The following is a 124950-nucleotide window of genomic DNA, read 5'->3' as shown; positions in this document are numbered from 1 at the left end:
GGTGTGGAACCCGGAGACTCCTCCTCTTCCCAGAGTAGCCGCACACACTCTGGACTATTCACCAACCCATTCCCCATGCATGCTACACACAGCGGCCAGAAAAGGGGGGGGGGGCTAAATATGGATCAGGCTTCAAGGTGCCACTGAAGCTCTGCTGTGTTTGGCAGCTGAACAAATCAGAAGCTCAGTGGCACCAGAAAGACCAACCACAGACATCCCAGCACGGGCATCTCTGAGTCACAGCCCACCCTGCTGAACGTATGAAGGGGCAACCCTAAGGGGAAGTCACAGGTGGGCGGGAGGTGAGGCAGGAAGGGGCATGAAGCTGGTCTCATCCTGTCACAAATAATGAGACAGGAACTGAGTTGTAGAACATCCCAGACTTTATTGAACTGCCAATCAGGACGAGGTCCGATGAATGGGGTTGTCAGCTCCCTCTGTCCAATATGGCACATGTACCTTTGTGAGCTGCTCCCCAAAGCCATGAGCAGACAGGCGGAGCCACCCCTGGCACATCATGCATCTGAATGAAGAGAACTCCCAGGTCAAAAAGCGGCCCAAGGCAGGATGCTCCAGGAGGCAGGCTGGAGCCAGTAGCTGGGCAGAGTGGCACGAGGAGCAAGACTCATATTCCTGCACAGATACTAAGCAGAGACACGTGCAGTGATAGCAAACAGCACGGACACCATGCCAGCCACAGCCATGCCCCTGATGCCCTGGCAAGGTCTGCAGGGCCACCCCTGGACGGGTGCTACTTGCAAGGAGCCTCCCCAGAGGGGCATACTGTTGCCTTCCAAATGACACTTATCAAACCTGCCCTCTGCTACTACAACTGATCCATCCAGTGCCACTGCTGATGAGGACCTTGATCCTTCAAGGCAACGGGTCCCATGGTTGCTTGGCCGCCTGATCCACAGAGCATAGGGGGCAGCTGCCAGGCACCCCAAACCTCAGTTGTGCAGTGCCCCCTGCCTGGGGGGGGGGCGCTCTCTGGCAAGGGAGTGTGCTAACTGTCCACTGTAGGGCTACAAGCATCCCTGCCTCCTCCACACCCAAGACCAGCATCTTCACCACAGTCGCCCCTTTGGCTTGAGGTTCCAGAGATGGGGTAATTGTTAGGAGTCAGAAATGAGACGTGTCATCCAAAAAGTATGGGGTTTGCTCTGTCCCTTGGGCGTTAGTGCCAAGCATTCCCCCAGTAGTCTAAGTACCCACTCTGAGCTGCCACTGTGATGCAACTGCATGCTCTAAATCCACACAGCAGAGACCTCTGAGAGTCCCATGCCACGCACCCCACCTACTGACTGTGGGGCATCCTGGCTGGGGTTTATGTAATGCTAGGGGGCAGTGACTGATTGCTGGGGAGGTGTTTCACTGCTGCTGGGGAGGAAGGTGATTGGTTGCAGCTGTAGCTGGCATTTTGTGCTCTGCTGGGGCTTTTGCATGGGACTATGGCTGTGGGGTGGCAGTTGGCCTTTTTATTGCATGGGCACCCATTGCATGGGCTATGCCACCTTTTTTGCAGGCATATGTATCTGCTTGAGTCTGCAGATGTTCCTGGGCTGGAACAGTTTAGGGAGCCATCTAACTCCAGCCACACCGCTGGATCCACCTTATGCCTGTACCCCACTGGTGGGCAGCTATGGCTGGGCCGTGCCAGTGGCTGGCACTAGAGTGGGGGCACTAGGATGCTGTGCCAGTGAAATTCCAGTTTCAGCAGATGTATCTCCAAGATACAACTGCATACTGCCTAGTCAGCTCTCTGAGCATTTCCCCCTCACCCAAAGGATTGTGTAGAAAGTCCACTTTTTCCATAAAGTCTTTGGCATAACCCCTTAATTCACATCCTGTCCTGAAACTAACCCTAAGAAAGTGGAAAAACTGAAAATGAATGCATATTCTTCTGCTGGAAGAAGTCTACTTCATCCTTCCTCTGCTGCCTCTCATTTTTATCCTCTTTCTCTTGCTGTCCTCTCTGTGTCAAAGTTTAGATTGTAAGCTCTTTAGGGCAGGGAACCTGACTTTTTTCTAAAGCACCATTGTTTCAACGTAGCTACATAAACAAGTAAAAGTACTTGGCAGGCATCACGCAGGCAGGCCCATCTGCTGAGATCACTGTTCATTGCTCTTCTTAAAATCAAAATAGAAAACCACTAGTATAAATTTATGGAGGAGGGGTCTATGGATGGCCAAGAGCCACAATCTTTACAAATGAAAGCAGAGGAAATATTCCTCCTCGGATGAGAACAAGTAAGCAAAGCAGTGTTCAGGAGACAAGAGTGCAGTGCAAAAGGTACCTGTGGTCTGATCCATTCGCAGCTCAGCCTCCAGTTCTTGTTCAAAGGGAGACCCTGCCAGCTGTGGCTTAACTATTCTGGAACCTGCTGACATCACTTGCGATGCAGGAGCCCATTTCACAAAGAGGGGTTCCGCCCACCTGGAGCCACCAAACTGTTAAACTGCCAAGCCCAGGGTGGGTGTGACATCCAGAGGGAAGGGCCAGGAGGGCTCAAGGACGCTGCAATGGACGAGGGAAGCTCAGGTGAGGCCACCACACACATGACACAGAGATGCCCTCTGGTAGTCAAAAAGAGTTACGAATAGAAAGTAGGAAGCGTTTGTTCCAATTCCTCACCAGCATGTTCAGGGCTAAGTGCTGCTTGGAAATGAAGGGAAGGCACTCTGCACGTGTACAGAGGCATGTTGTTCTTTATTATTTCTATATGTGCTCCTAAGCTAAATTGCAGAATATGGTCTAAATTGATCACGGTCTTGTGCCGATGTTCCCATCCAACTTATTACCGAGTTCCAGGACTCCCAACTGAAAGAGCCCGAGACAGCCCACGATTCTCTAATCCTGCTGTCCCGGGCTTGTCCTTCATGGGACATATTCAGTTTACAAGCTAGAGGGTTAGTCTAGTCATGTTGGAAAGGGTGGCAGTAATAGTGTTGTGCTGATGGATAGTATTGCAAGGTTTTAGGGTGTGAGAGTAAAAATGGAGCCACGGGGCTGGGGGCTGGAATAATAACAATAACTATTATTGTTGTTATTGTTGTTACTTCTCCCTGATTGCGATCCAAAGCTGCTTTTTGAATCATTCTCCCTCCTCTACCATGTCTTTACAACAACTCTGAGAGACAGGATGGGCCGAGTGATTGTGATGAGCCCAAGGTCACCTGGTGAGCTTGCACGGTAGAGCAGGGATTTGAAGCCAGTTATCTCTAGTATGACACACACTCTAACTGCTATTCGGCACCAGATGTTTTAGGGCAAGCCCTTTTAGGGAAAGGTGCTGTAACAGGTGGGAAGCTCGGATGTTATGAAGCATTTTCAGGGCAGAGGGTGGCGAAAGGACTGAGTACTCTCCTCTGCAGTGCTGCTTCTAAGATTTTAGTGCAGGGTTTGAGACCAGTAGCACCTTCAAGACCAACAAGATGTCCAGGATATAAGCTTTCGAGAGTCAAAGCTTCCTTCATTTTGTATCTGATGAAGGGAGATTTGACTCTCCAGAGCATATACCCTGGACAGCTTGTTGGACTTGAAGGAGCTACTGGACTCAAATCCTGCTCTTCTACTGTAGAACAACACAGCTACCCAGCTGAGACTCAGATGTTGGCAAATGCTTTAACTTGGAAAAGGTGAATTGTACAGTGGCCTCTTGGGTGTTTTGTGCAAAGAAAGGACGGTAACATCTTTGGGAAGTGGCTCCTTTTGCTGATCTTGATGATCCAGCAAATACCTGACACCTCTTTCCCCTGCAAACAGCCTTGGGACTTGGGCAATGCCTAGGACAAATGTATTTGTTTTGATATTTCCCACAATGGGGACTCGAAGCAGCTTGCAACATCATTCTTCACTCCCTCCATTTTATCCTCACAACAACCCTGTGCAGTAGATTAGTCTGAGATAAAGTGACTGCCCCAAGCTCATCCAGTGAGTTTCTATGGTGGAATAGGGGTTCAAACAGATCTAATATGCATATAGCTGGAAACATCGAACTTGGACAAGGCATAACAACAACTGCAATTATATACCTTTCTTCTAGACAGATTAGTGCCCCACTCAGAGCGGTGAAGAAAGTTAGTATTATCATTATCCCCACAATACAGTTGAGGAGCTGGGGCTGAGTGGCCCAAGGCCACCTGCTGAGCTCATGGCAGTAGTGGGATTCAAACCAGAAGAGTATTGATTCCTAACACAACCACTTAACTACTAAGCTACAAATGGTCAGTGGATCACCTCTTTTGCCAAAAGCTGCCAGGGTTCTGCAGCCACTTGGAAATAGTCTGCACCTCGTAGGGTTGCCAGCCTCCAGGTGGTAGCTGGAGATCTCCTGGAATTACAGCTGATCTCCAGCCAACAGACATCAGTTCCCCTGGAGAAAATGGCTGCTTTGGAGGGTGGACTGTATGGCAGTATACTCTGCTGAGTCCCTCAGCTCCCTAAACCCCACCCTCTCCAGGTTCCACCCCCCAAAATCTCCAAGAATTTACCAACCTAGAGCTGGCAACCCTATTCCCCTATAGTCTGGTGGGGTGGGGGGTGGGGGACGACAGCCAGTCCATGCTCAGAGTGTGATTGAGCTACATAGTGTGACTGAGCTAGAGTTGCCAAGTCCCATTTGGGAAATACCTGGAGATTTGGGGATGGAGCCTTAAGGAGGGCAGGATTTGGGAGAGGGATCTCAGTGGAGTATAATGCCAGACAGTCTAGCTTCAGTTTAGGTTTGCAAACTCTTGGTTGGGAAATACTTGGAGATTTTGAGGGTGGAATCTGGGGGTGGCAGGGTTTGGGGAGGATTGGTTCCTTAGTAGGGTATAATTAGGTTGCAAGTGGGGAAATTCCAGGAGATTTGGGGATGCAGCCTGGAGACGGTGGAGTTTGGGGAAGGGAGAAGCTGTATAATGCCATACAGTCTGCCCTCTGAAGCAGCCATTTTTTTTCCAGGGGAACTGATCGCTGTCGTCTGGAGATCAGTTGTAATTCCGGGGGATCTCCAGTCAACACCTGGAGGTTGGCAACTCCAGGTATAATACCATAAAGTCCGCCCTCCAAAGCCGCCATTTTTTCCCTAGGAGAACTGATCACTGCCGTCTGCAGCTAGTTGTAATTCCGGGAGATCTCCAGGTCCCACCTGGAGTTGGCAACTAATAGTCCCCCTGGAGAAAATGGCGACTCTGAGTCTGGAGGGTGGAATGTATGTTACTATACTGTGAGGAGCTATGTCCCCCACCAGCATCCACCCCCAAACCTCCAGGAATTTTCCTACGCAGAGTTGGCAACTAGAAACTGTCATGGCCGCCGGAAGAAGAGAAGACAGAGCAGGGAAGGGGAGGGGCGGACGAGCAGGGGGCAGGGCTGGCAGAGCAAAGGCCAATCTGCAGTGAGAAGGCGTGGTCGGCCGGCGGAGGCTTTATAAGGCGCCTGCACGGAGCGCGTGGCGTCCGTGGCGCGTTGGGCTGTGGGGTCTGTGCTGGCTCCTGCGGCTCTCGTGAACCTGGGGCCGCCTCCCCGCCTCTGACGCCCCCTTCTTCCCCTCTCGTGGCAGTGGGCCTGGGTTCGGCCATGTTCAGCTGGGTGAGGAGCGATGCGCGCCGGCGCAAGGAGCCCGAGCTGTTCCGCACCGTCTCGGAGGGTTTGAAGCAGCTCTACGCGGGGAAGCTGCTGCCGCTGGAGGAGTACTACCGCTTCCACGACTTCCACTCGCCGGCGCTGGAGCCCGCCGACTGGGAGAGCAAGCCCATGGTACTGCTAGTGGGCCAGTACAGCACCGGCAAGACCACCTTTATCCGGCACCTTCTGGAGCAGGACTTCCCCGGCATGCGCATCGGGCCGGAGCCCACCACCGACTCCTTCATCGCCGTCATGGGCGGAGAGACCGAGGGGGTAATCCCGGGCAACGCACTCGTCGTCGATCCGCGGCGCCCCTTCCGCAAACTCAACGCCTTCGGCAATGCCTTTCTGAACAGGTAGGACAGGGAGAGGGGGCGGCAAGGTTTCTTCATGCAACGCCTGCCCGCCGTTTAGAGGCTAGCTTTCTTCGTGCAGGGAATGCCTTGCAGTCTAGAGGAGCAGCGTTTGAGTCCAGTAGCGCCTTAGAGACCAACAGGATTTTCAAGGTGCAAGCTTTGGAGAGTCAAAGGCCAGATATCTGGTATCTGAAGAAGAAAGCATTGACTCTAGAAAGCTTATACCCTGAAAAAATCTTGTTGGTCTCTAAGGTGCCACTGGACCCAAATGCTGAAAAGTTTATTGGTCTCTGAGGTGCCACTGGATCCCCAGTCGTGCTATTCTGTTGCAGACTGGCACGGCTACCTATCTGAAACAATCTAGAGGAGTTTTCGAAGTGGTATGGCTCGGTCTCTGAGTGACCACCTCCCTAAGAACTAGGACAGTGCTGGAATTCTCGTGTACTACTATTAATGGGAGGGGTCTGCATGCGCTTCATTTTTCCAGCAGAGGGAAGTGGCTTCTTGGTGCCGCAGGGGGGAGACTGGGCGTTTGGGTTACTCTTCTGCAATGTCTTCCGAAATGTCCCCTGCATCTTTTGCGCTATTTTTTCCTCCACCCCTGGCCCAGGTAATCTCCGCTTATTGTATCAGAATCCTTAGAGGGCCAGGGCAATTGAGGAATCTCTGCATTTCGGGTGAATGCTTTTGCAACCGCCTCCCAGAGAGGCAGTTGCAAAAAAGTTGCCTGGAGTCAGTGTGCCCCACCCAGTCTTTGCCCTGCTTGTGACCCACAAGTGACAACTGTCTAGAGCCTTGTCTTGACAGGAAACTGAATCTCTCCCCCCCCCCCAATATGGCTTTCTTGCCCAACTGGGACTTGAGGCTGGGCTCTTCAGTGGCAGAGCTGTGCCTTTAGAGGCACCCTCCCCATTCATCTTGCATGTGGTAGCTTTTCCTGAGCCCGTTCCTGGAAAATTTGTTTTGTGTGATGCTCAGAAATGTACAAGGAAACAAGAAAACTCCATATCCCCCAGCTAAGCCACATAACTATGAGATGGGAACTCAGTGCCCTCTGGCCAGAAGGGTGCTTGAAGGGTCCAGGTGGGGGAAATGTGCCCTCCCCCATTTGAAAGGCGCTTGTAGCTTTCAAAGCCCCAGGAGCTGTGTCGCCTGTAACCCTGACGGCTTTGTGTGCTGTTGATCCCCAGCAGAAGAGCGCATGCAGAACCCAGCCATGGAGGGAAGCTTTGTCTTCCAAACGGGACTTGCTGCTTGGGCGGGAAGGGGCGTGGAGGTTTGTCTAGCAGCTGTTGGAGTCTCCTCTTTTCTCTCCCAGTGAGGCAAGAGGGAGCTCCAAGAAGAATGGGCAGACTGGAGCAATGGCAGAGCTGCTTGGCTTGTCAGGCAGCCTGCCTTGGGGCAGGCCGTTCTTGTTTTACGGTCTCGTGATGTGGCAGTCATTGAGATTTCCTGCCTCAGGTATCAGAATGTCTTGGATTGTTTCTGTGGCCTGTAGAGCCCCAGATGCGCCCCACTTCTTTGTGTGGCAGATGAACTGTTCTTTGCGAAGGTGCCCCAGGCAGTTTCTCATCCCACCTGCTCTGCCCTAGCTGGCAGTTAACTGTCACCCCTGATGGCTTTCCCTCTCAGTTTAAATTCCTATACTTGAACTCTTGAACCCAGGAGATGGTGTGTGCAGATTTTTTACATTGCATGAAATGAACGGTTTGGCGCAGCAGAGTCTTTCTCTCAGCCCTAATTATGACCTCTTCAAGGTACAATCTGCCTCCAGTGTATCCGGTCTTCTGTTTCTGACGGTTCTTGGCTCATCCAGTTAAAATCCCTTCAGAATGAGAAGAAACTTTGCCATGGGGAGAACCGTTTTGCCTGAGGGTGTTTGAATTTTGTCTCTGGCAGATTTCCCTGGCCAGCAACTATTTCAGGAGTTCAAAGGTGTATGTTGTGTCTTCTGCTTAATCATTTAATGCCTTTAAGATGTATCCCCCCTACTTAAAAACGGGGGGGGGGGTGTTCTGTGTTCTGTGCATTATTGCGAGAGCGAACAGAACTTCGTTGTCCTCTGGGGCAGGGTCAAAATTTGAGCATCCCTGTTTTGCAAATGTGCATGAATACAGTGCTTGAAAAACACGCTGCAGCTGTACAGGATTCATGCTGGCATTTCTGATGTATTATCTGCAGGTGGCTTTGTCATGCTAGCGTCACTGGAATGTGCGCCTCAGATCTTGTGAGAGGGTGGGCAGTTACTTCTTAACTGTCTCCCCTTAACCTTCAGTTGCTCAGTGATCTAAATAAGCTGTCCAGTTGGCCTACCCATAATCCTCTTTGTTGGATCACAGTATTCCGTTAAATGTAGGAAGGACACTGGAGGCCCCTTGTCTTAAAATTTCCAGGGAGGTTCCCACAAGAGTACTGCTGGATTACCGCAGCCGGTGCCATCCTTGTTAAGACAGGTTGCCCACAGCTTTGGTGGGTGCCCTGAAGTTGAAGGGCAACAGTTGCACCCAAAGGAATGTTTTGTCTGCAGGCGCCTGGGCCAAGAATTAGTAGTGGGAGTAAACATTGGCAGAGAGGTTGTGGCAGGGAGGGACAGGGGTCTTCGTTTTTCCTACTACGTTCAGGGTGGTGTCTGGAGTCAGTTCCAGAAAAGCAACGGTGTCAGTCTGCAATGGCAGGCAGTGTTGCTGGTGCATTCAGAAAGGTTTAGTGTGCTGTTCCATGTGGGCTTCTTATGTGCAGGATTGCATTCTGCAAGGGAATCTTCTCTGGTGCAGCCAAGGGAAGACGACCCTTATTCTTTCCTATAGAATGTAAAGATGGTCGCCCCAACCTGAAGAAATGAGTACAGCAGAGCCCTGTGTTGGTTATGTTGAAGGGGAGGTGTGCCCATTCTTCCTTCAGTTGTTACTCTTGTGTCCTTGTTTTTAACAACATGGGAGGTGCTCAGTTTTTTATTTTTATTCTGCTTTTCTCCCTCATGTGGACCAAGAACGGCTTATCACTTCATTCTCCCCCACACAACACCCTTGTGAGGTAGGTTAGACTGAGAGATTGTAACAGGCCCAAAGTCAGTCTTCAGCCTTCCAGGCAGGAGTGAACCCAGCAGGCCCTAGTCTGACACTCTAGCCACTGTGTCAGGTTGGCTTTTGAGCTGCGTTGAAGGAACTCTGTGAATATTACTTGGGAAGGGTGTAAAGCGTTCAGCACTAGGAGCTTGTTTATTCAAAGTCTCCTGAACCTTGCTGCTGTCAGGAAAAACCATTTAATCCTAATGCTCTAAGGGGACGAGCGTTTGACCCGAGGAGCAGGGGCAACCACTTTTAGTTGGTTGGTGCCTGAGAAATAATTCTGCCCTTGGAGGGGGGGGTGCAGGATGTACCTGGCTTTTAAGTGACCTTTGACCTATCACTAGGGAGGCACAGAGTGGTGCATTGTAGGGTGGATTCTACCCCTCCACTGAGCAAAGTTTATTAATAAATTTATACCTTTTCCTCTTGGCCTAGCCTTATAGCCTTTCCTCTTGGCTCAGCATTGAAGCCTTCCTCATTTTTGATTAACCTTCCTCTGGATTAAGTGGCTGTTCCTGGGAGGAAGAGCCACTTAAACTGGAAGAAGGCTAATTGGAGGCTGGCTGGCTCCACTGCACAAGAAAGGAAGATGAGCCTGCTTTTAAAAAGTTACATACAATTTTTTTTATTACCGTGCATACTTGTATGTGAATGTCAGATGTCCCCCTCTTTTTTTGGGATGGCACACAAGGGGAGGAAAACCTGATCTTCCTTTTGAATAAATGTACTAGCCTGAGAGGTGAGTGTGCTGTGTGGAGCCATGTTCCCCTTTGGAGAGGTGTTCAAACTTCCAATATGAATTGAACCCAAAAAGTCGCCTGCTCTTCTAGGAAAAGCCACCTGCATTGGGCTGCCAGTTGTCCCAAGCCATCACATCTCATCCATCTGTGCTGACTGGCTGGTCCTAGCTTTTATTGGGAAGATGGTGTTGTGAATGGTTGCAAGAAGTTATTAAAGACTGCCTTAAAAAGTACCCAGTACATGTTTAAACAGAACCATGTCAGACACTTGGAACTGAAAGTCTAAAAAGTCAAAAGAATGGGTCTCTGGGATCTGCTCTGGATCCCAGTATCAGCGGAGAAGCACAGGGTGGGAAGAAGCACCCAGCAGCAGGAAAGCCCCTCACCCACTCTTCCTGCGGGGATTCTGCCACACACACCACACCACACACCACAGGAGAGTAATGTCTTTTGGCCCGAGAGCTTGTAGCAATGGGATTCCGTCTCCCAGAAAGCAGAGGGTAGAGATGGATTGAGATGGGGTAGGCAGTCAGACCTGTGAGTCTTTGGTAACTCTATTCCCTCATCTCTGCAGCTGCTGCCTGAGCTCCAGCAAGCAGCGATTCCTTTCCAACTCTTTCCTCTCCTGCTTGCAGGTTCATGTGTGCCCAGCTACCCAATCCTGTTCTGGACAGTATCAGCATCATTGACACCCCTGGGATCCTCTCTGGCGAGAAGCAGCGGATAAGCAGAGGTAAGCGCTCGCAAGGAGTGGTCCTTGGCAGTTGCAGAGGGAAGGGCTGGCCAGTGGGTTTTCATGACTCACATGGGTTCTTACCCCGTTGGTATTGTGCGCCTGAGGACACTATCTCATCGAAGCATCTAGCTCTGCACATTGTGAAAGATCCCAGCATTTCTGTTCCTGGGAGGGGCAGGGAATAGCTGCTTTTCAGGGCCTTTGGCATACAGCCAGTTCTCTGTGGCCAAGATCTGGCTTCCATGGAGGAAACCCCCCCCCCCCCCAGCATTCCCACATGTGCTGATGTTCCAAAGCATAAACTGGGGAGAATCTGTGGCTGGCACGTGGAACGGCAGCACTCAGCCCTTGGAGCTTTTTGCATTGGCCACAGACTCCAGTGCCAGGAGGGGAGAGCATTCTGGATGTTTGGAGTTGTTGCCTTTTATTTCTTGGATCTGGGACAAAAGGCGCTGGTGTCTCCTTCGGATTGATAGTGAAACTTTGCTCCTGCCATGGATGGTGGCTAAAAATAGCAGCTTTCTTCCGAGGCTCTTGACAGGACTCTGACTTGGCTGGCCATCTTCCCTTTCTCTTCTTCCTCTCCCCGTCAGCACCTTGGGAGAGATCCAGTTCTGCCTAGTACTTCTGCCCTCTTTCTCCCCTCCTCCCAAGTGGTATCTTCTTTTTCTTCCTACAAAGGGGTCTTTGACCAGACTGTAGTTCTGGGGGAGGGGGATTGGCCTGAAGATGGGATGTGGAAGTAGGCATCAGCCCAGGCCTCTGGGTTTTCTCCGCCTGAGTCACTATATCGGTGGTCCTGTACTGGGTATGATGGAATGGAAGGAAATTCTTTCTCACCATGGCTATGTTGCCGTTTTCAAAGTCCCACCCTCCTCTACTTCTCTCCCTAGGCTACTAGCAGGAAACTGCTGTTTGCCTGATAAGGCTTCACTTGATCGCAGCAAATGAGAAACCAGGATGTGGGGCTCCATAAATCTTGATGTAGCGTTTCTCCCCATTCAGGCATCATCAGAGTGCTGCTGGGCTATTTGTTCCATTTATTTTATGGGCTGTCTCTAAAGGGGTTGCTGGATTGGCCAGCTCCATTCCCAGGCCACTTTAAGAACTAGGTGTTAACATTGACAGAACGCAACTCCAAGTCGACTGCTCTAGTTTTCTAAGGGGGCAACTGCTCCAGATGTTGAAGAGGCAGTATAGAGGCCCCCACGAGGCTGATGCCATACTAGAGGGCCCTTAGCATGCTTATTTTCATTTCAAAGATGCCTCCTAGTTTCTCCCGCATTGAAGGGCTCAGTGAAGCTGGTATAGGCTCTTAGCTCTGATCTTCCCATCAGAACTGTTGGAGATTGGCTCTGGAGTTCTGTATTCTGCACTCACATGTTTGGGCCACAGAAGCATGGAATTCCATGTCCTCTCCCTTGACTTACCCTTTCCATTTAAAAGCAAGCAGACAGCCAGCATGTACAGTCTTGCTCTTGTCTGACAAAAGTGTTGAGCTGTCAGAAACTAATTCATATTTTGTGTTCCAATTTCTAAACCCTACCAAGGTTTCTAAGCCTTTGGATTCAAGCCTGACCATTTTCATACAACGTATGTGTTTAAAATAACAAAGCTTCCCACCCGTGGGCAGCTTGTGGCAAAGTAACATAGAATTGCTTGCAACTCAGTACAGCCCTGCTTAGAATGCCTTGTTTTGCCCCCCTCCCGAATGACAGTCTTGCGCAGGGCGCTGTCACAGGCAGTCTCCAGGCATCAAGGTAGGTTTTCAGTTTGGTTCAGCTCCTGCCGTCTTGATTAAACTAAAGCTATTTTGACGGGGAGGTACTGCTCCCCTCTAAACCCACACCGGATCTGTGTCGAGCTGGGCTGTGGTTCATGCAGTCTTGGGTCAGCTGCTTCACAAGGGCTCGTTCTGATGCATTTACTTTCACACCAAAGGCAAGACTGGGCACTGCAAAGAACAATTGGCACTCTGTGTGTGGGATTCCCTGCAAGGTCAGGAGATGTGCAAAAAATGTGGGAGTAGGCTTCTGAGAGCCTTGGTTTCCATTTTTAAAAAGCACTTTTCGTGATAAAATTGAGAACCAGTGTGATGGTGCTGGTTAGAGTGCTGCACTAAAACCAGGGTGACCTTGTTGTGAATTCCTATGTGGCCACGAAGCTCACTGGATGACCTTGCAGAGAGAGTCATCCAGTGAGCCTAGCCTACTTCACAAGCTTGTTGTATAGATAAAATAAGTGAAGAGAAAGCACATCTTACCACACTAAGTTCCTTGGACAGAGGGCAATATAAAAATACTTGATAGAATGGCGATTCAGACAGTGCAGTTCTAGAGGCCAGCATAAATTCCATCAGTCAGTTGTGGGGGCTTCAGTGGCCTGGATCACTCGTTGCTTCACCCGAGACTTTGCAGAGCCAAAAATATGCCAGGGTTTGAAGTTTTTACCATTTATGTAGGTTACAGAAGGTGGGCAAGGGGAGATGTTGGGGATTGGCCAGCAGCAGTCGTGCAGTTGGGTAATTTAGACGCTGGACTTAATCCCCTCCCCCAGTGGCACTTAAAATACAAAACAACAACCTGCTTTTGGGTTCTTTCTGTGAGCCTGGGGCCCTGCATATCCACCCCCAAACCCAGTCCCAATAGTGCTGCTATGGAGTCAGGATAGAAAACGGCAGCAACAGGGCAAGCGCATTGTCCTCGTCTTGCTCTGGCGCATGAATGCTTACGCAGCAATGAATGCATTAGACTTTAAGGTGTCCAGCTGGGCTGGAATTCAACCCTGGAATTCCTTTTGGCTCTATAGAGAGAGACCAGAAAGCCCGAAGACTGTAAGCAGCAAGGCTCCCTGTCCCAAGAGGCTGCATGGCTAGCTGCTGGAGTAGTGCCAGCCGGACATTAGGAGAAGCTTCTTCACATTATGAGTAATTCGACAATGGAATCGGCTGTCTGGGGATGTGGTGGGTTCCCCCTTATTGTCAGTCTTCAAGGAGCAGCTGGACAAATACTTTTGTCAGGGATGCTTTAGGCTGTTTCTGCATTGGGCAAGGGGGTTGGACTAGATGGCCTGTAAGACCCCTTCCAATTCTATGATTTTATTTTCTTCATTTGTACCGCTGCCTTTCTTCCCAGTGGGGACTCAGAGTGGCTAAGATCATTCACCTCTCCTCCATTTATCCACACTACAACCCTGTGAAGTAGATTAGGCCAAGAGTTTGTAACCAGCAAGCTTCCATGGAAAAGGAGATACAAACCTGGGTCTCCCAGATCCTAGTCTGACACTCTCAGCACTACACCAAACTGGCTGTCATGGTTGCTGGCTGAGGTGAAGGAATTGGTCATGCAGAGATTGCTGGCTGGAACATCTAGTCAGGTTTGTCCTTTCTAAGAGTCCTATTCCTGCCGGGAATGGTCATTGCTATCTCAGCTCTGTTGGGGGGAGCCTCTGGCATCCAGCCCCACCTTCCCAGCCACACCTTTGTGTTCTTATCACAGCATCTTGGAAAGAATGTGCAGTGTGCCTGGGTTCCTCTTTGGCGTGGAGCCTTTTTGCTCAACTGCTAAGCTGCCTACGGAGTAAACATTCATGTGTAGCGTTCGCATAGTGGAGCAAACTGAGTCACAGGAAGCCCAAGTCTGCTGGGGCATCCCACTACTATTGTTCAGAACTAAGGGCCTTGTTTTTTCCACACCTCGGCCAGAGACCAGGAAGCTTTTAGCTGGCCCGCACGGGAACTTCTTTCTCCTACCTGGGGCAGTTTCAGGGAATCCACAAGAGGCAGGAAATCCTAACCCTGTGTCTGAGTCTTGATTTAAACATGGTGCTGCTGGTGAAGCAGAAGTCCTCTCCCGTGGGCCTGTCCCAGATTAAACCCGACGGCTGTGCGGATGGAAAGCCCCAAAGGGGAAGAGCTTTTGGTTAGCCAGCGTCACATTGAAATCAAATCTAATTTCATGTTGGGGGGCACATTTAAAAGCAATCACGCGACATGCCAGTTTTCCCCTGCACTCAGGCAAGGGGAAAAAACATCGTGTTTCCTCTTGGGTGGGTGGGGGGAACTGTGCCACAAGTCACCAGGTCAGTAACAGGAAGCAAGATGTATCCATCCGCTCTGAATGTTTCCCCCATTCAAAACTAGCTTGAAACCAGCAGACAATGCCTGTTGCAAACGCCGTTCAGCCGAGGTGGGGCTGTAGTGCCTTTGGGGCATCTCTGCAGTGTTGCCTCTCCTCCCACGCAACACAAACCCCCACCCAACCCAGGGCCACCTGATCCCGTTACACACCAACTGCCCGACAAAGCCTGCGCCTGCCGTGCTGCAATCACCACTGAGCAGGCAGAATGTGCTCTCGGCACAGGACCAGGGAGTTTGAGCAGTTCTCAGAATTGCCGTCTCTCTTCTCTCTGTCTTTCAAGTGTGGTTCAGTCTTACAGCTTGAGAAACTTGTGCTTCTTGGCACGTTTTCCTGATTGCCAAGTTAAGTTGCGGCCTTGGGTGGGAGCTAGGGCTTGTGCAGTGGAGGGCTCAGACCCCAGTTTAGTAGCGTCTGGAAGCAGAGGGCTTGCCAGCTTAGCCTGCCCTGGGAGTAGGTGCAGGTGGAGATGGGAGGGAGCAAGGTTTTTTCTCTGTCTTCTCCTCTCCTTTCAGCTTGTGGGAAAGCTGTGCCCCTTGTTGACCTTGTGCCCGGCAGCAGCTTAACTCTGAACTCCCTTAAAGTTGCCTGAGGGAGAGTTCCTCTTTGAGCAATTGGCTGCAACTTCCCCTTGCGTTTAAAAACAAGCATGCTTGTTCTACAGAGTATTTAAAAAGCCCCCAATTCCATCAGTGCAAGGCCCACACCCTCATGTTCTACATTTTAATCCACACTGGTGCCAATTCCAGCTGTTCACTTGGAATCCCCATTTCACTGACATGAGTGCAGAAAACTTCGGCATGGAAAGGGCGAGGCAGCTCTTTCCTCTCCTGCCACCCTGATGAGTATGGCTGGGTGGCTGAAGGGCACTGTGTGTGTTCGTGCTCCAGATCAGCAAAACTGGAATGGAACGTAGCCAGCTTTTCCAGTTGCTTGCTGTGCAGGATGCCAGGAGGCCCGTCAGTTCAGTCTCCTGTGACCTCTTTCTCCAGAGCAGACCTGAGACTGTTGGGGGGAAAGGCCTAGAATTCGGTGCATAGCGCACGTATTTTTTGTCCCTGTAAGCCCCCCGCCCCCCAGTCCAGGTTCGATCCTCTGCAATTCCACTTTTCAAAGCTCTTGTGTAAGAGACCTGAGAGAGCAACTGCTTGTTGCCCTAGACAGTCCTGGACTAGGTGGCACGTCATTCTGAGACCACACAAGGGCAACTTCCTGCATATCTTCTCTTCCCTTGTGAATGCAAATAGTAAAGCGGATGCTTAGATGGTGCTGTTTTGTGGGAGTTGCTGCTCCTTTGGCAAGGATAATCTGTCACAGCTCATGAAACAAGTAAAACGAAAGATTTATCTGTTGAGGGGCTGGGGGTTGCTAGTATGTAGGTCAGTGTGTTCTGGAGGCAACTTCGAGATCTTAATGGAACAGAAGCGGTATAAAAATGGCATAAATAAAGTAACTGATCAGGCTCCTGTTTGCCATGTTGCCTTCAGCCTTTGAGTGCAGTCCTCTCCTTCCTCTTCCTCCTGCCCTCAGGGCCAGTCCTGCCTTCCCTAAGGAAGAGTTTGCAGCGGAAGGCAGAATGGGCAAGAGGCTTGTTTCTCTCGCAACCCCATCCCAATTGCCAGTGGGTTTTGCCACTCTCAGAACTCAAAAGAGGTAAAAATAGGTAATAGGGCGTGTGATGTGTTGAAGTTTACAGGTTCTGTGAAAGGCAAACATATTTTGCATATTGTTGCCTTCGGAAGGAATTGATGGAAAAGGGCGCAATGCAGCTTTATCAACTCTTCTTTCCGACTGCTACACTTGGCAACTACACTGTGCTGCTATTCTCTTCACAACCTGTAATCTACCTTTGTCTTCTTCTAGAGTAAAAAGCTGTTCCAAAGCCTCTGCCCCTTCTCTGGTATGCTGTGGCCATGGTGCATCTCTTAGAAAAACCACAAGCCCCCAGCTCATGTCCCATCTGTGGGCCTCCCTATTGCTTGTGGCTTCCCCCAAAGTTGTACCTTCTGATACTCAAGTTCTAAATAACTTTGAATTGGGATTCTGTGGGATTAATTGAAGACACAAACAAGGAAGGCCCCTTGAGCAGCAATGCAGCGGTCCCTTGCTTGCTCTCGGAGATCTAACGTTGGTAGCTTGCTCTCTGCGGATGGCCAATACAGACACTTCCTGTCTTCAGTTCCTTGTCTGTAAGCTACATGAATGAATGAACTGAGCTGATGTATATTGCTGGATAGAGTTGGCTGTTCCTAGAGCAGGAGAGCAATTTGGAAATGCTACCGGAGCCTGGAATGATCCAGGCCAGGCATCCAGCGGAAGAAATAAGAATAGTCTGTTTAAAAAAAAAAAAATGCTGGACCAAACCAGGCTGTGGGAATCACTGGGAAGTCCAGCTAGAGACATAAAATTCCCCTATAAATGTGTAAGCTAAGGAAAGATTGGGTTTTCCAGGAAGGGAATTTGGGGAGACACTTCAGTATAGGAATGCTTTTCTCCTTACTACACCTTATTTCACTGTTTCCAGAAGTGTAGAATTCATAATTTATAGATTGGTTTGCAAGACTAAGTGCTATCCTAAGAACCCTTTCCTGAGAATACGTCCCATTGAATAAATCTGAGCAGGATTCTAAGTAGACCTAAGATTTTTTTCCAGTTAGGCCATCAGAAAAAGGAGTGGGTTGTCTTAAATTTACATACAAGTTGGTTATTTCCAGTAATTAACTTTTTGTAACATTTTTGGGGTGGGGGGTGACCTTACATTCATGGTTATAATAGAGTAACTTGTACTAGAAGGACGAATATTCCCTAGGGCTTTTCAGTGATCCCCAGAATTTCTAAATTGTTTCACTGGAAAATTTGAAAAGTTTTTTGGGAGGATTTCTCCATAATTTTTCTTTTTTTTCACATCTCTATGGGTGGATTGTTCAGTAGACAGCTCCGGCTGAGTCAGGTTTTCCCCTAAAGTGTTTGCTAAGGCTTCAGAAGTTGGAGCCATCTAGTAGTTGAACATCGTTTCTAAAAAGAAAGCAGAAAGCAAATGTGTTCAGCTGCTCATAGCCTTTTTCTTGGTAATGGAGGTTGTTTTTAGGAAGGGGAACTCCCTGTGCATGCTGAATGGGGCTTTCCTCTTACAAGGCTAGGTCCTAGAACTGAAGGAAAAGAGGATTCTGGGGCTGGCCCTGGTTTGGCTAAAACCTTGTCCAGGAGGAAAGCTGGGCAGGAGGGGGCCTCCAAGAAGTCTCCTGTCTAAATACCACCGCTTAGCTTCTGAGATCTGATGAGATCAGGCTAGCCTGGGCTATCGTGGTCAGGGCTTGCAATCTCACTGCAGCAGCACATGCTTTAGGAGACCTTGGAAAGCACTACCTTTATGTCTGCAAGTGCCCATTCAAGAATGGCTAACTCACAATGGGAAAGTACATTTGGTTTGGAACATCCCAGTACTTCGTAACTGTGTCCCTGTGCTAGCTGTTTTGTGGTGGTGCCCACAGGCTCAACAAGATTAGAGCTCCCTCTCTTGAAAGTATGGTTTAAACGCCGGAATCTGCTGAGTCCTGCAAACTCTCCGCTCATTTCCCCACTAGAAGCTTATCACTATAAGAATATGAGAAATAAAAGTAGCTTCCTAACATACGGCAGGCAACATAGGAAATGCTCAGGGGAAACTCCAGCCCTGGCAAGATGTTAGAGATGAAGGAATTAATATTCCATGGCTACCATATTACCAATCAGTTTCAAGATTAAAGGTTATCAATAAAGTAGAGCTTTAAGAGAGATGACGGAGCTTGAACAGCTGATTACAAAACAAAGAAATCACTTATTACGATGGATATATAAGCTGTTATTTCAGTTAGAAGAACAAGTGAAAAAAGTATGATTAAATGAGTGCAGAACTTTAGAGAGCAAATACCTGTGCACAAATGGGAACGGTTCTGGGGAAAGGGAATTAAGTTCACAGTCAGCTAGGCATTAAGAGAAAATTGGCACAACATGTTTTTCAGATGGTATATTATTCCAAAGGATATCAAGAAAGTAGATAAAAACTACAAAGGAAAATGTTGGAAATGCCCTGCTGATAATGCAAGCAGGAGACAAATTTAGGCCATGTAAAAGCAGAATGAAAATCAGTCCTAAATGAAACATCTTGAATATAAATGTAAAAAGTCATTTTTGAGCAGAAACATTTTTTTCTAATTATGAGATATATAATTAATGGACTTCTCTTATGTATTTTGATACATTATCCATTTGTTAAGTTATATTGGCCATGTATGTATGGCAAAAGTATGTAATATTGAATATGTAGCAATGATGAAACCAATAATGTAGTTGCAAAACAGATTAGTTATGAAATTTGTAACCTAAAATGTTGCCTAATATAAGTATCATTGTATCTCATAGATAGGTTCTTAAAAAATTAATGAATGGGATGTTGGGGAGAAACATTTTGTTCTATATATTCTGCTATATACAAATTTCTGAATTATACAGTTATGCTATGCAATCCCATTATGCTATGCAATCCCTTTTCTCCTTTCTGTATCCCGTTCTATTATTATTCTGTTTTTTAAAATAAAAAAATATTATAAAAAAAAGATCAGAGCTCCCTGTTCTGTGTCCACATAAATGCAGTGACTACTTGCCTCACAGTTTGCCCTGCTATCTAAATTCATTTGGTATCTTGAAGGGCCAAAAAGTTAATGACTAATTTTTTGCCAATGTTGCCTGTGGAAAATATTTCCGAGGCTGACTCCCAAGTTGAAAGCTTCATATCCCTGAACACCAGTCCTACTTCAGTGAGTGTCTGGATTACATACACCCTTGATATTCCCAGCCCAGTTTGTACAACTCTTTGCATTGACAGAATTACATCTGGGTGTGCTAATGGAGCCTGGAAAGTAGGGGGCAGGGGAGCTGGGCAGGAGTGCATACGCTAAAAACCTTCTAAGAAAATCTGTTTTCTCCAAATGCAATACGCTTGCATGGTGGCCTCTAGTGTGTAATGGGGTCTTCGGAACAGCCATGCAGCCCACAAAACCAGTTGTTTAGCAAGAGGGTAGGGGACTGTTAAGCATCTCTGCATCAGTGGTGCAGAGAAAGGGGTTCCACAGAAACATACTTTGGAAGTTTGAGGCTGGGGAGGTCTGATTGTCATGTGCTCCACTTAGTTTATGTATAGCATTCATTCTTTCAGTAACTGATTCCCCCGCCTACTACAGTTCCGGGCAATTAGCCCGAGTAATGAAATTCCCCTGAAAATCCTTCCTGCTACTTTTGGCTCTTGAAACCCGGGGTGGGCAAGAAGGGGGGTAGAAAGGGAAGTTGGGTTTTGCTTGGAAATGCAACGCTTGAGGTAGCCTCGTCTAGCATAAATGCCTGTGTGTGCTTCTTGCTGTGGTGCTTCAGTGCTGGGCAACTTGACTGTGTTGAAATGAGCTTGGAGGGAAGGGGTGCAAGTCCCTTGCTTTGTGGTGGCAACTGTAGGGAGTTCCCAGAAGAGATCAGGAATTGAGGCCATAGTTGAAGGGAAGGAAGTCTACCTGCAGTCTGTGGAGCTGCATTCTCAGGCAGTTCTGGGTTGGCAGCAAGCCTACTCTGTGTCCCCCTGAGGTTGATGGAGACCATGCTCACACAGACCCCTCCCAGATCAGCTCTAAAGCATGCTTTGCTAACATCTCTGTGCTCCAGTATATTGGTAAAGTACTGTTTCCTTCCCCCAGGGAATGACTCGGGGCTTTGAGTAGTGTGGAGGCAAAGCTCTGTGGACAGCACTATCCTCTTTGCCTGTTCTGGACATTAAAAAAATCTGCAATAGCTGCACAGGGTCTATTGCAGAAAGAAGCAACATCTTTGATCAGGTGGGGATGACCTTAGATTTTGAGTATGAACATCTGAACCTTTGAAAGTCTAATGATTGTCTCCTCCAGTATATCTCTGTATGCCATCTCTGGTCCCCAAGTTGCTATCTACTGGCTGTTCCCCTGCTTAATGAAGCCTGCCTGGCTTTGACAAGGGCACGTACTTTTTCTGTTATGTCTCCCATCCTATGGAGCACACTCCCTCAGGAGGTGAGGCAGACACTGTTTCTGGTTTTCAAGAAGTGCTGCAATGCCTTTTTATTTGCTAGGGATTTTCATGTCAACATTTGGGAGGGCAGTATTTGGCATTGTTTCGTAAGTTTTGGATTTGGGTCAGTAAACTGCATTGAGCCAAGGAGGAAAGGTGGAGTATAAATATTTGAGAGTACACGCAACTCAGTCTCTTGCTTTATGCAGGACCCTCAGTGTTCATGGATTTAGAGCTTTACAAGGTCAGCTCAAACAAGGAGGAAGAGGGACGTATGCCCCATGGTTTGCCCAGTCTAATAACACTCACTTCTTTCCCACAGGTTACGACTTTGCAGCAGTCCTGGAGTGGTTTGCTGAACGGGTGGACCGCATCATCTTGCTCTTTGACGCCCACAAGCTGGACATCTCAGATGAGTTCTCAGAGGTGATCAAGGCTCTGAAGAACCACGAGGACAAGATCCGAGTAGTTCTGAACAAGGCGGACCAGATTGAGACGCAGCAGCTGATGCGGGTCTACGGCGCCCTCATGTGGTCCCTGGGCAAGATCATCAACACACCAGAGGTGGTGCGGGTCTATATTGGCTCCTTCTGGTCCCATCCGCTCCTCATCCCAGACAACCGGAAGCTCTTTGAGGCCGAGGAGCAGGACCTCTTCAAGGACATCCAGTCTCTGCCCCGCAATGCTGCCTTGCGGAAGCTCAACGACCTCATCAAGAGAGCCAGACTTGCCAAGGTCACTAATCCCTCATGAGGCTAGATTTTGGAGAGGGGGTGAGGATGTGGAAGAAATTCTATTCCTCCATATGGCTTTTTACATGTTAGAACAAAGGTGCACCTCAGGCTGTTTATCTGCATTACATACTGTGGGGTACAGTCCTGCCACTGGCCAAAACCTTGTTGCAGCTAAAGAGTGGGTCCTATCCTGTTCTAGTTCCTTGCTCCTGTGCACACCTTTACTTCTTTCATATAGTAGCCAGACCCAGGGGGCATTGCCATGTTCTGGGCAAACTCTTGACAGTACCTGGAGGTGTTTTAGGGTAATTCATCAGATAACAGGAGCACATAGTCCCTGTTGGGTTGCCAGGTGTGGTGCGTCTGACGCAGGACAGACGGATAACTCAATTCTCTACCTCCTGGCAGGTCCATGCTTACATCATCAGCTCCTTGAAGAAAGAGATGCCCAATGTCTTTGGAAAGGAGAGCAAGAAGAGAGAGCTGGTGAATAACCTGGGTGAGATCTACCTGAAAATAGAACGGGAGCACCAGATCTCACCAGGGGATTTCCCCAACCTCCGCAGGATGCAGGTACGGCCAAAGCTAGAGGGTGTCTGGGCCCTGTCAGCTCCTGTGATCTGTGGTGGTGTGTGGGGTTGGGGCTTCGTGGTTTGTGGTGGAGACTTGTAGTCTCTTTGGGGAGGGGTGTTCCATCATGTTGATGTTTCTACGATGTGCCTGTGCATAGAAATAGTTTTGGGTGCTGAAGGCATGTGTGTATGTTTCATAGCCTCGTTCAAGAAGGGTGTCGGATAGATAGATAGTTTAGGAGACAGAAGCCAAACACATTTAGGTCTCCGAAAAACAGGATCTAGGAAGATTTTGGAAAGAGTTGTTCATCCAACTAGCATTAGGGGAAGGGATGAAAGAGCACTTTAGAAGAGGGGGTGAGATGTTGATGAATCTGTGAACTGCTCCAGTGCTGATCAGGTCTGCAGGAGCTGCATATGAAGTCCCTGAAGTGTGTGAGTGGAGAGGGGAAGTGCACCTGATAAAGCTGGTCGTGCATTTGTTGGGGACGCTTCCATATAAAGGAGGGGAAGGGGTGAGATGAGGGCATCCATTGAGTCCTAATTGAGTTTAATGCTCCTCAGGGTAGTGTGCATGAGCAAGTTTGTGCCTAGTTCTTACTCTTGCACAGCTCTGTTGGTGCTGACAGCCCCCTTTTCTTTCCCCAGGAGCAACTGATGTCTCAGGACTTCAGCAAGTTCCAGCCGCTGAAGCTGAAGCTGCTGGATGCCGTGGACGACATGCTGGCCAACGACATCGCCCGGCTGATGGTGATGGTGCGGCAGGAGGAGTCGCAGATGCCGTCCCAGGTCGTGAAGGGCGGGGCCTTCGAGGGTACCATGAACGGGCCGTTTGGCCACGGCTATGGCGAGGGTGCCGGCGAGGGCATCGATGACGTGGAGTGGGTGGTGGGCAAGGACAAGCCCACCTATGACGAGATCTTCTACACCCTCTCCCCCGTCAACGGCAAAATCACGGGGGCCAGCGCCAAGAAGGAAATGGTGAAATCCAAGCTGCCCAACACTGTCCTGGGCAAGATCTGGAAGCTGGCAGACGTGGACAGGGATGGTCTGCTGGACGACGAGGAGTTCGCCCTTGCCAACCATCTTATCAGGGTCAAGTTGGAGGGTCATGAGCTGCCTGCTGAACTGCCCACTCACCTCATCCCCCCCTCTAAACGCAGGCATGAATGACACTTTCCTTCCTGGGAGGCCACCTCAGACTTTGACCACCTTTCTGTGGGTGCCGAACTGTCGGCACCAAGAGCTGGCTTTGAACTTCCCCACCCTGTGAGAACAAAAAACCCTCCTTGAATGAAAGGAAGCCCATGCACAGTAACTCTTTGAGAAATTTTTAATACATCTGCTACCTTTTAAGGCAATAATCTTCTGTTCCTACCTGTGGTGTTGGGGAGGGCCTTCCTTCTACCCCAGATGGTAGACAACTTAGGTCTCTTCCCCAGAAGGTGAATGTCTGGGTGCTGGTGGGAGGAGAAGGGGCCCTTTTCCTTCAGCTTTAAGACCTTCAGAGCCGAAGATGGCCTCAGTCCCAGACTCTCACCTTCTAGAATGTTCACCAGAAGCCTTCACGTTTCTGGTGTCTTCCTCTGGCAGTTGACTAGTTTGTATTGGGGTTGGGGTTTTACGAGGAACAACATGTGCAAATGTCATCCATGACACACACTGGTGCTGGTTTTTTTTACCTTCTGCTTTTTTGAATCCTTACCCTCCCATCCACCGGAAAGGTTATGCTCAAGTTTTGGTCACGTCCAGAGCACTTTTCCTCATGACCCATGCCATCTTACTGCATTTTATGCATGAATGCACCATATCTATTTCACATGCGGGTCTCCCACTTCTGCCTTTTCCTGGCAGGTACACTGCTTTACTTTTTTTCTAGAGCCAGGCAGAGTTGGAGCACCGCCCCCCCCCCTTCACTTACTGCCTCTTCATTCTTACTGGGCCACCCGGTCTTGATTTGGTACTGTATGCCCCTTGACACAGTACCCATGCTGCGTTTAGGGATAGCTCAACAAATCCCTTCACCAGTCTGGGCCTGCAATAATGCCTTGATGACCTGAACAGGCCTTCTACCGGAGGGGTGGGTCTCCCAAAAGCCGGAAGTTTCTAATAACCCACATTGGCAGCTCTGAAGTAAGTCTTCCTCTTCTCATTCTGGAGGGAAGTTTCTGTGCCTTCACTTGAAAGATGGAAGCATTTCAGAAACAATGGTTTCTTGTGTCCGTGGCGGCACAGAACTTGCCAAGCGTCTGCATCCTGATCACACTGCACACGCTGGACCTCCTCTGTTCCCCAGATCATCAGGAGAGAGGAGCTGACTCTCTCTTGGCCAAGGAGTGAATGGGAAATACGGTATTGAATCAGATGGTAATTCCCTCCGTTACAGTGAGATTCTTGGGTATCAACAGGCCTTTGGGCCTAGAGATCTGTCAAACACCAGCTTGGATTCCTAACTGCTCACAGTCTCTGCAGCTGATGATGGGAGACGTCTGGGTGTTGTGGAAGTCGCATGGCATTGGGCTATGAATTTCAGATGTATCTGAAGACAGTCACAACTGTGGTTGGTGCTTTGGGGCTGCTGTGGAGAAAGGAATGGGACGGCAGAATGACTTTGCAGCCCCTCAGATACGGCTGGTGTCCTCTGAAGGGCTGTTGACTCTTGCATTCTGTTTGCCAGCTAATAGCTATGAGGTATGAAGGAAGGGGGTGGGGGGAAAGTGTCTGCCTCTGTTGCTGGGACAGAATCATCTTGCTCTGTTTAAAAATTGCTGAGGATGGGTCACCTTAGATGTAGGAGGGACTAGAAAATACAGCCAGCCCCCGATCTGGTGGGATAGATAATAGGCAGGAAAAGGGTCTGTTTAAATATCCCACCTATTTCCCTGACATTAAAGTTCATTTGAAGCTCTGCAGCTGCCTCTTTTTTTTTTTTTTTTTGCTGTTTTGTATTTAAAATATTGGGTTAAAATCGTCTTGAACCAAATGTAACGTGTACTTAAGAGGAAAAGTCAAAAATACTCGGGCTGAATAAGCTGCTGTGGCTTCTACGACCTTTCTGATGTTCGAAGAAAATCGTGTCTAGATTGTATAGAAGTAAATAACAGCTGGAGGCTGGTGTGCCATAAAGAAAAACAAAAGTCTCAATTGCCCCTGTCCTAGAACACTCTGGTTTTCCTCCCAGGTGACTTCCCACCTCCATACTGCTCCAAACCCCCCTCCCCCTTCATTCCCGTGATCAGGTTTGTTGCCTGATGTTTAGTTCTGATTTTTCAAATGGAATGAAGTTTATACTCTGGTATTGGCGGCCGTTGTATATGTGGAAAGTTAGCAGAGGTGCTGCAAATAATTGATTAATGCCATCGTCTGTGCACATGCGCTCAGTGTCCTGACAGCTCTGTTGAATTTTTTAAAAGCTCTCTGCCAGCGGTAGCTGTTTACAATGGATTTTAAGCATTAGGCAAAGTTTATATGGGGCAGAGAGTAAGGGGAGCTGCCCAGGGGAAAGCAGTCAGTGTGCCTGGGAAGGAGGGAACTGGATGTCTGTATGACCAGGAGTTATATCTGCGTCTCTCCTCCACAGAGGAGCGGTTTCCCCTACTCTGTCCCTCTTTTTAGCATGCCTCAGTGAGGATAGTAGGTTGATTAAACTTCATTTTAGCTGTCTGTGATCTTGGCTGCCAAAAGATGGTGAAGTCCTTTTACATGCTGTGGAATCATTTTCAAAGTAAATAACATTCAGCTTCCTTGCCAGGAACGCCAGTTTTGAAGGGAGGGGCATCCTTGTGAGGCATATTTTCCCAACTCCTCTTAGGAAGGGCTTCCTACAATCCAGGGACTCGTCTCGGCTCTATTCCTGGCTTTCTTTTTCTTTGGTTAATCATTATTCATGCTAACGGGCAGTCTGGGGGTGGGGGGAGGAGAGGCAAAGGGCCCAGAGCAAACGAGGGCAACGGAGAAAGAAGTAGGCTGCGCTGTGCCACTAAAGCAGCCTCGGATGTGGAGATTTGGGGGTTGGCTAAATTGATGGGTAAGAAAGAGGGGAGTATAAACAGAAACCTCCGTTAACTCCCGTGTCTCAAAGAGGCCCAGACAGGAGATGCTGCCCAAGGAAGTGCTAATAAGCTCAATGCAGATGGAGCTCAAGAATTCACTTTCCCTTCATCTGAAGCTGAGAGGGTATAAGCAGGCGTGTCTTCTAGATGTGCTGTGCGCAGCAAAATGTGTTCCAGTTTTCCAAAGGGTGGCTTTGTGCTATAGGGCTCACAAGGGGGTGAGGGTTGTCTTGGGGTGTGTGTGTGTGTGAAATAAATCACATGGTGCAGTGTAAGAGGCAAGCCTTGGGCTGGGAGCAGCTCAGGGTTGCCAACCTCCAGGCAGGGCCTGGAGAGCTCCCATAATTACAACAGATCTCCATACTAGAAGTCAGTTCCCCTGGAGAAAATGGCAGCTTCAGAGGCCAGACTGTGTGGCATACCACAGATTCTAACTGAAATCCCTCTCAAATCCCCTCCTCCGTGGGCACTGCCCCCAAATCTCCAGAAACTTCCAAGGCCGGAGCCAGGAGTCTTAACTGCCCCCTCATGTTTCTGAAGAGGTGTGCCAGGTCACGTAAAGTTGAACAACTGCCTCTCCTGGCTAGATAAGCGCAGGCTGCTCTGCTCAGGGGGCAGGATTTGTCCTTTTCATGCCTTCACATTCCAAGGCTAAGTCTTGGCACACAACAGATGCTGGCTTCACACTGAGGGGATAGCACTGACTGGGCTTCTTCCATCCCCTGCTCCCCCTCCCCCAGACATCAGGAGCAGATCCTCAAGTCCCCCAGTGTAGGTGCTGAGTCCTCTTCTTCAGCCCCAGCTTTGTCTGGCCCCTCCTCCACAGAGGGATTAAAGGAAGGAAGCTTACGAGCAGATACAGGTTTGCTTCCCATCCACAGGCAGCTTTAGGGTTGCCAAGTAGGATGGAAAATTCCTGGAGATTTTGGGAGTGGAGCCTGGGGAGGGTGGGAGGGAGCTCTCTGAGGTGTATAATCTCATAGTGCCTGCCTGCCAAAGTGGCCATTTTCTCTGTGGGGGAACTGATCTATATTGCCTGGAGATCAGCTGTAGGCCCCACCTGGAGGTTGGCAACTGTGGTCAGCTTGGGAACTGTGTGATAAGAGTTGTGCTGTGTCCTGGGGTGCGTACTGCTCAGCATGGTATAAACAGTGTGAAGTTGAGACACTACCGCCCTCTGCTGGGTGAAGGGGCAGCTTGTGAGTGACGGGGAGAGCAATTTTACTCCTGATGGCTACAAATACTTTGTGTATTAAACATTTTCCAGGCTATTTTTGTAGGACATTGCAATGTATCCAGTATCACTCCTCCTATCCCCCCTTCCCAGCTGTGGGTATACAGACTGGTCCATTGCCCTGGGTATAGATTTCTGCAGGGAAAGGGGAAAAAAACTTACTACAGTTTCTACATTGCGCAAGTTTCCCGATCAGATGTGTCACTGTCCTTACTTAGGAAAGGGAAGCCACTTTGCAGGACTGCAACCAAGCTATAAAAGATTTTTGGCCTCTATAGTCACGGATGGGTGCTGGTTTCTCCCCAGGGATCTACTGTGGGGTGGCAGATCTTCAGACCTACAAGTGTGCCTCAGCTTCTATGTTCTCTGCTAGCATATTTTTTAAAACAAGTATTTTAAAGATGCTGGGAAACCCTCTTAGACCAAGGGTCCCTGGACAGCACCCTGGCTGCCACCCCTTAAGGAACCTCCTGAGAACATCTAACAAACCTACTGCAAAGGTATCCTCATAGTACTGTACTAGACCAATACTTACGTGGTGGAAACCTTGGATAACGTAGTGTCTGTACAGTCTCACCTGCAGAGAAGAAAGATTAAGAGAACTATACTAAATGAAACTATAGGGAAAAGGTGGTTGGATTCAAAAGGGGTAGGGATGGGGCAAAATGATGACAGGGAAAGGCACACAAATTCATGACACACAACACTTTCAAATAAAACAGTAAAGTTGATAATAACTCAGCTAAGGACACAGTACCTAGGGTGTAGATTCTTTAGAGCATCTAAAGTTCCTTGATGGAGTTCTTAACCTCCATTCATGGGGGCTCTAAGGGAGTGTCCCCTTCTGTAACACCTTGGTGTAATGCTTGCAAAGAGGGAGAGGGTTGCCCCTGCAACTGTCTTAAGTTTTCCTGGAGGACCACTTTAGAAGGAAGATTTGAGACTCAAAAGCTCATATCTTGGAAATCTTGACCTTTAAGGTGCTTATTGACCTGAATCTTGGAGTGATTCCGCACACGTTGGATAATGCACTTCCAATCCTCTTTATAGATCATTTGGAATGGATTTGTGTGTGTGCGGAACAAAAAATCTGCCTCAAACCATTGATAAAGTGCATTGAAAGTGCATTATCCAAGGTGTGCGGAATCAGCCTTGCTCTTCTAATACACAGCAACACAGCTACCCACCTGAAACTATTGTCAAATAGGTTATTTCGCTTAAGAAAGCCCAGGACACCAGAATGCTGCTCATTAATAACTCAGATTTTTTAAAAAACCTTGAAATTGACATGGGTAAGTGCTAAGGTGTTTTTTAGGGGGGGCTAATTTGGTTTGGTTAAAAGAAGGCCTCAGGCAGTGATTTGCTCAGCTGTTGTAACATGTGACATTGGAACGTTCACGAACATTTCTAGCTGTGGAGGAAATGAAGCAGCCAGCAATGGTATGCTTTCAAAACAGTCTTGCTTCTATGAAGTGAAAGATTAGGGTGACTGGGGTAAGGATAAGGTGGCCTTCATGTGCACAGACTTAGGGCAGAAGGAGCCATTAAGGAAGCAAGCAAACACTCTGGGGCAGTTGGGTGGAAAGAAGGTATCAGGAGGTAGAAAAGTAGTGGGGAAAGAAGTCCAGGGGTATGTGGATGATGAGAGGAAGCAACTGGGTGCAAAGCTGCAGTCTAAGAGGAATATTGAGGAATGGAGTGATCCATGGAGTGATGGAGACATCTAAGGTCAAGGAGGCCATGTGCTATGGAAGGAATGTTGAGGGGTGAAAGATGGTGCAGAAGTGGAATAGCAAAACAGCAAGGAATAATAGCAAGGAAGAGGCTTGTCTAGGCCACAATTGTAAAATTGGGGGCATGAACCAATGGCTATTGGTGGAAGGAGGGCCAAAAGTATGTGGGGGGGGGGGCGCTAGAATGTGAGAATCTCACATAATAACACATTAACAGTGCAATCCTATGGAGAGTTACTCCAGTCTAAGCCCATTGAAGTCAATGGGCTTAGACTGGAGTAACTCTCCATAGGATTGCACTGTTAGTCCTGGTAACCTCTTCTGCATATACAAATTTGCTCAGATTCCCTTTAAAACGGGGTGGGGGAGGCAACCATTGTGTTTGCTTTCACAATCTTGGAAAAACAGGCCACAGGCCTCTACTGGGTGCACCAAGTCTGAAAGGAAAAAGAAAGCTCAGTAATGCAGAGAGGCTACAGAACATGTTTTCCAAGATGTTCTGAAGGATCATCCTTATCCCAACCCCATTGTTGCTGCATGTCAATCAGAAACCTAAGCTAATACTCTTTATTTTGCATTGCATTCTGAAATACTATGCATACACGGCAAATAGAGATAGTAATATAAGAGCTCTGAAAAAATCAGTACAGAACTGGAAAGCACTTTGAAATGTTACATTCAGTCTAACCCCCATGTTTTCTGGGCACCAAAAAATTGCTTAAATATTACACAGTGCTGATCCAAAGTATATGCAGAGATGCAGGGGCCCCATCTCTTCTATGGGGTTTATTTTACTCCCCAGAATCTTTTAATGACTGTATTCTCTGTTCCTAGCAAGAGCAACTTGAGTAAACCTACAGGATTCTTGGGTGCACCATGGTTTGGAGCAGTTTGCTCCACAAACAGGTTTCGGATCATCCCCAGTGTATGTCACCTTGTAAGGCAAGAGTAAGCAGACTGGGGGGGGGGGCATATCATTTTTTTGGGTGGGGGATCCAAAGCTTAGTTTGGAGAGCAGCAGAGAGGCAACTGCCCCAAGTTACTTTTTCAGCAGTCATTTGCAAGGAAAACGGGATCCCTGTGTTTGTATCGCCATGAGGCAACAACTCAAACTGGCAAGAGAGCGGATGCACAGGACTGGCTTTTGCAACAAGTTGGATTTGTTCAAAATAATGAATTCTTTTAACTAGCGTGGTCTAACAGGTCGTTTATTTTTCCTTATTTATTGTCTGCCTTTCGCACTGAGACTCAAGGCAGATTACACAGTGTATGTCTGTGCAATCAATAGAATAAAGTATCTGATAAGCAAAGTTATAGCAGTAGGATTACAGAAATCTAAACAAACCAGAAGTATTAGACTTGATATGCTAACAATGCCCAAAAGTGCAATCTAGGACTAGAGATGTCTAGGTTTAAATCGCCACTAGGCTCTCTGGGAGACCTGGGGCAAGTCCCATCTGCACAGTCTGACCTACTTCACAGACTCGATGTGAGACTAAAATGGCAGAAACCCCTTGAGGAAGGGTAGGATAAAGATGAGCAAGATGGGTTTACAGGCATAGGAAGACTGGTGCGGAGCAAATCTGATGTTTTGATAATATCCGAAAGCTTACTTTGCTGGTTTTGCTTTCATTTAAGTGTGCAGGGGATTGCACAACTTAAACTTTGCAAGAGGTTGTCAGAATTAAAGATTTGGCGTTTATGCAACCACAGCAGACCAAGTCTCTGTTACCCATGTACAGGGTCATATTCCTAGGATTAGATTTCTTAGTCAAGAGGAAGGTGTACAAGTGAAAGCTGCACTGCTGCTCTTTCGCACTAAGTCATTTCCCTCTTTATACTTCAGCAACATGCACAGCCTCAGGCTTTGGTGGTTCTCCTAGGGAAAGAAATGCTTTTGTTCACAAAATTAGAGGAGTTTTTGTTTCCAGCAGAGGGCAATGTAGCTTCACAGAACTAGGAGAGGGTGACAATGGCTGGTTCCACAATAGAAGCTTGGTCTAGAATTGCCATCCTTCATTCACTCAGTTTTAATGGAGCGTCCCAATAATGTTACCTATCCAGTATTACTATTCCAGTGTTTCCTATGTTGTTCTCTTGCTTGTCTTCATATGTGATTTGTGGAGATTTTATAAAATGTGATGGTAGCTCCAGAGTGGATAGTCAAAAGTGCTGTATCGGTTTCTCATGGCTTTTGTCCCTTTAAATTGTCCAGCATCTACCTTAATTTTTTTTCCTCCCATTTTCTCTTAGGGCAAAGTCATTTTTCATTTTCTTTTGTGAGTGCTATAAATGCTACTGTGAAATGACAAAAAAAATCTTTTAAGGAGCAGCGGCTTTACCTGCAAAGTGAGAATCAGTACGTCCCACACCCATCAAGACCTGATTGTTAACAATTGGTTCATGAATGCCGTGGCTGGCCAACCAAGATAACAGGAAGCAATTTAAGGCAGATAAAGTCAGTAGTAAAGCATTTGCTTGGCATGCAAAGAGGCTGTAAATGTGGTTTGCTCTCTCCTCACGCTTGCCCCCACTTTCCACCACTTAACAGTTCCCATTTCCCCACACTATGCTGCCTCCTCCCTTTCCCCCTCCCTTTCCTCTTCTCTCCTGTTGCCAACATGCCAGCTGCTGTCCCCCCCCCCTTTCACTGGTTCCTCTCCCCCAGTCCCTGCAGCCTTTCCTGCCCTGTCCTCCGCCTGACCCCTACATTTCCCCTGAAATGCCACCTGAATTTGCGGCCCTTTCTATGATGTCTGTATGCAAGTAGATGGCATTATGTTGGGGCTTCTTTAACTCTTTAAATATATATTTGCAAGGGAAGATCCTCAGCTTTGCAGAAACCGTCCTAGCCTTGGCTGGTCCCATTGTGCAGCTCTTTTGACCAACACCTTGAACTATTAGATATAACGATATCAAAAGACATGAAGATAGATCATGATGGGTAGCCACGTTAGTCTGTCTGTAGCGGCAGAAAAGAGCAAGAGTCCAGTAGCACCTATAACACTAACAACATTTGTGGTAGGATATGAGCTTTTGTGAGTCACAGATCACTTCTTCAGAAGCTCATACCCTACCACAATTTTTTTTAGTCTTATAGGTGGCTACTGGACTCTTGCTCTTTTGTACTGCAAAAGACATGAAGACCCCAGTGTCACTTCTGTAGAAGCAACCCCCCCCCCCCACTTGTCCTGGGAGAACACTTGGGCAAGCAGAGGGCCGAAGCATCCTTGGGCTAGGTCCCATACAAACTTGTATTCCGCCTCCCCCCCCCCCCCCCGCAACACAATCCCATTCCAAACATGAGCAGGAAACACATGAGTCAGGAGAGAGAGAATTCCCTCCACCTTTGTTTGAGGCTCGGGCCAGCGGCATGCAAATCCCTCTTGCCCGCAAGGCCGGCAGCTGCCTCTCGGGCTTGCCTTTCTCCCCAAGGCTCTTGGCATTGGGGCTCTTGACTTGGAAGCGGACCCCCTCCCCCCCGTCTCTGCTCCAGGTTTGCAGCCAAGAAAACGAGGCGTGCGTCGCCTGGGAACAAAACGTGCCTGCCGCAGACCCGCGGAACTCCCTTCTCCGGGACAGGGAGAGGAGGAAGGCTGGGCCGCCTGTCCTGAGGCGGGCGGCGTGGGCCGGGCCTCCTCCTCCGCTCGCCATTTGGCACCTTTTATGGTTAACCAGGAAAAGTAGTACGATGTCCTCACCCCGCTTGACGGTGGCCGGGCCCCGTCTGGACTCCCGTCCGGGATTCTGTGCCGCCTCCCCAGAACAGACGGACTCTCCGCTCTGAAAAGGCCGCCAGTGGCTTCCCTTTGAACTAAAGGGGCGTCGCCAGTCGTGCCTTTGGCACAACAACCCTGCCAGCAGGGGCTGCCCTTGTCCTCCGGGAAGGAGGTGGGAGCGGGCCAGGGGCCTGCCCAAGGCCGGGCGGTGCGTCGGTGGCACAGCCGCCGGGGGAGCGAACCCCGCGCCCTCGCAAGTCCCAGGGTGCCTCCGCTTCTGGCCCCGCAGGCGGCAGGCCCTGAGCGTCCGCCCACCTGGGCCAGGTGTCGGGTTGCGCCCATCCCACAAGCATCGAGGCGGGGCCGGGCAGGCTGCGCTGCTGCTCAGGTGCTGGCGGCGGCAGATCTGGCTGGGGCTGGCCGGGCGCGTCCTCCCTCGTCTCCTCCTCCTGCCTCGACGGCAGCCTCGCTTCCCCGCCGCCACTGCTGCTGCAGCCGCCGCGGCGGATCATGTGCAGCCCGGTGGAGCGGCGCCTGGCTGGGCTGCGGGAGGTGCTAGCGGGGCAGCCGGGCGAGGGCAGCGCGGGCGATCCGGGGCTGGAGGCGCTGCTCGACCTGCTGCTCTGCGTCCACCAGGAATGCAGCGGCGCCCCCCTGCGGCGGGAGAGGAACGTGCAGCAGTTCCTGGCCTGGGGTGAGTGAAGCGGCGAGGCGGGCGGGAGTTGAGCAAGGGGCTTCTGCACATGGGCAGAGTGCGTCGCCTTCAGCTCCGAGCAGTTTCTCTGCCATAGGCACTGTGGGATCAGTGGGCAAGGCGCGGTGCGCATGTACGCACTTTTCAGAACACATTCCCTTTCCCGCAGAAGTTAAGCACAAATTCAGAGGTTGAAGCTGAAGAGGAGGGTTTTGTTCTGAAGTATTGAGTCCTCCTTCCCCGCCCCCTTAGCATATGGGTTTGTGGAACTCACTGCCATGGTGGTTGAGGTTGGTGCCAAACTCGGGACTGCTAAATGACCATCCCAGATATCATCTTTGGCATGCTGTAGACCAGGGCTGCTGTAATGTCCTTTCTTCCAAGAATAAGTGCTACAAAAGTAGGTTGTGTGTGGGTGCGTATGCCACTGAGTCACAACCAACTTATGGCAACTCTAGCAAGGGGCTTTCAAGGCAAGCAAGAAGAAGAAATATTTTGCCAGTGCCTTCCTTTACAGAGTCTTCCTTGGTGGTTGCCCGTCCAAGTATTAACTCTGCTAAGCTTCCAAGATCTGATGAGATCAGGCTACACCATGCTGCCTCCCCTCCCCACAAAAGTAGGTTACTGGGGTGGGGGCAGGGGATCTCAAAACAATAACCTGGGAGCTGGATTTGTTGATCTGGCCCAGCAAGGATGAGCCTGTTTCAAGAGACTGTTTCAAGAATGTGTATACATTCCGAGTTACACAGAACTCTTCAGTGGGCACTTCCATCCATTGTGTTCATGTAAGTGTGTGTAGCTGTGGAATGAATGTCAGCCAAGCTGCTTTGAAGGAGCTCTTAGGCGTTTTCCCTGCATCCCCATCCCCTTCCGAAACCACCCACAATGCTTGGGACGTTTGCAGGCCCTCTACAAAGATGCATTGGGGTTCCCTCTGAAGGAAACAAAACAATCTCCCAGCTCTGCCTCATTCTGCCCCTTTGCATCACAGAGAGGGAGGGAAACTGAGTCATGGAACAATGTGGATGTGACATATGAGGAGAATGTGGAATAGCCAGGAAGGGACCTTCCCATTTCTCAATCAGCTGGCCTGGTGCGGCTTTCCAATCGCGTTTTCACTGTCTGATAAAGAAGTCCTTGGTAAAGGGGGGGGGGGAAGCCACCACAGCGTGTGTGACATGTGAGTTTTGCACCCAGCCTCCCTGCCCTAATACAGTGGGTCCTCGCTGCAACACATGGAGAACCACATTTGCTGTTGCCATCAGCCAAAAGAGCCACATTTAATTCCATCCTAGGCATGGGGCCTGTACCTCAAGAAGGCTTAGTTTCTCAAGGTGAGAGCCACCTGCTAGCCACAGGCTCCAATAGGCAAGGGACTTAACCTCTTTCCTGAAACATGGGACAGGAGCCACGTTGGTGGACAGTGCTCAGAAGCACCACAATTGCCATGTCAAACAACCACATGTGGCTTCCAAGCCCCCGAGTGAGTGTCACATACAAAAACTGATGCTTCCTAGCCCTGAAGTGATGCACACCGAGAGTTCTGGGAATCTCACACATGGACACAGGAATTCTACAAACCTGAACATTATTACTTTTCATCTTTGTGGGGGAAGTGCCTGCCATTGGCAGCTTCAGCGCCTGCCACAAAGGTGCCTTTGCCTGCTTCCCAGCTCAATCAAAACAGAGAAGTCAGAGCAGCCTTTGAGGGCAGAGGATGTAGAGCCTGTACAGCTGGGACTTGAGATCCAGAAGCCCTCTAGTGTAACACTTCACCCCTGGTCTACGTGGTGTAGTGGTTGGAGCTCAAACTAGGACCTGGAAGAACCAAGATCAGATCCCCGCTCTGCCACGAAAGCCCTCTGGGTGATCTTGAGCCTGATGGTCTCTTGGCTTCACGTACCTCACAAGGGTGTTGTTGTGAGGAAAAAATGGAGTAGAAAATGATGTAAACTGCTTTGGGTCCTCCTTGGGGAGGAAAGCAAGGTGTAAATTCAAAAACAAATATCGCTAGTCTTGCCCACCTGGTTACACAACCCGGTTGGAAAGCCGAGGTTTTGCCAAGATAGGTGCTTGCAGAGCTAGTGGCTCCTAAGGAAAGTGAGCCAAGCCACTCATTGCAGGGGAAGGTAACAGAAACTGCCAGGTTGCTCTAGGCGGTGATGACTTGCAGCTTAGTGTTGTTTTTGTATGGTGTAGCCTGGCTTTTTGGGTGCATAACGTCCTGTTTCTCCCGAGCTTTGTTGATCTAGGCAGCAGGGATGTTGACTGGGCCTCTTTACCCGTCCTAGCCTAACTGCCCCTGTTTGTGAGGCAACCCTGTTGCCGATTCTCTTTGAACATCATTCTGATGCTAACAACTCCTTTGATTTCAGGATAGGGTGATAAGGAAGTGATTGAGGGCTGCTATTTTCTCAGCATCTGAAGAAGTGGGCTCTAGTCCGTGAAAGCTTATGCTGGAATAAAATGTTGATGGTCTTTAAGGTGCCAAAAAACCTCCTCTTTTATTTTCTTCTGAAATTTCCTAAGTTGAGCAAATTGCCAGTCTAGGACTTGTATTACCCAGACAATTGTGGCAGTCTCACCATCATTCGCAACAGAAGTGGAACACTAGATTGGACTGATTTCTACTTCATGGGTAGCCTTTCTGTTTTCCTCCTGGTTTGGACCAGGTCTGGGAATGCCATTTTTCCTGGCCTACATTTGCCCAAACCTGGATTGGTGTCCTTGCCCAGTGTTAAGAAAGTGGAAGATTTTCTGCAGCATCAATGGGCCAAGCTACAAGGGACAAATGACACTTGCCTGGCAAGTGAACAGACTCACGTGTATTCCTCCCTGTTCACTTGCCATTCACTTGTGCTCCACTTGATCAAGTGGAGCGCAAGTGAATGGCAAGTGAACAGGGAGGAATACACGTGAGTCTGTTCACTTGCCAGGCAAGTGTCATTCGTCACTTGTAGCTTGGCCCAATGTCTCTCTGGTGGGGTTCACATGAGCAGCTATAATGGAAGCATCCATTACTTCTTGGCAGAGAAGTCTACAGGACAAAAAAAAATTCACAGGAGCCTTGGGGGGCTGTTTCCCCTATTCTGGTACAGCAGCCCTGTGAAGCAACCCTTGTGGTGGCTTCAGAGCTCCTTTTTCCTCAGGGAAGAGGTAAAATGAGGAAGAGACTGAAAGCTGTTTCTTTCTCCACTCACTGCTTCCCCCCCCCCCCCCCGCCCCAGTTCGTTCAGGTGAACTTTACCAGAATGGGGGGCAATGCATTCCTTCTCTGGTCTGTATGTACGCTGGACTACTTCCTTCCTGGATGGCAGAGTTAGGAGAATTCTGGGACGTCCTCCCAAGGGCTCAAGCATTGGCCCTCTTTGCTGTGGAATGCACTCCTGTGCATAAGGAGCTTGTGTGGATGGCACAGAAAACAGGCACACCCTCCCAAATAAATCCTTCAAGAATACCGAGAGTCCTTTGTCTTTGTTCATGGGAGCAAACATACCCAAATGATTCAAGGGAACAGCCATTCAGGGATTTCTGAATTACCCTTTGAGAAGGGATTCTACCTGGCGGGGCCTTTTTTTAGAGCTGTTTCCTATACTGACAGGGTGATGTGCCCAGATTCCTCACACTCACACAGAAGGATGCACGCAGTTTGTAACATGGCAACAGCTCACCAAGGAATTTGTAAAGATCTGTTTCATATTTATCTCGCCCTTTCTACCAGGAGTTCTGTTTTATCCTCACAACAACCCTATGTGTCAACTTTGACTGATTCCAAAGCTATGTGATTCTGTTGTAGCACAATGAAGCAAAAGTCCAGTGGCACCTTAAAGACTTAAAACGTTTATTTTTATTGGTTGACTGAGACAAGAGTGACTGGCCAAAGATTACCCAGCTAGTTTCACGGCTGAGTGGAAATTTGAATACGAGTCTTCTCCCATCCTAGTCTGACACTCTTACCACTCTTGGCCCTTTTCGAACAGTAAAGAGTCCAGTAGCACATTTAAGACCAGGGCTGTTTTTCAGCTGGAACTTGGTGGAACAGAGTTCCGGAACCTCTTGAAAATGGTCACATGGCTGGTGGCCCCGCCCCCACGCGGAGGGCAATCTAAACTCCCCTCTGTCTGGAGATCAGGGGGCGGGGCCACCAGCCATGTGACCATTTTCTCCGAGGGCAAACCAATGAGTTCCACCACCTCTTTTCTCAGAAAAAAAGCCCTGTTTAAGACTAACCAGCTTTATTGTAGCATAAGCTTTCGAGAACCACAGCTTTCTTCGTCAGATGCAGTTCTCTTCATCAAGTGCTACTGGACTCTACTATTTTGCAAGTACAGACTAACGCAGCTAACTCCTCTGGATCTATGACTTTTCAAACAGTGACTGAAAGTTGCATTGTGGATCCCACAGTGTAAAGGGGGGAGCGCCCATGAACTGGAAACTTTCCCCCCAGTCTTACCAGTATACCTTTTCAAACCCCCCACCCCAACCCAGCACATAGCAGGAAACCCAATTCCTATATTCGCTTCCCAGAATTTGTGTCGGTACAAAAGCAATCCCTTTGGGTTCCTATTCCCATGATCCAGAAAGTACACATCTTTCCTTGTACACTGAAATGTGATCTGCATGTATTGAAATGGCACATGAGGATATATGCTTCATGGGTGGGAGGCGAAGGACTTGTTTCAGAGGAAGGCTAGGGAATGATGGGGGAGGTGACATTACCTTGGGTGTATCACAGTAGCATCAATGGGTCCACGTGCCTGCATGACGGTCAAACGTCCGGTTATGTGTTGGGACCAGACCAGCATCCTTGCACCCCCACCATGAAGACCCTGTCCTGAGGATCTTGTGTGGAATGTTTGTCGTCATTTGCAGAGCTAAGAAGGCGCTTGATTTGCTGACATGGATTTTCTGCATTTGTTTAGTCTTCTAGCCAGAGACATGGGGTCTCACAGGGCAAATGAGACAGTTTTCATTTGAATTGACCAAGTACAAAATATAGAGCTGGATCCAACCGTCCTCTTAGTGGCCCTTCTTCCAAATTAAGTGGCTTTTAGAGGAGGAAGACTAGAGGAAGACTGCACACTTGAGCCAAGAGGAAATAAATATTTCCAGTTATGGAAATAATATTCCAGTTATGGAAATATTTCCAGTTATGGAAATAATATGGGGTATAAATATTTTGATAAATAAATTAATAAACTTCGCTTGGTGGAGTAGTAGGGTAGGGGTAGGATCCACCCCGCAGCTTGTGAGCATTTGCATTATACAGAACTCTTCTTCCCAGGCAGGTATTCAAAACAATAATGGAATCTGCTGGTGGTAGCAGAGAGTTCCACAGGTAGTCTAAACTTGGCTTTGTCCTTGCCGTCGGGTTGAGCAGGTGGCCCTCTTGTTTGCCCTGACCAGTCCACAGCCCACAGAAGGCTTTAAAAGGGGATTAGATAGGTCATGGAGAAGTCTAAAGGGAACCTCTGTGTAAGACTCCGGATACTGAGAAGTCACATCAGGGCAGGCCTTGCCCTCTGGAGCAACTAGTTCGCTACTCTATGAAACGGGATTCTGGACTAGTTGGACCACTGGTCTAATCCAGCAGGGTTCTTCTTATCACTCACCAACTTAGCAGAAGACAGTCCAAGGCAAAAAGGGACATTCAGCCCATTGGACTGTGCAAGGAGCTGTGTATCTGCCTCTCTCCATAGGTGGCCTGACAGGAGTTTGATGTGTGCTTCCCCGATCAACCTTTCTAGGCTAGCCTTTTACAAATCGTTTCCTGTTGGGCACCTGAACAGCCAGGTAGCACCATCAGCCGATGAGTGCAACTTTGAGAGTCTGATTGGTCTCTGGACGTGGTCTTTGATAACTTGAAATTGGGGTGGATTCTGCAACCACCAGAGTGGAGACAGGTACCCTAAAACAAACTCGTCTCCTTCTCCATGCCTTGTTTCCAGTGTGATTATGATTGATCTGAGAGCTTTTGATTCCAAGTCGCCCTGGGGATCCACAAAAACCTTGCAGTATATTGCAGCCTCTAATTGTAGCACATCTTTAGCATCTAAAAACTGGTTATCACCTGTTTGCTTTAGAGACAGTGTGACATATTGGTTAGAGTGCCAGGTTAGGATCTGGGAGACCCAGGTTTAATTCCCCACTCTGCCACTGAAGGTGATGCTGGGTGACCTTGCAAATCACACCCTCTCAGCCTAACCTACCTCACAGGGTTATTGCTGAGAAGATAAAAGAGGAGAGGATAAAGATATCATAAGTTGCTTTGGGTTGTCATTGGGAAGAAAAATGGTATAACTGTCTAAATAAATAAATAAAATCCTTCTCTCTCATCAACTGACTGACCTGCTGCCCTGGTCATGAAATATTCTAAGCATTCTTAATGCACAGAAGAAAACTGTCAGTTATGGAATGCTGCCCAGCCAGAGAGCTACTCAGGAAGTGAAAGGCCTAAATCTTGAATGGGGAGATTCACACAGGGCCTTGGGAAGGGAGAGGCTGCGGCACAGTGGTAGAGAAGGTCCTCCGTTCAGACCCCGCTATCTGTAGGTAAACAGATCATGTAGCAGGTGATGTGATAGTCCTCCAACTGAGGGCCAAACTATGGGCCAAGCTACAAGTGACGAATGACACAGGTTGGACACTTGTCAGCTTCCCTCAAGTTTTGATGGGAAATGTAGGCAGCTTGGCGGAATGTTGGACAAGTGACAGTTGAAAAGTCCATTGGACAGCAGTCGGAGAGCCAAGCTGCAAGACCAGGACGCCTACATATCCCATCAAAACTTGAGGGAAGCTGACAAGTGTCCAACCTGTGTCATTTGTCACTTGTAGTTTGGCCCAGTGACCCTGAAGAGCCCCTGCCAGTCAGAGTAGGCAATACTGACCCTGATAGACCAAGGGACTGACTCCGTGTAAGGCAACTTATGTGTTCATAGAAGACTGTCCGGGTGACTCAAAGGGCTATGAAGCAGGAGATCAAAAATATGGTGAGGAGGGTGCTGAATTCCATGTGTAGGTTTGAGCTATGCATACAAATGTTTGCTCCAGGTCCTTGATTATGAGGTGGTTTCTTCTTATTGCGCTACCTTAGTCAGAGGGAGCAAGGCAGCCCTGCTTCTCCCTGTGGCTTTTCATGGGGCTGGCAGCCTGTCCTCTGGATACAAGGGGCCTCAAGTTGGCCGTCTGAATCTTTCTGCTGCAGCAAACAATTTCATTTTAGTTCTGAAAAAAAAATTATGATGTAACTCTTACCACCCAACCCCTTCCCCTGTGGCTCCTTCTTGCCATGTGAGTTACGCTCCCCAACCAGACAGGACCTGTTCTTCAGGTCTGGGTGCTGGGTGGGTGTGTCCTTGATCTTGCAGTGTAGATCTTTCTCTGGGATCTGCAGTGTGCTTGGTTGGTGGCTGGCTGGAAATTGACAATGGATGTGCCTCAGTTCTTAGGCACAGGAAGGGAGAACGCCAAGGGGTCGTATGAGGACTCCTTGCAGGAGGACAGGATGGGATGTACTTGGAGCTGGAGCTTGGTAGAATGTTGTTTTTTTTTTAAATGAGCAAATAGGTTTGAAATAAAAGCAGAAAAACAAATTTCAGGGTTGCATTTTGGAAACTGAGTTCCACAACAGAGACATTAAAACTTTACTGTGAAAAGCCAACTTGTGTCATGAACACATGAAGCTAACTTATACTGAGGGCCAAGCTACAAGTGACGAATCACACTTGAAAGGCAAGTGAACAGACTCACGTGTATTCCTCCCTGTTCACTTGCGCTCCACTTGCACTCCACTGAGTCACTACATAGTGGAGTGCTAGTGGAGCATAAGTGAACAGGGAGGAATACACGTGAGTCTGTTCACTTGCCTTTCAAGTGTAATTCATCACTTGTAGCTTGGCCCTGAGTCAGACCTAGCAAGGTCAACATTGCCCTATAAGGCAGACAGCGGCTCTCCAGGGTCTCAGAGATTACCCCTTTCATTGAAGATTCCACGGACTGAACCTGGGACCTTCCTTTTCCAAATGGCCAGTGGATTTTGTGGAAGAACTCCAGCTTCTTGACTTTGAAACACTGATGTTGCTCTTGGCAAGAGCTGTGGCTCTTCATCCACTTTTAAATGGGATGCTTGTGACTGTAGGAAGCAGGTGGTACCTGGCCTTTGTCTGTGCTCCAAAGAGCAGATGGAGTGACTGGCTGCGCTTTCCCAGCTAGGCCCCATGACACAGTCGGCCATTTTTCCACCTCCAGAAGGTGTGTGTGTGTGAGAGAGGGGAGACTTTCTTCAGAGGATAACTGACTATTTAACTTTCTGGCAAAGTTCCTGTTGGGCCACCAATCTGCAAGGCCACTAGTGACCAGGAACAAGCAGAGCTGAGCAGCAACTCATGGTGCTGCTTGGGCCAAGGCCCTTCAGCAGCCCCAATTCTTATCCTGTTCCTGTTGTATTGTTTTTAATTTTGCACTTAGGCTTGAGTCCCAGTGAGAAAGGTCTACTATAAATAAAATAAATAAAGCTCACCAGTTGTCTTTTCCCACACCACCCCAGAGGGAATGGATGAGCTGATGCCTGAGAGAGATTACAGCGGAATGGGTCTGAGTTGAGTGGCTTTTGTGGAACTGATTTGCTGCACTGTAGGGAGAGCTCAGCTTGACTTGTTCCTCAGCTACTGTAACGTTCGCCACGGGGTCTCACGTTGCCATAGGTGTCAGTGAAATACCAAGCCAAAAATGCCACTTCAGCTTTGTTCCCATTCTAGTATCCACACCCCCCCCCCCCATACAAGATGCTCCCTTCACAGGTGGAAATATCAGTGACACTTCCCCACTCCCATGCCGAACTTGGCTGATGGGGAGTCACTGCCTACATTGGCTCATGATTGAGGGGAAAGGAATGGATAAAAGTGTTTGTTGTTCCTGTCGTCAAGGTAACTTGGCAAGGCAAGGGAACCTGGCAGGTAGGCTTTGGATTCCGACCTGTCAGTTAATTTCTGGAGGGCTCTTCTGTCAGAGGGAAATCTTTAAAGAAACAGCACGCCCAGCACAGCCCCTGCAGGAGTCAGCTGCACTCAGGTCTCCATGTGCATCGTCGGCCCTGTGGGTCATGTGCACCTTTTTATTGAGAAGCTGTCCTGAAACAATCCACATCTTGTGCCAAGAAAAGCTGGTTTTAAAGCAGCAGGAACAACTAAATGGGGTTGAGTTTGCATAAGCGGGCCTATTTCTGCTAGTCCCTTTTTGGCACGCTTGCCTCCTATGCCATGCAAATGTTTGTTTTGAAGAAAAACTAAGATTCTAATAGCTCATTTTATCTGATCCACAGTTTATCTACTCCATCCAATGGTTTTCTCTCCCAAGTTTCTGTCCCCAAAGTCCTAACTCTAGTGTGATTTTTTTTCACATGTCAGCAATTGGCTGTTCTGAACACACATTTAAGACTTGTAAGCCAACGTATTTATTTATTTATTTATTTATTTATTTATTTATTTATTTATTTATTTATTTATTTATTTATATTCCGCCTTCCCTGCACAAGCAGGCTCAGGGCGGATTACAATTTAATAAAAGCATTACAATACAAATTATATTAAAACAGTTTAAATAACAATATAAAACCATATAGTATACAAATAGATAGCAGCACTCAGTAAAAGGGTTCACCACCTAACTACCATTTAAAAGTTTTAAAGGAGCTAGATGGTGGATTCATCTAATGGGGAGGGAACCAGTCTCCTCTATTTGGCCAGTGGAGGCCAAGCCCTGCCTCAACCATACGCCTGGCGGAACATATCTGTCTAACAGGCCTGGCAAAAGGATAACGAATCCTGCCGGGCCCTGGTCTCATCTGACAGAGTGTTGCACCAGGTTGGAGCCAGGACTGAAAAGGCCCTGGGTCTGGTCGAGGCTAGGCGGGCCTCCCTGGGGCCAGGGATCACCAACAGTTGTTTATTATTACCTGAATGTAACATCCTCTGGGGCACATAAGGGGAGAGATGGTCCTGCAGATAACACTGGTCCCAGCTTGCACCAATGTGTTCTGCCTCTGTTTTCTCCCACAAGTCACACTCGCAGTCTTGATAACATGGAACCTGTTTCTCATAAGGGGCAATTCTCTTACCATGGATTGTCTGGGAATGCTTTCTATGGAAATGTTCTCCTGTGGCAGCCTGGGGAGATGTGACCGGTGCTAAAACAGCCCTGTGGGTGAGGTGAGGAGATGTCAGAGACTGGGGAAGTGGGAGCAGTGACCCATGGGAAGAGGTTACCTTTCCATTGTGGGGTGGGAGGTTCAAACCCTGCTGTGATTTTGCTTGCCATGGGAAGAATGCAGCCTTGCTGGTTCCCCCGGACATGTCTGGGCCAGACTCTGGTTTTTCGCCATGGAGCTGTGATTGGAAATAGTTTGGGAACAGAGGAAGACCGCTGCAGTTCATGAAGGGGGCACTCCTCTCAGCCAAAGGATCTCAGCTGCCACCTCCCTGTTCTGATTTTTGGAATCCAGCTCCCCAACTCTTTGTCCTCTTAGGCCAGGTTCTGACAATCCAGATTGGGAGACCAGACAACCTAGGTTTCTCTCCTCCCGTGTGAGCCGACGGCTAAAGCATGCTGGGAGAAGTCAGGACTTCAGGGTTTTCTCCTCAACAGGAACAACAACAATAAAACAAAAAGCTAAGCTCAGCGGATCGAAGAGTTCTACATGCCAGCAGGAAGTTGTGTTACCGATCTTGCCCCATGGGCCTCTTGCTGGCAAGGGTGAGGGTGAGGTGCCTGCGTTCCTTTGTCTGCCAAGCTTGTGGCACAAGCTTTCCACTGTCAGCCGTCCTCCTCTTCTGCCCCTGCAGCGGATAGGGAGGCTTTGGGAAGAGTCGGCTGCCAGCCTTGCCCATAAAGGAAGATTTCTGTGGGACTGGCATCTCTCTGTTGAGGTTTATCCCTTAGGTGCAGTAGGCTTTCCCATCACACAAGCTCTGGTGTTTTGTAGGAGCACCAAATATATAAATCGACTGTTATTATTATTTAATAAGACCTCATTTGAGCGTGGACTTGGGCACAGCAGGGGGCAGAGAGGCTACACAGTTAAATACATTATTATCAGAGAAGTAACATATTGTATAAGATAAGAAAAGCGGATACCCTTTGACCAGAAAACCGGCCCCAGGACCATTCAGTTTTAGGCTTCAATTCGCCTATCCTTGGATGCTGACTGAAGAGAAGAGATTCCCTGAGTTTGTGTAGAGTACGCTTGTCATTAAGCAATCCCAGCCAATTCCCATTCCTCTAGAATTAGGATTCAGGTAGCATAGAGCCTGTGGAAGTATGAGACCTTAAACATCTTAGAAATTTAACGGGGGGGGGGGGTGCGTATTAAAGCTTTGGAGTTGATTCCTTCACAGCAGGTGTTGGTCCAACCATTTTATTTATTTCTAAGCATGTGCATGTTTATGTGGAGCCTGCTTTTTCCCCCTAACAGGACTCCAATGCAGCTTACAACATCATTTTCCCCTCCTCCATTTTGTCCTCACAACAAAATCACCATGAGGTAGGTTAGGCCGAAAGAGCAACTGGCCCAAGGTCAAGCCAGCAGGCTTCCATTCTGTGGGGTGGGCACTCAGACCTGGGTACTCTCAGAACTTAATCTGAAATACGCTAACTGCCGTACCACACTGGCTTTAATTCTTTTTCTTCCCTTAAGATAGAGTTGCCAACCTCCAGGTGGTGGCTGGAGATCTTCTGGAATTACAACTGATCTCCAGATTACAGAAATCAGTTTCCCTGGAGAAAATGGCAGCTATCTTCCTTTATGGCATTATACCTCACTGAGGTTCCTCTCCTCCCAGACCTGTCCCTTCCCAGGCTCCACCCTCAAAATCTCCAGGAATTTCCCAACCTGGAGTTGGCAAACCTACCTTAAGATGTTCAGGCTGCTTCTGCCGAGAGTGCTTTGAATGCATTCACTCTTGCCCCATAGTTCTTGGTATGGCCCTCTCTGCTCTGATGGAAACAGGATACACAGAAAGATGGCCTCTTCGCCAGGGCCATTGTAGCTCCTCTTTCGCTGGGCTGTGCTTGTGCCAAGATAGTGATGAGATCTGTGATCTGAACCAGGTATATAAAACAGACACATCCATAAACTGGTTTGTGCTAGCATCACCCACCTGGCCTCCTTCTGTCACCATAACTGACGAGGTGAATCAAGGCCATGGGAGAGGAGGCCTCACTCCCTGGGGAAGATCAGTATCTGGTGATGCTGGGCTGTGTCATCTACACTGGTTTCTAAGGGGAGGACTGTTTCTGTGGCTATTGTGAAGCAAGAAAGCAGTCACAGCTGGAGCAGGGGTCTGCAACCTGTGCCTCTAGAGCCAAAAGAGGCCTAGCACAGAACCAACTATGGCTCTTTTAAAAAAGGAAGTTAAATCTTTGTGTTGGAGGGGGTGGGGGTAGGTGGGATGCTAGAATAACCAGCATGTGAAGTGAATGGCAGCCAATTTTTTTTAATGGGACTGAATGATTTCTTAGAGAAGCTTTACAGAAAGGGAACTGATAGAGATGAACAGTTGCCGGTAATCCAAATGCAAACAGTGTGCAGATTTATGCCAGTACACAAAACATTCACATGCAGCATGCTCCTGGATTATATATTGTGAGATCTTGTGCGTGCCGCTTTCCTAATAAAGAACTCATAACAACCAGTGTTCAGGCTGTGGAAACTTTATGTATTATTAATCCACATGTCAAGTATTAGTATTGAGTTGGGTATATTTAGTTATGCAAATAGGCTTGCTTATACTGGCCCTTTGTTGATCTCATGCTCTGAAGTTTGAGGTGGTTTGGCTGACCCTTCGTTAGAGAACTGGGTGGAGCACTGTCCATCACACACACATCTCTCCCCCCCCCTGCCAGTACTGCCTTCTGCAGATCTTCTTTGTTCCACTTGTGAATTGCCTTAATTAGTTTTTTATTGCATACCTCCTGGCCTGTTGTCATTAGGGCCAAAGGAGGGCTATTAAATAAACAAACCATGAGAAGGAGCTCAGAACTATGACTCTAGAAACACTGTTTTGCTTTGCTCACATGTCAGGCCATGAGGGCTAGCTAGATACATGTTCTTTTGCAAGCAATTCAAAAGTAGCTCCCAGCTGCATTTCTCCCCCAAGACTAGTGAGAGGGTGACAGTGCAGCATACGCCCAGCCCTGCTTGGCCAGTCGCGTGGCCGTTGGCTTTGCTTTTTCCTTTCCTGGGACTACTGCAGGAGACAGGTGCCACAGTAGGAGCATGGCTGCCAAGCGGGGCATGATGGGACATGCAGGGATAAACGCCCCACCTGGGTGCAGAAAGCAGCAGGCAAACAAGTCCGATCACAGCGACTCTAAGCTTGTGAATGGAAGCCAGGAGAGGGCCAGAGAGGCCGCTTTTCCACCTGCTTGTTTTGCTCTTCTCAGGCTAGAGAGAAATGTGGGAGGTGTGATGCTTAGTGGTTAAAGCAAGGTGGTTTGGGAACCAGCATCCTGGGGCTGTATTATGTTCAAGGTGTGGGGATGGAACACGGCAGAGGCAGAGGACGTGCCACTGTCTGGATGAGGAACGCTTGAATTTTGCTATGTGCTGTGGGCCCCTCTCTACTTGCCCACACAATAAAACAAGAACCTGATCCTGGCAACATTCCCACAGCCAGATCTTTGGCATATACCCCTTCAGCCCAACTAGGAAGTAGAGCCCAGGCTTCCTTTCTTCAGTGGTGTGCTTTGTGTGTGTGTGAGGGGGGGGGGGCAATCCCTGCAAAGTTCCCCAAGCTGACTCTCTTCCCCCATGCTGCCTGTCAAGGTGGCCAACCGTGCGCAGAAGCCTGCCTTTTGCTCAGAAAGGGGTGATTTGGTTTGGGGACCCTCCTTTGGAGAAGCTCTCCCTTTGTTTTCCCATCCCATAGAGCAGGGGTGGCCAGTTTTTTCAGCCTGAAGGCCACATCTGGGTCTCTGCACACTTCGGATGGTTCTAAGTTGGGTGCTGGCTCTTTCTGCTTCCAGCACCTTGTGCATAAAACTCTGCTTTCTAAAACTGCTGCACAACATACCTATTAATCATAGGCAGCCAGTTTGGTGTGTAGTGGTTAGATTGTTGGACTAGGATCTGGGAGACCTGGGTTTGAATCCCCAATGTGCCATGGACGCTTTCTGGATGATGCTTGGGCCATTCACACATTCTCAGCCTAATTTACTTCGCAGGGTTGTTGTGAGGATAAAATGGAGGAGAGGAGAACACTTTGGGTCCCCCATTATAGAGGAAGTCATGTTGTAAATAAATCATACTTTGTGGTCTGATTCTACATCCCATCTTGGTTGAAATTAAAAGAAATGTAGGCATCCTGCCCCCTACCCCCTTCCAAGCATTGCCATTGATCTTCAAACACCCCCTCCTTTATTCTTATTAATTTTCCTGTTCTTTACCTAGGAGTCCTGTGTCCCTCCAAAATCTATGGAAACCTTGCTTGTCAGTGGAAAGAGTTACAGAGGCAATTTCACCTGATTTGCCCTTCCTTTTCCTGTGCCTTGTGACTTTTTGTATGTGAGGCTCCACAACATTGATATTTTGGAGATTTTAGGGGGCTGCTAGTTAAGCTTACAGTTTGTAGGATCCTACCCAGAATACCTGAATAGGTCATACATACATACACCGAATAGTGTGTAGGGCTTGTTTCCTACAGTTAATTTCCAGATAAAATCTAGGAATTGAATGCATGGTCTGAGGTGTTAGGAATTGGATTGTCAGCATGTATGCTCTGTTGAATGTTATGTCCCCCTAGTATTATTGGAAAGGGGAATGGGGAATCCTAAGCAATGGGGACTCTATCATTATAAAAGCCAGCTACCATCGTTCTCCACACTGCAGCGTGACATAACCTAGAATGGGCGATGCAGATAAAGGGGTGGAGCTGTGCAAATAGAAATAAGATTGATTCTCAATAACTGGGTATCACCACAGGCAGGGAGCATGGATAGTGCCCATCCCATATGAAGGAATGGTATACCTTTATTTCTCTGTGGGTAACAGGTGACCATTCAGCTGTCATGACATTGGGTATCTCACTCACTTCCATTTTAAAATGCTCCCTCCCCAAATATCCTGCCTATCATAAATATGGGCAGTTTTCTAGTCTTATATTTTGTTTATTTGCTTCATTTACAACCTATCTTTCTCCCCAACGGGGGCACAAAGCTGCATACGTCATTCTGCTCTCCTCCATTTTATTCTCAAAAGAACCCTGTGAGGTAGGTTAGCCTGAATGTGCCCAATGCCACCCAGCAAGTGCCCACAGCCTAGTGGGATATTCAAACCTGGGTCTCCCAGATTCTAGCAGGACACTTTAACTAATACACCACGGCGGCTATAACTGATAATTATATTGATGAGATAATTTTTAAAAATCACAATATTCAGAAACCAGTGCATGTTGTTGCTGATCTGCAAATTCTCCTACAAAGGGAGAATCAAATGTGAAATTTTTGGATTGAAGTTCACTAACAAGTTTAAAACTGTTTATTTCCCAGGTTTTGACAGGGATTAGGGATTCTTTACTTACTGTAGCTGCTAATACCTTGCATATCCTACGTCTTACAGATGTCAGTTCAGCTATATCTTTGTAACTTTGTATTGTAGTTTCTTATTTAGCATTAGATTTTATATCTTTTTTTTAATATCTTTATACTTTGCCTATCTAACTGCAGTCGGGAGTGAAATGATTGCTGTTTTTATTGGATCTTATTTGAAACTGCCCTATCTTTCCAACATCTTTCCATCCTACCCCTCCACCTTTCTTGTTGTGAATATAAAAACCTTTATCTAATGGATGCACTCTCCAATGCATCTGATGAAGTGAACTTTGACTCATGGCCACTTAAACTGAATTCAGGTTTGTTTGTCTTTAAGGTGCTGTTGGATTCAACTTATTTGGTCAGTTGTCTAATTCAATTGATGCGGCTGATCGTAAATGCAACCAAATAAATAAATCAGCTTCTTCTTGCTTTCTCTCCTTCCAGCCTCCTCTTTAGTCACCAAGACAAAACACCTGAATCTGCGACGAGATGACTTTGAGATCTTGAAAGTGATTGGACGAGGGGCATTTGGAGAGGTGCGTGCCAACAGCCATCTCTGTGTCTGGGAAATATGGAGACTGATGCCCTCCAAAAGAGAGGCCTTTAGGGTATTCTCATCTATTTGGGGATGTTAAGTGGGCTTGTAAAGGATGCAGCCACTACTGGAAGGAGCCAATAGTAAAGAGACAGAGCCCTGAATGCAACCCAGTCCTTGGAGATGACTCCAATTTACCTGGCTCTTGACTTCCATGTGACCAGAGGAGAAAGAGTAGGAAAAAATGGGTGATTTTGGCAGCTACCCTCACATTGATTGGGAAAAGGCATGTTCAGCTCATGACAAAAAGTGAAAGTTTTTAGATACCATAAATAACTGTGCCTTTGAACTGTTAGTCAAGAAGTCCACTGAACTGGACACAGCCTCGATTAGGTCCCAGGATCTAGTGTGAGATGTAATAAAAATTAGGTCCACGGATCTAGTGCGAGATTAATAAAAAATGAAGTTGAAAGGGAGATTTAAAGATGCCCAATGTTTTTAAGGATGCTTGGAAGTTATTTAAAACCACAATAATTGATGCTCGGAGGGAAATGTAAGCATCAGCTCCAAGAGCATGCCAGCATGGTTAATGAACAATGTCAAGAAAGGCTTCCTTAAATTTCTTCAAATGAGGAAAATAAAAAACGGTACAAACTCTAGCAAGCTGGGAAACTTGCAATGAAAAGGGAATTTGAAGATACATTCACAAACTGTAAACATTACTTTTAATATATCAGAATCAGGAAACCAGGGCCGTCATCACACGGGCATCTCTTCCGTTAAATTTACAGCATATAGCGTCCTACCTGTTATCAGCACAGTAACGTTTCTTTGGGTCACCTAACGGCTCTTCGCGCCACCAGCACCGAAGCACTCTGTTCTGTTCTCTCTAACCGCGCAGAAGCAGCTCCTCCCCCCTTTTTTTTAAAATTATTCTGGCGTTTAATTCCGCTATAACGGAATAACAGCATATAAACATTCCGTTAGAGCAAAACATTACGACCCTTTTGTTTTTCCAACTTTGAAATTATATAAATAGCCCTTTGCCCGCAGAAAACTCCCTGTCTGACGTGATCCCCATCGCTGAAGACTCTGCCATGGCGATTGAGTCATTTTTACTTCAGCAGAAAGTTTGCATTGTGTTATGTCGTTATGGCGTTATAAGGACATAATAAAATAAAAAAAGGGGGAGTTGCAGGAAGAAATGGATTCTGGGATTGAAGGGAGGGCATAGGACATTGCGAGGCGAAATACATCGACGTGAGGCATTCACACTGAGACACAAAATAGCGCGACTATCAAGCACAAAGCAGAAGAGGGAAAATCACTACAGTGTTGGAATAAGGTGGGTGTTTGCCGGGAAATAGCGCCATTTTGGCGCTAAATAAAAGCCCGTGTGACGACGGCCCAGCTCAAGAGGCAGGTGGACTGTTAGATAGTGTCATCTAAAGGGGTAATAGAATTGCTAAAGGACGGCAGAGAGAATGCAGAGAAGTTGAATGATTTCTTTGCATCTGTCTTCACTGTGGAAGATATTAGGCAGATATTATGCCGGAATCGTTGATCCAGTAGAAACTACATACTGTGACTTCCAAAAAGCTTTTGATAAAAATCACTCACCAAAGTTCCTGAGTAAATTGAAGAGTTATGGGTCCCTTCTTGTGGGTGAACAACTGGTTAAATGTCAGAAAGTAGAGGGTAGGAGTAAGTGGACAATCTTTACAATAGAATGAAGTAAGCAGTGTGGTCCTGCAGAGATTTGTATTGGGACCAGTGCTAGGGTTACCAGTTCTGGCGTAGGAAATTCCTGGAGCTTTGGGACTGGAACCTGGGGAGAGTGGAGTTAGGGGAAGGAAGAGAGCTCAGCAGAGATGGGATACCACAAAGCCCACCCTCCAGAGTAGCTATTTTCTGCAGGGAAACTGATCTCAGTGGCCGGGAGATCAGTTGTAATTCCAGGAGATCACTAGGTTCTACCTGGAGGCTGGCAGTCCTATAGGGCTTGAACCTGGCAGTGATTGACAAGGAAAGAGATCTTGGTCTGATGGTAGACACCTCAATGAAAATCTTAAAATTCCCTCCCATGAACGCACCTGAAGATTTGGGGGTGGAGCTTATGGGCAAAGTTTGAGGAGGGGAGGGACTTCAGTGGGATATAATTCCATAGAGACAACCCCCGCCTCCAAAAGCTGCTGTTTTCTTCAGGGGAACAGATCTCTGTCATCTGGAGCTGTTGTAATTACTGGGTATCTCCAAGCCCCATCCGGAGATCGGCAACTCTTGTGGTGGGCCACCTCATTCTGATAACCTTTTGTACTGGCTGAACTGATAGTCAGTGAGAAATGGGCTGCTGCCCATGTCCCCTTTTTCTCTCCTCAGGTGGCAGTAGTGCGAATGAAGGAGTCAGAGAAGGTTTTTGCCATGAAGATTCTGCACAAGTGGGAAATGCTGAAGAGGGCTGAGGTATTATATCCCACTCCCTTGTTCAGCCCTGTGACAGCAGCAGAGGCTGTAAGATAAACTCCTTTGGAGGTGGGAATGTGGGGAGCCAAGAGAAGGATGAATCAGGTAACTGCTCTGGACGGACCCCATGCTTTAGGGGAGGCTCCGGAAGCTGTGGGTCACCCTAGGTGGCAGGGTCTGTTTGAGGCTTAACAGTGGGGCAGTTGTGGCTTCATCATCTGGGTGGTAAAGTCCGTGTGGGGCCAGTGATTGGTTGCGGCTTGGAAACAGAAGTCTTAAGACACTGGAGGGAGGTGGAAGGAGCTTGCCCTTGGTGCTTCATCCCATCTACTGACAGCCCTGGAGACACCGTGAGAGGCAGAAATCTCATGTCAAGGACTTGAGGGGAATGGGAGGCCAATGCCAAAATGCCACATCCGTTGATTATAAAAGTATTATAATCTCTGCCCTTCACTCTGCTTTAGATACTTGTTGCTTTCCAAACAAATGAGCTCCATGGTGGGGTTCTGACTTGGGCTTTTCGTTAGTACCCCCTGGATTTCTTCCGTGATAATAGAAAAGGCTACATAAAAGTGTCCGTTTTTTAATGAATGCGCTTCTGTAATACCAATATGGTCGGCATAGGAAAAGCTCGAAATGTAGAGCCCTGAAAAGTATTTGTTTTCTTCTTTTGATCAAAGCTTTGTCTTCTCTGGAAATCAAAGTAAGAGGATGACCCATGGCATTGCAAGCAGAGCAGCCTGCGATTTTTCATGGCCCTTGGGCACTGGGGCTTGGATCCCGTGGGAAATCTCTGCAAATGGACGGAGCATGTTCACAGATTCCCCTTTCCTGACTCCCCCCCCTCATGCTGTTCCTGGGAGAATTCCTGTCCCCCCTGAAGCAGCATTTCAGGGAGTATTTTAGGCTGCAGCAGGAGAGGGAAGGTGACAAAATCATGCTCTGCAGATGCAAATCCCTTCTGTCTGTGGACATTCTCCGTGGCATCCAGGCCATAATTTAGATCTATACGGGTTGATGCTTCACAACAGCATATCATTCTTCGTGTATGCATTTAAATTGCCTGCTGTCTTTGTTCTCTTCATTCCAGTTCGTATCAAGCAGCGCAATCCTAAGAATACTTCCCTGGGAGTAAACCTCACTGCATAGGTTTCAGTAGTATTCTTTGCAGACCTACCTAGGATTGTATTGTAAATGACTGATCTTTGGACGAGGTAGCTGCTTTGGAAGTATTTTTATGGAGGGGGAAGGATATATATATTTTTAAATAGTTTTGAAAAGGAAAAAAAAATAAATTGAGATCAGTTCCATCAACACACCCTTTAAAAAGAGTGCACAAGCTTCACCATGATGCTTTCCCCGCTTAAACCCCCCCATCTAAGCAGCTCAAAGTATTTCAAGTGAGGATTTGACATCAGGAGCTCTGTGGAGGCAAAATGCTGGGCTCAGGGTACTCATGCCTCTGATTCTGCTTCTCTGCCTCCTTCTCACTCCCCCCTCCCCCACAGACTGCTTGCTTCCAGGAAGAACGTGATGTGCTGGTGCATGGGGACAAGCAGTGGATCACCACCCTGCATTATGCCTTCCAGGATGATCACTACTTGGTGAGCCTCCCCACCTGCCCCACTGCCAGGAGCCCGGAAAGGGATGGGAGGAGACCCCCCTACCAAGAGATCTTGGTTTGCACTTTGTCTGTGATGCAGCCATAAGCCTCTGGGAATCCAGTGCAGGTGCCTTATTATGGGCTAGCTGGTGCAGGCAGGCTGACATCTGGGAAACTGGGAAGCTGGGTCGGCCACGATCAGGCTGAGGTCTTGCGAGTTCTGGCAAGGTTGAGGGAGGCTGGAAAAGGAGTTTTCCAGGAGAAGCATTGCAAAGATAAGAAGAACCACCTTGTGCCATAGAATCATAGAGTTGGAAGGGGCCATACAGACCATCTAGTCCAACCCCCTGCCCAGTGCAGGATCAGCCTAAAGCATCCCTGACATCAGCCTAAAGTATCAACCCAGAGTTGGTCTGTTATGCACAGCGTAGTCTTTGCCTGCTGGGTAGCCTGTCTGGCCAAGCTATCATATCAGGCAATGGGAGGTCTTTCCTAGCTGTCCTTCTTGATCTCCTTTAATGGGGAGATTCCAGGGATGGAACTCCTAGGCTCCCATGCTCTTTGTCTCTGCCACAATTGAATGTGTGATTTGGACAATGACTTGCCGATTCCTGTGAGGTCATCATCACCTTGCTGGGTCCTCCCTCCTGTGCACCTCCCGCTCTTCTACCCCTTCCTTTTGCAGTACCTTGTGATGGATTACTATGCAGGAGGAGACCTGCTAACCCTCCTAAGCAAGTTTGAGGACCGCTTGCCTGAGGACATGGCCTGCTTCTACCTGGCCGAGATGGTCTTGGCCATCCACTCGATTCACCAGCTTGGATATGTCCACAGGTATCCACCGCTTGGCATCTCCACCAACTTACAGACCTTACCCCTCTGCCTCAGTCTCTTCATTTGCAAAAGGAGAAGAGTGGGCTGGCAGTGATGAGAAAGGAAGGGGAGAAATGGGGCAGCAGTTACCCTGGCTCAGGGTGCTTGTTTTTGTGCCAAAATGTGTGTGACTGTGCATCTCCTCTGGACCTGAGTGGTCTCAAGGGAGGAAGGATGGGAAGAAAACAAAAAATCTGGAAAGAGAACTTAGCAGCCTGTGATCCCCTAACCCTAGCCCTGTTAGATGTCACTGCTTTCCAAATCTTAGAAAAATAGAGCCCCGCCCTGCCTCCCCCACAATTCACAGGTGCTGTTTCCTTTCCAGAACTGGGAAAAGATCCCATCTACCATACTTGGGGGAACTGGCCCTTTAACTGAGCAGAAAAGATCCCAATGGACCTCCACTAGGTAGGGCAGCCAGCAGCCCTACTGAGGGCTGTGCTCAGACCCTAGATGCAGCAACAAAGACTATATAGCTCGAATATGAGAGCCAAGCTACAAGTGACGCCTTACACAGGTTGAACACTTGTCAGCTTACCTCAAGTTTTGATGGGAAATGTAGGCGTCCTGGTTTTACAGCTTGGCTCTCCATTACAGCTGCAAGACCAGGATGCCTACATTTCCCATCAAAACTTGAGGTAAGCTGACAAGTGTCCAACCTGTGTCAGGCGTCACTTGTAGCTTAGCTCTGAGTCAAGTAGCCCCTGTTTTTCCCTGTATCACAACGGTCCTTTGGCTCAGCTTGCTCCAGGGCTGTTTTAATGCTCCAGTCTACTCTTGCTATCATGTCTCTCTCAGGTCCCCTTTCCCCTTCTGATCTTCTAACCATGGAGTCTAATAATGATGATGATGACATTCGATTTATATACCACCCTTCAGGACAACTTAATGCCATATACAGAGCAGTTTACAAAGCGTGTTATTATTATCTTCACAACAATCACCCTGTGAGGTGGGTGGGGCTGAGAGAGCTCTGAGAGAGCTGTGCCTGACCCAAGGTCACCCAGCTGGCTTCAAGTGGAGGAGAGGGGAATCAAACCCAGTCCTCCAGATTAGAGTCCTGCCACTCTTAACCACTACACCAAACTGGATTCTAGCCCCTGCACCCATATTCCAGAGACATACCAAAAAATCCAGGCCTACGGTGCATGTTATCCCAGCCAGGTGTATGTATGCATCTCTGTGTGTTGACAAAGAGAGAGAGATTGGGCATCCTCCATGTTTGGAATGTAGTGAACCATTGTGCTACTTGGAGATTCAAATTCTGACTCAATCTAGTTTCTCGCCCCCTCCCAGTGCTAATCAATGCCTTTAAAAAAAAACTTTCAAATGATTTTTTAAATAAAGCAAAGCATGTAAATTCATTCAACGGAACATCTGTTCTTCACTTCTTTTTAAGTCAAGAAACAATACACTCACTTTTTGAAAAGTTGCATCACTGATCAGAGGAGGGATGTAACTTTGAGGGGCCATAGTTAACCAGCCAATCACCTTGTTGTATGCATCAAACAGGAGGAACGGCTGTCACTTGAGCTTAATGCTCAAGAGAAGGGGGTTATGTCTGAACAAAATGCAGCGAGGGCATTTTTTGCAGCTGTCTTACTGCTCAGCTTGTGTCTGGGTGCCCCAAGAGTCCTCGTTTGCACCCGGCACTCCCATGCAGCCCCCTTGCTTACTAGCGTTGCCTCCAATTCTGCAGAGATATCAAGCCAGACAACGTCCTCATCGACACGAGTGGGCACATCCGCCTGGCTGACTTTGGCTCCTGCCTGAGGCTGCGTCCAGATGGCACGGTGAGCCTGGATTGTGTTTTGGGGCAGCACATGGTCCAGAGATTAGCTCCTTGGGACAGGAGCATTAGATACATCCTGTTGCAAGTGCTTCTTCCCAGTTCGTTGGAAGTCTTGATTGGTGCTTTTGAAGGACTGGTGGTCTTTGTGGTGTGTGAGATTTCACTGACGGACTCTATAAAGTATTGCCCACTCTCCTGCAAAGGCTGCTCAGTGTACTGGGCTATAGGTGGTAGGCAGGATATTGGTCTATAGATGGCAGGTTAAAAAGTAAACTGTTCCATTCAAACTGTAATTTTAAAAAATTGTTGAAGTAAAATTGAATAGCCAAAATATAATATTAAGTTCCTACAAAAGTCAGCCTCACTAGGAAGAATTTTCTACATAGGTTTTGATGGGGTCTCCCTTAGGAAAGACCCTTATATGGGCAGAGCAGTCTCCAAGAAAAATGTCTTGCTGACTGAATCAAGCGCATAGACTGGCCTATCAAGAGGATTTTTTGGATTTTGAAGATTGTGGTGGGATGCAAGGGAAGGCGCCACCTGAAAACTGCACCCCCAAACTACACTGAACCCCCCAAGTTCTTCTCCTCTTTCCCCAGGTGGTGTCTCCAGTGGCAGTAGGAACTCCCGATTACATCTCCCCTGAGATCCTGCAGGCCATGGAGGACAGAAAAGGGAAATATGGCCCAGAATGCGACTGGTGGTCCCTGGGGGTCTGCATGTACGAGCTGCTTTTTGGAGAGACCCCCTTCTATGCAGAGTCCCTAGTGGAGACTTATGGCAAGATCATGAACCATGAGGTGAGCAGGGCACTGGGAGAAGACCTGTGGAGTGAGGGGTGGTGGGGACAGTAGGAGAAGTCGACACAGCAGATATTTTTGAATGCCTCCCATGTGGCTTTTGAGATCAGGAAAAGGGATTACCCCTCCCCCCTTTATCAGCCAGAACTCGGGACAGGATGCTGGGCGATCGGGTGTAACAGACGGATTTATCTACATCTTATTAAAGCTTCTGAACTGTCTAGCATGGGAAAAATTATTTTCCAAAACCTGGACAGCACCAGAGCTTCAGCTAAGATCTGAAAACAAGGATCTCCTTTGAGAGCCTACTTCTCGTTACAAAGCATTTATTAAATGAGTTCTTCTTGTGGTACACAGAGAATTCTTAGAGTTTAAATCTTTATTCTTTATTGAGAAAAACCCTAATCCTTTTAATTAAGCAAGATACTAGAATATAAATGCATATTAAACTAAATCCAACTAGCGGTAAAATATGCATGCAATAAAAATTAAATCTGTTCGTATTTTTCAGTCATAACTACAAATGATTTAAAATCAGATCATACTTTGTCTACTGTGGAATGCACTGAAAATTCATAAACACAGAGACATGTACATTTCTCACCGAATGTCTTCTGTTTGAGATTTCCTTCATCAAAACTGTTTTTTATCTTGGCAATATTCTTTTATACTGAATGACATTTGCTATCTGTAGAGACCGCTCTAAGATCTTATGCATGTGACAATACTATAAAAAGGTGATTGGTCTTAAATTTAACTGATTCTTCATATTTTTAATCATGTGACATTTTGCTAAAAGCAACATGCTACCGTTGTGCACCTGCACAGATATGTTTCTATAAACCTTTGAAGATACAGAAAAAAATTGCGACAATCTAGATTAACAGATTACACAGCAATTTAAAAAGTCATTCATCTACTCTTTTCCAACTACTTTTAATTGGCTTTCAAAGATAAAAGAACATCTGTATTTTCCCACAACCTGCTAATGAGCTGTATTAAAGTTTGTACAAAGTTTACTAAAATACACACGCATAACTGGAGTATATATGATTAAAATCTGACACTGCATAGGAAGCCAACTAAACATCATTTGGGTTGGCTGGAAAGACTGGCTCCTGTTCAGTAGCTGGAGGATGGCACCATTTGGAATTTGAGTGCTAATCCCACTCACTCCATCTCCATGTTTCTGCATTCTCCTCCAATATGCATCTTCGGGCTATTTGCATAAGTCATACAGAGCTGTCTGTTCTGCAACTTTATGTGCACTCTGCTTGTGTCATTTTGTGGTCTGGGAAACATAGTGACCATGTGGGGTTGAGACTGGATGGCCTTTAAGTGCATTCAGCTATACAATGTGTGTTCTAAATACTGGGGAAAGAGCTGTTGGAGCTTCATAGAGATCATCCTCAGAACCCAAATCCCCTGGTCAAATATATTTATTCATTCGTTTATTTGTTCAGTTTATAGTCCACTCTCCCCACACACAGGCTCAGAGCAGATCACATCCAAATTGAAATGCAATACAATGTACAGTATAATAATTAAATATATTATTTATAAAATAACATATAAAAGTATAAAAGACAGTATAAAATTAAAACAGTTAAAACCGGTAGCATAAGAATTTTGTAACATATTTCTGCCAGTGCATTGCACAATCTTGCGTAATCGTTGGGCCCATGGTGGCCAATGGCAAACAGCAGATAGAACAGAGGCTGGGAGGGGGTTCCCCCCTGTAGGAGGCAGAAAGGAGGCCTGTTTGCCTCAACCACTAAAGGCCTGGCAGAACATCTCCGTCTTGCAGGTCTGGCAGAATGATAATAAATCTCGCTGAGGCTGCTTCCACACACATTGGATAATCCACTTTCAAAACGCTTTAGTGAACATTTATAACTGATTTTCCATGTGTGGAACAAAAAATCCACTTCTAAAGGATAACTAAAGTGCATTGAAAGTGCATTATTCAACGTGTGTGGAAACGGCCTGAGTCCGAGTTGTCTCAGACAGAGAGTTTGGCTCCTTTCTCCACTTGACTCTATTGAAAATGGTATCTCAATACATCCTTCCTGAGCACTGTTTGGGGCCCACCTTCGCTGCCCCTTGTTTTTTGGTCCTTCTGCTCAGGATCACCTGCAGTTCCCAACTGACATCACAGATGTCTCCGAGAGTGCAAAGGACCTCATCCGGGGGCTACTGTGCCGGCAAGAGTTGCGGCTTGGCCAGAATGGCATCGAGGACTTCAAGAGGCATCCTTTTTTTGAAGGCATAGACTGGGACAACCTCCGCAAAAGCACGCCGCCCTATGTCCCTGAGGTGGCCAGCCCTGCTGACACTTCCAATTTTGATGTGGATGACGACACGCTCAAGGAGTCAGTGAGTGGTTAAGGGGAAAGGAGACCTTCTCCCATGAGGGCTGACATTGAGGGCCAAGCTAGAAGTGACGAATTACACTTACATGGCAAGTGGACAGACTCACGTATAATCCTCCCTGTTCACTTGCGCTCCACTTGCACTCCACTCAATCACATGATCGAGTGGAGTGCAAGTGGAGCACAAGTGAACTGGGAGGAATACATGTGAGTCTGTTCACTTGCCATGTAAGTGTAATTCGTCACTTCTAGCTTGGCCCTGAGTTACCCCTGCCCAGGACATCAGAACATGGATGTGAGCACTCTTGGCATTGCTCTTGCATACAGATGCTGTCTGTGGGCTGTGGAGGTATTTACAGCTTGCCGTGCGTCACTGTTTGTGTGGACTGTCTAGTCAGAGCAGGCCTGCTGCTTCCTTGTGCCAAGTACAGATAGAGGATAAAACTCCCTCACTGTCAACCAGCTGTCTCTTACTTCCCTCCCACCCTGACTACATGTATGGACACTGGGGGAAGCAGGCCCCAAATGAAGCTGCCTGCCCCCCTTTTCATACATGTTAAGAGCAAGAAATCCCACTGAACGGGTTTCCTCTGTGTCTTTCCAGGAGACGTTGCCACCGGTATCTCATGCTGCATTCTCTGGCCACCACCTTCCGTTTGTTGGATTTACTTTCACTTCTGGGGGGTGAGTAGACCCCCCACACTTTTATTCCCTCACTCTGTCACATCCACACATGTACACCCCCCTTCTTAATCCATAAAGATTCAATGGGTCTTTCCTGCCACTCTGAAAGTGAGATCCACCCATGCCTTTGAAACCATCCACTCATCATGGGGTGGTGGCAGCAACAAAGACAGGTCACGTTGGATCTTCTGAGGAAAAAGGCTGCGGATAAATCAGCCAGAATCATCGTTCCTATACATAAATCCGTGTTGTGTCTGGCTGCATTTGGAAGTGTGTAATAGCTGAGAAAAAGTGGAGCAAAGGTCACTGTTTCCATGTATGGAGCTTTCTGTCTGGATGAGGTACCAAACAGAAGCAGGTGCTTTTTAACCATTTACACAATGTTGTTCCCCAGTCATGTTCCGATCATCCTTTCCACATCCTCAAGTCGATAGAAAGGTCTGTATTTCTGAACCTGCCTGCCCACATCGGCGCCATTTTCACTTCATATCACAGCCTGTCTGCTATTCCTCAGCCGTGTACCACCAGCGGGCTTTTTGTCAGCTTTTAAAAAACTGACAGGTACATAGTGTTATAACTACTACCAGTATTTTTAAAAAGTTGGCAAGAAGCCCTCTGTTGGCATGGGGGTGGGGGGACAGCAGACATGAGGTATACCCAAAAAAACATGGGATAAACTCCTGTGTGGAGACTCCATTGCTGCTACAAATGCCTCTTCAGTGAGTACACAATAGGGAATTGTCCCCCTCTGGAAACAGCTGCTTCCCTATGAGGAATGGCTGAATCGTTTAGGGCTCTTTAATTTAAAGAAAAGATGGTCGTGGCAGGGAGAAGGACATAATTATAAAATTTTGCTTAGTGTAGAGAGGAGAAATGAGAAAGATTTGGGACAGGTGAAAAGGAAGGCTCGCTTCATGCAGCACATAATGTATTTATAGAATGTATTGCCATAAGGTGTGGTGATTGATGTTGGCTAGAGTGTCTTTAAGAAGCAATTAAGTGAATTCATGGAAGAGGAGGGGCCCAATGACAGCTATTAGCCACCGTAGCTAATTTATCTATTTATCAAGTACATTTTTTTATCCTGCCCTTCCTCTAAGGAGCTCGGTGTGGCATACATGGTTCTACTTTCCTTATTTTATCCTTACAACAGCCTGTGAGGTAGGTTAGGCTGAGAGACAGTGTGACTAGCCCAAGGTCACCTAGCAAGCCTCATAAGGATTTTAACCTAACTCTTCCAAATCTTTTTGCAAATGAAACGTCCAGAAACAGCTCATCTCTGAATAGCACAACAACATTTGATTTATATACTGCTCTTCAGAACAACTTAATGCCCACTCAGAGTGGTTTACAAAGTATGTTATCATTATCCCCACAACAAAACACCCTGTGAGGTGGGTGGGGCTGAAAGAGCTCCAAAGAGCAGTTGCCCCCATCCTCATTTATTTTCACAACAACACTGTGAGGTAGAATAGTCTAAGAGATTGTCTCTGAGTTACCCAGTTTGCTTAATGCACTGATCTGCACAAAGGGATCCCAAGTGTGTGATTTAGTGAAATGAGAATTTTAATCCACATTAGGGACTATGACAACAGAATGGGGGTGGGGGTGGAAAATCCAATTGGAGCCAGATTAATTAATGTAATGCAATATAGAACGAGGCACTCTTTTGTGGAGGCTGCTTTAGAAAAGAGCCAAACCGTACAAATTCGAATCTCTGCAAATTCATTTTATTCCCATACATTTTTTAATCTGACTGTGCAAACTGTACCAGTTGTATGCCAAAGTGGACAGGGTGCTGACCCCTCCCTGTCCCCACAGCCCCCTCTCTGTGAGACACCCGGCCTCACCTTCTAGCAGCTCCAGCTCAATGCGGCTAGAGAAAAGGATCCGTACCTTGGAACGTGAAAAGTTGGACCTGGCTCGTAAGCTGCAAGGTGAGTTCTAGAAGAGGGCCTCCAAGCCCCCCGTAAATACCTCCAGAAGCCAAGAATCCAATAGTTGTGGTCCAGCTCTGGAGCTCACTGGAGCCAGTTCTTACCAGAGCATAGCAGTGTAATTACAACAATAGTGAGTCTGAGCATGTGAAGCGTGTCAATGCTGCTAGGTGCCCTACACCAAAGACAGAAAAATATTCTAGGTTTCTTTTTAAAAGAAAAGCTATCCCTCATTGCTATAATGTTCATTCCTCTCCTATTGCCTTCTGAGAACAGGGCACAGGTCCTGGAGCTGAACGTCATGCCTCTCCCAGGGAACAGCCAGTGAGAGTTCCCACCTCTTTGTTGGTAGATTTTTTCTTCTTCCGTGATGCCCATTCACAGGAGCAGATCACCCATCTGACATACAGGTCATGTTCCTGGTGGCCCCTGCTCTGGAGGACCACTGATCACCAGGAGCAAGCAGAGACAAGCCCCAATAACTCCGCCAGCACTGCAGGGGCCACTCAGCTTAGAACTGGCTAGCAGCACCAATGATGAGTGCCAGCTTACCAGCTGCCTCCCCCAGTGGAAAAGGCATCGTTGGCCAGGTCTGAGCCACGTTGCTTGTGCAGAGCTAACTTCTAGCCTGCAACCTAGCTTGCTCCTGGCTCATTTTAATTCCCCAGTCTGCCCCTGCCCATTCGTATCCCTGTTGCATTCTCATAACTAATGTTCTGGCTTTCTCTCTCCGTTTTTCCCCCTGCACAGATTCCCTGGCAAAATCGCCTTCCAAGGCACCAGCTAAAGACTCTGAGATCAGGAGTCTCCGGAATGAGGTGGAGAGTTTGCGGAAACAGTTGGCAGGTGCTGGCAGGCTGGGTGTGCCCCGATACAGGCAGGGCCTCCTTCCTGGGCAATTAGCAAAATGAATACAAGACAGAAGTGTCAGAGGCCGCTTCTCCATCCACTGTAATGGCAGTGCAGAACTGATCTCTTTTATACAGCTATTCAAAAGTCAGAAGCCCCATGCTGAGATGGGGGTGGGGGGGCTTGCTTTGAACCCGATTTCTATCTCAAAGCTGTTTGGAACATCCTGTAAAGGACAGTGTGAATGTGATATGATTATTTATTGCTGGATGATGCTATATCTGGGTTTAAAGCTTAGGTATTCTGGATCAGGATATGGATACCTTATTTTGGAAATTAACTTTTGCATAGGCTGCTGGCTGCTGCTAAGAAGGGAGCAAAATTATTCTTTTTCTTTGGCCAGCAGAGTTTCATGTGATAGCCTGTAGGCTTTTGAGTTTCACAGGAGTTGTTGTCTGATGGAAAAGAGTTCTGTCAGACAGGAAAGTTTACATCTACCCTGAGCTGGTCCTGTAACAGTCAGTGTTTTAAATACTTTGCTTCCTCTGCTAGTAGCTGCAGAGCAAGTAGTGGGTGAACCAGGACCAGTAGCTGGAAGGAGGCTTCTGGATAGCATCTTGGGCACATGGACACTCCTTCTTCCTTACAGAGAATCGGTTGGAGACTGCAGAGGTCCAGAGGCAGCACCTGGACAGAGTGGCATCCGGGCAGGTGAAAACTTTGGAGGAGAGGCTGAAGTTACTGGAACAGGAAAAGAACGATGCCCTTCAGGTATGGGGAGCTGTCTGGATCCATTTTGGGGGGCTTGCACTGTCACAATAGTCTCATGCCCTCAGTCTCAAGCTCTCTAAACATCTGTCTGTTAGTGTGTGTCTTTTCAGAAAGCTCTTTGCTACTTTTCTCCTCAAAGGGACTTAAAGTAGTTCATAGACATTCTCTCTCCAACAAACACAAAACAAGGCCACCAAAATTTGATTTAAATTTATAAAACAAAGAAAACAAACACATCCTGGGAGGGTTCTGATTTGCTGGGCAGGCTAAAGCGAGAGCTTCAGGCTAAGAGCCAAGATCCCTTCAGCTCTTGCCCTTTGGCTCACTCCCCTCCCCATGCCCAGGCCAAACACCTGCAAGCAGAGGAGAAAACAAGCGCAACGCCGATGGTGTTGACCTGTGGCTAGCAATAGGATGGTCTTCCCCCACCTCCTCCCCTACAGACAAGATTCTACAATGGGGACAATTACATGTATTTATCTATTTGTTACTGAGAGCCAAACTACAAGTGACGCCTGGCACAGGTTGGACACTTGTCAGCTTCCCTCAAGTTTCGATGGGAAATGTAGGCATCCTGGTTTTACAGCTTGGCTCTCCATTACAGCTGCACGACCAGGATGCCTACATTTCCCATCAAAACTTGAGGGAAGCTGACAAGTGTGCAACCTGAGTAAGACGTCACTTGTAGCTTGGTTCTATGTGGGCCTTTCCCAGTGCAAATTGCTCTACAATCTTGACTCCTCAGGGAGGAGGTTGTGAATAATGTTCCAGTTTCTCAGAAAAGGACCAGAAATTCAAGCCTTGCCACTTTTCTAGCATGGAAGGTGTTTTCACTCCCCCTCGAGGATCATAGGCCATGGAGAAGAAAAAGGGCTTTCAAGGATGGGGAGACATAAAATGGAGACGATGGCAGGGAGCTATGGGAGAGGACTTCTAGTCCACGTGATAAACAAAAGAGACAGCTGTTTCTTTAAAAAAAAATTCCTCTCAACAACGAAGATTGCAAACAGTTTATTTTTAACCAAACAAAATGACAAGATTCGTTGTCTCATTCATGATAACAGCTGCCAAGATAACCATAGCCCCAAAATGAAAAGCGATAGTATACCTACCATTAGATTATGGATGTCTAAGGTTTGGATCTTTTAATTTCTGAAAAAATAACAGACCAAATAGCCCCTCAGAGAATCTCTGTTACAAATAATTTTTTATGGAGAGATGGCTGCCTTTTCTAAACTATATCACTGAACACTCTATTAAGGATTATACTGTACCTAACAAATATGTTGACATATGTCTTTATGAAATGTTAATAACCTGTAAATATTGTCGAAGGCTTTCATGGCCGGAGAATGATGGTTGTTGTGGGTTTTCCGGGCTGTATTGCCGTGGTCTTGGCATTGTAGTTCCTGACGTTTCGCCAGCAGCTGTGGCTGGCATCTTCAGAGGTGTAGCACCAAAAGACAGAGATCTTTTGGTGTAGCACCAAAAGACAGTGACACTGAGAGATCTCTGTCTTTTGGTGCTACACCTCTGAAGATGCCAGCCACAGCTGCTGGAGAAACGTCAGGAACTACAATGCCAAGACCACAGCAATACAGCCCGGAAAACCCACAACAACCAACCTGTAAATATGTTTATTATCTAATCTATATATATAAAGACAAGTGTCCTGTCTGACTACTCATCAACACCCAACCCAAACCCCTGGACCTAGAAATATGAAATTTGGGGAGAACATTCATTTCATGATGTAAACACCCACTAAGAAGGGTTTTTAAGAAATTTGCCCCCTAAGCTGGTAAAAAGGGGTAAAATGTGTTTTCCCAAAGAGATACAGCTTCCCTGTGTGGCTGGAAGGCTGCTGCCTGCTTGCACCCCCGCCCACGCCAGCTTGGCCACTCTTCCCTGACTGGGCCAGCCTTTCAAGGTCATTTGTATATGCAGGCTGCTTGGGGTTCACAACATTCACACCTCATCTCCTCCCCCCTCCCCCGAAACAGTTGGAACACAGAGGTCATTTGCGTATGCGGCCTGATTGGTCCTTACTCCCCATATTCTAAACAGTATGCAGTTGCTACTGGGAGTCATTGAATGTGTCCTGAGGTAAAATTCACCTCCCAGTCTTCCCCTCAAAGTTCACTATGGTTGCCAATATCCCTGTGGGGCCTGGCTTTCCTGTGTGGCTGGCAGGCTCCTGCCTGCTTGCTTGCACCCCCTGCTCTCTGATTGGTCAGCTGTGGAACTCTGTGTTCTGAGGTAAAAATCAGGTAAAGGAAACTGCAGACAGTTGAAGAAAGACGGTACAAGATTCCTGAATAGAGGTAACATGCTTTGCTTTATTCAAACACTTTTGTGAAGCTCGGGTTCTATGCTATTATACTACAAAACCAACTAAAAAAACCCCAAAACCCAAAAAAATGTTACATACCCGTAAGTATTATAACTGGATTAAAGTAGTTAAATACCATAGCAAAGCATGAGTATCAAGCTAGTCTTATATAAGGTTTTCTCATTTGGAGTCATTATTGTCGTATTAGCATTGTTTTATTATTGTTAAAAAAATTAGAAATAAAAAGTTTTTTTTAAATGACAAAATTCAGCAAAATTCAGTCACTGGCAGATTGTGCCACTGTAAGCCAGATCTCAAATGTCTGGGAGCAGTTTGTACCCTCTCTGGTATAGCCTGTCTGATCCACTCATACACTGCCTTTCCTTTGGGGTAGGATCTGGCTGTGACCCAAGAGCAGATGCAAACTCAAGCTTGGGAGTTGCGGGACGAGCAATGCCGGCAGAAGGAGACGGCCCAGGAGTTACACCGAGCCGAGGCCAAGTGTGGGGAACTGCGGGCTCAGCTGCTACGGCATTCCAGGCAGTTGCGGGAGCGCCAGGAGGAGACAGAAGCCGCAGCACGGCGGGTGGAGGGGCTGCGCAAAGAACTGGCCCGCACTGAGAGTGGCCGCAAGGAGGTAGCTGTGTGGCCACAACAGGGGGATAGAGCTGGTGAAGCAAAACGTGATTTGTGCTGAACAGGAAGGCCTTAAGAAGGGCCAGAGGCATAGTATGGCCTGAGCAGCACTGGGGCATTGTGAGGATTTTGGCTACCATTATGGGCAGTGTTGGCTTTTGTTGATGCATCACATGTTCTAAGGCTGATCCCTAGTTGGCTTGAGATAGGCCCTACTCAAAGCCATGAATGGGGACTGCCTTGGAGCAGGAAGCAGAGCATTAGCCTGTCCTCCAGGAGCTTAGAGATTCAAGACACTTCTCCAAGGGAAGCTTGGCTGTCAAACTTTCCTCCCCATGGGGCTAGTAGAGGCTGAGGCATCCCCTTCCCTCTCAACCCCTGCAGCTGGAGGCCCGGATTGAGGGTCTAGTGAATGAAGTATCCAAGCAGCGGAGAGGGAAGGAGAGAGCAGAGCAACAACTGAGGAAACTGAAACAAGACCTGGAGGAGCTGAAGGTAAGTAAGTCTGGTAGGGGGTGGTCAAATGTCCATTGGGGCTGCTACCTGCTGGTGGTGACATGTTTGCTGCCCTCTGCAGGTGAAACAAGGCACAGCCCCTTTGCATGCCTCTGGCTCCAGGCGAGCTGCAGATGTTTTGTGCATCCCCAAAGAGGAGCTGCGCTCCTTGAGGGAGGCACTAAAGGGGAAAGAAGAGCAGCAGGAGGTGCTCCAGAGCGAGATGGCTCAGCTCCGGGGACAGCTGGAGAAAGCCAGGATGGAGCGGTGAGTAGCAAGGGAGACCCTGTCCTTGCCCCAAGAAAACTTACCAGGTTTTCTTGCACTACCCCTGCTCAAAAGTAAACAGCAACAGATAATTAGGGGCCTCCAAAAAGGTGAGAAGGCTCCTCCTGGGTGTGCATATGTGGTTGGAATAGGGCAGTGAATGGCGAGGTCAGGTGACCAGACTCTGTCCTCAGTTTGGGAGGGAGATACCTCCTCTTCTGCCCTTTAAATATTCTTTCCTTTCCAGGTGGAAAAACCTGGACCAAAAAGACCAGAACACAGAGGTGAGCAAGTGTGCAGCCCATGGCAAATCACAGCGCCTTACGAGTTTGGGACCAGATTGGGTGGGAGTGCTTCAGCCATCCTCCTTTGTGTTGCTGTGCCTGGAGATCCAGTGTTGTGACTCTGCTGTGGGTGGTGGCCTTTGGCTGCAGCAAGTCTTGTGGCTATCGGGGAGACAGAAAATCTTCTGCCCCCGAAACAGTTAAGCAGAAAATGAAGCTTAGCTTAAAGTTTCTTGAAGTCTGTAGGTTGAATTTCCAAAAGCCTAAATGCAAATGTGGAAACTGAGGGAGGGCTAGAGATGTATAGCTGAGGGAAGACTAGAGATCCTAGCCTGGAACCATGAGAGGAGGGTGGGAGGGAAGCTTCTATTAGGTCTGTATGATGCTCTTTCTTTCTTGAGTCAGGTGGACTCTCCCAGTGCTGCTGACCACAACCTGGATCAGGACCCATGTGCACTAGACTCTCGCAAGGAGGCCTTTGCCAACTGGGAGATGCAAATTGCCGACATCTTGCGGTGGTGAGTGGTTGGCTCCTCTGTTGCCTGGTGGCTGTGTTTGGAGTGAGGGCTAGGCCATGAGACGGGATGCATGACACAGTAATAAAGACAAGGAATATTTGATGAGTGATCTCCCTCCTTGGCGGAGTAACCGAGTCAGCCTGAGCCCCAGCACCTTTCCATGGGCTGTGCAGTAGCCTTTTAGACCTAATCCACTGGTGGTAAGTGTTGCAAGGGGGGAGTTGTGTTGAACTGAGGCTAATGTCCCCCTGGGTGGAAGGGAGGGAGGTTTAGCTCACTGGAAGTGGCAGGAATGGGAAAGTCTTTGGCCAAGAGACCAGCTTTAAGAGAAGAGCTTTGGGGAAAGAAACAAAAGTGAAGGAAAGAAAGCAGCTCAGCTTTGATTCCTAACTATCTGCGAGGGAGTGGAATCAGTGCAGCTGGGCTGGGGACAGCCAGGGCTCCTGGGTTCTGTTCTGCACTGAGTGGAGCAGGATTATTATTGTTGTTATTTCATTTGTAGCCCACCCGCCCCGCAAGCGGGCTCAGAAAGGTGCTTGAAAGCTCTGGCTGGACAGGAGAATTTTTGGAGAAACTGCTACTGCCAGTGCTAGGGAGATATGGCTGGGTTTTCTCAGCCTTATGGGCATCTTTCCCTCCTTTCAGGGTAAGTGATGAAAAAGAGTCAAGGGGCTACCTGCAGGCTATGGCCACACGCATGATGGAAGAAGTGGAGACCATGAAGCAGGCTGGCGCACAGAGCCCTGGGCCAAAAACACCAGTAAGAGAGCTCTTGCTTGGGGTCAACCCCTCCCTCCCCTGGTGTGGTTTCACCGTGGTCCCAATCTGCTGCATTCCCCTCTGGAGGCATTCTGCCTTTCTCTCCCACTGCAGGACAGCCTTTGGAAAGCTCGGCGCCTGCAGAAAGTGGAGGCCTCGGCCAAGCTGGAGCTGCAGTCAGCGCTGGAGGCCGAAATCCGGGCCAAGCAAGGTGTCCAAGAGGAGCTCGACAAGTTGAAGGTGGCCCATGTGGCAGCTGAACGGTGAGGAGCAGGAAGGGAAATGACGTGGCAGTGGCTGGTGGTGGGTCTATGACTGTGTGGCAGAACACGTGCTGTGCATGCAGAAGGTCCCAGGTTCAGTCCCCAGCATCTCCAGTTAGAGCCCATGTTCTTAACCTGGGAATAATTCGTCCTTAAGGAGAGAGGCTGTGGCTCAGTGGTAGAGCACCTGCTTTGTATGCAAGAAGGTACCAGGTTTGATTCTTGGCAGCTCTGATTAAAAGATTCAGGTAGCAGGTGATGTGAAAGACCTCCACCTGAGACTGTGGAGAGCTTCGGCCAATCTGAGTAGGCAAGAATGGTATGATTCAACAGAAGACGGCTTTCTCTGTACAAGAATGAAACAGAGCAGAAGATGTGGCCGCTCGGACAGAGCAGGTGATTGAATAGGTCTAGTCAGGCTTCGTTTTCAAATGTGGCACTGGGAATAATAAACGATGCCCAAGAATAAGCAGGGATTTGCATAACCCCATAAGAACTTATGCAGCTCCCTTCTGGATCAGACCCATTGTTCATTGTTACGAGCTCCTTTCTGTCCTTAGTTAAATTTTGCTTTTAACCCTTTTCTTTTGGCCCCCTCTGGGTAGCTTGCTGACATCAGGAATTATATTCCAAAATAATTTAATTTTTCCGTTTAATAATGTGCTCAAGGGTCAGGCTTCTTCGTGGGACTATGTGGCCCTGAGGATAGTAATGGGATATAGGAATAACATATACTCTGGGATAAACAAAAAAAACCCTTATTTTTACAAGAAGCGTATTGGTTTCATATTATTACATAAGCTTGATGGTTTCAAAGAGCGTTATCTGTTCTTAACGTATCTTTACTTAGGCACAGTCATTCAGATCTTCATAAACTCTCTCTCAGGCTGCACACAACGTTTGCCTGCTTCAGATATCAATGTCTCACTCAAACACACATAGATTTTCTCTCAGGCGCACACACAGTTTGCCTGCTTTAGATAGAATGAATGGGTTTCTCTCAGTTCAGATTTCCACACAGGTTATATTTCTCTCAGAAATGCTTAAACATGCTCAGGCTGCACACAGCTTGCCTGCTAAAACCAGACTCAATATTTCTCTCCACTCAGTAACTGAAACAGCAGTTCACTTCGCCCACACTCAGTCATCAACCAATCATCTCACTCATTCATCCTTCTCACACACCCCCACTCTTCATCTGTACCACACCAAGCATTTAAAAACACACCCAGACATTTAAAATCACTCAGGCCACTCTTATGAAGAGCCCTTCTGGATCAGACCCATTGTTAATCTAATCCAGAATCCTGTCAGCTGGCCTTCACGCAGAGCACAAAGGCCAAAACCTCCCCTTTGGTGTTGTGCCTCGGCAACTTGGTATTCACAGGTATACTACCTCTGAACATGGAGGCTCCACTTAGCATTTATGGCTAATGGCCATCAGAAGGCATCTACTCTTTGAATTTGTCTGATCCCCTTTTGAAGACACTAAGCTGGCAACTAGTGTTGTGGCAGTGAACATCATAACTGAATCGTTACCCTCTGGGCTGTGAGATTACAGTAAATATTGCCTACATCTAGTATTTTGAAGTGCATCTTCTGCAACTATTTTAATTTTGCTCTTGAGCCCCAAATTCTGTGCTTGCAGAATGTCATTATTGGAAATGTAGTACCCCCAATTTTAAAATGCCCCATTTTGAAACCTATGAGGGCTAGAAATCTGCTTTGCTAAAAAAGAAAAAGGAAGCAGGCTTCTTGAGACACAAATGGCCGACCAGTTGTCTTGAAGGGTCAATGGATAGTGACAGAGGCCAAGGCATTTCCCCTTATGTTGCCTCCCAGCACTGGGCTTCACAGGTTGACTGCCTCTGGATATAGCGGTTCCTCCTGACCGTGTTAGGGGTTAGGTACAGCCCTTTTAATTCGATGAACTGAAATAACATTTCTCCTTCCTCTGCACTCCCAATGTATGTCCCAAAGCCAGCTGCAAGAAGCCGAGAAGCAGAACCGAGTGCTGCGTCTGGAGTTGGAGAAGGTGAAGGGGGAGCTGAAAGCCCGCTCGCTGGAAGGTAACGGCACACCTGTGTGCAAAAGCAGTAGGCACTGAGGGCAACGTGAGGGCTTTGGGAATGCTTATGGGGTTCTAGGTGGACTAGTGACCCTCATTAATTTATTTTATTTACCACTTTCCCCCCCCCATCCTTCCTCCAAGGAACTCAGGGTAACATACATAGTTCTTTTCTCCTCCATTTTCTCCTCACAACCACCCTGAGGGTTATCTGAGAGAGAATGACTGTCAAACTGTCCCGACTTACATTATTCACAGAACAGAGTCCTGGGCACCGTAACAGAGACTGGTCTACCACTCCACTGAGCAAAGTCTGAGTAAAACCTTCTTCCCACCTCAGGAGCCTTCCTCTGACTTAAGTGGCTCTTCCTTCAACTGGAATGGCTGGAGGAAATCTCCTTCAGGCTACAGAATCTTCTTCCAGCCTGAGCCTGGATACATGCCAGCATTTTGGATGCTCTGGCTCAGAGCCTAAAGAAGTCATGGCTGCCTCTGAACACAGACAAGCCAGTGCATTTTCTTTTTCTCCACTAGGAGACCTTTTCTAGTTCACACACAGATATGGGTGTAGGGGGCGGGGGGGAGGTGGGGAAGGTCAGAGGGAATGGCTTCAAAGCAAGATGGCGTTTTGGCCCCTAAGGACATCATACACATTGTAGTTCCTGGGCCTAAGGAACTTACCTCTTAAATTGAGATAGGGAAGAGACTGCTGGTGGCGGAGGGAGGGCAAACGTGGAGCAGAGGTATGTTTCCATAGCCTGGGGTTGCCAATCTCCAGTTGGGGCTTGGAGATCTCCTGGAATTTCAGTTCATCTCCAGACAACAAAGATCAGTTCTGCTGGAGAAAATGGCTGCTTTAGAGGGTAGAATCTATGGCATTATACCTTGTTGAGGTCCCTCCCCCACTTCCAAAACCTCCAGGAATTTCCCAACCCAGAGTTGGCAAACCATCTCATGGCCTGTAACTGATGATTCTGCATTCGGTGATTTGGCTAGATCTCTAGCCAAAGAACTGGTGTGTAAATCCCTTTCCCATGTGAGGCCACAGTTCTCTACGCATGCCTCAACAGGAGGGAAAACTGCCTGGCTACCTCGCTTCTCTTCTGCCTGTCATACAGCAAGCACCTCCACAACATGACTGTTCTCTTGAGAAATTTTTTCTTTTTCCGTTCTCGAGAATTTTTTTTCTTTTTCTGTTTTCTCTACTTCAGTCTTTAGGGATTTCACTTCTAACCCCAACCCCAGAACCACCTTGGTGAGGTAGTCTTTGAAAAATTGCCCTCTTCCTTCCATTTGTGGAAATCCGTCTCCCCAAGGCTACACCAATGCGCGCTTTCTCACTGTTCTTACAGGTATCAAGCACCAAGGCCCACTGATCCCCTTCCTCTCCTTCCGAAGTTCCAATGTGAGTTTTCCTGTACTGTGAGATTGTGCCTGATGAAGATACTTGGTTCTCTGAACTGAGACCCAGACAGAACTAAATAGAAATTTGGCATAAATTTACCATTCACTGACATTTGTGTTTTTAAATTTCAGGGGTATTTATTTTTTAAAAAGCTCCACCACAAGATTTTCCAGGGTATAAGCTTTCAAGAGTCAAAGCTCTGAAGAAGGGAGCTTTGACTCTCAAAAGCTCATACCCTGAAAAATCTTGTTGGTCTGTAAGGTGCCACTGGACTCAAATCCTGCTGTTTTAACATTTAAAGACACTTGTGTGTGTTATTGATTCACAATCAATAGAAACAATTTGGGAAAGGTGCCCAAAATAGGAATCAATATACATGTAAATTTGAGTTAACTAAACTTGTAACCAGAAGGCAGAAGTTCAACAGGTGTGTGTGTGTGTGAGAGAGAGAGAGAGAGAATAAACACATGCATGAGAAAGACAATGTGTTTGTGTGATTCTTTGCAAAATATGGGTCATATCTGATTATGATGTTATTATCTTGTCAGAAGGACTCCATTGCTTTTGGGGGCTCCCCTGACCCTCAGGAGCCTCAAAAGCCCCCAGAAGAGGAACAGCTTCACCTTGAAGGAAGGAGGAGCCTACGATCCAGTGTAAGTCTTGGGTGGGCAAGCCCTGGGAGTCTACAGCATTCCTTTCTTAAGAGCCTGTGTTCCCTTTCTCTGTGGCTATGAGGTGCTGTCTTCTGTGAAATGCCTTCCAAGGGGAGGGCACTTCAACAGGCAAAGTGCCTGCTGAAGCAGCAGTGAGTAGGGTGGAGACAGGGATGTCCTCCTTTCTGAAACCAGTACCTTAGGGGTCCCAAGCTCAGCCTGTTAGAAATGCTAGAAACTGGGCTGGGGATCTCTCACATGCCAAGCGCCTGTGTTGCTGTTTTCCTGACAATGACTTCTCTGCAACTCCCCCCGCCCCCATTTCACCACAGGCGCCTCCAGCCCAGAAGGTGGTGGCCATCACAGACATCAGCAACTCCCTGAAGGTAACAGAGCCTTTGCATAAATATCTCCTGCTGGTTAGAATTCTGTGTGATTTGAAATGTGAGGTTCCCCCAAAGGTGACCCACCTTGACTTGTAGTTTTTCTCCTTCCCCCAGACCTTTTCAAACTCCATTCCTAGAGGAGGATGGAACATGACAAGACCCTTAGTGAGAGGCAGTAAACCTCCCGGTACCACTCCTAGGAGGCGACACTGGGGGAAGGCCTCAGCCCTGCCCTGCTGTTGGGCCTCTGGAGTAACTGGTTGGCCACTGTGTGAGACAGAACACGGACCACTGGTCGGATCCAGCAGGGCTCTTCTTACGTTCTTATGTCCTGGCCTGTGCTTGTTCAGTGGTGAGGGAGAAGTATTCTGTATAGGGGCTACATCGTCACAATTCCATAGCTGATGAACCTCAAGAGTAAATCCTTAAGTTAAGGAGTTCTTGTTGACCCCATTTTTTCCCCTCCTGAACATCTAGCTTCTCACCCTTCTTTCCCAGCCTAAATCGCACAGCTTCAAAACGCACAGCTTCACCACACCTACCAAGTGTATGCGCTGCACATCACTGCTGGTTGGGCTGGTCCGGCAAGGCTTGGCTTGTGAGGGTGAGTGAGGTCCGAGTGCGGGAGACAGAATGAGTGGCAGGTCCTGGCTCAGGAGGAGGGTTTTACCGAAGCAGGGCCCGTGATCTTGTTGCACCAAGAAACAAGATAGTGGTTCATTTTGTGAAAGGACGCGTGTTTCTGGTGTTCACGGCCTATTGATTGTTCAGAACAATGGAAAAGTAAAGATTTTACTGCAGAATTTGTTAACTTCATGGTGAAGGACCAGAGGGAGGGCCGCAATCTCCCTTCTTGCCTCAATGGTTAAGGCCTGGATCCGTATGCGGGATTTAAACTTTTCTCCCTGCAGTAGCGCAATGGTCCTGTTGACTGGACACATTGGGGGTGGTGACTGGGACCCTAAGTTCAATGTCCTTCTTTTCAGCCTGCAACTTCGTCTGTCATGTTTCCTGTGCCGGAAGTGCCTCCATCTGTCCCGTGCCCCCTGAACAGCTCCAGAAAACCATGGGGGTCAACCCGACAACTGGGACAGGGACAGCCTTCGAGGGGTTCCTGTCGGTAAGATCTCGGCTCCCCCCACCCTGCCTCCCTGCCCTAGCCTTAGGCACAGCGGAGCAGAGAAGATTCCAACCCCTGCGGGTTGTGTCCGAGACTTTCGGATTTTCAGATATCTTTGGGAAGGGAGCGTTGGAACAAAAGGGGTGTGTGTGTGCATTTGTGTGGAGTGGAGTTCAGGCTTTGGAGCTTTCTCTCTCCATCTCAGAGAGGGGACTGGTGCAACAGATAGTGGCATCTGGGAGGGAGGAAGAACCCTCAATGCTATCAAACATGGAGTAGTATTGGAGATGGGGGTGGGGCTAACAGCTGATTCTGTTCTCTTGTATTCTCGTGTGTGTGTGAACGTGGATTTTTTTCTCTCCCCTACAACCGAGGTTCATATAGTGGGTGTATCCTGCCCTGATGAACCCTACCTATTTTCTGCCCCCTTCTGGTGGAAGCATGCTTCCCTGTCACCACCTGTCCCAACAGGTGCCAAAGCCTGCTGGGGTGAAGAAGGGTTGGCAGAGAGCTTTTGCTGTCATCAGCGATTTCAAGATCTTCCTGTTTGACGTGCCAGAGGGAAAGACTTCGCAGTGCGATGTGGGCGTCATGCACGTCACAGACATGAGGTAAGCAAATGCCATGCACATGAGGTGGCACAGGAAATGGCAGAGTGGCCCAATCACCAAGCAACCAGGGGAATCCAGTATGCAGTGAAGGAGCACCCAGGCTTTTATCGGCCCCTGTACAGTTGAAGGCCCTCTAGCCCAGCCTGATGGGGTGTATTCGATTCCTTATTGAGTAATTCTTATCTCCAAATCTGTGCTAAGCTATATTAATAAACTGATTATGCCCAGAAAATAATATACAAATTGTAGTTTGATTTCATGTAGTTTTTTGTTTGTCTCTGTCTCTCAGTGCAAAAAACACTGAGCAAGACCATACCCTTGCAGCCCAAGTGCAGAAACGAGGATTTAACTGGGCAGAAGAGGGTGGTCAGAGTTTACTGTTCTCTGTATAAGCTGGAAAGCAAATTTTCATGTGTTTGGCAGCTGATAAATTCAATACAAGATTTTGCCCGTCACGTACAAAAGCTCTTCATGGCCTTGGCCCCTCATATCTGCAGGACCGCTTCTCCTAAGCTCCGTCAAGCAGCTTTGCTCATCTGAACAGGGCCTTCTGCAGGTGTCACCCCCATAAATGGACAAAATCAACCACTTCCCATATATACGCATTCTCTGTAGTGACCTCCACCTTATGGAAAAGCCTGCCTAAAGAGGTCAGGAAGGCTCCCACTCTCTTAGCTTTCTACAAACTATGCAAAACTTAGTTACTCAGGAGGGGTTTTTTTTAATACTCAAGTGATAGGGCTGTGCTGTAAGGAAGTGGTTCAGAGAGATGCTTTGTTAAAGGGACAGGGACTGTAGACTATACTGTTGAGTACTGTTTGTTGATGTAAATATGCTCCTACTGGATAGTTTCTGAGTAATTTAGTTTGTCACATCAAATTGCTTGTTTTGTTTCAGCAGAGTTCTATTTCTATATTCCTGTATTCAAATGTATGCTTCTTTTCAAATTTCTTCATTGCATATTACATTTGTTTACAATACAGTATTGCCTACAGTGTTGTCTACTGTACCATGTACAATTTAATGGACACTGTATCATTTACTGAATATCCCAGTTGTTGACTGTATTGAATTATACTATGTAATCCGCATTGAGACTCAGTGAGAAAGGTGGTGGATTATAAATAAATAAATACCTATTCCCACAACATTTTTATTTATTTATTCATTTATTTATAGTCTGCCTTTCCCATTGAGACTCAAGGAGAATTACACAGTGCTAGTCAATACAGTCAACAGCAGGGAAATTCAATAAACAACACAATAGGGTATACAAATGCAAATTTGGAAAAATTTAAAAACGAGCGGATATTTAATACAGATCCTAAGCAATTTGAAACCTGATATATTAAAAAACACAGAAACTAACCAGTAGGAGCATACGTACAACAGACAGTAGATAGTAGTAGAATCTATAGTACCTATTCCTGTACCAATGCATTTCTCTGGACCATTTCCTTACAGCACAGCCCTATTACCACCTCTCTAATTAACAGGTGGGCAGAAAGTCATTCCCCTCCCAAGTAGTCTCAGTTGGCTGCTCTTCACTTTCTGCTACACAATCCTAACCTTCAGTCCCACTTCCTTGCTACCAACCCTGCATAACTCTCTGCCTCACTCACGCAATGCTGCTGGCAAAGCTACACAGTCATAGCTGCAATATGATATAAAGACAGGGTGAGAAATAAACAACCTGTAGGAACGAGAGGACATAAACTGAGAATGTGGGATTGCCCAGGTTGGCTCGGTGGCTGGTGTGCGAGGATGCAGGGGCAGTGGCTGGATCCTAATAACTGAGATGGCTCAAAAATCCATGTTCCCAGTTTCCTGCATGTAACATTTAATATAGTACTTAATTCTAGGTGCCAGAGGATCATTGTTATTTGTTGGGTCATGCAACACTGAATACCTTCAGGCGGCTGAAGGAAGCAAACCGAGGCTACTTGAATGGGAGGCATAAAGTAGGGGAGGACAATTTCTTTACTAGATTATACAAAGCCACCGCACTGATGAGCCCTAATAAAACTACACTGGGCCATTGCTTCTTCCTCTGGAAGCTGTGCCTAAGAGGGGGTTCTGATGCTACCCCTTGGTGAGTTATTCCCAGTATGCCCAAAACAAATGACATGATGTTAGGACATAGGGCAGGTTTTTTACTGCACATGGAGAGGAAAGGAAGATTTTGACACGGGGATGTCACATTTTGTGGCATATTCATGTAGTTCAACTTTCCCCCTCCTCACCGGAACAGAGGAATTGCAAGAGAAACAGCCTAGTTCTTCCCTGTCCCCTGGTTCATGTCCCGGGTTCTGTCATCCACAAGGTGCTTTGAGAGGCACCCCCAGTACTTCTTGCACAGCAAGATGCTTAGGGGGGGTGTCATCCTCAAGTAGAGAAGAATGAATGTCTTTAAAACATCTGCCTTTTCCTGGAAAAAGGGACGAGAATTTCTCGGTGGCTCCAGTGCTGGCCTCTGACGTCATCCACGCCAACAGCAGAGACGTGCCCTGCATATTTCGGGTGAGAAAGAAAGAGACGTGTGGCAGCGGCAGTGCCTTGGAGGGAGGGTTGCTGACATACTAGTCAGTCAGTCAATCAAGGGGTCTGCTTGTATTGGCTCTACTAAAGCAAGGCGATTCAAGTGGCAGCCACTGGGCAACCTGGAGTTCTGTCTGGGATCGAGTCCCATCAGGGCTAACCCTCTGACTTGCCACTGCACCTCTCCAGGTGATGGCATCCCAGTTGAGCTTTCCCACCACCAGCAGCTCTGTCCTGTTCCTGGCCGACAGTGAAGCTGAGATGAGGAAGTGGGTGCAGGTGCTGACGGAACTGCACCACATCCTGAAAGAGAACCGGCACCACGACCGAACCGTCTACGTCCTGAAGGAGGCCTATGATAATGGTCTGCCCTTCATCCCCCATGCACTCTCGGCAGCCATCATAGGTAGGTAATGGAGGAAAAGGGCTCACCTTATGGCATTAAGGCCCACGGGTGACCAGGACTCCAGCTTCTGCCTTTAGTGGTTTGTAATGAGGACTGGGATATCTTTTCCTGCTGTTTATTAGCAGCAAAAGGGGATGCTCACCCCAGCAGTGGTTTGTCAGTTTGGCTTTCCAATGCTAACATATATTCTTTTGCAGACCGGGATCGAATTGCCCTGGGTACAGAGGACGGTCTGTTTTTGATTCATCTTCGAACAAATGGTAAGGGGTGCCATCTCTCTCTCTTTTTTTAAAAAATTTTTTTATTGGTGAGCATAATTTCAAACAATATTTCAATTAAACCCTATCTGATTAAATCTAACCTAATCCCCCCTTTCCCCCCTCCTTCTTGACTTCCAACAGCTTTCCAACCCTCTACCCCCTTTATTACTTAAGATATCCTACATTAAGACAATCAAGCATCCCTACATAGCAATCCTTACTCTAAGCCCTAATTACTCTATAATCTATACAATCTATATTAGTTTTACTGATATTTCTTCCCAAAATTAATAACATAGTTTTGAGATTGTGAAAAGAGGCCTCAGAAGGGTGGGCCACAGAGCAGTGCTGCATCTGTGCAGAAAATAAAATCCCAGGGCTAGTCTCTGAAGTGCTGGCATAGAGGGCCCCTAATTCTGCTACTGAAATATCACAGGATGTAAAAAGGCATCGGGGGCTTCGAGATCCCAGCTTGCTCTCTAAGCTTATGAAGCTGCCTTAGACGGGCTCTTATCCTGGTCAGTATTGTCTGCTCTGACTGGCAGCGGCCCTCCAGTGTCTCAGGTAGAGGTCTTTCACATCAGCTAATCCCTTTCACCTGTAAACGTCAGGGATTTGAATCTGGGGCATTCTTCCAGCAACACAGTTATTGTCCCACTGAGCCAGAGCTCCTTTCTCCAACCCTGTTCCAGCATGGAAATCTACAGCCTTCCTGGCCACACTGCTCTTTCAAACCTGTGGGAATGGTGGGTCTACCATCTGTGGCTTTTAATTGCAATTTGCACCAGCCTGTTTTAAGGCTAATCTCCTACTGCACGGTGTCTTGATCCCCTTTCTTGGTTTCCTCTTTCCTCCTCATGCTTCAGATGTGCTGCAAATCGGCGACTGCCGGCGCGTACAACTACTTCTGGTCTCGCCACAGGCCCAGCTGCTGTCTGTGCTCTGTGGCAGGAATCATAGTGTCCGCATGTTCTCTTGGGCTGAACTGGAGACCCCAGAGGCTCCAGGGACCAAAGTCGTGGAGGCCAAGAGCTGCCAAGCAGTGGTCACGGGGCTCATCTGCCGCAACACGACACCTGTGCTCTGTGTGGCGTGTAAGCGCCAAGTCCTGTGTTTCCAGCTGACGGCCACTCGTCCTCCACATCGGCGCATCAAGGAGATTCAGGCTCAGGGCTATGTGCAGTGCCTGGACGTTCTGGGGGACCGCCTTTGTGTGGGTTACCCTTCTGGCTTCTCCCTTTATCCTCTGCTCAATGAGGGTCCACCTGTGAACCTTCCCCATGCTGAGGACCCCCGGGCATCAGCCGTGGCCCAGATGGAAGCTCTCAAAGCAGTGGAAGTCAGCCTGAGCGAGTTGATCCTTTGCTTCAGTGGTTTCGGCCTCTACGTGGACGGACAGGGACGCAGGAGCCGTCCCCAAGAGCTGATGTGGCCTGCGCCCCCCCTCAGCTGCTGTGAGTGGCCCTCGAGCTGGGGGAGGAGGGTCTGGGTTCATGGGGGCACGGAATCCCTATCATGTTGCATACAGCAGAAGGTGAAGCTTATTTTATTTATTTAGATGGTTGTACCCTTTTCTCCCTGATGGCAGCACACAACAGCATTCTCCTGTCCTCCATTTTAACCGTACAACGGTGAGGTAGCTTAGGCTGAGAGCATGTCCAAAGCCACCCAGAAAACTTCCATGGCAGAGTGGGGTATTGAAACCCAGGTCTCCCTGATCCTAATCCCGCACTCTAACCACTTCACTATACTGGCTTTAAATTTTGCTTCATTTGTAAAATGAGAGATATTGGAGCTCACGTCCAACTCAGCCAAGACACAATCCTAGGCTGAACATCAGCTCAGTGCTTGAAGTGCACTCACTACATAGGCAGAAACGCTGCCGAGTACAGCCACTGGGATACAGAGAAAAGCAGGCAGTCCTAATGCAGTCTATGACATGGTAGATAAAAAGCCCTGCTTTAGGGTCTGAGGTTTAGGGTCTGAGCCATGGGGCTACCAAGCATCTCCTCTGCCTCCAGTCACTTACGATGGTTGCCATGCCTACTATAGCTCCATTCGAATGGGGGGCATGGACAGACACCTACTGCAAACAGGTCTTCACTCATATGTTGTTTCTTCCCCCATCATAGGTTACAATGCCCCTTATTTGTCAGTGTTTAGTGAGAATGCTGTGGATGTGTTTGATGTCCGGAAAGCAGAGTGGATTCAGACAGTGCCACTGAAAAAAGTGAGTTGTTCCCCCTTGATCCTCCCCCTTCTCTGGATCTGCTTAACAGTCCATCTTCTATTTTAAAAGCAACTGTGTTGAACGTGGGTCGTACCAAGAGAACTTGGTATCTTTCCTTGGCACACCTTCACTTTCGATCAAGCAGACCCCTGCTATGTAATGTAGCCTTAAAAAGCAGCCGTACAGGATCCTCCCCCACCTGCGTCTGATCTGCAGTGCTAGAGAAGGCAGCTGCTATCTTCCCCACTTGTCATTTCAGAACAGTTTGCGGTCTCCTAGTTACTTTAGTCCTAGTAGGGAAAGAGACAATATGCCAAGGTGGTGGTGTTAACAGTACATTATTCGTCTTAGTAGTGAAGCACCAAAAATGCCCCCCAAATCTATAAAAATGTAGTGTCCAACTGATCGACAATCTTGCGAGTATTATTATATTTGTTAAAACTACACATGTATGAATAAAACAGTTCTGAAGGGGGGGAAATACTCCTCTTGGGGCTGGACTCCGATAGATTCTGCTAACTATAGTACCTTCCTGGCTAACACGAGTCTTCTCTTGATGCAAGAGCCCCTTACATCAGGGAAAGGCGCCACTCTTCATGTGAACAGATCCATGCGATCTAAACCAGTGTTTTTCGATGCCTCTGTGACACAGTAGGCTCTATGTGACATGAAGCATTCTCTGGCTCCAGTATAACAAATTTAACATAAATCTGAAGTCCGATTGTACCTTTTAAAAGAAAAAAAATCAGCATCAGCAATTCATTGTCCAAGGACTGCTTCCTTAGCTTATGTGCAAAAGGAGGTGAATTTCGGAACAAACGTCTGGCTGCTGCTCCCAACACCTGTCCTGAGAGCCACGGTGGTTTCTGCCTCAGGGAAATTTTATAGTCGCAGCCCTCACTGGTGGCTGCCTTATAAGGACGCTCTTCTCTTTGAGCAGGTACGTGCCCTGAACCCTGAGGGATCCCTGTGCACTTTTGGTGCCGAGAAAGTCCGCCTGACCTACCTCAGGAACAAGGCAGCAGGTAAGAGGGCAGGCAGGGGGTGGTAAGGGGGCTCTCTCTGAGGGCAGTGGTTTTACATTCAAGGAGCTCAAGGGTACCATTACTGCTATTCTTCTTCTCTGTCTTAGCCTCAGTCTGTGAGGAAGGTTAGGCTGAGAGGGGGGGGAGGCTATCCTGTCACCCCATGAGCTGCATAGCTGAATGGGGAGTTGAATCCAGGTTGCAGAGAGGCTTCCGGAGTTCCTACAGCTGCTTCCACATAATAGGCTAAAACCTTGATCACAGAATGCCAAATACAAAGGGTCAGTTGCCACCAGGCAATCCAGCTTCTGTGAGAGAAGGGAAAAGTCAGTTTGGCTTGGAGGGGGGTGGGAAATCCTCTCAAAGTGGGTGTTAAAAGCACATTGGAAAAGGAAAGGAAATCAAACTAGATGCTTTCGGTACCCCGCCAATTTCTTCCCTCTTCTCTAGACCAAGATGAGTTTGAAATCCCCGAGATGACAGACAACAGCCGTCGGCACCTGGTGAGAACTCGGCACAAACGCCGCTTCTCCTTCCGCATCTCCGAGGAGGAGCGGCAGCACCAGAGGAGGTGAGGCTGAGCTCAGGGAATACACAAAGGGTCCCAGCTGTCAGTGGCTCAGGCTTCACTCAGGCTTGCCGAAGTCAGTCCTTGCTCAAGGGCCTGAAGGCTTCCAAGAGGCACAGTCCAGAAGGAGCTGGGGGATCCAGGCTTCCTCCTCTTGCAATGCTGTGCAAGCAGACCCCCGTTGCTGGTGCAGCCATGTTTGGACTCAGCCTGAGCTCCTGCTCACTCACGGTGTTCCATCTCTTTCAGGGAGATGATGCGGGACCCTACCCTCCGCTCCAAGCTCATATCCAGCCCCAGCAACTTCAACCACCTTGTCCATGTGGGTCCCAGTGAGAAAAACCACCAGTTGCAGGACTTGCATGTGGTGAGTAAGGAGGTGGGAAGAAGGAAGGAAGCAACGTTGCTTGAAGAATTGGGGAGGCAGAGAACACAAACTCACATTATTTTTCTGCTACACACACAAGTTTGAGGGATTGGTTTTTGACATCCTTTAGGCCATGTTCCTCCACCTTACGGAGCTTGCTTCTCCCTCTCCAATCTCAAAAGCTGCTGGCTGACCCTTTGGTGACAATCTGCTTTCAGGCCCAGGAAGAGAAGCAGCGAGAGGCCCAAGCCCGTTTGCGCTGCAGCAGCCTCTCCGAGACTCGGCGGCCCTCTTCTTCAGGCAGTGATAGCACTGGGACAGGAGACTCTTCATCAAGTAAGAAATGGTGCAGGGAGATGAGGAGGAAAGGCTAATCCCCTTGCCGAGGATCTTTAAACAAGGTTTTGTGTAATAGAGAAACATCGGCCGTCTGCCGAAGATGGATGGGAATCTCCTTCAGTGCCTCAAGGTAACTGCCCTTCTCTTGCCTTTTGCCCCATAGGAAAGTACAAGTTGGGCAGCTCCTTGTCGGAAGACTCCTTCACATCTCCGCTAAGCTTTTCTTCTGGCATGGACATGTTGGTGAAGGTATGGACATTCCTAAAGCACTTACGCAACTTGACTCTGATTTGTGTCTTTCCCCCAGACTATATCCCCTCTCGTACCTTAAAGTGTTCAAACTGTGCTTTCTGGGGAGAGGGTACATCATTTGGGTTGGGTTCACCTACCAGTTTTTGCTGCTCGATCTTGTTCGATTTCCCCTCCTTGCTGCAGCCTCCATCCCACATGGGTTTTGTGCACGTGGGTCTCACAAACCCCAGCAGAGCTTGTTTTGATAATCAAAAAGTGCCTCTCCTCTCTTTTATTAACTAGCAGAACTGGTAGTTCGTCGGGATGGTGAATACCTAAAGATCCTTAAGTGTTCACCATCCCATTAGAACTCACCCATAACAAAAAAACCCCAAGCAGCACAGATGCTTCCCCCATCCTATTGACAAGGGTCTCATTTTCTTCTGGCAGATCTCGGAACGGACACGGAGCCTCCCTCCCCGCTCCAGCCAAGAAAGCACCAACTCATGACGGGAGGGGACTGAAACCGCTGCTGCATGTCTTTGGCCCCACTGCTTTTTACAACGAAAACGTGTGCCTTTTCAGGGATTCTTCTGAGGCAACAGAGACAGTGGCTGACAGCTGTATTTCCCCTGCACACCTGGAGGAATAACTGTCCCCCTCTGCCAGAGAGCGTGGGAGGAAGATAAAAGCAGCACAGCAAGCTTCAAAGATGGCCCGGGAGTGACAGCAAAATGTGTGCGGTAGCCTAAGCCAGCTGGGCCCCACCTCAACCTACACACCACTCGTATCTCAGGGAAGGTTGCTGCCTACTCTTTTGTTTGTGACAGCCGTGCGCCAGATCTCATCTTCCCCTTGTTTGCTGCAACGGCAGGGGCAGGAAAGCCCTGCTTTGGGAAAAAACATTTTCAAGAACATTGTTTTTTTTTAAAGCTAACCTAGTTTCTGCAGTATTCTACAACAGAGGAAGGGAGAACCCCTCCATTGCGAGTTGGGATAAGCTGCATCAAGGACGAGGCTCAGGAGAAGAAGAAAAAAAAAGAGACGTAGGCTTGCCAAGGCAAGGCAGATGGGCCCCGCCCTGGCAACCGCCTGCACTGCTGTCCATCTGCTCGCCTGGCCACACACCCAACAGAACTCATACACGTCTTGCAGGTGGCCCTTTTTCCTCTGGGAAGGAAGCAAATTAAACACAAAAGGGTCAAAGCCAACTTACTTTATGGTGGTGGTGGTGGTGGTGGCGGGGAGAGGTTCTTCCTAGATGCACTTCTGTATTATAGGAAAAGGGGAAGGGAGGGAAAGGTGGGATACTCACCTGCAGCTGTTGAATGGCCACACACCCACCTATTGCCTCAAGACAGTGCGGAAGTGGGACTGCAAGAGACAGTGCAGAAGGAAGGGTCTTTTTTAAACACGCAAGGGCATGCTCTGCTGGCTCCAAGCCCTTTGGACTCCCAACAGCTTTTGGCAATCCCAGAAGAGCCCATCCATCAGTTCCACTTTCTGCCCTCGGCCGGTAAGCACAGGGTGAGAGGTCTGGCACATGCATTGCCAGGAGCGTCTCCTTTCCTTAAGAGTTAATTTATTTCCGTGTAATCTTCCGCATAAACCAATAAAACTGCAGAACATTCAGACAGGCAAAAAATTAACCCCCGCCCCCCCAAAACCTGCAGCTGACAAGTGATACAGAGTAAACTATTCTATGCAGAGACACGTTTTTTCTCCCCCCAGCCCCCCTTGGGAGTTCAAGTCTTATCCCTTCACAGCAGGGAGGCACCTGCAGGCAAATAGGAAAAGCCAAATCTGGAGCAGTTCTTGGCAGAGACTGGTCTCATCAGATCAGCAGGTGAGGGGGTAGTTACAGCAGTTCGCTTCCCCCCTAAACAAGCAAAGGGCAGCACAATCCTGGGAGTCTTCCCTCCACTACAGCCTCCTTCAAGAAAGAGGAAAATCCTTCCAGCAGCTTCAGGGGCAATATCTGCCTCTCCCACCCCAAAGAGAGAGGCCGTCAGTCCAGCTTCCTCGCCCCCAGCTTCATGGGTCCCTTGGCCGCTTTCCTCTCAGCCCGCCGGGCTTCCATCTCTTGCCTCCTCTCCTCTCGCTTCTTTCGCGCCAGCTCAGCCTTGCTGGGCCCTGCAGGGAAGACAGACATTGGCGTGAGGCCTGGTCTCAGCTTCCACACTGGGCCAGTCCCGGGGTGTGTGTGTGCGTGTCTCACCATGGTCCGACTCTAGCGCCTCCCAATTTTCCTCCGAACCCCAGTCTCCGAGGGCCTCGGTGTTTCTCTGGAACAAGATAGGAGGGGTGTGAGAAGAAGAGGAGACTAAGGACCAACAAAGCTTTGGCCGGAGGGGAGAACCCACTCTCGCCCCCTTCCCCAAATCAGCCACAGTTCCAGGTTCCAATCACAGCTGGTGACCCAACCAATCACAATGAAGAGAGGAGCTTCTGGGGGCCGATATACAAAGGCTCAGACTCCATTACCAGTCATGGTGATAATTCCAGACAGGTATTCATATGCGTCTGTTGCCACAAAGTTAAACAGGAGTCCAGCAGCAACGTCAAAGACTAAAAAAGCTTACGCTGGAAGAAATTAAAGATTATTTATTCCTGCATTAGCTTTGTGCTACTGGACTCCTATTTGATTTTTGTTATTATTCAGATGTCCACTTTTAACTACCGCATGCCCTCTTGTACGTGATCAGATACACATTTTATCCGTTCCAAATCTTGGCTGAAATAAGGACTAGGGACGGGGGGGAGGAAATTTAACCAAGTCTCGTACCTGGCTCTCTGCCGCTGGCTTCACCGCCAGAGAAGAAAAAGGGTCGGGCTTCTGCGCAGTGGAAACACATTCCCAATTGTACTCGCTAGCCAGTTTGGTGCCTTCTGGAGGGGCCGTGGTCGCAGTTTTGGGAGCCAGCCCGGAGGTAAAGTCCCTGTCACAACTGCTGCCCCAGCCCTCATCTACCAGGGAGCCCTGTCCCTTCCGGTGGCTCCACGAAGACTCCAGCTCCCAGTCGGAGGTGTTCCAATCCGATTCTTGCTTTGTAGAGGAGCTGGTGGCCTGCAAACGCCACAAAAGTTGGGCATGTGATCAAAGGGCAAGACCACTGCACTCAAAGCCTCAGGCGCAATGCCTGGCTTCTCTACAAAAGGTTGACCTGGATTTACACAGAAAACATACTCCAGAACACAGTTCTATGTCCAGAACATGAGTTTTAACTTACGAGATGAGTGTGTTCCTAGTCTGTATGACTAGAAGGTGGACTGACATATGCTAAAACCTTTGCATACCTCACAGCTTCTGACCTGAACAGCCCAGGCTAGCCCAGTCTCATCAGACCTTGGAAGATAAGGAGGGTCAGCCTTGGTACTACTTGGATGGAAGACCACCAAGAAAGTTCAGGTTTGCTGTGCAGAGGCAGGCAATGGCAAACCACTTCTGTTTGTCTCTCACCCTGAAAACCCTGCAGGGTTGCCATAAGTGGGCTGTGACTCGATGGCACTTTCCACCACCACTCAGAACCCCGTTCCAACAGGGCTCGGTTCTCCACAGGGCTCAGGAAATGAAGGTGGATTTCTAAGGAGTCATTGTCAACAGAGGAGAAAGTTCAGTAGCACCTTTAAGACTAACCAACTTTATTGTAGCATTCGAGAACCACAGCTCTCTTCGTCAGATGCAACTGACGAAGACAGCTGTGGTTCTCGAAAGCTTATGCTACAATAAAGTTGGTTAGTCTTAAAGGTGCTACTGGACTCTTTACTATTTTGCAACTACAGAGTAACACGGCTAACTCCTCTGGATCTATGTCAACAGAGGGAGGACCCAGGCACAGACTTACTGTCCTGCTTCCACTTTTCTTGACTGCCATGGCTGGTTCCTGCCATGCTGGGCTGTTCCAGCCCTCTGGGCTGTCGCGGTTCTTTGACTGCTCAGCTTCTTGCTATGGACGAAGAAAGGAAAGGAAAGCTTGGTCCGCAGGTGTTCCAGGGCCTCCCTTGCAAACACCAAAGCCAGACAACACAACTCAGTTCCGCAATGGAGCCCTGGCAGGGAAGGCTGAGAGGGAGCTGCTCACAGGGGCAATCCCAAAAAGCCCTCTGCCCTTCTGGCTGCTGGCTATCTCCTCCTTTATGATATTTCTATGCAGCTTTTTCAACTGGATTGTTCTCAGAAGTTTACATTAAAAATTTAAAATACAGTAAAACTTTAAATGTATGTGGACAGTGTTTTTTCTAGGCACAATCGATGGTTCCCAGAAGGCAGCTAATGCTTTCAGCAGTACCCAAAGGACATTCAGCTGGCTTCAACTAGGGCCAGGGCCGTTTCTGCTCTGGCCCCGGCCTGGTGGAACACTCTCCCAATGGAGATCCAGACCCTGTGGGACCTTTTATAGTTCTGCAGGGCCTGCAAAACGGAGATGTTCCACCAGGCCTTTGACTAGAGGCCAGCATTTTGTCCCTCCTTCTGACCACCATACCCTCCTTTGCAGCCGTCCTGGAGTTACATCATAGCGGTGCCTGTGGTTTATGGTGGACTCTTCAGTAGTCTGATTTATTTGGTGGTGCCTGGATTTTTTTAATGCTATTTGAATTACTACGGATTAATACTGGATTTTATGCTAATTGCAATAATGTTTTATTGTATTTTAACAGTATATTTTGTTGGAAGCCGCCCTGAGCCCGCTTGCAGGAAGGACGGGGTATAAGTCGAATAAAATAAATAAATAATAAATAAATAAGCTAAAGGAAAGGGGCTCAGAGCAGGGTCCAGGCACACCAGAAAAACCACTCACAGAGCCACACACCCAGACCCCACGGCACATTTTCAGCAATTCCAGGCCGAGCAAATTCCACCTGGGTCTTCCCCTTCTTACCTCCAAACTGCCCCAGTCTTCGTCATCCCACCGGTCAGCCAAGTTGTCCTCCTCCGTCACATCCTCCTCCAGGTCCCAATGGCCAGACGAGGGGGGCACTGCCACCTCTGGGGCAGGGGGCTGCCCAGTTCCTTAAAATGGTAAAAGGTCATATTTGGTAGCTGGAACAAGGATTGGCCAGCGATGACACAGCAACGGGACCCACTGAGCTCAGCTTACACGACTGAGTCTTTGACAACTGCCTGCCCTAGACCCTCCACCCTGTTCTTTTTACTGGGAGTCACAGGGTACTTCCCCTCTCCACTGCAGCACATGCAGGACTGATGGGGGAAGACAAAAGGAAGTTTTCGGGTCCCCACTGACTTGTTTTGGGCGTCTCCGATGTCGTGCTGGCTGGGGTCCCCTCTGGAATGTTCTCTGCCACTTGCGTTGCCCCTGCGTTAGTCCGGATCAGCTTTGACGTCAGCGACGAGACCCCTGTCACAGCCCACCCTGCCCAGCTGGCAGCTGCCCCTGCCCCAGGGCTGGCGGAGGCAGCGTGGATGTCCTTCTCTAAAGAGATGGCAGAATGTTCAGCTCAACTTCTGGCGGCTTGTACTATCAGACTCACACTTTGTTCCTTCCCGGTTCCCAAGGGAACTCACCAAGCTCTGAGAGTTGAGCCGGATCTTCAGAAACCGTTTCCAGTTTTGTCAGGAAACTCCGAATGGCCTTGAATGCCTGAGGAGAGGAACAAAACAAACGGGCGTTGCCAGTCAGAGTCTTTCGGAGGGATGATACCTCCCTGTGCCCTGCAGCTATCCAGCTGCCCTTCCCCTTATTCTCTAGCATCACAATACAGCACTCCCACCAATGGCTAAGCTCAACCGTATTTTCCAGATACTCCACTATTGGGTAAATCTTGGGTATGTTGAAGGAAAGAAAGAACTTCTACTGTAGAGACAGGCAACCCTTTTGGCCTGAGCACCAAATAACCCACACATCTACCTGTGAAGGTGCTGGTGTGCTCGTAACAGAAGGGCGAAAAGGGATGAAGGCTATGGCCGTTTCCGCATGTTCTTAAAGGGACAGCTCACGCAATGAACCTGCCGGCCTTCCCCCTTCACTCCACATGTCTCCGATTTCAAAACAGTAGCAGGTTGTTTGGCTTCCGGTTTTTTTGGCGCCTTTTCTGAGAACACGCTTTTCCGTGGGCCCTGAAAAGGTACTGACAAAATGGAAGCCAAACAGCCTGTTACCAATTTGAAATTGGAGACGTGTGGAGTGAAGGGGAAAAATCTGGCGGCATTTGGTGAGCGAGCCATCCCTTTAAGGATGTGGAGAAATGGCCTATACTTACCCAGATGTACCCAGAACAAGTCCCTGGGGCTCTGCCAAGGCACTTGGGGTTTGCCTGTGACCCAACTGGCGACTGTGCAGCGCTAGGGAAGTGAGCGAAGGCATAAGCCACATAAATCACCTTCTCATGGTGTCGCCATTGCCAGGGCCTCAGGGGCCTGACTCCAAGACCTGGCCTTGTATGTCAAGCAGAATGGTCTGGCATGCCACTGCTTGGTATGTCTGCCATGGGCCGCCTATCCCTGCTTTGTTGATCTGCAGAAGCTTGAATTCTTGATCTTCCGCCCATGCCATTCAGCCTTTACAAAACACAAGCTGGACCAATGCACCAGAAATGGACACAAAGGACAAAGTAGATGGATGATTTGACTAGCCATCCCGCCTGGCCCACGGAAAGCCAACTCCCACTGTCCGATCCCTCAAACTTGGAGGCCCCCCCAAAATAACAGCAATTGCCCACTCACAATCCTGACAGCCCAGAAAGCATAAAGAAAGCATCCCCTGCAGGCTCAGAGCTCACCTGGTCCCGAACAGTCTTCTCGGGATCCATAGTTAATGTGCAGAGCACAGGAAGAATTTTGAAGGCACAGTCATTCATGGAGAAGAAGTTGTGGGTGGCTGAAAAGCCCAGGACGCCAGCAGCTCGAGACGGGGCAAAGGGGTCCTTTGTGGCCCGGCTGAAGGCTGATGTTAGGACATTCTTCCTCGTCTGCAAAGAAGAGAGAGTGAATGGTAAATGTGTATCTTCTTATAGAATTTGGGGGGAGTTTTAGAACGCCAACTGGAACAAAGCATTTCAGAAGGGAGGGGCTTGGCTTAGCTTGCCTGGTGGGGGTGGCCTTTATATCCCACCCCAGTCCCCCGTTTCCACATACCCAGGCTCCCAACCAGTGATGGGTTCCTTCTTGTAGAATTCCTGGCCAAATATTCCAACTAAGCAAGTTTTTTAAGCTCAGGGAAAGCAGTGTGAGCTTTCAGACTCATGGTTCATCTGAGCTTTCAGACCGGAGTTGTGCTCACCCTGTGAGGTAGGCTTCTACCAAGTTAGGACGTTGCTCTGCCAAGGTCAACACTATACGCTGTGACTGATGGCAGCTCTCTGGTCTTTCCTGTCATCTGCTACCCAATCCACAGCTCCCTTCTTCTACGTTCATCCTAATGGGGTTCTTTTTCAGCTTGTTCAGTGTTTAGGGACAAAGTATCTACCTGCTGGCGGCGGCCTTGGCTGAACAGAAAAGTTTTGGTGCTAGGTAGGCCATTCAGAGCAGAGGAAGACCACCCTGCTACCAAAGTTCCTACCAAGAGGCATTCAGGTTCACACCACAAGCCATTGCTGACTTGTGACCTGGTATCATCGTTAGCACAGAGATCATCAGCCAAGACTAAAAGTCACACACTCAGGCCGCATCATTTAAAAAGTCTGTCACTTCCCATTTGAACTGTTCTACTCTTTAAAAAGTTCCGAAGATGGTGAAGCAGGCAGGAATAGAGTACAATGGCCCTTTGAATCAAGCTATATCCAACGCAAGGCAAAAGAGCAGTTAATCTTAGGAGGTAGGCCAGTAAACAAGTTTTACAGTTTAAGACTATAAGCAAGCCAAAAATATTAAAAACACACCGTAATCATTCAATTTGGTTCAATTTCTGTTCCACTCCTCCTACCAGGAACTTGGGGTGGCATATGTGATTACCCCCCACCCTCCATTCTATCCCCACAATACTTTAGACAGACAGACAGAGCACTGGCCCAAGGTTACCCAGTGACCTTCAAGGCTAAATGAGAATCCGACACTCTGACCATGACACCACACCGGCTGTCACTAACTTGCACAGAATTCGAGCGTGCCCTTGAGTGAGAAGGGAGAGGTCCCTCTCGTACTCTTCACAGGGTGGCAGATGCCAATTTGTAGCCTTGCCAGTCCCTGCTCACCCCTGCCCCACCCCAAAAACCCAAGGCCTGAGATCAAGAATCCTCCTCCTTTCCCTCACACCACCAGAGCAGTTTGCCCACCAGAGCAGTTTGCACTCACACTGGCATTCAGGTAGGGCCCAATCTTGCCGAGGCACACAGTAGTATTGCAACGGATGGGCCCCTGGTCGTCCCGGGCTTGGAGGCGGGCAAAGTGCTTCATGAGCTCCACGTTGAGGTTGTTCTCATTCAGCTTGGGAGCTAGCAGCAGCATGGACTGAGAAAAGAGGACAGGTAAAGAGGAGGCAGGAAGAGGGAAAGCAAGACACAGCCAGCATTCCCTCCCCCGTGCCTGGATTTAGTGCCAGCCAACAGCCCCCTCCTCCCTCTGACTTCCAAATACCATCCAGGGAGGGAGGAAGAGAAGCTGCTGGGCACCTCCCATCATGCTTGCAAGTAGCTCAGCTGAGAATTCTCCTCATGAGAGAACATCTGTGCTGAACTTTAGTACCATTTGTACTGTGGATTTTCGTTCCTGAAAGTCATTTTGGGAGTTCAAGTGTGGCTGGAAATCAGGATAAAAGATACAATTCTCTCCGGGAAGTGCAGCAGCTCACGTTTCCGGCTGCATTCTTACCAGAAAAACCTTACCACCCCAGCTGACTTTTCCCACATGGTAGAGAGATAAGGCAGGCTTGGCTACAGGGCTTCATGCAGACTGTCTCCCCTACACCCCCAAAACAGACACGCACCTTCACTGTCTGCTCACGGATGGCCGGGTTGGTATCCAGGAAACCATGAACAACGTGGGGGAAGATCTGGGTGTTGACAGTGGGCTCATTCAGGTACTGAATGAAATGTTCCATCTGATGGACAAGTGGCAGGGTCAGCAAAAGACTGGCCAGCATAAAAGACCCTCAGTGCAGGCACATTCCCCAAGACCCAGGTCAGAATACAAATACTCCAAAGTCCAAGCTCTCCCTCTGCCCCCATTCAACTCATCCTGCTGACCAGGACGAAAGCGCAGGATCCTAGATTTTTAACTAGAGATGGGCACAAACCGAAATACGAACCAAAGTATTTCGGTTTTTGGTTTGCGAACCAGCAGTTCGTCAGAGGGCATCTCTGATGAACCACAATCAACCATGACAATTTTTAGGCCGGTTCGTTTGGTTCATTTTTCAGTTCGTCACTGCAGACAGCCTGGCGCTGATCAGTTTCCTAGGCAATGGGGGGGATGGGCTTTCTGCAGACCTTCTGCTGCCTGAGAAGTGATGTATTCACGAACCAAATGAACCAGTTTGTGAACCGGACAATTTCATGCCAGTTTGTTGTTCGTGGTTCACGAAACACGACAAACCATGAACCACAACGAACTACCATTTTCCTGGTTCGTGCCCACCTCTATTTATAACCCAATTTATAATTTATAAACCCAAAACAAGTGGGGCTAGGCACAGTCCAGTGCTCAGCTCATCAGACTCAAGAATCAAAACACTGCAAGAAGCCCCGCCACTCAGTCCTATCCGGAATCCACATCACCTTCCTGACTTACACTGCAATCCTGAAAACACTCTCTCTGGAGTAAGTCCTATCAAATAGACTTCAGAAGGATCCTGAGTAAACCTACTTAGGCTCAAACTGTTAACGCCTGATCCCAGGAGTCTGAGCAGCCTCCCAACCCACCCACCACCCACCCATTCCCACATTGATAAAAGCCCCCTTGCATCACACCCAAATTTAAAGCACTAGCAAGACAGATGTTGTGCACCTGCTGAAGCAACCGGATCCTCATGGCTCGGTCTGGGGAGGAGAACATCTTCACGATAACAGGAATGATTTTTTGTTGGTATTCCTGGGCGTTCAGGAACTTCCCCACCTGGAATGACAGAGAAGGGAGAAGCCTTTTTATCCCAAGGCAGCCAACAACCCACCAAAAAACCACAGCAATGGTGCCTTGAAGGGTTTCTAGAATTCCGGTACATCAATGGGCTTCAGCCAATTCATCATATGGATCAATGTTTAATTAGCTAGAAGAACACACCTGCAGCGCCAGCCTAAGCAGAGTTCCAAGACAATTGAACTCAACAAGCTTCAAAGGGTGCAACTCTGCTTTACACCCTCTTTGGGGTATGGAAGAGAAAGCATCAGGAACAACAGCTCTTTCCAACGCTGAGAAAGCAGCATTGGTCTTTCAGACTATGGGAGATGGAAGGACTAGATACTTCTTTCAACCTCCCCCAAAGGTAATATATTATTTAAATACAAGTCATTTGGCTAAAAAAGCAGCTGGTTTAAATCAGACCTATTTTTTTACTCGGCACTTACTATATATGTTCACTGAATCATGTATATTGTGGGGGGTGTAAAGAGACGCCCGTACTGATGGAATCTCCCCACCCCTGAGAATTCACATCACAAATGATAGTAGCGTTTCTAAAGTTTCCCCTGCCATGGAAACCCATTCATTTTTCTCTGGACGTCCTTGCCCTATAACAGATACAGCGTCAACAGGCCTCTTCCAGGCTACTTAAGAAATTAAGTAGCACAAAAACATACGGGATTTCAAAATGCTCCAGGACGTCCTTCTTGGCCACCCCTGCTCCCTACCCATTGAGTTTACCTTGAAAAGCGGGGTGAGAATGACAGCACCGGCACTGCCAAACTCAAAAGCTGTCAGGAGCTGTGGGAGGACCTTGTGACGGCAGAAATCCTCCGGAAAGGCGTCCAGGTTGGTACTGAGCTCCTGGAAGAACTTCTGCCGTTCGGCAGGCTCCTTAATCTGGGGAAGGGAAATCACTGGGTCACACAGCCACCACCGCCGCCCTGTACTCACTTTGCCATGAAAGGGAGCAGGCAGCATGGAGCAGAGGCCCATCGGGAAGTAACAGGCAACGAGGCCAGAAACAGAGCTGGGACGCAGCTGAATGGACGGATCACGTGGTCTCTTCTTCTCACCTTATTTCCCCACCCATTGCAGGGCCAGGATTTCCTCCCAAGAAAGGGACAGGCCTAGCCCAGCCACCCAGGATCCTGCACCCCTAGATGGCTTCCAAGCCATGTGCTGTGTGTCTCCAAATGTTTTGCTTCACACCTGATCACATGGGCACGGCAGCACTTTACTTTTTACAAGTTGTTGTTTAAGATTCTCCAAGCAACAAAAGGAAAAGAGAGGGGGGGGAAGAAACAAACCAATTTAATAGTTCAATCCATGTGCGTTCCAACAGTTAGCCACATTTTCATTTGTCTGTTACAAGTTGCAGATATAACCAGCGTATATGTTTGACAAATCATATCCCATGGCGTATTCATATGTAAATTAGTAATTCTTGTGTGGACAACTCCTACTTTGTGGTACTCCCTTTTCTATATATTCTTAAAAGCGCAGCAATGTATTTAGAAAACAAGCAGAGTACGTTGGGTTATTACTTTAAACTGTAAAGAAATCTTGTCTGAGATTAAAAGTTCTCATACCTTTTCATACCACCCTCTAATGGAAGGCACATAAAGCTTTTCCCATTGTTGGCAATTAAAAATTCTGCTGTCAACAGCAGTATTTCTATTAGTTCCCTTTTCAGAGTGAGATGGTTTTACATATCAAAGTGTTCTATTAAGACAGTTTAAGAGGCCAAAAGATACTTTGTATTGTGTAATCAATTCAAACATTAATTCAAGCATCAAGATCTTAACTCCACAATGAGCTGTCGAGCGTGACCCCTAGCAACGCAGAAATTTGGCTGGAACGCCACAACCCTTCCAACACAGATCGGAACACCCAGTATGATGTAGTATAGTCGAAAGGACATGAGATACTGGTGAGCTTATAATTTTATGTGCCAGCTCTTTGATATTGGCAGAAGCTGATTTTGAGAGTATACATTTTCCAAACAGAGGACCAACCAATTTCTGAGATGCTGGTGTTGATTTCCTTTCGGGCATGGCAGCGTTTTCGCCACAGAGCAAGTCCAGCTAAAAACCTCTCCCACCTTCCTTCCTCCCAGATGAGAGAGCTGCAACTCCAGTGCTACCAAGCTGGTAGGCTGTGGCAGAGCACTAGCACTCAAGCTTTAGGTATCTGGGATTTTCCCCCCTAGGGGACCTTCAAGTGGACCTTCATTCCCAGCTGCCTCATAGGTGGTCCATCTAGCACAACATTGTCCCCTTTGACTGGCATCAGCTCTCCAAGGATGCATGCAGAAAAAGCTCTTTCAGAAACAGGAGGAGATACTGGGACTTTAAAATGGGACCTTCTGCATGCAAACAAAAGTCCTCTACCGCTGAACCGTGACCTCTCCCCAAACATCACAGTCTCAAGGGACACAGATAACGCATCCCCCCCTCCTTTCGCTTACCTGGATCTCCTCCAGGAAGAGGTTGGTCTCCACAAAGCGATTGTCCATGAAGCCGCCCGGCCCGCAGCAGTTCTGCAGGAACTTGGCAGGATTGGGCCGCAACTTTGGGTTGGCACAAACCAGCTCACAATAATGGGGCACCAAAGACTTGGGGATCTGGAGGAGGGAAGGGAAGCAGCAAGATAGGAAAGGTCTGCCATCCTCAAACTGATTGCCCCGGGACAGAGCAGGGCTAGGAATGAAGTCCAGGAGGCTTGCACCTCAGAGGCTCCCAGGCCCTTTACCTGGCCTGCAGCTCTCCATTCAGAGTCCTCCTTAGGGCACCCCCTCCCCTGAAAGGCTGGTGAATTAAAAGCTTTTAAAAACAAGAGGGATTTCCTTTAGTCAGGGCTGAAAAACATTTATGGCCTTGGACCCACGTACGTGCAGGGCCACCTCTCCCACTACGCTAGGCTGTGACAGCTTCACTTAATAGGAGCAAGGCCTTCTGAAGATGCCACCTTGCAAGTGGGTAAAATCAACAACTGCTGAAACACCAACGTTCTCAGCGGCGACTCACCCCCGGTGGAACAGGAAGGCTCCGGCACCTCTTACCGTTTCACAGAATGTGCAAAACGAAAGTGTCCAGGAGGGTATTTTTATAAAGAGATTAGAACCACTAAAATAACAGAAGAGCTCAGGTGGTCACTTCTGTGAGAGATCATATTGCAGAGTCTATTGCAATGTTTATTGTATGCATCACCTCCCATCGCCTTTCTTCATTGTGGTATGTCTTGCCTTGGGACAGTTTTTTGTCTGCGCGGTTTTCCAGCTCTGGGATCCTAGTCCTGCTGCACTGTTTGCTGGAGGTCTTTGCTACCCAATTGTTTCCCCTATTTGGTAATCTGCCTTGAGTCTCGGTGAGAAAGGCTGGCTATAAATGAAGATGATAATAATGCACCTGGGATTTTTCCAGTTCTGCTTTAATTTTATTTCTTTTCCTTTATGTATTCAAAACATTTATTAACGGCCTTTCTACCTTGCAGGAACTCGACAGCTTACAATATAAATAGGTAGCAATGGACACCCCCTCTCCCAGTACCTGCTTGGGTGATCCTCACATGGAGCTTCTCTAGCACAGCATTGTCTACCCTGACTGACAGCAGCAAGGTCCTTTGATTGCAGAAGCTGGGGACTGAACCTTATGCAAGACAGTTTTTCTACCGCTGACCTACAGCCTTGCCCTGCCACAAACACTTGAGGAAAACGGCAAACTCCCCCCAGCATCCGGCTACTGGGCTCAACTCTCTTCTCGAGGGGCAGAAGTGTTACTCTGTTCTTTCTTCTCCAGCCAGAGGATCAAGGGACTCACCTTGCCAAAAGACCGGAGGGAAGATGCACGGGACAGCGGGCCATTGAAAACCTCCCAGATGAGACACCCAAGACGCCACATGTCAGCAGACCTGTGACAACACAGGAGGGGTTATCAAGTCAGCCAAGAGCCACAACGAAATTGCATGTGTCTGACATACTGATTTTAAAAAGTTAACGCTGAAAAGAAAAAAAAACAGAACTGAACTTTCAGACAAGTTTAAAACTCTACCTCAGACACATCCAAGAGTCAACAACATAATTAAACAGAAACCTCATCTGAACAGGTCACCTGCCTGGACTCAAGTAACAAGATTAGCCAAAGTCAACGGAGATCATTCCATTCGATGTATTTCTGTTTTCCCTTGGCAGAGTGATTTATTTAATGCAGTGTGCCCTCAAATCTACTGGGAAGTTGATGGCACAGTCCCAAGGCCAGTCCAGAAATTGCTTAGAATGCCAGGTAAGCCTCACAGTGGCATAACATGGAGACACACCAGCACAACACCCTGATGCCACCACGGCAATGTAAACACAGTGCGGGTGCAGCTGCGCTGTTGGAGGCGCCTGAAATAGTGCTGGAGGTGGGGCACAAGATCCAGTCAACGTCCTAAGCTGCCTCAGGCCTCACCACGCCACAGCATAATTGGGCATGTTGAGTAGGGGGTTTCTCTGGAGTGGTTCCTGCCCTGATACATTATATAGCTGGTTTCAACAGCAGACTGAATGTGGGATTCCAAATGTCCCGATATGTGCCTTTTCCCTGCTTAGAAGAACGCTTGCTAGCGTTTAAAGTGCGAGTTCCAGTCCTGCCTCTTCCTTCTCTTTGGCTGCTGATCAGTTTGGCCAAAATGTAAACTCTACCTTACCGACAGCTTCTCCCTTGGAAAGATTTGTATCTAAAGAGACAAACAGACAGCATTTTGTCATCTGTATCAGGAGCTGGAAACCAGCCAGGGAGGCAGTGTGGTCTTTAGATGACCAATGAATGAAAAGATTGCTTAAGATAGATCACTCTGAAAAATGTGGGGCACATGCCCACACCAGAGCTACTATTTTGGAGGAAGGGTGTCTAAAGAATTGCATCAAATTCAGGCAATGAGAGATGAAGTTCTAGGACTACTAGGCTTCCACTTCGAGATGTCTTATACCCGAAGGTTGTTATGGATCTTAAAAATGAAAATGTTGATCTACCAAACAGCATATTAATTTGTCACTAAAACTGGCCTCTGCACCAGAGGACTGGAAAATACCAAATGTTACACTGATTTTTAAAAAGGGGTCAAAGGGGATTCAAGAAATTACAGAACAGTTAGCTTAACATTTGTTCCAAGAACTTTAGTAAAATCATTAGAATTTTTAAACACATCAAGGGAAAATCTGTACGGCTTCTGCGAAGGGAAATCTCGCCTCATCAACCCTTTGGAATTCTTTGAAAAGGTGAACAAGAGTGTGGGTAAAGCTGAGCTGCTAGACATTATATACTTGGTACTACCAAAAGACTTTTGACAAGGTTCCTCACCAAAGATTCCTGAGTAAGTTTAGCAGTCATGGGATAAGAAGACAGGAGCTTTTATGGATTAAAAATTGTTTAAATGAAAGGAAGCAGAGAGAAGGAATAAACAGACAGTTCTCTCCTCATTACAGGAAGGTAAGCAGTGGGGTCCTACAAGTGTACCAGGACCGGCGCTACTTTGCTTATTTACAAATGATTTGGAATCAGGGTGAACTGCAGATTAGCCAAGTTTTTAGGAGGGAATTCGAAAGCCCATCTGTGGAGCTTTCAGGAATATGTTCATTACAGCATCAGCACTTCTGTTAGGCGTGCCACAGTCCTCCCTACCACGGAGGGAACTGCGCTTCCTTCTCTCCTTTCCTTGTTGAGCCCTGAGTGCGAGTGGAGGCAAGGTGAGGTTTGGGAAATGTGCCGGCACTGGTGTGCATCAATTAGCTGCTTCCACACAAAGACTGTGCATTTGGCTGCTGTCACTATAGACTCCACTGCAGTTGCCACAAGCTTCACTCCTTGGAATTGGGTCTTTTTTTGGTATTTTTTCCTCTTCTCAGAGAACACAGAATACCGATTAGCTGTGTTGACACCACACTGGCGTCAGTAACACACCAGCATGCAGAGCTTATAACTGAGCTGCCCTAGGCACACCCGTTCTCAGAATTTTATTCTGAAAACGGTTTAGTTCAGATTTCTGCACTGTAAAGGAACTGAGGATGCAGTATAGACATGACTTTTTTAAAAACTAGGGTGACCTGCTTGCCTATTTAGAATCTACTGCAGACGGCTCAATGTTCACTTGAGCTGCCTTAAGTTTTTTTCTTGTCCTCAGAGCTGAAAAATAAGATCCTCAAGTATCATGCCTTTCTTTGCTTATTTGCTCTGAGAATCTATATCTGTTACAACCAAAACAAAGGGAGAAGATTACACTTCCACAATAGTTAAGTACACACCAATACAAGGAAGTGTGCCAACACAGCTATTATTATTATTGCAGCACAAGTAAATTATACAATCAATATAATCAGTATAAACACAACAGTTTCGATTCCATTCAATACAATGTGGCTGCAAACTTGTTCCAATGGGATGAGAGAGTCAAGTCCCATATATTAACGGAACCTCTTTATCACAGGCTGCAAACGGTGCCAATTGAAGTTAATCGGTGGCGTCCAAGATTTATGAACTCCAAGGTGGCGACGAGCTATACCGGTCTATTCCTTTCGACTCGTTTCAAACCCAATTCTTCATCAGGCCACCAGTGTCAGTTAATCAAAGTATTTCGTATCCAAACTCAAAAAGCATTCCAGTTCACATTCAGGTTTACATTTACAGATCCAGCTCCCGAGTTAGGTCTAACTCGGGAGCTGGATCTGTAAATGTAAACCTGAATGTGAACTGGAATGCTTTTTGAGTTTGGATACGAAATACTTTGATTAACTGACACTGGTGGCCTGATGAAGAATTGGGTTTGAAACGAGTCGAAAGGAATAGACCGGTATAGCTCGTCGCCACCTTGGCCACCTTGGAGTTCATAAGTCTTGGACGCCACCGATTTAACTTCAATTGGCACCGTTTGCAGCCTGTGATAAAGAGGTTCCGTTAATATATGGGACTTGACTCTCTCATCCCATTGGAACAAGTTTGCAGCCACATTGTATTGAATGGAATCGAAACTGTTGTGTTTATACTGATTATATTGATTGTATAATTTACTTGTGCTGCAATAATAATAATAGCTGTGTTGGCACACTTCCTTGTATTGGTGTGTACTTAATCTATATGTGTTCACAGACAACTAATTTATCATAATCTCACATGAAAAAACCCAAGAGCGACAGACGGAACCACAGGCAGCAGAAGTGGTCCCCGCAGAACCCTCAGCCCACAGGCTTCTCAGAAATCGAACTGGAAGGGCCCCAAGCTGGTCTTCAGAAAACTAGAAACAATTAGCGCAGTGAAAGAATTGATTTGAATTCTCTCTGTTGCTGTGGAAAGTGTTCAGACTATGATATTTTAGATTCTCCCTGACAAGTGGGGGTGTCTCAGAGTGAATTAAAATTAGTTCTCCCACGGCACCAATAGTCTCTTGTTTTTTTGCTCTGTGCTCAGTGCAGGCCTCTTTTTCCTGCTTCAGAAAAACTTACCATTTCTCTCCAACCGCTTTGCTGTTTTCTGCCAGCTCTGGCGGATCATATTTCTCCAGCTCGGGGACCCCCTTCCTGGGCACGGCACTGTCCCCTACCACAGAGCACATGTAATCGAGGCCACCCAGTTTCCACTCGCCAGCACGGTCCACAAACACAGCAGCTGCACACACATTGTTGTGGATGAGGTGGCAGTCATTCACCAGGAAGCTGAGGGCTTTCTACGAGGGAAAATCCAACAAGGTGGCACAGGCTAGGAGTTAAAGCAAGGCAGGGTATGGGACCTTCATTCCTCCTTAAAAACTACCTCATTCAAGAATGCTTCAACCCACGCATATACCACCCCCCTCAATCTTTCATCGCTGACTACATTAAAGCCTTGGTAAGTGCAACTGCATCACTTCTGACATCCTTCTCTTTTCTTAAATGGGCTTACTTTTGATTGTAAGCTCCTTGGGGCAGATGCCCAGTGCGAAGTACAACCAAGTAAGACTTCCTTTGGCATTTACGAATCAGAGAAAACCAACATCTTCTTATAATCTATACAGATTAAACCTGCCATATGTGACTGCGTTTGTTCTCAAGCTCACTTAACATGAATTAACCCCTTAAAGTTCCCAGGATGGATAAAGGAAGGCAAGAAGATTGTCTTCTTTTTTTCACCAGCTGATTTTGGTTCAGAATCCTTTACTCCCAGGGTATTTAAAAAAAATAAGTATGCTTCCTCCTCTCTATGCGTCCCATCTCCCAATCACTGACCAATCTCTAGTCTCTACGGCTTTCCTTCTTCTTCCCTTCTTTCTCTCCCCCCTTTTTTTTGCAAGTCTCCAAATTTTAAATCCTTTCTGAAACACCATCTTGCCTCTGACATCAGCCTGAATTCACCTGGAGGCCCACTCCCCCCATTCCCAATCTGATCCATAACTCGCTGTTGTGTTGAGACAATTTAGATGAAGTAATTTCAGACACTAAAGTGCTAGATAAATGACACTTAGGAAAATCCTGCCATTCCTCTGTGAGTGGCCAGACACTCCGACCCTTTTCCCAATCTTGCCTGGCTCTGAGCCTCAGATGACAGATGAAGATGTCCCCCTGAATGGTGATCCACCTCACCACATGAGGTATCCTGAACAACTCTTTGTCCTCTGGTTTGGACAGGCCGGTTCACCCCTCTGTCACTCAGTTCTTTTCAGAAAAGATACAGCCTCCTATATACTCTCCTCAGCAAGGGTAAAAACCACTGGAAGGAGGGAAGGAATTTTAGTGGGGGGAAATGTTAAAGTAGCCCCTCTTATCTTCGTTTAGTCTGCGGCCTCTGCAGCCACATTTGAAACCCCTCAAAAAATCTTGAAGAAGAAATGCAGAGTGATGCTGTGCACAGCTCTCCCTTCTACCTTGATCTATTTTAGCCTTACATCGAGATTCAAAATCTCAGGAGTCTTGCAAAAGGCAGATGTTCACCCCTGGATTTGGGGGTTTTACCCCATGGGTATAGGGCAGAATTTCTCACTTGTTTAATGGCCTCACATTATCGCAGAGCTTATTTGTTAGCTCGGTTTAATGTGCTACCTTCTGCGATACTTTATGGGAGATTCCATAAAACGCCATATGCTCACAGGTTATGCACTTGTGCTCAGCGAGACATAGAAACCCTGGAACATGTTTTTTTTGTATTGTACTTATTACTGTGATATACGTCCCACACTCATTGATCCACTGCTGAGAGAGCAAATTGGAAAATCTGATAAATGTAAAGTTATCTTCCTATTGGCTACTCGGAACCAAAAGTTATCGAAACTGGAGCTAAATTTTTGTATCTTGCATCTATGAGGCAAGTTGTGTATTTGTACACTGAGTTCTGGTTGCGTTGAGTGCTTTTGTTAATATGGATGTAATGCCAATAAAGGTTGAATTTTTAAAAAAATGTTTAGCCTTACTTGGCCTCCCTTGGATGAGGAAGGGTCCTAATGCAAGCCAAACCCTGGGAATTAGGATTACCATCTTGGCAACTATGGGTTTGGGGGTGCTGGCTGCTCTATTCAGGCATGCCAGTGAGTCACCGAAGCAACAGAATTTCCTGCCCCCGAACAACTGTGCGGAAAAAGCCATCAATAATCCCAGCACTCCTTTTTTTAGCTTTTCCAGAAAAAGCGTACAAAGAATTTTCTCCCCTTCGATAACTGTACAAACAATGTATAAGCTTAAAAAAAAAAACACATCCAAACTCCCCTCAAACCACACATTCTTCTCCTGCCCCAAGACCAAACAAAAGCTGATTCCGCACACGTTGGATAATGCACTTCCAATCCTCTTTAGAGATCATTTGGAACTGAATTTTTTGAGTGTGAAACAAAAAATCCACTTCCAAATGATAGCTAAAGTGCATTGAAAGTGCATTATCCAACGTGTGCGGAATCAGCCACGGAGAAATTAAACAAAAATTCTCATGCCGATTACATCACTGGTTTACTTTTCAGTAACTACAGGTTTCTTTTTACTGCCCAATAATGCGCCAGCTCTGCAACACTGTTTCTATCGTCAATAACATAACTTTCCATTTGGTTCATTACAGTATTGTTTCTATTTTTCTTTGCTTCCTTGCCAACTGCCAAAAATGGTAGATAAAGTATCTCATGAGCACAGCACTGAGTATATTTTAACTACTTAGAACACCATTCTCAGCATACGATGCTGTCTATGCACTGACTGCTGAAACAAATCAATGTGTGTTATGTTCTTACAGTGGTAAACGAATCCAGAGGAGTAAGTCACGATTAGTCTGTAAAAAATGTAGGCTAGAAGGTCTTTGAGGACTAGCAAAAGGTATTCAAGCATAAACTTTTGTGAGTCAGAGTCTCTTCATTAAATACATAACAGCATCTATCCAAAGCAGCTAAATTTTAATTTATGGTTGATTTTGAGCAACAGAAAGGTAGGGGGAGAATGGGGAGAAGTTACAAGGAAAGCCACTGTGAAACAAGAACCAAAAAGTAAACGGTCCAGTTGATCAATAAATAAAGGTTGACGAATGAAGTCTGATAAGCAAGTCTGAATTATTTATATTTTGGTCCCAAAGTAAGGGGCATGTGCATACACATAAACGTCAAACTTTCCCAGACATTTTATATCTCATACTTGTGTCAACTAATAGAAACCCTTGAACATACTTTAACCAACATAACAAGCCATCTTATATCTAGAATATTAAAGCAAATAAAAGCCCAAGAATGATAAAACATCTCCTCAGAAACCATGCATCTGTACCAAACACCAGTTGACCAGTTTCTGTACCATGCATCTGACGAAGAGAACTTGATTCTCGAAAGCTTATGCTACAATAAAATTGGTTAGTCTTAAAGGTGCTACTGGACTCTTTGATTTTGCTACTACAGACTAACACGGCTAACTCCTCTGGATCAGAAACACAATATTCTGAGGGGGCCTTCTGCATGTTTTGAAAAAAGAGTTTGTTCCCTTCCTCTACTTACCAACCACATATGAACATCTAGGTGTAAACCTTACTTCATCCACCTAACCCCAAGATTCCTACTAGCGGAATGTGGGAATCAGAAAATGACTTGTTGTTTTAACACCCCCTTGCCACTGAAGAGTTGTTCTGTTCCTCAGACAAAAATTAGAAGAGATGACAATCAAAGTCTGCCTGGCTTGAGCAAATGGACTTCTTGGAAAAGGCTATTTTTAGCAATGAAACTGCCAAATATCACAGGTCCAAAACACACAATAATCTCTCATAACCCCCAGCACCCCATGCAACTCACCACTATCTGATGGAGACCCCATGAGATCTCCAGTTCGCTCAAACCTTTTGCTTCGCCTCGTGACTCCAAATAAGCTCTCAGTGGCACCACTGGCTCCGTCACCACGTGTAAACATTTCTCCGTCTGCCAAAGCAAACATCAACAACTGATATCAGCTGCCACGTCAGGATCTGACCAGTTTACTGTCCACCTCCTTTACCCCCCCCCCCCAAAGGGCTAGGAAAACCCCAGTTGTGTAGGCACCAAGTCTGCAGTAGAACAGCAAGACTCAAGTCCAGTAGCACTTTAAAACACCAACAAGATTTTCTGGCCCTAAACTTTCAAGAATCAAACTATCCAACAAAGGAAGCGCTGACTCCCAAAAGAGTATATCCTGAAAATCATGTTGGTCTTTAAGGTGCTACTGGACTCTAATCTTGCTGTTCAGCCAGGGAAGGATGCAAAAAGGTCTCAGGGAACAGCTGGAAGGGAACTAACGCAGCAACGCTCCAGAAACTAAGCAAGCGCAAGCCTGGTGGGTGAGACTTTCTGGGAAGCTCTCCCACCACCCCCAGGCTTGACTTCCAAGATGGAAGAAAAATGGTATGTCAATGTAATCTTAAAAGGTACGATTTTGCCCTCAAGGAACCTGAAATATTTGTCTAGCCCTAACTTGTGGAAGGGGGGGAGGCAAAGATGTTCCTAACCAAGTCAGCCCCCAAGCAATGCTTTGTAGGAAAAGCTGCTGGTCTCCTCCAATGGAAAGTCCAAAGGGTGCCCAAGGGGCTCAACTTTCCTGGGGCAAAGCAGGACATCAGCACCAAACCCTCCAACTAGGACGCTTCTCAGCTGCCCCTGCCATCTCCATCCCCCCCCATGGGAACCATAAGCAACCCCTCAATATACTACCTCTAACCCGTCAATGTAGGACAGGATATTGGGGTGCCGCAGAGTTTTTAAGTGCTTGAAGGCGGCCTTGGCAACTTGCGTCTCTTCTTCCAAGTTGGGTTTCACATCGTACACAAAGAGGGATACCGGCTCCCCTGTGGCCTGAAAAAGGAAGATTTGGGAGAGAGGTGGGGGTGGTTAGAAGGGAGTAATGAGGGCAGCTGGGTCTGTCTGGAGCAGCGCGATTTCAAGCACCCGAGAGGGACACAAATCTGTTTTGCCAGGTAAATGATGCTGCCCCCCCCCCCGCCCTGCTTCCAGGCCTTTAGACGAAAATCAGGTAAAGGGGGGAAGCATTAGAAATCTTCTGCCACCACCGTCCCCATTTCCGAAGGAGCAGAAACATTTAGAAGGGGAGCCCCAAACCCTTTTTTTTCTCCAGGGGTGCACCTATCAAGCGGATCCCCAGCCTACTTTGCTCAGAAGTCAGGACTCCCCCATCACCTTTCTGACCCGGAAATCCTCTCTTCTACGGTTGCCAACCTCCAAGTGGGGCCTGGAGATCTCCCGGCATTACAACTGATTTCCAGGCCACAGAGATGAGCTTCCTTGGGGGGGGGGGGAGGAAGCTTTGGAGGATGGAAATATACTCTGCTGAGGTCTCTCCTCTCCACAGACCTCACCCACCGCAGGCTCCATCCCCAAATCTCCAGGCATTTCCCAACCCAGAGTTGGCAACCTTACGGACGGTCTCTTCCCCCGTCCCTCTGCAACGTGGCACCCCCCCCTCCGCCCTCCTCCCGGGTGAACTTCTGCCTGCGCCACCGCCCGCCGCTCCCCTCCGACCTTCCGCCTGCCGCGGTGCAGCTGCCAGGGCCCGCCCGGCTGCAGCGGCGGCTCTTGGGGGGCGACGCTCTCGAAGGGGAAGTCGCGGATCGGGTCCCGGGCGAAGAACCACATTCTGGCTCGGCTCCGTTTTCTCCTGCTCCGGAGGCTCGACGGAGCGGCCCCGGCAGGAGGCGCCACCAGGCTCCGGTTCCCTCGCAGGCTCAGCCCCGGAACCCCTCGGCAGCCCCGGAAGTGTTTGCAACGCCAGCGCGGAGAGGGCTTCTGAGCATGTGCAGAGTATTCTCCCCGCCCTCCCCTTGAACAAGTGATCGGCAGCGCCGTGCGCCGGCAGAGGGAGGCTCTGCTCAGCCCTTGCGGAGAAGTCGTGATTGGGGTTGCCAGCTCCAGATCGGGGGATTTCTGGCGATTTAGGGGGTGGAGCCTGGGGAGGGGAAAGACCTCCGCGGGGTATACAGAGCCCCCCCTCCAAAGTAGCCATTTTCTCCAGGGAAACTGATCTGTGTCACCTAGAGACCAGTTGTAATTCCGGGAGATCTCCAGCCACCACCTGGAAGTTGGCAACTCTAACATGTGGCGTGCAAAGCTCGTTCGGGTCTTTAAGGAGCTCTTCCCCTCCAAGATTCTCTAATCTCTCACAGGACTTCAGTAGGTTCCTCTCAGCCTTTTTATTTGGGTTGATTTGTGCCTTTTGTAAATGGGAAGCCCCCCCCCCCAAAATATGTAGAGACCCCTAACTCTTACCTAGGTGGTCTCGTTTTGTATAGGCTGATGTTAGCTTTTAAAAAGCGGTGTGGGGCACGTTGGCATTAAAGGCCGAGTTCCAGAATCAATGAAAGGGTGCCTGGCTGCTTCCTCTTCTCGGTTTGGCCTTGCTGATCCGCTGCCTCTGAACATGGAAGTTCTATTGGGCTCTTATGGCTAATAGCCGTAGATGGACCTCAGCAATGAATATGTCTCATCCCCGTTTAAAAACAAGCTAAAGCAGAAGTGAAAACCATTAATGAATTATATACTTTATGAAGAAACGTTTTCTTTTGTCTTCAATCTACTGTTCATCAGTTTCGGTGGGTACCCTTTGAAGGGGGAGGGTCTTTCTATACACTTTCTCTACACTATGCATAATTTCATTGACTTATTTCATGTCTCCAAACTAAAAAGCCCCAAATGTTTGTTCTCCTAGAAAAAATGCTTCAACCTTTTGATAACTTTGCTTGCTGCTTTTCTGCCACTTTACTTAATTATTCATTTAAAACATTTCTTCCCCACCTTATCGCCTTAGGCTCAAGGTAGCTAACAATGCAGCAACCAACCTGTGAGAAAGCAAAACATGCTAATCCAACTAGAAAGGCAACACAGATTAAAATGCACAAATTACGTATTTTTTAAAAAATTGCAACGTTTAAAAAACGAAATTGAACATAGCCAAATCTGCTGCTATAATTTACCATCCACCAAATGTTCTGTGGAATAAAATTTGTCTCGCGTGCCTTCCTGAATATAGTGAATGAAATAGGCACCCATTCTGTTAGGGACTGGACCCAGTACAAGAAAAACCATCATGTCACTGTAACTCTACAGTGCAGTCCTAAGGGAAGGTACCATAAGGAGAAGACCATAATGGGTGCAGAGTAATATACAGGTAAATGTGGTTGGGTGAGAGCCATAGGCCATAAAGGGCTATGAAGGTAATAGCTAGCACTTTGAAATGGGCCTAGAAGTATGATACTGGCCATTTTCTTTTCAGTCCTTCGTATGGAATTTGCCGCTGCTGCATGCTGTGTTTTTGTTGAGCTATTCCCCATGACCCCAAGATGCTTTTTCCCTGAGCTACATCTGCACATTTTTTTAATACTGTGCTGTCATGCTGTAGCTATCCCTCACAATTGGTTTATCCTGTGTAGGCAAGACAATCCATTTGCAAATGATTGCTACAGCACAGTATCCAGCAACATGTGGCTACAGCCCTGGGAGTATTTTGCTGGAGCGTCTGGGAGAAAGCTACTGGAACAGAGCTGCTGACATTGTTTTCAGCTTTTGGGAATATACAATCATGTACAATCATTTACAATCATGTTTGGTTCCAGTTGTTATCACTGACTATATATAACGGGTCCTGACCTAGATGGCTGCCAAAAACAAAAAAGTCTCCCAATAAACAATTAACAATGAGAAACAGGAGTCATTCCATCCGGCAGGAGAGAAAGAGGCACATCCGCTTTGTGAATCAGAATAACGATGGGATAATCCTGTTTATGCCTGGCTTACAGATATTTGCCCTTGAGAAAGCCTTTGGTGTGAAACAATCATGGCGAGCAGGTTGTTGGGAGGAGTTTGTCCTGTTGGCGGTCCTCTTCCACACATGAGACTTCTACACAGATTGAACTGCAAATTTATTGCAGTTGTTCCTTTCCTCATCTACCATACCGAGTGTGGTTGTCATGGGAGCCTCGAGAGTTCTTCAGACCTTGAATACACGGTTTCTGGATGTGAACTGAGGGTTTTTTCTACCTGTTACTGTTTACATTGATGAGAAAATTATCTGTGGATGATTGCCCTGTGGTGCGTTGAATGTATTTGCACGTAAGAATTTTTGTACATGATGGTGTTTACTCTCTGTGATGGAAGTTTTGTCGGCCCCTGAGGAAGTGGAAGTTCTATGAAACGAGCTGGATCATCAAGCCGGCAGCTTGTAGGGCCAGGGGGCTCTGCGGAGCTCCTTGGAATCCACCTACAAAGGAAATTGGCTTTTTGCACATTCTACAAGTTGATCTACTCACCCTTTGAAATAGACATCTCCTTTCTCCTATTGACTTTTGTTGACACCTTGTGGTGTCAGCTTTTTGTATGGGAGTCTCCAGAGTTCAAAAAGAAAAATCCATTACGAGACTGTTCAAATTACCTCTGTGGGACTCTCTTAAAGGGACATGGTCTATGACTGATAATCCCCTCCGTATTGTTGGGACTTTCGGGTCTTTGCATGTGTAAATGCATCGTTTAAAAGTGATATACTTGTGCACTGAGCACTTTAATAGATTTTTCAATATTGTTTTCGAAATAACATTGTGTAATATTTCTTTTCCCCAAGTATTTTGGTTGTATTTCCGGATGCTTTGCATTTTGGCATTGTATTAACACAATGACTCCTGTTTCTCATTGTTAATTGCTTATTGGGACACCTTTTTTTTTTGGTTACATCCTATCTCCCTAGCGGGCTTCCTTGTTATTGTTCCTGACCTAGATGGCCCAGGTTAGCCCATTCTCATCAGATCTTGGAAGCTAAGCAGGGATAGCCCTGGCCAGTGCTTGGATGGGAGACCAACAAGAAAGTCCAGGGTCTCTAGGCAGAGGCAAGCAATGGCAAACCATTGACAGCATTTTATATGCACACATTTGCAACGGTAAATGGGTTATTCCCCATGTGTATAATGAAACCCATGCCCACAAAAAAAGGCAAAAGTCTTTACATACTGGGCAAGCACTTCCTAGGTAAGGAAGAAAATCTGACTTGGTAAGTTAACCCAAAGAAAAACACCATCAAAAATAGGCTGATGTTCCCCAGAAGGGACAGACTGTTGAAAACAGCTGTGAGTTAAAAGAAGGGGGGAGAAATCAACCTGATCAAGCCTCTGAGGGCTTAAACAATTCTGGAAGGAAAGATTTTGGGGAAGGGGTGCTTCCCTGTCCTTGCAGAGCTCCTCTTCCGCTTGTCTGTTTACATAGTGAAGTATGGGCTAAATTGGGTCAGTCTGGCCAGGATTGATATTTCATTCCATTTGTTTCTAGGGATGTCTTGGGAGGGAAGTCAGTAGGGGAACAAAAGGTAAGTCTTGGATACTGTGGTCATCCCACATTTCACCCTCGCTTCAGGACTGACCCACACTGTAAGACGGCAACAGCTCAGCAGCATCGAGGAACAAGTTTTTCCTTGCAGTTCTCTCATTGGTCACCAGGAGGGGCTAAAGACACATGTAGAACTTCTGTCCATGCCACTAACCTTCTAGAACATTCTTTGTCCAAACATGCTAAGAGAAGCAAAACAGGATGCGAGTTGGAACAAGTGCCTGTGTCAGAATTCTGTTGTCGTCACACAAGTCCGAGAGTGACCATACTAAGGCGGCACTGCAAAGAGGGGACTAGAGTTTGCCTAAACTGAGCAACAAGGAAGGTGGAGGAAACTGAGGGAGGAACCCGGATGCCTACACCCACAACCTCCTGGGAGGAGGCACAAGGCCAGCTTTAGGCTGTTGACCCCACAAGAAAACAAAATACTGCCCACGTAGTAGCTGCTCCTTGTGCTCATGTTAGCTCTAAAGTTTGCTGTCCTGCTTTCTTCAACTTGCTCTGCCTATGAAAATCTTGTGCTCCATGGATCCCCTGCAAAACGTGTTTTTTGTGGATCTGGTCCTGGACTTGCAATAAACGGAGGCTGCTACAGAATCGCTAACTTTTGTTGTATTTCCATTTCCTTGATTCCCATCTGATCCAAATTATCAAGCAGGTGTGCCCCATAGCCAGACGAGATCCTGCTCAGGCAGGCCTGTACAACATCTGGTCTGTGGGGTCACTGTAGGACCCACCCCCAGTATTTTAGCATCTTGGAGGAATTCCACATACCCATTGTTTGAGACCCTTTATAGAAATAAATAACGCCTATCCAAATCATCAAAATGTGGAGGGGGGATGGGAGGAAATGCCTGTTTTTGCTTCTGCATATCTCCCTCCCTTGGAAACAGAGATGTATGGTGGGGTTGGCATCTGTTTTAGAGCCTGTGGCATCTAGCTGGCCAAACTGCATGGTCCACCCATGACTTGACACCGTCAGTATGTGAACTGCTGGGAGAGTGAACACCTTGCGTGCTGTTGCCACCCAACTTGGCAAGGAAGACTTAAGGGATTGGTGAAGTACAGGCAGAACTGGAACAAAAAATATGGTCGGAGTAAACAGTGATAACAATGCACAGACTTGTAGTGGCGGGAGAAAAGGGGGAAATATGGGCTGGAGAGAGATCTGAAAGGGGGCAGGTTATAGAGATCATGTGCAGAGCAGGGAGAAGGAATGTGTGGGAAACAAATAGAAAAGTAGGGAGTGACAATAGATGGGAGTTCAGAGACCCCCGTGGTGAAGAGAAAATTTGTTATGGCCACAGAGAAAAGATTGAATTTAAAAAAATGGGGTGGGGGAACTATTACGGTGATACCAAAAATACTTTTCTGCAGTTTTGTGGAGATGCAGCCATCTTGAACTGATGCAAATGATAGTGATTTGCCTAGTGTACTTCTTTACCCACCCTTACTGTCAGATGCGCCCTGCTTATCTGCCATGTGTGCCTATTATTCTCTGTACTGTATTTGGGGCCTCTGAGAATGTGTAAAGAACTCTGTGTGTAGCTGTCTTAACTGTGTAGCCATGGGTCGCTTATCTTGCAGGTGGCTGCTTTAACTTTCTCGACTGGCACGGGAAAGTGTCCTTGAAGTGCTGGCTGGAGCCGTATCTCCCTGAGACATGAAATGAGCTCATCCTTGTCTTCCCCTCCAACCTTCTAGGCCCTGCGTGCACCCCAAGGCGAGAACCCTGCCCTATAACCAGCATCGCTTTCCCCCTTTACGTCACTTCTGCCAATGCTGCTGAGTGCACCAATACTGATGGATCTCTAATAAAGAAACTAACTGTACTCTTGAAGTATCTTCAGTGAAGTAACTGGGGATCTACTGGATGATCCTGACACATCTTGGTGTCATAATGGTCAATAGACTATACTGTTCACAAACTTAAGTCTGCTATACTGAGAGCCTTCTTAGAAAAAGATTAATGCAATGTGCCTATATAGGTCTGTTTTTTAAAAAGTTCTTGCAAGCTTCAGTTGATCTAAAACATAGCTGCTTGTTCACAGTTGCTATGGGCATATTATACCAATATTAATGCAACTTCAGTGGCTTCTACTTTGTTTCTGGGCCCAATGCAAAGCGCTGTTCTTGACACTTAAAATCCTAAATAGTTTGTGCCTAGGACCCCTCAAGGCCCACTTCCTCTGATATCAAACTTGCTGGAAAGACTCCACCTTCTACCTCTTTCAGAAGTTTAGCAGGTGGTCACACTGACAGCTTTTTGGTAGTGAGCTGAAGATTATAGAAGGCTCCCGGGATGCTTGTTTAGACTTCTTAAAATAAAGGCCTTTTTCCTGGACTGTTCTTACCATCATCTTCTGGCTGGAGCTTGGTTATCATTTTTCCATTTTTAGAGCAGCTGACTTGAATGCAGCCATGTTGTATTTATTATGTTGCCTTTTTAAATTTGATCCACCTTGAAAGTTTTGGGTATGGATTTTTAAAACCGATCTTTCATGCAGAGGTTTTCCCGCAGTTTGGGTGCCAAATCGGTCGTTTCACACCAAACTTCATCACAATGTTGTTTTCCGTGTCATCCTTCTGTGATTTTCCAAGTTTCCTATCTGTAAAAATCTCCATACAACATATGGAGTAAACAATATGCCCTCACGATGGCACCACTTAGAAAAACCAACTAAGTCTACAGCCAGTCACAGGCCTTCTAAAAATTATATAAAACTCATCCATGGTACGCATAGTTCATGTGGTTATTTTTTATTTATGTTATTTATAGTCTGCCTTTTTGAGATTCAAGGTGGATAACAAAGTAAGTCTCAGTACAGTCAATTTCAGCCAACAACATAGTAGGGTATAGTTTATATATTTCTCTCGACAGTCAAGACTCAAGACAGGTGACAAGAATACAATAATAATAAAAATAATCAAATAATTAAAAATAGGTAACCAAAACAGACAAGCTAGTGCCTATTTAAGATGCATATTGAACACATATAGGAACTTTGGTGATGGGAACCCAACAGAAAGGGCACTTTGCCCAAATAGAATAAACATTGTAGCACATTGCTAAAATGGCTCTGCTCAGATGCATTGTTTTCTGTCTCGGTATGCAGACATCAAAGGGCAGCCTCCACTCCTGCGGAGGCGCACAAACAATGCGCACCACACAGGCAACCAAGGGAGGGGGAGCTGCTGCCTCAAATTGGCAGCTGATTTTGCATGTGCCACAGTGCCTCCATTTATTACCTTACTGTTGCCTTTTCTGCACTGGGGATTTGCTACTTTTTTGAGCGTTCACTCTTTAAGAATCACATTCCTTTTAGCCACCTACCTTTCCACACACCATTCTTAATCCTGGTGTGGGTGCCGTCTTTTGTCCACACCGCAATAAAATAAAAAGGAGTATGTGGTTAGACATGGACATCGTTCGTGTCACTGTCAGCATCACCGGTGCCATCACATTACCACCACCTTTTATTTTGGGGTATGTCCGATTGAGTTAACACGTTCTAATGTTATGGTGGTACCACCACCAAAGGCTCCCAACACCAAGGTGTTAGCAGTAGGAAGAAGAAGAGAAATGGAAGCAACCCGCACACATGGTGCATGTGCAGTGTTGATGCAGACCCGCTGGCCTCTGCCTCCAAGCTCTGGGTCAGCCTGCAGCTGAGGGGGCCTCTAAAGGGGAGGGGGGGATCATAAATCTTAAACAAATGTCTACCAGCGGCATAGCTGTCCTGTTATCTTTTTTTTAAACCAAGGATTGCTACAGGGCAGCCATGCTCCTGGTAAACAAACCTGAGCCCATAATAAGCTGACCCAGAGCTGGGACGCAGAGGCCAGCACCCTGGGGGACTGGGGCGGGAAACCCACACAATGCCAGGACTCTTTGGACATTTCTTCACCAAAAAGCATCATGAGAAAGGGGGAGGAGGAGCTGAGAGCATGGAGAGACCAATCAGCCTGCTTGGGGGGGGAGGCAGAGAATAGGGGGGGGGAATCTAAAGGGAAATTCTGCATGATTGAAAAATCTGACTCAAACCTGCTTCAAGGGGAAAAAAGGGGGGGAATAGGCACAGGCAAAAAATCTTGAAAATGCTACATGGAAATCCGAAAGGAGTCAAGCTTCCAGTTTGCAAGAAAACCCAGATATGGGGCCAAGAGATGCAAAAATTGCTCATGTAGAAAATGCCCATCTAGTCTCCAGCAGTTGCTAGCAGCAAGTATGCACAGTACAGAAAGCAGGGAGCCTTGCAGATATGCTGGCATGTGTGTACATGGTCAGCATGATGCCAAGCTGGTGCCACCCCGTTCTTGCAAGTTGAGGACACAGGCACCTCGTGTTTTCTGTGCCTGGTTGGATGTCTGGTTGGAGTACACCTCCCAAGTGTATGAATTGTGGGTACTAAACCTCATGTACTTTTTGCTACTCCTTAGGTCTGTTACCTGCCAAAAAGTTCCCTTTGCTACCTTGCCAGTAGTCACCTTTCCCTAAGTTATGGGGGCTAACTGGAGTATCTTTTAAGATAAGGTACCATTCCATAGTCCCTATCTGCATTCCCCTTGCCTAGCAAAAGGCTGATGCCCCTGAACACCCCCACCCCCAAATTTAAGAGATGTCTTGCATCAATTACCTCTACTGAGTAAGCCAAAGTCAGGGCTATGGCTGTAGGGGACCTATTTCCTTCCATATGTATACATTTGGCAAAGAACATGGTTTCAACCACACCTGCAGAGTTCTATGGACAGTCCAGGCTACTCCTCGTGATACCATAGTACCCCTTTCAGAAGAGGATGTTGAGTTTCCTGTGCTTGGGAGGTGTGGCCGCATTAAGTGTGCACTGCATGGCTACTTCCATCAGTTTACAATCTTGGCTTGTAGCAGAATTGTTATGGACTCTGGTGCAATTGTGCTCCCTTGCAGTTTGCAGTCAGGTCTTTTTTTGTACATTTTCTCTCTGCTGAACATGTGTCAAGTAACTACTAGCGGTGCGCTGTTGTATACAGTAGTTAATTTTGGGGGGAGAAATTAAAATTGCCTTTAGAGCAGAACCTGATTTGTACATAGCTTCCAGAGGGCTACATTACATTATATTCAAGCTTCAGCAAAGAAGCCTTGACGAAATACTTTTACCCCAAAAGCAGGCCCAAGAACCCTCAACTGTTACTGGAGGAGGTTCTAGTTATTTTTCCTATTCAAATACCCCCCATCGGTTTTTCTTCAGTGTTCTTTCACCCAAAAAGAGAAGTGAGAGCTTTGTTGTGCACTGTTTTGTAACAGGTACTTTGTTCTTGCCAGAAAAGTCATTCCTAGGAGAAAATTGCTAGCAAGCTAGTTTGTTAGTATTCACTGGAAAACAGACCAGAGAAGTTAACATTTCCTTCGCAACAGGGCAAGTAAAAGTTAGTTTTCATTACTGAGAGAGGCTCCAGCCTGCATCAAAAAGTATTAACAGCATGGCATCTTCCTTTGCAGCGTATGGTGTGGGCAATCCTCCTTGTAAGGCACCTCTTCTAGAGCACTGATCCTCAGTCCAGGATTGCTGTTCATGAGTTATGGAGCCACAACAGTTGCATCAGAAGCCCCCATATTAACTGTCACCATTTGAGAGGGAAGCTCCCGCGTATCCAGCAAAGAACACACACACACACACTCCCTTTCCCTCTTTACGCTCATGCTGGCAAGAGTAGTAGGACCAGTCAGGCCAAGGTCAGTCAAGCATTGGAGAAGGCATCATTCAGCTCTGTAGGGCCCAACCTGATACCTGGAGTTTAAAAGTACCTGGAGCTAAAAGCCTATAGCTTTATTAAGACCAGAGTCTTATTTCACTTTCTCCCCCCAAGCACCTTTCTGCCCAACAAGAACCCAAAAGTGGTTTATATCATTCTCTCTCTCCTGAGAGAGTGACTGGCCCAGTTATGCAGTAAACTTCCATAGCAGAGAACAAATTCAAAGTGCATCTCCCTGATCCTAATCCAGTCTTAATACACCACACAGCCTCTGGCAACAATTTCAGAATGAAGTAAGCTCTGTGAAGAAGGCAGTTGTAATGCTAAGGGGGAAAACACAGGCTTTTTCCTTAGAAGTGTAAAAGGAATTATCCAGTGATGAGAGTTACTGGCAATGAGGAACGATTGAAGGATGGTTTCTTTTCCCTACCTTACAGGTTCAAGTCCCCTCACAGTCTTTCCGGTGACCTGGCTGCTACAACTATTTTTCCTTTCTCAACTCTTTATCACACCCCCAGACGGATGCTCTCCCCCAACCTTGCTTTTTCCCTATACCCCAATGGCAGCTGCAGGAAACTAATTCTTAATGCACTGCAAGGACCAGATTCAGATTGGACCGTGAAACGGGAAAGAAGGATCATCTGCCCCTCCTTTTTATTCATAAACTCCCCCCAGGGGGTTATTTGCCTTGTTGGCCTGGCTGTACATGGAAGCTGCAAGCTGTCCCCTCCAACAGTAGGTTAAGATCAAGACCACCCTCTTCTTCCCCCTTCTGAAAAAGTTCCTCTAGCTGCCCTCTAGTTGAAGAGAATGCAAACTGGGGCTGGAGTCCCCTAACCTGACATTAAAAAACCCTAGTTATCTATTTAAAAGTTGAAGCTGAGCTCTCAGCTAACTACTCTGGCTCTCTTCCAACAGTAGCAACAATCACAACTACCATCTTCACCCCAAGCTCCCTCCTGCCCTCAGTGGAAATGGCAGCTGTGGGGTGGAAGCAAGGACAGTAAGGCTGCGCTGTTGCCTTTGCAAATGCAGTGTCTGTATTTGCAGTTGCAATTAAAGTTACATAGAGAATTGCTGCCATATAGCAGGCCCCCCGTTGCTGCAGCTGTTCTAGTTCTGCAATAAACCCAAGTTCATACTCCCCACAACTTTTGCATTACCTAGAGGTAGGGCATTGGGCACACCATCTCTCAAGCCTCAACACAGAAAATGGATTGTCAGTCACGAATTCATTCCTATCAATGAAGCAGCTCCATCACCATCTCTTACTAGACACAGCCTCTTCTCACTTCTCCCCGTTAAATAATCTATAGTCTTCTATACTGATCATCCTTCATAGTGATGCTCTCCCTTGTTAGCAATTTTCTACTTTAGACCAATTCATATTTTACCTTTGCAACTGGCTAACTTCTCAAGTTCTATGTTCACAAATAGCATATGGAATTTGCTTGCTTCATTTGGTCAGATCAAATCCAAATGGGCCAGCAATGCTAATGGATGGGGACTGCTATAATAGGAAATCCCCACATTATCTGCCTTTTGTCAAAGCTAGTTCAGCATGATTGCTCTTAAGTGTGTTCAGCACATCAAATAGTTTGCTTACTGATTCCTCACATACACAAAAGATAATCCTCCAGCGGGCTTTTTAAGAATGTTCATCTAAACAGAATTTAACCAGAATATAAAACATCTACCAGGTGCATTACCAGAAAGCAATGACACTGTAGGGACTTGAACCCCATCCTGGAAACCAGGAGCGCCAACCACCAGTGTCTTTTGCTTTTTTTTTAGTAGTGCAACAAGGTGAAAAGCAAAACCTGAGAAAACAGATTGTTCTCTCAGGAAAAGAAAAACCTTGAAGAGTTAGGAAGAAATCTGCTTCAAGCTTCCGCTTCTGAACACTTAGTGACCTGAAAAAGTCTTAGCACATGGTTGCAACCCTTCCCACAGCCACCTATGCTAAAGACAACTGAAATCTACTTCTATTACACAAAATTGCTCCCTAAGGGATAGCCATGAAAATGTCCCACACACATTTATGTATTTTATGATACAGCCTTTAGATGTCGTTATAGACCTTAGCCTGTCATTATTTGTTTAAAACAGCTACCTTTCTACCTTACAGGTACTCGAGGCAGCTTACAATATTAACGTTATCACCATTTAAAAAATTAGAGAGTTCAGTAATTCAGTTACTTTCCTTCAAATGTGAAGTTGGATTCCAAGTTAACAAGTACAGGCAAGATAAACTGTCCACTAGATCTCATTTTGAAATTTGTATTTTAGTATTTTACCTTGAGAACAGCGGCACTGGGCAGGATTCAAGCTTTAGCAAAGAGTCAACGCTGTGTGGTGTCTGAGCTATGAACTGAGCAGCCGTTTCTGGAAAATTCTTAGGAAAAAACGGATTGTGGCATAATCCCTGCCCTCCTCCCCTTTCCATACTGTTAAGTGACATGATGTAGACCATGAACTAGGATTTAGTATAGCCATGGCTACAAGAAACGTAATATTTTGCTGCCCATTGCAGAGTTACAGCTAAGGGCATCTGCACAAAAGGCATCTTTGAGGCATGTTATCTTTCTTAATTGTATATATACAAGTACGTAACTTTTAGGTTATCAAATTTTTATCTGTGCAATAAGTTCTATCATTTTTACTTGACACAGATGTTTTGAGATCCACAGCATAAGCTTTGCCTTTACATGGAGGAAACCTGGAATGTCTTAAAACAGGTCTCAACCCCTTTCCCAGCAAACGTTTCAACAGTTCAATCTGCATCACTTAATAGCAGTTTCAGCATGAAGCTGAGTATCAGCATGAAAGCTGGGTATAGGACTTCGTGAGGAAAGAGGTCATTAAGTCTTCCCCAATTTTTAAAATTCCGCAGTCTTGTACTTTGTGGTAAATAGAAAAGAATTATAAATACAAGAAGATTGTTCACCTGTTTGTCCACTGGTGTGTGCATTTTTGTTCCTGGAAGTTCCTTCTACTGGTCTGTGAAAAGCAATCTAAACATACTAGTTTTTTCCCCACCCCTTCCCAGCAATCCCACACAAAATGTTTAAAGTTGGTTTTAAAACAGCTATTCTTACTGATGTGACTCGTTTTTCTCATCATGAAGAACTGGCTTATTTGGGTGTTGTCTCCTTGAACAGAACTGTTAAGAAACCAGAAGAGACCCATACAAAAGCACTGCACCAAAAACTGTCATTAGCTGGTGGACTGCAATATTCACTTGCCATTTAAGTTTCCTGAAGTTTTGTTGGTTTGAAGTTTTTATTTCTTGTCCTAAGATGCATCTGGAAGAGACTAAAGGCTTAAGTACTCCCTTCCCTCCCCCAGTGCCAAGTAAGAACAAAAAGGCATGTTACCTACAGTAGTACAGTCAAATACACGTGTCAATACAGCTGTTTAAACTTCAGTTTTACTCAACAGGTAAAGAACGTCTTTCAAACCACAGGCATGTCACTCAGCTGGATTTTCTCTTCAACAATCACTACTCCACACTTAAGAGAGACAGCCGATTCATACGCTCTATACAAGCAGATCAAGCACACTTGCTTATTACTTGCCAACTGAACAGATCTGCTTCAGACATGGTAATCTCTGTGAAGTCTGTAAAAAAAGAAAAGCTGGAACAGAGTAAGGCCCTCCCCCCACCCACCGTGTAAAAAATTCATAGTTGTAGGTAACTAGAAAAATACTTCACTGGCAAGGGCTTCGCAGGACACACAGAGTGTGGTGTGACAGGAGAGTCAATCATCCTGAGCTTCAAATAATGGGTTAGCATCTACATACTATATGAATTGAAGCCTCTGAAAAAAAGCACTGAACAGTTGCCCCATGTTTTACCACCCACCAGAACTGCCAAGAAATTAACTGAAAAGATGATATTGCTAGCTGCATAGGGAACAGATGCAAGCGTATTTAAATAGCATGCAATATTTCTATATGTGGACTGACAAGTGTTATTGTAGTTTAACTACAGGAAGACACACCCACATACTAATTTTGTTCTTTTGGGGAGCACTGGGTTAAAACCACAGCTAAAACTCTGGAAAACAGGGGTTTCTTCAGCTATAATACATTATTCACTACTTTACTTACCCCAAACTGTCAAGTGTTTTCCCCACTGGTCTAGTTTAACTCATTTTAGACATCGTCCCTTGTTCAGAGCGTTTTTCCTTAGTTACTGGGCCTCTACCGCCAAGTCCCTTTATATCTACAATTTGTCTCAATGAAGGAGGGGAGGAAAAGCAGTTTGCATAGACTTTCCTGCCTGGTTTAGAGAATCAGTCTTCTGCTCAATTTCTGCTCTTGTCCAAGAAAGACCAGGTGTTCACGGAGAAAGAGTCTGAAAGATCAAGAAGAATCCCCCCTTCCAAATGCCCCAGATCTATTCACAAACAACCACTAACAACAGCACATTTTATTTTAAATGAAGACAGAACTTCCTATACTTGGTAACATCAACAATTTTATTAAGTTTAATATGAATTTTAACTTGCAGGGACTTTTGCAACTACCTGAATGCTTTGACAAAAAGCTTATTTACTTATTAGCTCTCTGAGAGAGAAAAGTATTTAAGATAGTCTCCAAGAGGAGGATATGCACTGCCTGGCATCTTTGTTAGTACCACATGGGGTGGTTAACATACATCAAGTGGGCAAAGCAACAAACCTGTGTGCACAGAGAATTAAGCTATTTCTAATTAGAATAACAACTCTGGGGACCAAAGACAACCCCATTAAACAATCTGACTAGCAATCTCAAAGGCCAGTGCAAGCTGTCTTAGGCTTCTACTACTGAGTCACCACCACCCTTGAACAAACCCACCTTTTCCTGACATGCAATCCTAATAGAATTAATAAAACTTATCTGTAACAGACGCCTGCTCATTTAAATGGCTCCCAGATGACATGAAGCAAGATTCCTCTCCTTAGGAGTGCTGACCACCTGTCTGAAGTAAACAATGAACACAGCACAAGCCGCCTCCTCTCAAATCCAACAGACTTGTCGATCCAACACTAGAGTGTTTTGCATTATTCTCTCTCCAATTCCATTAACATTTATGAATATTTTGGTAGGAAGCATGTTTGTTGTTTTTCCCTTGAGATTTTCTTTTCAATTTAAATATATTGCAGACATACGCTTTCTCACTGCTTGATCCTTATTGCATAAAACTTGAAATTTCACAGAAAAATTTATGGTATTTCATAATCAGTCCATATACTTCAAATTTGCCTGTTTCACTGCTCATAGCTTTGTAGATTTTTTCCCTGTTTGTAGATTACTGGATTTTCACTTGTTTACATCTGGGATCTTTTCCATCGATTAAAGGGTATTAGGATTTTTCTGCCTTTACTTATCATTCACCAAGAAGCTGCTCCCTCCGCTTAGATGCCATGCTTTTCCCATGCTCGAGGCTAGATTTCTGAATGCAGATCTGAAAAAGGTCTATAGACAAAAGAGTTGTTCCCCACACCACACCCCACCCAGACATAAGACAAGACACAGTCAAGCTAAAGCATTGCACGTGAAGCTGTCTCACTTTTTAATCATATTATTTACTTACATTAACTATTTGAATTTGTTATTAATGCTTTGATCTTTCACTACACATTTGAGAATCACTCATACAATATATGCATGTACTTCCTGAGCTCAAAAGACATTTACAATTAATCAAAGCAGAATCTTACTTGAAAAATTACACACGCTACCATCAAGAGCCACACCAGGATCATTAAGACCTTCTTTCTCCCTGCAGTAGTAATTATTTTAAGTACCTGGAAAAATGCCAAAAAGAAGAGAACCACAAGCCACTGTATCTAAGAACTGAAGATTTTAACCCCACCCCAAAGTCAATGATTAGCAAAGGCAAGACCTCAGTATCTGCAGCTGTTCTGCTGGAAATCCATTACCAATTGTTGCCAGTATAAACAAAGATTCTTTATTCCTTTCCTCAGTGTCAATTCTGTTCAGTTACTCCCAAAAAAAACAGCATCTAGCTGGCTAGGACTTCTGAATAACGGTTTTGCAGTTACTGTATTTTCTTCTGAATATTTTCCATTAAGATTGCCAAGAATTACTTGCCAGGCTAGCTCAATATTCTTTTCTTCCAGTCCTAAAGTTACGGATTCTAGGAAAAGACTCTGAAAACAAAGTTATCATACCCCTCCCTCCTCCCCATGATCTGTTTGAGCAACATTTCCCCTCCCACACAACAACACAAGTTATCTGTTCCCCTCCCCCCCAGGAACAACTTAACTTTCAAGTTCCCAGCTCTTCGACCACGACTCAACATATACTCCAACTTTAGGAACTGTCCTTTCTTCCAAGGAAAAGTAACTCCAACCTCTGGGGTAGTGACCTTGACAAAGTACTGCAGGAGCACACTTCTAAAACCAAGCCACCAGGGGCTGCTACAGTATCTGCAAAGAGTCTAGAAAGAAGCCAGTTTTATCCCCTTACCCACCCCATCCAGTTAACACTAGCATTGTTTGCTTTAAATGTTTGTATACTTAACACTTTGTGAAGAGAAGTGTGCAGTTCTAGTCCCAACATTATGGACCTGAGCAATAGCTCTCCTGCTTCTCCACTATAAAGGGCCAGAAAAAATTCACCTCTTTCTAATCACTGCCAGCGGCAAGTCCTCAAAATATGCTGTTTTTTACCCACTGGAACTCCTCTGGTTCTACACATATGTACCTGAGGGGACAAAAACTCAACAAGATTTTGGTACCCACCCTCCCCACAATTTTAACAGCCACAACTACAAATCATTCTCTCACCCGTTGTGGGTGGCTTTTGCCGCTACCTGCTGTGTTCTGTTCACCAGGCTCTTGACTTGCCCATTCTGGGGGGGGAGTTACAGCCACAGACGCTAGCTACCATCACAAAGGAGCGTTTCTAACCTCAGGAAGACGGTATACACGGGCGGGACTGCCGCAGACTCCCCATTAGGTTCCCAGCAAGACGCAACCTATAAATATGCCTGCAAAGAAAGAGACCTACAACACAACACCCCCATAATACAAACCCATTTACAAGACTTGCTAGGATGACCGTAGAAAGCTTTTGTAGAACTAGGTTATCAACTACACAGCCGCTTAGGTTCTTCTACATTCTTCACTCATTTCCCCCTTCTTGCTTCCCCCAGATGATTTCTTGAACTAGAAGATTCTAATCTAAGGTTCTTCCCACATTCTCTTCCTTGGCATCTTGTTTTCATGACCCGTTCCTTCAAGCTTCACCAATTTGCACTGGCTCCTCACATGCCTGGCTTCCTAGTTTCAGAGCATGACTCCAAGGCTACCTTCTTTAGCCAGCTGTTAAGAGGCTTCTTATTCTAGTTGACATGTTACATACACTTTATGAAAATCCTTCCCACTGTATCAATCAGAAAAAGCAGACGATCTCACACAAAGTCCTTAAGCAGAAGCTACCACAACGGCTGCAGTCTTGGTTGGCTTTCTTTTCTTAGAACAACCCCAACCAAATTGCAATTAGAACTAAAAATGATCATTTTCATTTTTAGAATTGCTTTGTCCTTTCTTTCCTTCTCTTTGCTAATCTTTCCATGTCACACAGTTGAGCGCAGTTTGTTCCTCTTCCCCCCCCTTTCCTCTTCCTGGATCCTCTTCTAAGTTGTCATCTAACCTTTTCTCTCTTCTAAGTGATTCCTCTCTTGAAGTCTTCCCAATCTTGTTTTTCTAGGTATTTTTCTGCAAATCACATCTCTTATCTGCTTTTTAAAAGAAAAGCCTTCAGATTTTTCTTCATTTTCACTCTGCTTGAAGCAGATTTCATAGTCATCTAACCCTTCATATTATTTTTAATCTTCAATTAGTTTAAAGCATGAACCTAATTTAAAATTCATGCTCCTACATTCGTCTTCATTTAATCTTCCTTTTTTTCTATCTTCAGGATTTTTTCTTGGTTTTCTTTAAAATCTTCAATATTGTTAGTTTTCAATTTAACTTCTTTTGGGGACTTTAAGAAGCCAGCCCATTAACAATTTACCCTTCATTAAAACACTACTCGTTTTTCAGTCTTCTATTTTCTTCAAAACTGCCTTTTAACGTAACATTACCTCTCCTAACATTTTCTTTTAAAAGATTCCTAATTAGCTACACCTTTTAGTTATAAACTATAAAGAATATTTTAGTAGAGCAAAATCCCTTTAGCTTACTTTATAAAAATATTAGCTATAGTTTACAAAGAAATACTAAACTTTCCCTTCTCTTTTAAAAACTATCTGTCCCCTCTCCTCCTCCGCCCCAGTCCTCGCTACCTCGCTCTCCCTACAGCTCTGACAAGAGAGGGGCGGAGACACTTATTTATAGTCAGAGACAGTCTCACTCAATGGAATGTGCATGTTCCTTCCGCCACTTTCTGGTAAGCCATTTAACATACCACAAAAATAGTTCCTGGCAATGTTAACATTTTAAAAATGCTTATTCATTGCAGAAGTTTAGAGGGACATTAAAATTCTAAAAACAAGAACCTTTCATGTTGTTTCTTTGGTAAACTTTTTATGGTTATAATGAATTTTTTTCTTGGTTAAAACAATGGAATAGAATTGGAAAGAGGGGCAGCTAATTAATGTCTATTCTTGGTTGTGCTCAGAAATTATTTCAACGTTAATTGGGTTGACACCCATTTTGGTTAGTACTAAAGTTGTGTTTGTTCATGTCTCTTAATACTAGAAAAAAATCAAAATTTCCCAATATCTTTTCAGCAATAGTGAATTAGAAAAGGCAAATTCAGTCTCATGTCTGAGTAAAGACTGCAGATTTTGGATTAACATTTCCTAACAGACAAGTTGGTTCTGTGTTTCCATTTCATATAATGGTAAAATATGTTTTAAGCAAAACGGTCTTCAAAACTGGTCTTTTGAGATTGGACA

General features: G+C 47.0%; 3 protein-coding genes across 7 annotated transcripts; 2 read left to right on the top strand and 1 right to left on the bottom strand.

Annotated features, from left to right (window-relative positions):
• Positions 1-5458: 5458 nt before the first annotated feature.
• On the top strand, positions 5459-24932 carry EHD1 (EH domain containing 1). Its single transcript, XM_054990807.1, has 5 exons — positions 5459-5970; positions 10414-10511; positions 21039-21451; positions 21859-22023; positions 22671-24932. The coding sequence occupies exons 1-5, from the start codon at positions 5567-5569 to the stop codon at positions 23193-23195; spliced, it is 1605 nt and encodes a 534-aa protein (XP_054846782.1). The 5' UTR covers positions 5459-5566; the 3' UTR covers positions 23196-24932.
• Positions 24933-33189: 8257 nt separating this feature from the next.
• Positions 33190-85010, top strand: CDC42BPG (CDC42 binding protein kinase gamma). 4 transcript variants are annotated; one of them, XM_054990680.1, is made up of 37 exons: positions 33190-33454; positions 49484-49575; positions 51954-52037; positions 53546-53641; positions 54326-54474; positions 56213-56306; positions 56905-57105; positions 59233-59481; positions 60082-60161; positions 61983-62098; positions 62849-62944; positions 63597-63718; positions 66445-66687; positions 67071-67181; positions 67264-67448; positions 67696-67732; positions 68138-68250; positions 68896-69010; positions 69124-69272; positions 71253-71341; positions 72693-72745; positions 73294-73398; positions 73731-73784; positions 74283-74388; positions 74771-74904; positions 75376-75515; positions 77954-78035; positions 78243-78459; positions 78657-78719; positions 79586-80173; positions 80852-80949; positions 81890-81974; positions 82425-82545; positions 82792-82909; positions 83128-83245; positions 83412-83497; positions 83930-85010. In XM_054990680.1, exons 1-37 carry the CDS (start codon positions 33271-33273, stop codon positions 83987-83989), a joined length of 4833 nt encoding a protein of 1610 aa, XP_054846655.1. In that variant the 5' UTR covers positions 33190-33270; the 3' UTR covers positions 83990-85010. The 4 variants fall into 4 exon arrangements, with proteins under 4 accessions (XP_054846655.1, XP_054846662.1, XP_054846646.1 ...); XM_054990687.1 differs by having other exon boundaries at positions 74262-74388; positions 84065-85010; XM_054990671.1 differs by having other exon boundaries at positions 74262-74388.
• Positions 85011-85066: 56 nt separating this feature from the next.
• SCYL1 (SCY1 like pseudokinase 1) lies at positions 85067-106659 on the bottom strand. 2 transcript variants are annotated; one of them, XM_054990726.1, is made up of 18 exons: positions 106458-106659; positions 105633-105773; positions 104745-104867; positions 100966-101186; positions 97310-97400; positions 95959-96114; positions 94230-94388; positions 93378-93485; positions 92359-92472; positions 91728-91883; positions 90218-90406; positions 89004-89079; positions 88723-88911; positions 88360-88490; positions 87325-87426; positions 86265-86546; positions 85698-85764; positions 85070-85612 (listed from the first exon to the last, which is right to left on the bottom strand). In XM_054990726.1, the coding sequence occupies exons 1-18, from the start codon at positions 106569-106571 to the stop codon at positions 85488-85490; spliced, it is 2544 nt and encodes an 847-aa protein (XP_054846701.1). In that variant the 5' UTR covers positions 106572-106659; the 3' UTR covers positions 85070-85487. The 2 variants fall into 2 exon arrangements, with proteins under 2 accessions (XP_054846703.1, XP_054846701.1); XM_054990728.1 differs by lacking the exon at positions 87325-87426 and having other exon boundaries at positions 85067-85612.
• Positions 106660-124950: the final 18291 nt, after the last annotated feature.

Source organism: Eublepharis macularius, chromosome 1 (genome assembly GCF_028583425.1).
Source record: "Eublepharis macularius isolate TG4126 chromosome 1, MPM_Emac_v1.0, whole genome shotgun sequence".
In the NCBI taxonomy this organism is placed as follows: domain Eukaryota; kingdom Metazoa; phylum Chordata; class Lepidosauria; order Squamata; family Eublepharidae; genus Eublepharis; species Eublepharis macularius.
Note: the sequence above shows the minus strand (reverse complement) of the source record. Positions and strands in the feature narration are given on the sequence as shown.

What these genes read in the sequence shown, in the direction of transcription:
- EHD1 (XM_054990807.1), top strand. Translation starts at nt 5,567, where the DNA reads ATGTTCAGCTGGGTGAGGAGCGATGCGCGCCGGCGCAAGGAGCCCGAG. An exon ending in GGCAATGCCTTTCTGAACAG is followed by an intron (nt 5,971 to 10,413) that starts GTAGGACAGGGA and finishes TCCTGCTTGCAG; the next exon opens with GTTCATGTGTGCCCAGCTAC. An exon ending in CCAACCTCCGCAGGATGCAG is followed by an intron (nt 22,024 to 22,670) that starts GTACGGCCAAAG and finishes TTCTTTCCCCAG; the next exon opens with GAGCAACTGATGTCTCAGGA.
- CDC42BPG (XM_054990671.1), top strand. Translation starts at nt 33,271, where the DNA reads ATGTGCAGCCCGGTGGAGCGGCGCCTGGCTGGGCTGCGGGAGGTGCTA. An exon ending in TTTACTTTCACTTCTGGGGG is followed by an intron (nt 60,162 to 61,982) that starts GTGAGTAGACCC and finishes CTGTCCCCACAG; the next exon opens with CCCCCTCTCTGTGAGACACC. An exon ending in GAAAGCCCGCTCGCTGGAAG is followed by an intron (nt 71,342 to 72,692) that starts GTAACGGCACAC and finishes CTGTTCTTACAG; the next exon opens with GTATCAAGCACCAAGGCCCA.
- SCYL1 (XM_054990726.1), bottom strand. Translation starts at nt 106,571, where the DNA reads ATGTGGTTCTTCGCCCGGGACCCGATCCGCGACTTCCCCTTCGAGAGC. An exon ending in AAAGCGGTTGGAGAGAAATG is followed by an intron (nt 97,401 to 100,965) that starts GTAAGTTTTTCT and finishes GTGTTGTCACAG; the next exon opens with GTCTGCTGACATGTGGCGTC. An exon ending in AGAAAAGTGGAAGCAGGACA is followed by an intron (nt 86,547 to 87,324) that starts GTAAGTCTGTGC and finishes TGGCGTTTGCAG; the next exon opens with GCCACCAGCTCCTCTACAAA.